Genomic DNA, 129,642 nt, shown 5'->3' with positions numbered 1-129,642 from the left:
TTACACAATAACACTGGTGCAGCTGCTCAAAATTGGGTACAAAACTTTATTATGAATGCAACTCTAGGGCCTGTTAACATGGGTGATGCCTAAGCTAACATGGTTATGCTTTCCTTGATTGTATGATACAGTTTCAGTGTGTGTTGTAGTCAAGGTGGACGGCCCAGTGTGTTTCTGGGCTGTGTCCCCTTTCACTCTCCAGTAAAGGGGAGTCCAGGAAAGATGGATGGATGAGAACACAACCTGTGCCCCTGAGTCCATCACAGTCATTCCCAGACCCGTTATCACAACAGATTTGCTCAGGATCATACCTGGCAGTACAAGTAGTGTCCAGGTGGATGAGCTGCAAGGGGTAGTTATCAGTAGTTAGGTACTTGCCTAACAAACATCCCACTTTACATGCAGACAAATTCTATTTGTGTTACTGCAGCCTGTTCACCAGGAGCTGTGCAGAGATGTTGTGCTGTTATAACTTTTAACAGGGCAGCCAGGCACTCTCTTCAGTTGCTATGGGTCATTTCTTTTGTTAGGAGTAGGCAGCTTACCTTAACTTTTGACATGCAGGATGTCTAGTTATTAAAATGGACCAGTCTTAAACAGAGCTGAATGAGAGCTCTATTAGAGCACATGCCTTCATCTAGGCTCCCGAGGTCACAGCCTATTACAGTGTTAGACTGAGCAAAGTTCTGATAAAGCAGGGTAGCAAAAGACACACTACACCTTTCTTTAAATAAACTGCACTCGGTGGTATGACACTTCTTGTGCCAACACAAATGAAATAGCACAAGTTGGAGAACCCAAATAAATGTGTGCTAAAGTATAACTTTAGAAGGGTCTGTCATCCTCAGTAGTTAACTATAAGGTGCTGAATAGCCTGAGGTGAAGCCAAAGGCTCTTAAGCCTGTAAGAAAACAGTCATTAACTAGAGTAACAACTAGTTGTAAGTGAATTTGAGAACTACGGTTGAGCTCTTGAACATGAAAAACCTGCTGTAAAGCTGTACTAGGAAACATTGCCCATTTTCAAGGTAGCTTTAGAAAAAGACCTGTGTTGTAGAGAGGTCAATATCGGTTATTAAACTTCATATAGAATGGAGTACAGGTAAAGGAAGATGAGTAAATAGTTTTCCTGATCACAGGCAGAATCTGTTCAAAGATGCTATTTGGTGATGTAGATGCTCTGCCGGCTAGGACACTGAACTAGAAGCTCTGGGGTCTATTACTGGCTCTTCTGACTTCTTTTGTGACCTTGAGTAAGTCACTTCACCTTCCTGCTTCAGTAAAATGGGGAAAATACTTACCTGTCTCTGTTAAACATTGAGATCTGTGGATGAAAAGCACTAGATAAGAGCTCAGTATTAATTGTTCCTCTTTCTTTGAAACAAGCACCGGAATTATTTGATCTAAAGATGCATCTAATCCCAGAAAGAACCGTGTTAGTGTGTGTAAATTAGCTGGTGAAAGACTAGTTTCAATGTGTAAAAATAAAAATCTCTTTTAAAACAAAACCTAGTTACTATCATTTCCCTTGTAACTGAAGAAAATAAAATAGTGATTATAAACTTGCCCTACACAATGCTGCATTAACAAGTTCATAAGCAGGATGTCTAAAGATAGGAGCTCCTGAAATTTGTGTGTGGGGCATTCAGGGGCACATTGAAACACTTTCTAAATGCTCTTCCATGTAAGTAATTGTTACAGTTGCCACAGGGTCCTTACCCTTAGGGTCACAGAATGGAAGGAAGGTAGTACATGAAAATATGGGAACAGAGGACTTGCCCAGATAGCATCTGACCAATAGTCCTCCTTGTCCTGCATCTGCTGGAGTCCATGCCAGATGCTTGAGAAGAAGGTGGAGGAAACTCTATAGAAGGCAGTGATGCGGTAACACCTCTCCTCCTTTTGTCCCCCACCCCAAGAAAAGTTTCCTTTTAACCTCCCTTAATTTACAGGTTGGCTCATGGCCTGGAGAACCAAGGGTTAATATCCCTTTCAAAGCTCTTGGAGAGAAGATTGTCTCATGGCCCATCTGGTAAGAGGTGTGGTCCATGGTATGAAAATGTCTGAAAACCCCTGACCTAGATACAAGGAGGAAGTGGGGGATGAGTCACTGTGTAATACTGACAGTTGCAGTCCGATCTATCACAAATAATCTTGCTCCATCTTGCAGTCCACCCACAGCCAGCAGGTGTTGCTGTGGGCTTTAGATTCAGAAGAATGAATACATCTTTCAGGTTTACAACAGTGCCAGCCTTGCCAGTGTGATTACCAGCTTTAATTGCTTCCCGAGCACCAAAGTAACTAAAGAGTACGCTTCCAACTTATAAACAGACCCTTGAATGCTATGGAGCTCTATCAAGCTATTAGTTGAGGCCTATGATGTATCAGTGATAATGCCAGGAGGAACCAGAGCACTGAAGAGTGGTATGTACCACTCAGCATAAACCTCAAGTGCACGTACAATGGCGATGCATGGAAGGAATGATGATGTCCCAGTACACTAAAGTCACTTGCATTTTAAAAGTTTAATTTTATTTTTCTTCTATTGCCACCCAAGGACATTTTCTATACACACAAGACTGATCATGGATAATTTTTAAGCACTGTTATGGAAGGTGCTAAATAAATTTACAAGGGAAAAGAGTACAGTTGTTCTCCATGGATGGGACTGCAATATATACTTTTAAGTGGATGTATTTTGCTTTTGGCAAATAAGGCCATTTCTAAATGAGTTGTTCTCTCTCTGCAAATTATTTAAACTATAACTTATGGTTGGTTTGGTGCCTTTTTGCTTTGGATATTTACTGCTGAAGGTTAGTATTACCTTGCTCTTATTGCTTTTCATCAATAGATCTCAAAGCACTTTACAGAGGAAGTAAATCATTTTTTCCATTTTACAGATGAAGAAACTGAGACACGGAGAGGTGAAGTGACTTGCATAAGATTACTAAGCAGGAGAGCTGGGAATAGAAAGTATCCTGACTCCCAGTCCAGTGCTCTAGCCACTTAGCCCCACTTCCTCTATAGCAATGGCTCTCAACCATTCTAGACTACTTCATCCATTTCAGGAGTCTGATTTGTCTTGCATACCCCCCCAACTTTCACCTCACTTACAAACTACTTGCTTACAGTCAGACATTGAAATACAAAAGTGTCACAGCACACTATTACTGAAAAATTGCTTTTCTCATTTTTACCATATAATTATAAAATAAATTGGAATAAAAATATTGTACTTACATTTCATGTATAGTATAGATAGCAGTATAAATAATTGTATGAAATTTTAGTTTGTACCAACTTCTCTAGAGCTTTTTATGCAGCCTGCTGTAAAACTAGGCAAATATTTAGATGAGTTGATTTACCCACTGGAAGACCTCTGTGTACCCCCAGGGAGTACATGTACCCCTAGTTGAGAACTAAGATTCTATAGAACTTTTTTGTCAGGGTGAAGATTACTCTGTACTTTAAGGATCACAAAGTGCAGCTGTTTCTGAAGGAGATAATATATATCATTTTCCAGATGTGTAAACTGAGTCACATTCAGAGAGAGGTTGAGATTTGCCTTAAGTCACAATGAAAATCAATAGTAGAGGTGGGAAATGAACTCAAGAATCCAGATATCCTCCCCCATTTTCACTACTAGATACACTTTCTGTGAGGCTCTGTTCTCTGTAGCATGTTTTGATGCTTGCTCAAGTGCATATTTCCCTAAATGAAAAGGATTGCTCAGGCAGTTTACCTGAATCATAGAAATACAGAATGCTTCCCCATCATTGTTAAGGGGCACACTTTAATGTGAAGAGTTGTAGCCTCTACCCATGTGGCCAAGAAAGGAAATTCCCTGAAGGAGTTTGCTCATTTTCCCTGTTCTTTCCCTTTTGTGTGATGGGGACTGCATTCACTTTGTCATGACATTTTTTTTTATCAGAGTACAATTATCAAATAGGGCCCTTTTGAAGTGGAGGAGGCTGCTTCTGACCATTCTCATTTTTGGGGTAATGATGAAGAGTCTAGATCCTTCCAGAGACCATTAGCACTAGGCAGATATCTGTCACTCCTAACAGGTTCCCCATTTCTACAGAGGCCATTGCTTGTCCTAACAACTGGATGTGGAGCTGCCCTTTCACCCTCACATCCGCTTCACTTTTTTGTTTTTGTTTTGTCCCAGGGCTATTAGTAATTATTAATAAAAGATCTCCAAAGTGATGGACAGAAAATCAAAGAAATGATGCCCAAGTCTTAGGAAAGGAAGATGTCAGTTGTAAATAAGTCTAGATCTCTGTGCCCTAAAGCAATGTGGAACTTCCAGGGAAATGCTGATATTTTTGGTTATCCTCTTCTGCTTGTGTGCACCCTATGGTGCAAGGTGAAAGAGATTCCTTTTGACCCAAATGGTTAGCCAAAAAATTAGGGTCTTCCAGGTTGTTCCACTCATGAGGGGAAATCAGTTATGGAGTCAGGTATTTGTCTGATGCAGTCCTGTTTATTTACAAAGAATGTATAAAGTCCTGTTTCCCTGAACACAGCAGGAAGCAAATGAGACAGAGTCTTTACTCATAACTCCAAGCCTCTTTTCCAGTGGGCACTTAGGCCCAGATCCACAAGGGCATTAAGGCGCCTAAGTAAATACACAAACCCGCTCCCTCATTTAGCCTGTCTGGAAAGGAACAGAAAAAAACCCCCAAAAACCTGTCAGGGACTGTACTTGGTCCTGCTAGTGAAGGCAGGGGCCTGGACTCGATGACCTTTCAAAGCCTCTTCCAGTTCTATGAGATGGATATATCTCCATATATATAAGAGAGAGATTGATATTCACAAAAGCTGCAAGTAGAATGTCCTTTCTTTGAGTTTTTCACTCTAGAGAATAAGAGCACTAGACATCTTTGCAATGCTTCTCTATTCCTTAGATAGGTATAACATGGAGGCCTTTTTGAGTACAGTGCTATGACTGTTGGTTCTAGGGGATCAAGAGCCTAAGGACGTGATTTAATTGAGGATTGGTCCTGCTTTGAGCAGGGGGTTGGACTAGATGATCTTCTGAGGTCCCTTCTAATCCTAATAATCTATGATTCTATGAACACGATTTCCATTGCTGGGGCACAACTGGTCTAATATAAACTCAGCAACTGGAGTGCTTGCCAACTGCTGTCAATTTTTTTGTAGGAATCATGGCAAAGGAGTTGTATGAAGAGATCTGAAGGATAATAGCAGTTTTCCAGATATTTGCAGAGAGCTTCTCCTAAGAGTGACAGACAGCATAAGAGAAAACACAAAGGCGCTTGTTTGAAAATAGAACAAATGGGCAATGGAGGCTGGGATCATGGGCTAATTGGAGGTGAGTATCAACCTCTCAGTAGTGAATGAGACACAATAGGTTGGGTAGGGATAGGGCATGAAGAGCCTTGAAAGTGAATACAAGCAGCTTACAGCTGATATGATAGAGAAGGGAGAAGCCAGTGGAAAGATGTAAAGAGAGGGGTGATATGGTCAAAGTTACAGAATATGAAAATGATCTTTGCAGCAACATTCTGAATGGATATGAGCAGGCCAATATTTCTCTAGCCTTGACAAATGCAAAGCATCTCCTTTACCCAGCCTGTCAGAACTCATTTTTCAGCTTAACAGTGCTGTCTGTTCAACTACATAGATTCTTATACTGCCCTCAACTCTGTAGTATCTGATGAGTGCCTTCCAGTAACACACCAAACAACATGACTAATATCTGTCACATGGTTGTTCTCTTATCCTCTCTCCATGGGGAACAACTGTGTTCAGTAAAGTGTTTTTTGTTTTGGGAAGGTTTGTGTTTTTTTCTGTGTATGTGCTGCTCTTTGTTTATGTTAGGGAAGACAGAAGAAACATGCCTTGCAGTTGGAGAAGCTGGTGAGTTTTATGATGGTCTTTAGACCAAGCCTGTGTGTAAATGGTTGGATAGCATGATTGTTGTGTGGTAGTGACACCAAAGGAATGCCGAACTACACTTACTGACACTCAGCATTGTGGCTAAGGAAGACATACTAGCAGTCACTGGGGACTTGAAGAAATGGTAACTTAAACAAGGTGGAGTGTTTATATAAAAGAATTGCTAGAAATCCTGCACAGTGGTGGCCAAGAGTCCAAATTCTGATCCAGTTCTATTTGCACATAATCTCACCCTATTAGAAACTGAGGTCCAGCCAGAGAAAGTGATTTGACTCAGGTCGCACAGCCAAATCACAGCAGAGTATGGACCAGAATCCAAATCTCCAGATTCCCAGCCCCATATCCCTGGCACTAGAGTACAGTGCTTCCTCTTGAAATGTGTTTGAGGTGCATCCATTCAGTCACTGGAAAGGAGACAAACCAGACTGTAGGGATCCACTGGCTCAATGTGTGTCTCCATACTGTCCTCCCTGCTCTGCAGTCAATGCCCATCTGCCCCAGCATCTCCATCCTCCATACTGTCCCCCAGCCCTGCCCAGCCACCCCACTCAATACCTTCACCTCCATGCCCTGGTCCCCATCGCCACCCAACACCCTCATGTGCCCAATCCTCCATGCCCTGCCTCTCACACTGGCCAGCCAGCCCACCCCCATACACCTCATCCTCCCTGCCCTTACATGGCCAGCCACCCCGCCCCCATATGGCTCATCCTCCCCCGCCCCCCCACACCTCGTCCTCACCACCCCCACCCCTGCCCAGCCACCCCCCCATATAGCTCATCCTCCCCCGCCCCCCCCACCTCGTCCTCACCACTCCCACTGATCCCCACCCCTGCCCAGCCACCCCACCCGATACCCCATGTGCCCAATCCTCCATGCCCTGCCCCTCACACTGGCCAGCCACCCCGCCCCCATATGGCTCATCCTCCCCCGCCCCCCCCACCTCGTCCTCACCACCCCCACTGACCCCCACCCCTGCCCAGCCACCCCACCCGCTACCCCATGTGTCCCACCCCCCACATGCAACCCATCCTCTTCCCTCCCACTGCCTCAACCCCCCCCACCCTCCGTCACAGCCAGCCAGCCATCCTCCACTGCCCACCCCCCGCCCGCCGCCGCTAACCCCTGCCATCGGGCTCCACACACCGTGGAGACGCCGCCTACGGGGACTAAACAGCGCCAGTCCCTCCCTTTTTAAAACCAAGCCCCCCTTCTTTTGAGCCGCGATCCGCTTCCGGGTTTGTTCATTGGCTGATTTGGCTGTCGATCACCGCTACGGAGAGGGCGGCCTCCCCCCACCAGCTTTACACGCCCCGCATACCTAGCTGTTTGGTTGGCAGGGTTGTAATCCTGCTTTCTTATTGGCTGTCGTAGCTGTCAATTTCTCCAGAGAGAGGCGGAGGGGCAGTCTGTAAAATCTGCCTAGCAACTGGTGCGGGCGGGAAAAAGCGTCCTGAGGAGGTGACGGTTGGTGGCGCGCGCGCCACCCTGGGAGTCCCGCGCCGCCGGTGGCGCGCGGCGCGGGGGGAGGGAACCCGGCGCGAGGCGGGTCTCTCTGCGCGCGCAGCCCCCCCTCCTCCTCCTCCCTCCTCCTGTCAGTGGCCACCTGAGGGAGCCGCCTCCCCTCCCCCCACGGCCCCAGTCCGGCCCGGGCCCCGCTGAGGAGGAGGAGGCGGCTCTGAGGGGGCTGAGGAGAGTGAGTGACATCCCCCACCCCCAGCAACCTGTGGGGCCCGGGGCGAGGGCGCGAAGGGAACGGGGGGCCGGGCTGAGGAAAAGGGGGGCACCAGGGCTGAGGAAAGGGGAGCGTTGGAATGGAGGGGTGGGGGGGCCGTCTGGGGAAAGCGGATACGGGGGGGGGCAGCGATGAGGGAGAGGAGCACTAGGATGTGGGGACACGCCTGAGGGGGGGCAAAGAAAAGGGGGGCACTGAGGAGAGCGGGGGCCGGCAAGGCCTGAGGAAAGGGACGGGGCGGGGGACAGGCCTGAAGAAGCGCTGTGCTAAGGGAACCAGGAAGAGCGGAGGGGGAGGGGGAGGTAAGGGCACCAAGGAGGCCGAGTGCTGGGGGTGGGGTCAGTTCTGAGGGAGCCACGGCCCCAGGAGTGGGGGCTGGGAGAAGGGTGGAGGGAATTCTGGGAACATTGGCCTAAGGAAGCCCTGGAACTGGGCAGAGAGGCGTTTAAAGGGAAAACAGAGCTCAGGAAGTACCAGGGACGTGGGCAAAGCTGGGGGTGGTGGTGGCAGGGAGGAGGTAAGGGTGCGTCCTGGGAGTTGCCTGCGGGACGCAGCCAGCAGAGGCAAAGACAGATCATTGGTGCCAGAGACATGGTCGGGGGCTGTACGTGTGCTAAAGATGGGCATCACGCGAAGAACTTTGGGGACAAGGCTGTGATTTGGGAGAGGGTTGCAGTCAGCAGCAAAGTAAGATTGGGTAGGAGGACATGCCAGAGGGAAGATTTATGATAGGGGAGAGAAGGGTGGATGCTGAAAATGGAGGGCACTTTTCAGGGTAATGAACATACAAGAGACTGGTACAGGCTTCTGTGGTACGCTCTTTAGCGCGTGCCATAAGGGGAAGTGAGGTTTGGGGAAAGTGGCATGGTATGGACAGACAAGCTTTTGCATGGGTCATGCTAAAGAAGGGTGAATGCAGGCAATATGAGGCCACTTGAAGAAAGTACCTGGAAAATACTGGTTGTGTGTTGAGTGCCAGATGGGATGAGTTCATGATGGGGTTTAAGATGGATGTGGTTTTGTGAGGCTGTTGCCAAAGATGGGTAATTGCACTTAACCTGTTTTTCACTAGATGGATACTTAATTTCCCCCCTCTAATCTAACAGCATCTCTCTTATTCTTTTGCCACTATCAGTTTTAATTTTTCTACTTTCTGCTGTGTGTATCTCTGTAATACCTTTGGGGGCAATACAATATGTATACAAGACAAATTCTATACAAAATAAAGTTGTATTGTGTCTGTGGTCTACCACCTTTTCACCCCTCAGCCATGGTAGGGGAATGTTTATAGGTTGCCTTTAAAAAAAACTCAAAAACTATTAATTTTCTGTCTTGGATTTTTCCCTCTATTCCCTGTTTTTGTAGCAGAACAACATTTCTCCCCAGAATAGTGTAGGGTTAAGCTAGTGAGGACAAAATGGAGCTTATTTGGGTGCCAACTCAGAAAGGGGTGGAAAGTTTGTGCTCAAGTGATAGTTTTCAGTTTAACCCAGCACTGCTGTCAACTCAGCTTTTGTTTGTCACTTTATAACAAATGACTTTTGGTCTGTATATGCAGTCTGTATACTTATATACGTGTACATCTTTTTCTATTATGCATATTGTAGCAGGAGCCATAGTTAAAAGAACACTCAGCTTGAATATTTGAAAATGACTAGTCCTGTTTTGTGAGTGAGCATTGTTTAACTGCATAGCTTGAATTAAAAAAAAATCCTTTTAAGAGAAAAAAGTATAACTGTTTTTCTACTCCAGTGATATTTATTGAAGTTTCTTCAGCTTATATACTTAGAAAAGGAGATACTGATTATATAAAAGATTAATCACGTGTATTGTATACAAAGTGCTTTTTAGTAATTTTAGTGTCATTTGCAACAGTAGGGACAACAGTTTCCTAAAAATGTCACTTTTTCCAATTGGACAGTGTCACTTTTTAAAGTTTAGGTTCAATTTCCATTCTAGCCTCTCTTCTCATACCATGATGAATTTTTGGAGAGGTTTGAGACAATCTCATGGCATGTGGCTATGAAAAATAACACACATGTTCCACATAGTAACCACTTAATCTACCTTATACTGTAGTAGACTTATTTAACTTCTGCCACTTTCAGATGGCATTTTGTTCTGCCTCTGAAACCGAAACTTGTTTTAAACCAATCGAGTAATTCATATATATTTGTATATATGTATTTCCCCTATTTCTGAAAAGCCACTTGAAAGATGTGAATTAGCTTTTATCTAGTGGTGTCCAATTCCTGACACTACAAAGCCTAAACCTCTTAAGCTACATGTACAATTTGTAAAAAACCATTTTAGCCTCTTAATTGCAGCAAAAATAAAAGAGCAGTGCTAGATTTGGGAATAACCTGGAATCTTTTGCTCCTCTTTCAGTAGAGTTCAAGTGCATTGGACTGAAGCATTTTTTTCTCCTGTATGGGTGGCTTTCCACTCTTGTGCCGCCTTGTGCTTGAATTTAGGGAGTCAGTGAAGTCTTCTTTCCCAAGGCAAGTAGGAAATTAAAAAAAGTAGGAGTGAGGGCATGTTAAGTGGACCTTGGGTCTAATTTTGATCAATCTTAAAGGTGCAGTGGGATTTTGATAATACTAAAAATGTTGTTTAGTAGCAGGACCATGCAGTGGAATCAGAATTCAGGTTTCTTGCTCACTAGATCAACATGGACTAGCATTGCTAATCCTACCTAAAGAGAAGTAACTTGCATCTCTGCCTCAAACTTTGAGAAGTATTGATGGACTTCACAACCAACACTACTTAGTGTCTCCACAGGGCATTGTGAGCTAGAATGGGGAAAAAAGAAAAAAAAGAAAATGAAGGAAGGAATCCCTCAGGAAAAAAAACTCGAAAATAAATGTGCTTGGGCCTGGCCTGGTGGGGGAGTGCTCTCCGTTGCCTTATAGGATACCAGGATTCAATCTTTTTTTCTCCTAAATAAGAGTGAAATGGAGGGATTTTTTTTTTTACTGTTGACCTCTCTCTCACATTTTTGACCTGATCAAGGCTGAGATGAGAGACCCTTGGTACACTAAAAAGCTAAATGGATGTGGCATCCATGGTGCAGTGGTGAGGGTGATGCTTTCTAAGAATAATATCCCTTTACAGGCCCATTTTGCACTCCTCCTCTCTCCCACTGAGTAAGGTTATATGTACTTTTCTGCAAAGCCTACCAACACTGTTCCAAGCCCCTGCAAGAGGAATGAGGGCAGTAGAGAATCATAGCTGCAGGTATCTGCTAATGCAAATGGGGGCTAATTGTACAAGAGTAGCTGGAGGTGTCCTTCCTCAAAGGCTCCTTAAACCCACAGAAGTCCCAGTGTTGGGACCAAAGCTTACTTGCTTGCATCGTTGTGCATTTTGTTGCCATTAGCTTACCCTCAGAATAAGGAAACTAATGTTTTGCATTGGCCCCTGCCAAGTCCCAGAGCCACATCAACACAACTGGACAACCCAACTTGATTAAAAGGATGGTTAGCATGACTTGGGGTTGTGTTGGAGTTGGAGGAGCACTTTCCCCCATATCCACATTTAGTTTAACTGAAGACTTCATGCTTTTCACTTCTTGAATTGTAGTTTTTAGTAAGACAGGTTTCTAGATTAGGGAAAGTAAGCAAATTAAGATAAGTTGTGAAACATGCTTACAGCGAACACTCCCCCAGTAATAGAACAGAGCACATATGGAACCAGAACTTCAATTTGTCTGCCTTTATTACAGTTTCATTTTAAAACATTAGCTACATAAGTCAGCCATGGCATCAATTCGTCCTTTAGAAATCTGTTGTTTAAGGCTGATTCAGACAATTGCTGCAAGAGCAGGGGGGCACATGGGTAACTGGAGTGGTGGAGTGCCCTGCTAGTGACAGGTTGAAATTCTAGTATGGGGTCTACTGCATTTGCTGCTTTGCTGCATATAGAATCAATGGCTTTGTGCTTACAGCTCTTTGATAGCAACTTGAACCTATTAGATCATCAGGATGTCTCCACCTTTATTACTATTCTTGCTGGGGCATGTCACAGGATTTTCTTTAGTTAACAGTACCCTCTATCTTTTATTCCACTAGTTCTTGATACTTTTCCTGTTTTCTTCATTTTTAATGAAACTGAACCTCACTCTCCTAGATGACAAAGCATAAAAGTTTGAAGTAGGTGGTGGGGTAGTCACACAATCTTGGGCCTTGTCTCTCCCCCCTTCTCCCAACACGTAACTTCAAAAGGCCCAAATTTCTTGAACCTGTCATGCTGCTGGCACTATCATATAACAGAGTTGGCACTTATCAGTTATGATGCCAATACAAAGTTGAGTGAGTCTTTATCTAACAAGAAGTGTCAATTTTTAAAGATTTCTTGGACAGATAAAAGGGCTGTGGAGACCTAGCAATAATTTACATGTGTATATTTACTGATAAGTTATTGCTCGTGTATATAAATAAGCAACTCTTATGACCATCTAAGTCCAAGTGTAATCACTTCAATTCGTATTCATGGACTATCCAACAATTGATTTTATATAACCGAAATAGCTGGGGAAGTGAGAAATTTCCTTCCTTCTGGATACAATGCCAAGGATGTTAAATCTCTAGAGACCCAGATAAGAGCTCTGCTGTCCTTTTTTGGAATTATTAAACAAGTATAGAATTTATCCATTCAGGAGAACACTGGAACCATAGAATTTGATTGTCTTGTAACATCTTCCTCTTGCACGATTTATGCCCTTTACAGATTCAGGATAAGGCCTGTCTGGTAAGTGCTTCCCTCCTATCCAAGAAAAAACCAAGGGTACTGGAGGATTTGATGATGCAGTACATGGCACTCTTTCTCTCACAGCCAACACCTCACCATCCTGTTAGGGATAGTTTATTATTGGAGGTATCATCTTTGGGCTGTGATGTAAATTAGAGATTCTGATCACATATCTGCAAATTCCCTGACACTTTTTATTGAAGCAGTAGGGGTGTTTGGCTTTGGTGTCCTGGCCAAGTTTCAACTTGGGTAATTACAATCTGTTTACCAAAGTCCACTTGTAGCTTCAACTGGGTACAGTATTCTTCCTCTCTTCCTGGCCAAAACTTGTATAGAATTGCTGTGCTCTGTTAGACAGTTTATTTCACCATAAAGCTTTCAGGGGAAATTCTTACGTATATGTTGTTTGTGAAGGTCTTATATAAATGTTGGGAGATAAAAGAACAGTATGACCGTTCACAAAAGTTAACATTTGACTCTTCTCAGAGTTGCAACTAGTTTTAGTTTGTGCGTGTTGATAGCATGAGATAGACTGTATTTCTAGTTCAAGGGTGCTGTAACCTCTAAGTACTGTAACACCCTTCCTTTGAAATTTGCTTCTTCCCGTCTCTTCCTCCCTCCTATCCCCCAAAAAAGCATGAATGATCGTAACTGGCAATCATATTAAAAATGAATTCAATTTGTGACTTGTCCTGCAAAAGAAAAGCAGGTTATGGAATTGACTTGCTCTAGTCTTGTTGGGGACAGAGATGACACTACCATTGAAGATAGTGACAGCAATTTGGTTATGGAAAAAGCTGTCATGTTCCACAGAGCAATAACTTCAAGTTTGTCTTTTGCTCAAGAGGTATTATGTTGGTAAATCCTATAATAAACTGGAGTATGAACTCTGATAGCTATCCTAGAAGTACAGTGCTCTTCAATGGACAACATTTTATTGAAATTTGCTCTACGTCTACCCACAGTCTGGCTTAGATCAATATCATGTACTTATGTTTTCTTGAACCTCAACTTGTGTAGACACACAACTGTCCTTGAGAATATGCAATGTCAATTTTATTATGATACACTTTGGACCTTACATATTTATAGAAAGTATTCACTGTGCATTCACAGTAACTTTTCCACATGAAAGGAAGAGTTAACTGGGAAAAGTCAAAGGAGGCAGTGTCTTCATCTTTAAAAATATTGGTTTGTGTTACACATGCTCTAACTAAACAGCTTATCAGAAGCTCTTAGTCACCTTTCCTATCTAAGAAAGGAGCACATGGCTCCAGAGATGCTGACATGATTGATTGATTTTGACCAAACAATTTTTTAAAAAAGTAATTACAAACAAAGGGAGGATTTTTATAATGAAAAGTCCAAAAGTATCTGTAGTGCACCCTCGTACAGTGTGGACATGACCCTCTTTAGTTAGATTATAGTTCCTAATCTAATGCCTTGTTTTCAGTCACAACTTTTTGAAGCTTTCTCTTTTGGTCTTGAAAGTGCTTTATGCTTGGTCTCTAGCTGAAGATGGTGTTAGGGAAATGAGAGTAAAAAAGGTCCAAACAGAGAAGAGAGCAGAAAGATATTTTTCTTCTCTCACTACTTATTTTTTAAAGAGTTTTATATCCAGAATAGTTTTGAGGTTGAAGTCAGACAAGGAAATAGTAGTCCCCAAGGAGCAGTGCACAGCTTTATCCTGGAAGAAATTGGTTTTGATTTGACATGTCCATTGTTTTGCTAAGCTCTGTTGCTGTGTACTTTAAAGGAGGTTTGATTCTAGATGCATAGAAAAGGTAATTGCATCCAACTCAGTCTCCCAGGTACTCCAAACTGATTAAGAACCTTTTCCTAATGTCCCTAGGAAACAAAGGTTCTAGTAGAAGTAGCTGCAGCAAGTTGACACTGCCAGCTTCTCAACCAAGATGTCCCTTTTAGCCTAGGGGGATGTGCAGATGGCTGAGGGAGCTAGGTGTAAAGCTGCTCTTTACAATTTGTTATTGAAGCGTGCCCCAGTGGAAAAATATACTCCCATTTTACAAATGGGGAAACTGGTACAGAGAGGTTATGTGACTGACCCAAAACAATATAGGAAGTGAGAGACAGAACCCAGATCTCATGTCAACAGAATTACACCCACTCATTGCTATGACTTTAAGTCAAGGTTAAGTGATGCTATCTGTGAGAAGGGATTCTCCCTTAGGAGTATTTTCAGACCCTTATTCTTGGGATGTGTTTGCAATGTTGATATCTAGTTTAAATCTTCTAAAAAGAAGACAGTTGAGGTGTTGTACATACCTCTTCACAACTTTGAGTATTCAACAACAGAAAAGGAACTACATCATAACCCTTCCTCTGTCATTGTCAGAAAGTCCCTCCCTCTTTAGTTGTGCCTTAAAAGGCACTGACAAATGTAGAGTTGTACTAATTAGTTTCTGCATTGTTGCAAGACTTCCACACTTGACTTTAGTTCTGTGTCTAGCTTACTGTAAGGTTATCCTTGTATTTTCCATCCTGCTACTTTTATCTGTGTAGTGTGACAAGAATGATCCCAATAGGAAGTCTGGGTGCAAATTGTCCCCATCTTGCTTGACACTTATGCCTGTTACTAACCAATAATTCCACTGCTTACATTAATGTCCTGTTTTATGGTGTATGATTTTTAATCCCTACATTAGAAGACTTTACATGTGCAGTCTGAGGAGCCTAGCTACCTGTAGCCAGCAATGTCTTTAGCAAGAGAAGAAAACTTGATGCCTAGTTCAAAGTCTTGTATTCAAAGAACTCCTGAAGAAAGAAGAAAATTGAGTTATACCTAACTGCATTTCTGGGGATTTCTACAGATAGGATACCCATTTTCATCAGATCTAATGTTCTGTATGGCCAGAACTCTTGACAAGTACAGAGTGCTTTCTTTGGACTCTCTATGGCCAAACATGGCTAGCTGCTGCCACAGGATCCAAGCTGCCCTTGGATTGAACATAAACCCCTAGAACCTACATCAACACAGTTTATGGAGTTTAGGAGCAGTTCTTCATTCCATATATACAAGTCCACTTACCTTCCAAACTCCCAGAAGAAACATATCTTGCCCTTCATGCCTCAAACACAGATTCTAAGATATTCAGAAATCAATAGCTTGTGAGATACCAGTCACAAAACAGCAAAGTCCTTCAGGAAATGTGCCTTCCTGCATCCTATATGACAGACTGCCTAGACTTTAACACAGGCTTTTGCAGGTCTGGTTAAGGATCATGTACTGGCAATAATGCCAGTATGGAATCAGTAGCAACTATGTCCTAAAGATTCAGGACACTCACTGGTGACATACTCGGAGCCTGTAAGGGATCACATCTGAACAATTTCAATTCAAAGAGATCCTGAGTCAAAATTTCAGAAGTTTATTGAAACAGTACCATCTGTAAAAGCAGCAAAAAGTCCTGTGGCACCTTATAGACTAACAGACGTATCGGAGCATGAGCTTTCGTGGGTGAATCAGTGCCATCTGATTGACTTTCAAAGCCTCTTTCAAGTCAGGAGCAGATCAGTCCAGTATCACAGTCATTTGCTACATCGGTCATAGGTGGGGGAGCACATTCGTCTCATTAGGAGATGGTCAAGGTTTTAGGCATAGTGTCTACGGTGCAGGGCCAACGTTGCTTCTACATCTTCATGCTGCTGAAAAAAAGACATTTCAGCAAGGAAAGACACCAACCAGCTCACTCAGTCCCTCAAGGACACTATGGTTATGTCTTATTTCTAGGGATGGAGTAACCCACAAATGGAGCGTCTTCCTCATGAAAGAGGATGCAAAGTAAAGTTACTTTTGCTCCAGACCTGGCAAGAACTATGGATTCCTGACAGTATTGTGTGCATCTTTTCTCCATTACTTCATATTCAAAGGATCACAAAGAGCAAAAAAGGATAAGGCCCAAGCAATGATTGCAGCTCCAGTTTGGACATATTCATTTGGTTCTCAGAGCACTTGCCTGTAACAGTGAGAGGTCCAATTGCCAGCTCTCCCAGATTTCCTTTTGCAGGATCAGGTTGTCTATTTACATTCCAAATCTCTGAACACAGGTGCATAAATGCTGGATTGTTAGTGGATTATGAATTGACAGTCCTGAAAAATTAAAATCTTTGAGTACAAAGTGTTCAGCAAAGAACAATGCATTCAGGTGAAAATGTTCTATTGGCTTCAAAAGCAGCAGTCTTTGATTGCTACTGTAATACAAGTAATGAGAAGCTCCGTAAAGGATCTGGTCCCCATTGTATACAAACAGTGCCAGTCTCTGCCCTGGAGAGCTTACAGTCTAGTTGAGACAAGATGCAACAAGTGAACGAGACTGGAGAAAGGGGACTGACAAGGATCATTGACTGTTACACAACTTGAAGGTTCAGCGATTATTTAATAAACAAAATCTCAAATGATCAGCTATCCAACTGATGTATAGCTAAACTGGTTGGCAGATTTCTCATAAGCAATATTAGAGATGAGCCTTTATTCCTTTAAGTGTGGAGTATCCTAGACTGTTCAAATAAAGGTTTTCATTCCAGAGAAGAGACTAATAGGCCTCAGGGTTTCCTCTATGTACATAACAGACTACAGATGAGTTACAGTAATAGGTTGGCAGGTGTACGTGACAAGGGCACTTCTGGATATTTAAAGTTTGAGTCTCTTAATTGGTAGGAAAAGACAGATCTTCTTCAACCCTCAATTGCCAGTAATCATTAGAGGCATCCAATCAGTGATTGCGGGTCCTGATTCTCATGACAGTTCATGGTAGATAGAATATGTGGAAAGCCAAACTCCATGTGAACCCTGTGTAAGGCCTTTCTGCTTTTAATCAGGGTCAAGAGGTAAAAATGCTAACAGGCAATGTAACAGATTGATAAAAAGCAAGGGGTGCTCCCTCACAGCCATTCTGTCAAACTGATGGCCCTTTGGGACTGATTCATTGGATATATATCTTGCCACCAAACAAGGTAAGTTGCAGAGCACAAAATTAACACACAGGGAGTGAAGCAGACTGTGGTAGACCTATTTTCAGGAGGTGGAGCTGTCTGTTCAGATTTTTGCAACAAATGTCCTTGATTTTGCTCCGAAGTGGTAGGGATAGAAAATCTATTAAAGACTTGATGAACTAGAGCAATGGTTTTCAACCTTTTTTTCATTTGCAGACCCCTAAAAAAATTTCAGATGGAGGTGTGGACTCCTTTGGAAATCTTAAGCACAGTCTGCAGACCCCAGGGTTGAAAACCACTGAACTAGAGTAAGGAACCTATTATTTCCTTTTCAACTGATAACATTGCTGGTTAAGAGAAGACACAGGACTGGGCCCAGTTCACTCTGATTGCTCCTTCTTGGGAAATGCAATATTCATTTGTCTCCTAGTTTTTTCACAGGAGCCTCCACTTACTAGTATTAACAGATCTTCTGTCCCAGGAAGACAGCCTCATCTTTCATCCCAGTTTAGACTCATTTCACCTTACTGCTTGGATCATGGAAAGTCCACTGTTTCTGATCTATGACATTCTCAAGACTAAGTATCTTGCTGCAGTCCAGAATACATTTCACATTGAAATGTTATTCCCAGAAGTGAAGGTTTTCCATTTGGGCAACAGATAACCTCTATGCTCTGTGACTTGCAACTGAATTTACAGCATGAATGCTAATTCTCCATGAATAAATAATAGAACTTCTTAGTCTAAGTCTGTGGAATTCCTTTCATTCTTAGCACAAGCCATCTTAAAACTATTGTTATGATTCCTCATGCTGCTTCACTAGTTGCATCATACTTAAAAGTTTTAGGCTTTTTTCCTTTATAAAAACATATCAAGCTGTATCTTGATTAAAAAAAAAAATCAAACTTTTGGCCAATGACCTAACAATATTTTTAAATCCCTCCCCAGTTTTTTTTTAAGTTACATGGTTGCCCATTTTATGCCACAGAAGGCTTTTGGACCACAAGTGCAAGGAATACATCACCAGTTTGTCGTAGGTAGGTAGATAGTGGAAATGAGGGGAACAGAACAGATTTAGGAGGCAAAATTTAAAGTAGTTGCATTCCTGTTTTCTTGAGCATCTAGTCCATTGCACAACTCTGCAATTCAATCCCCATTAACAAAAGAATGTTTTTGCTTTTAAGCTTAGATGATTTATTTTCTTCATATTTAAACTGTTTCTGTATACTGATATTAGGAAAAATGTTAAGTTCTAATATAGGTTGTTAATTGTACTAAGATCACCACTACCAAGAAAAGTGTATGTCCGGATTGTTTTGGGGTTTTTTTTAGTAGTACTTAAGTAAACGTGATTCAAGTACCAATGTTCTGAGACCAAATTTGATCTAAATGTAGGTAGGTGGTTTTACCACAGACACACAAGATATTTCTTGCCAAATAATGATGCACGGAGATTAAAAATCAAAGTGGGAGATTTATTTACTGGTCAGTATAGTATTACTTATGCCCATTTAACCTCTCCTATACAACTGTGATGACAGTACAGTTTCTTAAAAGTCATAAATCAAGACACTTTGGCCTACACTAATTCTAGATTAGTATAAGTCGTCTTAGAGAATTGTTGCCAATGTACTAAATGTATGGAAGACCAGCACCATCAGTGGTGCATATTAAGCATATCAGCATGAATGTTCTGGAGCAAAGTTTAAAGCAATCCACTTACTGTAGACTGAGTTTCACCTCATAATTCTTAGCTCCTATTTAAAACTATCCCTTTTGATGTAGAATCTTAAGAAAACCCACTTTTATATGTGATTAAACCTCATTAAGTCACTAAATATAAAATAGACCCACCAAACCTAGCAATATGAAGAGATTTTCATAGTGTTGTTATTAGAGTAATGTGCGTATATGAGCCTCATTAGTGCTTTGAATGCCTTATAACTATTCAACCTTCTGAATGTTCATATGGTGTTTTGCTGCTGGAGCTGGCTATGCTGCTGAAAAGATACATTTGGCTCTGGCTTGCCAGAGCCAAATGTGAGGGCCATATCCCGCCACCTTTGTTCTGCGTGTGGTGGCAGACCACACCTCTGCACTCTAGGCTGCAGGCTAATGGAATCTAAAGGTGCACAGGGCAGCCAGTACACAGCCTCACTCTTTTGTGCGGAGGTAGACACAACAGACTATCCCCAGAAAGTAATGGGAAAGACTGGCTTCCCTATGTTTCTTCTCAATAAGGAGGGAGTAGTCTTGTCTCCTCTGTATCCTCCCAGAATTGTAGCTGGCAAGTTCCCCTCACTCCACACTGGTGGCTGTGTGGAGGTTACTGCTGCAGCCTCCTGCAGAAGGTAGAGGTGGTAGCCCACTTGCCTGGGCTCCTTGCAGGTTCTAATTACAGAACAGTTGAGCAGGTACTTCCTGCTCTCCCTACCAGACTCCTAAGGATTGATCTGGACCATGTGCAATTTCTCAGGAGTTAAGTGGTATGAATAATATTTAGCCATTAGAATTGTTGACCACTTAACACTGCTGCATTGGGATGGATGCAGACTAAAGGTAGTAGTAACCTGCCACAGTATAATCATATAAATGTAGGATTGGAAAGGACCTTGAGAGTCCCCTGCACTCAAGGGAGGACAAAGTATTATCCAGACCATCCCTGACAGGTGTTTGTCTAACCTGCTTTTAAAAATCTCTAAGGATGAAGATTCCACAACTTTCCTAGGCAATTTATTCCAGTATTTAACCACCCTGACAGTTAAGAAGTTTTTCCTAATGTCCAACCTAAACCACACTTGTTGCAATTTAAGGCCATTGCTTCTTGTCCTATCCTCAGAATTTAGAACAACCTTTTATGTACTTGAAAACTGTTAGCATGTGTCCCCTCAGTCCTCTCTTCTCTAGCCTAAAACCCAATTTTTTTCAATCTTCCCTCATTAGTCATGTTTTCTAGATCTTCACTCCTTTTTGTTGCTCTTTTCTGGACTTTCACCAATTTTTCCACATCTTTCCTGAAATGTGGCACCCGGAATTGGACAGTACTCCAGTTGAGGCCTAATCAGCACAGAGTAGAGTGGAAGAATTACTTCTTCTGTCTTGGTTATGTGACAGATCCAGGCCAGTGGTGTACAGGAGTCTGGTAGAGGGCAAATATATTGGTCACTGGATGAGTAATTTTCTGTTCCCTGAGTGACCAGAGCAGGGGCTGCACTAGAGTAATCAGGAACCTGCTAGAACCAATTCAGGCAGACAGGCTGATTGGCTGCAGGTGTTCTAATCAAGACAGGCTAATCAGGGCACCTGGGTTTAAAAAGGAGCTCATTCCAGTCAGGGAGGGGGGAGCCAGAGGAGAGGAAGTGTGTGTGAGGAGCTGGGAGCAAGAGGTGTAAGGAGCTGAGAGGGAGAAGGTGTGGGTGTGCTGCTGGAGGACTAAGTACAAGCGTTATCATACACCAGGAGGAAGGTCCTGTGGTGAGGATAAAGAAGATGTTTGGAGGAGGCCATGGGGAAGTAGCCCAGGGAGTTGTAGCTGTCATGCAGCTGTTACAGGAGGCACTATAGACAGCTGCAATCCACAGGGCCCTGGGCTGGAACCCGGAGTAGAGGGTGGGCCTGGGTTCCCCCCATGCCTCCCAACTCCTGATCAGACACAGGAGAAGTTGATCCAGACTGTGGGGAAGATCACTGAGGTGAGCAAATCTGCCAAATAAGCGCAGGACCCACCAAGGTAGAGGAGGAACTTTGTCCCACTTACAGTACTCTTGCTAATACAGCCCTGAATAATGTTTGCTTTTTTGCAACTGTTACAATGTTGACTCATATTTAGCTTGTGAGCCACTATGACCATCCCTTTCCCCAGTATTTCTTCTTAAGCAGTCGTTTCCCATTTTGTATGTGTGCAACTGATTGTTTCTTCCTAAGTGGAGTACTTCACATTTGTTCTTATTCAGTTTCATCCTATTTACTTCAGACCATTTCTCCAAATCCTTTTGAATTTTAATCCTATTCTCCAAAGCACTTGCCACCCCTCCTAGCTTAATATCATCCACAAACTTTGTGTACTCTCTCTGCCATTATCTAAATCATTTATGAAGATACAGAACAGAACCCAGAACTGATCCTCGTGGGACCCTACTTGATATGGCCTTCTAGCTCTGAACCACTGATAAGTACTCTCTGGGAACAGTTTTCCAACTAGTCATGTACCCACCATATAGTAGCTCCATCTAGGTTGTATTTTCCTAGTTCATTTGTGAGAAGGTATCAAAAGCCTTACTAAAGTCAAGCTATATCACATCTACTGCTCCCCTCCCATCTACAAGGCTTGAATGGTGAAAGCTATAATGTTATGGTTCTCAAACTTTTGTACTGGTGACCCCTTTCACATAGCAATCCTGTGTGCGTGACCCCCCTTATAAATTCAAAACACTTTTATATATTAACACCATTATAAATGCTGGAGGCAAAGCAGGGTTTGGGGTGGAGGCTGACAGCTCAACCTCCCATGTAATAACCTTGCGACCCCGGGTGTTATAATGACATTCACCACTGCTTTAAGCCATCCTGTCCCTCTGTACCTTTCTTTATTGAAGGGCTTGTGAGAGTGTAAGCTCTGATGTGCAAGTGAGTCTCAGATTTAATAAGAGAATTAGCATTGCTTGTCAGTACTTTAAGAGACTTCTCTATAGAATTCATAGCATTCAAAGCACCTGCCTTTAAATGTATTAGGATTTATCCTAAACCATGCACCCTTTTTTCAGGTTCTGCCAACTGTTTAATTCTGCTCTATCATTACAGCAAAGAGTTCCAGGTACAGTTTGGTGAAGAGTGTACAAAATGGTTGAGTTATAGGTATGAGAAGGAGGAAGTATGGGAGCATAGTTCAGTGATTCTCAACCAGGGATAGACATAGCCCTAGGGGTATGCAGAGGTCTTCTAGGGTGGGAGTTTTCAACCTTTTTCTTTCTGAAGACCCCCCCTGCCCCAATGCTGTAAAAACTCCATGGCCCACCTGTGGTACAACTACTATTCCACAATATAAAAGCCAGGGCCGACCTTAGGGGGTAGCAGGCAGGGCAATTGCCCCCCCTGCAAAGCTAAGCTGCTCAGGATTCACCGTCAAGCCCTGGTGGTGGGGCTTTAGCTTTTTGTCCTGAGCCCCAATGAGTCTAAAGCTGGACCTGTTTAGCTGCCCCCCTGAAACCTGCTCATGCTACCCCAAAGAGCCTCGGACTCCTGCTTGAGAACTCCTGTTTTAGGAAGTACATCAAACTCTCTAGATACTTGCCTAGTTTTAGAATAGGCTACCCAAAAAAAAGCACTTGCAAAGTCAGTACAACCTATAGTTTCATACAATTATTTCTTTATACTGCTCTGTATACTGTACACTGAAATTTAAGTACAATATTTCTATTCCAATTGATACGTGGTAAAAGTGAGAAAGTAAGCAATTTTTCAATAGTAGTGTACTGTGACACTTTTGTATTTTTAGCTCTGATTTTGTAAGCAAATAGTTTAAGTGAAGTGAAAGTTGGGGTATGCAAGACAAATGAGACTCCTGCAAGGGGTACAATAGTCTGGAAAGGTTAAGAGCTACTGCTCAAGTTGATGAGCCACGTTAGTATCCATAGAGTTGGTGGTTGGAACTAGGGAAAGACCTTGGGGAGAATGCTATAATAGCAGGACTTTATGGCTCCAGCTGCAATCATGTTGCTTTCCTAATTAGATGCTCAGCTTTAGCATGAATCTGGATCATATTGCATCAGCTCTGATTATTGGAACAGAATATGTATGCCGCTTTTATCCTATGCAACTGTGCCCCATTCATAAGTGAAACAGTTCCATCTCATCTTAGAATAAACATACACTTGAGCTTACTGCTGCTAAGACATGCTAATTCTAGTTCTTTTTAACTCTTCCCCCCCCAAAAAAAGGCAGTAAAGCCTCACAACTGCTTCTGTCCCACTAGCCTAACTGGCAACACTGAAAGGGCCACCCACCTATTGCCAGCCCATGCACCAGTCCACGTAGGAGTCATTAATGAAGTGGAGCTGATGCCCTTCTCTGCAGAACACTGTCACCTAGAACCTGCCCATCTCAACTCTGGAATTCTGATGGCTGTTTCACTTCATTCTCTTATTTGTCCACACCTTACTCTGTACTCAGTTAGGTACAAACATAGCAATCAAGGCCCAGATGAGGAGTGGGAAGGGAATACTTTGCTGGCATTGCTTTAACATACATCATCTGATGCACAGTAAACAAAGATACTGGGGAAAATATACAGGTGTATGCTTACTAAAATAGGGCAAAACTATACAGAAGCTGCCAGATTTAGGAACTGTATCTATATTTATAAAATTTGTTCCTCAGTCATCCTTGCAGGATAGTAACTGGCAAAGGTGTATGGAAGTTGTAAGCAGTTTGAGATTTTGTTCATTGTGAAAGTTCAGATAATGGAAGTATTTTCATTTTCAAGTATTTATGTCGAGTGATTTTTAAAAATGATTGTAAATATTTTAGGTTCTAGCTTTTGTTGAAAACTTGACATTTGTTGAATGTGGTAAGAGTTTAGTACCACACCTCAAACCAGTGTAAGCCCAATTTTAATACTTGTTTACACACCATTTTGCAGGATTCAAGCCTATTTACAGCCAGACATTGAACTCTTCAAACTGCTGGTGTTATAAAATGCTCATTTTATTTGAAGGCTTCCAGTAAGTAACCGTGTGGTCAAGTGATATGTATCACAGTAACTTAAAATTCTTTGACAAAAAATGGGATCAAAGTTATTTCTTCTCCAAAGGCACCACATCACACATGAGTCATGAAGGGAACTGTTAGAGTGACAAAGTAATTGTGGCTACCCCCATCAGGTTAAGCAGAAGCTCTCTTTTCACATTACATTTCTATCATTTTTCACTCTGAAAGATCCCAAGTCATTTTACTTTAAAAGAGAACTGGATAAATTCATGGTGGTTAAGTCCATAAATGGCTATTAGCCAGGATGGGTAAGAAAAGGTGTCCCTCGCCTCTGTTTGTCAGAGGATGGAGATGGATGGCAGGAGAGTGATCACTTGATCACTGCCTGTTAGGTTCACTCCCTCTGGGGCACCTGGCATTGGCCACTGTCAGTAGGCAGATACTGGACTAGATGGACCTTTTGGTCTGACCTGGTAAGGCCATTCTTATGTACTTTTTAAACAAGCTGTATTTTATATATGATCACTTCCATCACCACTGAAATGCAAACATAGGAATATCACAATATTATGACAGTGAATAGCTTCTCAAATTGAAGCTACAGGGGGAATTCAGGCAGGTAAAGAAGAGTGTAGTTACGCAAATTGATGTCTGACTAGGACATTGGAGCAACAGATCCTTACTCTAAGAAGTACTGTGATTGTGGAAAAGGGCAGCTGGTCAACACCTTAGCTTTAAGTCTCATATGAAAGAAGGCACATCCAGCACCATGCTCAGTTTCTGTTGGCTACTGACACAGGGAAAAGCATCACTTACTGAAATATTTTCTGCACTACTCTAGGTCTTAACACGTACTGACCTTGCTCACTACTTAGTGTTCATAAAGGCAAGGCAGTGTGGCTCCAGGCATGAAGAATCTATTCATGTGTTTTTAAGTGTCCATATAAACAGCTTTGTTTAAAGCTATAAACTAACTTATGGCGATATAATAGTTTCATGTCTGTTAGCATACTAGATGAAGTGAAGGCCCAGGAGTAGATACAAGTGCAGATACAACACTGTTTACTTGCTTGCATTATAGTGAGGCCATTTCAAACGGAACATGCAGGTGCCCAAATATTCAATCGGTGTGACCAAAGACTTAGCATGATCAAGAAGTTTAGTAGTGCCAGGAGGAAATTTTTTAGAATCAGCTTTGATATTTAGGGCACCCAATGTGTGTTCCTAAATAACACTTCTTTAATGCAGGAGAGTGACCCTCTCCTCCATCCCCACTTGAAAAGTTATTTACATGATACACTTAGAGAAGCTGGGGTAATTTACCACTTCTGTGACTACTCTTGTTTCAAGTGTCAGATTATTGTGCTGTTCGCAGCTAAGTAGTTCTGGCTTTAAAAAAAAAGGGAGGGTGGAGAGGAGAAACAAAGTTATAAGAAATTTTGCATCACTAGCCATCTGTTAAGTCTTACCAATTTTTTCTTCCTAAGATACGTTCTAATATTTTTCAGAAAAGGTTATACTTACCTAAGTTTGTGTACCAAAAATATATCTGTGGTAGTTAAAGATTTAGTTAAAGCTCTAGCATTTCTCCACTTATCTAGCAGTAGTTTCATAGAACTTTACACATAAGTCAGTGGTGGGAGGTATATCATTTCAGTATTCTGCACAGATCTGTTGTGAGTGAGTTACTGCACCTTGTCTACATATTCCCATGCACACACTATTCTGTGGCACTGGTATTTTGCCTTTGCTCAGGGTACAACAAAATAACAAACACATGATTTGTGGTTTAAATGGCAGCACACTGCAACTTTATTGGTTAAATATTTGTAATACCAGTACAACTTTCAGGTAATCCCCACAGCTGACAAACTTTAAAAACTCCCGTACTAGTTTGCTTCCCCAACTCTTTCTTCATGTCTCAAGACTGAAGGACCCTCGTGCACCACTTTGAGAAAAGAATCCCCCATCTCCACAGCAGCATCTGACAAAGGATTTGAAATTTGCCATCAAAGAGAGACCAACCTATTATAACCTCCTGCATCTCACACCAATAGCAGCTGCACTTGAACTACATCCGCCCTCAAATCATTACCTACTAAATGCCACTGGCCTGTCACACCTCACTTCCACAAGTTTTTCCATCAGCATACAGGTGGGCAAAAGGAACATGTTCTCTTCAATCTGTAATGCTGTACCCATACAATGTGGAACAACTCTGCAGAGTCATACACAAGGTCATATTTCAAAAAGCCACCCCAATGGCAGTTCTAATTTTCCTATTTTATTTTAAAGTTTGCTTTTACAAATTCTGTAATCACTCATTATGAACCATGGCACTAGTTTTGGCCAAATCAAGTTTGCCACAAATACATCTGTTTGAGTACCACTCAGTCTTTTAAGCTTAACCAAGAGATGATCTCCATACCTTATCACCAAGGAGTTTCTCCCATCAGATAATATATTAAGGGTAGGAGCTGGTCCTATCTCATCCCTTGTACAGCTGAATGGTGTGTAAATGTAGTTCTGCTCCACCACTAGTTTGTGCACCCATGATACAGTACTGCATCCACAGAGCCTGGGCATGAAGAGATATACAGCTATCAAAAGAAATCCTCTCTCCTCTACTCAGTCCTTCTTGATGCACAGACACACTACAGCAATTTGATCCCCAGCTACCAAGGGCCAGAACATAGACTGTCCTATAGCAAACCAGCTGCCACTGCAGACATTGTTACCTCAGGCTAAAGCTCACCTGGAAGAAGCCAAGAAGAGCCAAAAGGCTTCTGGAATACTGCTATAAGATAAAAATTTCAGTAGACATCCATCCTCATGCAGGACAAACAAGCCCTCCTCATGCCAGTTATATAGGGTGACCAGATGTCCCGATTTTATAAGGACAGTCCCAATATTTGTATTTTTTTTTTTTTAAATATGGGCTCCTATTGTCCCCCACCCCCTGTCCTGATTTTTCACACTTGCTATCTGGTCACCCTACAGTTATATAAGCAGATAAACCTCCAGGCATAGCTTCTTCCTTTGTCAGTAGAGGTGCACCACTGAACTTTGAATCTTAGTCTATTTTGCGAAGGCATTTTTGGGGGATGGTGAGGGAAGAAGGGGCATATCCCCAACTAATGGTGGTTGGGCAACAAGGTTCCAGGCAGGCCATCCAACTGGTCCCATTGCCAAGTTTCAAACCCTGAAGATGGCAGATGGCTGCTGTAAATACTGTGTGGAACAAGAGGCTCTCCACTTCTGATGCTATAGCCTTCCCAATATACTCCCAAGTTCTCATGCTGTTTTATAATGAGAAGGCATTGAATCTTTTGTGAGAGGATCTGATCTAGCCCATTCTTCAGATAACCTCTTTGCAAGATTCCCCATACCTAGCTGCCTGGGAAACAGAGGATGCTGCTGGCAAATAAGATGCTGCTGTTGAAACAATCCAGCCCTTAAGTCTCTATGTGGGCGATAAATTACAGGAGGTGATCCACAGGAAGAAGCCAGACCATAGAAAGACCCAAACTTGGAATCTGTCTGCTTCAACAGCCAGTCATCAAATACCATATTCCTAGAATCAAGAATATGAGAGAGAGAGAAAAAACTGGCAATGCATTTTGTCATCCTAGAGACATACTGTATTCAAAATGTGTTATGGAACAACAGAACAAAAACAATCCCACCCGCTGAAAATGAAGCGCTCAGACAACCCCCCAGATGCATAATACAGTTGTAAATCTGAAGGCCATTCCCATTTGGAGTGGTAGGATAAACTAGTAAATTGTTAGAAAGTGCCACCTCTCAGACAGAGAAGTCTTTCTGCATATCCCTAGTAACCTTAACATAGTGGTTGCACATGAGTCAGAGCCGGACAAGCAAAGGTCAGTGTCTACTTTCATCTCTCCAAACTCCTGCAGTATGCTCATTTTCTTTCACAAGAGGCGTGCCTCACCTGGATTTTAAAAGAAATACTGTGGTAGAGGTTTGAAGCTGGGGGCAGGATCTTCCAAAGCCAAACAGAAACCCTAACATGATACATGCTGCTGAAAGTGATTCAACAGTGCCTCACTTTGTCCTGAACTATTAAGGTGATGAGCTTCCAGTCAACAGATAACCTCCCACAAAAACATCCCAGTCTAGATGCAAGATGAACTGGAGCCTTTCAGAGGCTACACAAGAAATCCCTATTGGCCTTGTCATAACATAAATGCCCATCCAGGGCAAAGCCAGATAAATCCAAGGTCCTGGAATAAACTGGTAATAGTCTGAAGATTGATTTAGCCATCACAGCCCTTCTTTTGTAGTCCTGAATCACAACTATAATCTGGTCAGAACCCTTAACATACCAAACAAACCTCATAGTCAGTTAAGTCATTCACTGAGCTCTGTTTCAGTTTGATTTAGGAAAGAGGAGGATTCTTACCTGGAGTCTTTCAGGGACCACACCAAAGGTTAAGTAATGGAAACAAGTTAGAGAGCTCAGCACCACAGCCAATTTGGAATTCCAGTAATAACTTGGCCCACCTGAATCTACCTGACAGCCTTAAGATGTGGCACAATACAGTTTCAAAGGTTCTTCATTAGGAATTGTAAACATACAGATAAAAACCATCCCACAAGCACGATTTGCCTCTGTGTGTGTAGATCCTGGGCAAGTTATTTGGGGTGGGGCCTCTTCCTTCCATACTTAATAGTGCACCCTAGTCTTTACCTCTCTAGAGGGAGGCAGATTCATGTTGTATGCTACAACTGAGGCATATTTTTCTATGTATTTAAAGAGATCTCTCAGGCTGCTTTTTGTTATGATAGAATAAACTCAGTGTGGAATTCTAGTTAGCAATAATATGGGCCATCTTGAGATTCTTAGGTACAGGAGTCTTCATACCTAGTCTCCCATCAACCCAGTTGCTGCTTCCTATGCTAAAGGGAAGCTATTTCATTTTTGGATGCTGTCCAAGTCTTTTCCTTTGTGGTCTTAGAGATGGTGTCCTAGAGACTGAGTGATTTGCACAAGTCCATTTTTCTGTGATAGGACTTTGCATCCTGTAGGTTGTCTACATAGGACTGGAACAGACCTCCATAATCATTTAGTCCAATCCTCAGCTATCACAGGCAACCTGTCATATCCCATTCATAAAATTTATCAAGCTCCATTTGATAGCTAGTTAGTGTGCCCCCCACTACTCCTATTGGAAACCTGTTCCAGAACATCACTTCTCTGATGATTAGAAGCTCTCTTCTAATTTCCAGCCTAAGTTTATTCATGGTCACTTTATAGCCATTTATTCTTGTGCCATCATTGTCCCTTAGCAAGATCTCTTTTCCCTCCTAGGTGTTTAAGAGTGTGTCGAATGAGGGGGTTAGAAAGAGAGCAATCCTATTCCCTCGGACATCATTTTGCTAGAGTAAACAAATTTAGCTAGGCAATTTTAGTCTCCTCTTTCTATCCAGAGTCATCAGTTCTGTGTTGGGGGAATTGCACTGTGCAGCACATGTACAGATAGAACATTATGTGAACCAGCAGTCTTTTGGACCTCAGCCTCCAAGCATCTAATACCACACCAACCTGTGACATAATAAAACCTATTAAATCCTGCCAAAGCCCTGAGTGTCCCCAGCAAACTATACACTAGCTTCCAAGTAACTTCCAGCTTTAGGAGCAGCTGGAGTCCTATCCCCCTTAATCCACGGTGAAGTATCAGAGTAATACTACTACTGGTTCCTTGACCTCTGCTGAGACCTACAACCAAAAGGAGTCTCTCCCACCTCACCTGGAAAGAAACTTGCTGCCTCCATGACCATTCTAGCCCTTTCTTGCTTTTCTACCCAGGGACCTTCCACACCCCACTCCTCAACACCAGAGGCTGGGAGAATAAGGAAAACCCTAGGGCAGTGGTGGATTTAGAGTTAGTGGGGCCCTGTGAGCAACTTCATTTTTTGGGGGGCCCCCTGCCAGACCCAGCCAAGAAAAAGAACACTCTCTTATCTTCCCCCTGTTTTTCATTCTTTTTTTCGCCTTCATCCTCCTCCTATATAAGTAATGGGAAGTAAATGAAAAAAAGTGAGGTACCTTGATTGGAGCAAGGGGGTGGGGTGCAGGAGAAGGTTTGGGCTTTGGGAGGAAGTTTGAGTGCTGGATGCAGTCTCTGTGCTGGGGCAGGGGGTTGAAGTATGGGAGGAAGGGTGAGGGCTCTGGGCTGGGGATTGGAGTGTGGGAGGAGGGTGTTGCATCTCCCAAAGCAACTGGCACTGCCCCCTGACCGGCAGCAGCTCCTAGGCTGAGGTCAGGGGGTCTCCATGCATCCCTGCCTGCAGGAGCTGTCCCCACAGCTCCCATTGGCCAGGAACTGTGGCCAATGGGAGCTGCGGAGTTGGCATTTCGGGCTGTGTGTGGAGACATCTCCACTCCCGGGGCCACAGGGACATGCCAGCCACATCCAGGAGCAAAACTGCATGGAGAGAGGGAGGGAGGCAGCACAAGCAGGGAGCTGCCTTATGCCCTGCTGCTGGCACATCTCTGCATGCCCCTTGGGGGGAAGGGACAGTGGGTCTCTGTGCACAGTGTGTGGAGCCACCTCCCCCGCCCAGAGGCATGCCAGCAGCTGGCCACTTCTGGGAGTGGCATGGGGCCACTGGCTATGACATCCAGGCAGCCTGCCTGCATGCTGCTGCATCATCAGCCAGGACTCAGGAAGGTTGTCAGATATTTGTCCTGCATTTTGGGGGCCTCATGCCGCATATGATTTGTTTCATGGTAAATCCACTCCTGCCCTGGGGTATCACCTACTTGCCTCAGGGCTGTTGGCTATAGGCTAAGAAAGGAGGAAAGAAGGTAGAGCTCAGCTCTTGCTGGCCAAACATTAAGCTCCACCAGAGTGAAGCACTGGGAAGTTTTTGGCACAGGTGGTGGAAGCTTAGGAAGGCTATAGTGGCCAGACCATGGAGTCAAACACAGGAATAGATGGCCCAATAGATTGTAGCTGGAATCTCACATCATGACAGTAAATTGGTAGGGCCTAAAAAGTCACGTGGTGGCTGGGGTGCTTTGCGGAGGGCGGAGTACACCATACTGCCTCGAAAGGAGATGAAGTAGCAGTGAACCTCTGCACACTCGACCCTAGGCAGCGCCACTACCGCTCAAGATCTAGGAGTAAGCCCCGGGCTGCCGTCGCACTGGAAAGAGAAATGGAGCAGCTGTAAACCCCCCTGGTTACTAGACTAGTAACCAGAACGGATGCAGGCAGCCGCTCCCCTGTAATACTCACCCCCCAACACGTGGAGCCAGGGCCAGCCGGCTAAGTAGCATTATTGAATCCGCTGCCAGCAGCACCCTCCTCTTCCTCTTGGCTGCTTATCCACGTGGCCCAGAGGCGTACGTAGCAGAAGAGATCGTTCCCCTGCTGCAAGCAGCAACTCCTTAAAACCCATCTCGATCCCTGCCTTGGCGTCTCCCAACCCCCCAGCCAATCCCGGTTCTTGTGCCATGTGCATTGACCCCTTCTACCAATGGTGCCCCAGGTCACAGACCTGGCCCACCATTGCCCGGAAACTCGACCCTCTCCACCCCCAGCTGCTCCATATGTCCCGGCACCCAGCAAGAGCCTCCAGCTGCAAGGCTGGAGCTAATTAAGAGCTCCCTTGTGTTTGGGGGGTAGCTAGTAATGGGCTAAAGTGCGCTGGCCTCGGCGCGCATGCTCTGTGGAGTGACGCCGCGACTCCATGTGTAAGAAGCGCATTATTTGGCAAGGGGAGCAGCAGCGGAGAGGATTAGAGAGGGATCCCCGGCTGCACAAAAAGCTCGGGGTGCTAGTTATGTAAACCCGGAAAAGGGTCTATATCGTGCGGATCTGTGGGGAGCTACGTGGTAGTGCTTCTGACTGTAAGTTCACTGATTCAAAGTTCTTATGGGGGTTATTTTGGGGGGAGGAGGGGATAGAAGTTATTTGTAAAAGGAAATTGGCATGGATGCCCCTCCTTTTGCTTTTAGGGAACTGGAGAGAGCGTTCCCCAAATATAAAGGTGCTAAAGCCAGCCCTCGTTAACCTGAGGAAAGTGCAAAGTCTTGTCCGGCTGTTAGAATTTAGCTGTATTTCTGCCTTGGGTTTTTTTTTAATTTATACTTTTGGAAAGGAAATAGTTTTGTACCTTTACTTGTGGGGGCCATGAAAGAGAAACCAGGGAGTTGCAATTCTAGGGTGCCTGAAAAGTTTCTACTGTATGATTCGCTCCAAAATTCCAGGCAGGAAGAGAGTCTTAAAATGCGGTTAATTTGGGTGCAAATCATGTTTTTGGGGGCTTTTTAAAGAGCCTTTAAAGCATTTGTTTCGGAAAGTTATTACAAGCTTTCAACCCTGCCTCCTTCCTCTTCCTCCTCCTCCTCTTCCACCATCACACGCTCACACACTCCCTCCCGGCTTGGAAAGAGCCTGTAGTGGAGTTGGATGCAGGGGGAAGCCCATTGCCTTGAACGGCGCGATTTTAAAATGGTCCGACTCAGATCTGCCTCTTCTGTTGGAGGGTGGGTAGCATATTTTGCGTGGGGGTGGTGTGCTGGAGGGAGTGGGGGGTGTAGTTAGAGAAGTGGGGTGCGTTTCAGTTTGAAGTCTTTTGGGGGGTTAGTAGCAGGGGGGCTGTTTTGTCTCTCCTCCTATCTTGAGAGAAGTGTAGCATACGCTGCTTAGGGGGTGGGGAGTGGTCTTCAGGGTGGGGAAGGTGTGCTGAGGGGGAGGCGAGTGGACATATTTGTGTGTCTTGGTTGAGCCCCAGTCGTGGCACTTAACCCGGCTGGCAGCCAGACTGAATCTCGTGTCAGAATAAGAGTCCCCCCTCTTTTTTTTTCCTTCCCCTCCCCTTGCCTTGTTTCACTCGACTGTCCTTCCTGCTGCTAAAGGTGTAGCCGGCAAAAGGGTGGCAAGGCTTATGCCTGCAGTTTAGACATTGGTGCCAAAGGTCCCCCTTCCTGGCTATAAACCCTCCCCCTTGGGGTGGGTTTTTCCGTTTAATTTGCTGATCAAGGCGATCTCTATTGATTTTTCTGCCTATGATGGATCAGCAATGACTAGACAGATCTGCGGCTGCTGCTTTTTTTTAATTTAAATAGGCTTATTGCCTAGATGTCTGTATTGGTCATTTCATTTTGTAAAGGATTAGTGAATGTGTGGGGGATCCTTACACATTAAATTTTAAAAGGGATTTTTCCCTGAACCCTCCTTATTTATAACTGCTCTAAATTTTATTAATTATGGAAAGGTTTGCTGTGGAGGATGGGGAGTATTTGGAAGGCTAGTACTTAATGTTTGACTTTGAAGATGTAATATAAGTTCTTCTGAGGCATTATTATCCCTGTTTTATATGTGGAGAAACTGAGGCATAGAGACTAAGTCATTTGCCCAGAACCACTGAAGTAGTCTCTGTTGTGTGTCCCCTGGTACTGTTCATTAGGCTGTTATCTTTTTATGTCTTTCTCCCCCTTTAATCAGATCAGACATAGATCCATATATGCATGCTAAGTCTGTGGCCTTTAGACTCTCATACGAGAGTCAAGTGAGTCACTTAAGTTTTACTTTCTCTTGTGTTTTTCTCAGCTACCCCTGCCCTTTCCATTCGTATATTCCATACAGTAGACTCCCATTTCCTAAGTCAGAGGTTCTCAGACTGGTCCATAGATCAAGATTAAATGTGCACATGGTGCTAGTTCTTGTTTCCAGCTGCTTCTACAGGTGTTTAGGCTCTTGGATGCAAAGGACAGTGAGGCCTATAAACGCAAGTGGAAGTGAGACAGCAGCTTTGCTGCCTCTACTGGAGACCACTGCTGCACAGGAAGAGAGGAAGTGAGCTACCCTTGGGGACAAGAGAGACACCAATGAGATTGGAGTTACCAGCCATCAGTAGAAGAGAGTGAAGTGTCTGGGGGAGAAGAGGATTCCATGCACATGCTTCCCTGCCATTTGGAAAGAGGAGGGGCAGGAAACTGGGAAGCATATGCAGTCAGAAAAAAGGACCAGGTGGCAGAGAAGCACATGCAGGGGAGGGAGAAAAAGAAGAACATAACAGATGGGAAAGGAGAGAACCCGCCACCCCCAAGTTAGTATATTAAAGGCAGATGAAAAACACTAAATACTTCTAGAATATTGCTTTTACATGTAAGCAAATGCTGTAGTTGGCACAGGGGTGTTGTGTCACCATGAATGAACAGTCCATGAGACCAATTTTTTATTAAGAAATGGTACGTAATATAAATGTGGGAGTCTCAGCTGTAGTTTTTGTGGAAGTGGTGCCACAGTGACACCTTCTGGCATGAAAGGCAGAGAAAATACAGACAAGCCAAGTTGCAGTACAATACACACTATCCTGGGACTAACACGGCTACAACACCACTGCATGCATGTTACAGTATGAGCAGTGACTGTATTAAGTGTTATCAGTGTGACAGCTTGGTGGAGGGGAAAAATTGCTCACGCTTGCTATCTTCTCTCCAGCATAAGACTCAAATGTTTAGTTATCACAAGTTATGATATATATGGCTACAGGGAATTAAATATACCTGAATGATATTTTATAATGCTGCTATTTAGTACTTGTATACCACTCTTCATCTGTAAATCTCAAAGCACTTCACAAACATTTGCAGATCAAGAAACCTTGAAATTAAGTGACTTGCCAGGATCACACAAGAAGTCAGTGGCAGGGGTAGGACTAGAACCCAGCTCTTCTGATTTCCAGTCTTGTATTTTGGTCTTTGGACTACAGGCTGTACTATGAATTATGTATTGAGAACTGAGAAGACTGGATGTCTTAGCATATGATAGTCAACTTGTGATGCTCAAGTCACATGAGACTCTTTGTGGCTGGTAGCTATCAGGTGGCATAGGATGGGAAGAGATGGGGAAAACCCTCTCCCTCCTAGCATTTGAGAATGGAGAGTAAGAAAAGAACTTTGCAACACAAGCCTATGTTATGATGTTACATCAACGTGTAATGATACTGCGTTATTTGCTAAACATCATAATTAAGTTTGCAGATGATACCAAACTGGGAGGGATTGCAACTGATTTGGAGGATAGGGTCATAATTCAAAATGATCTGGACAAATTGAGAAATGGTCTGAGGTAAACAGGATGAAGCTTAACAAAGACAAATGCAAAGTGTTCCTTCCTAAGTGGAGCAATCAGCTTCACACATAGTCTCTTCCCATTCAGTATCTAGGAAGGAGTACTGCAGAAAGGGATCTAGGGGTTATAGTGGACCACGAGCTAAATATGAGTCAACAGTGTGATGCTGTTGCAAAAAAAAGCAAACGTGATTCTGGAGTGCATTAACAAGTGTGTTGTGAGCAAGACACAAGAAGTCATTCTTCTGCTCTACTCTGCACTGGTTAGGCCTCAACTGGAGTACTGTGTCCAGTTCTGGGCACTGCATTTCAAGAAAGATGTGGAGAAATTGGAGGGGGTCCAGAGAAGAGCAGCAAGGATGATTAAAGGTCTTGAGAACATGACCTATGAAGGAAGGCTGAAAGAATTGGGTTTGTTTAGCTTGGAAAAGAGAAGACTGAGAGGGGACGTGATAGCAGTTTTCAGGTATCTAAAAGGGTGTCATAAGGAGGAGGGAGAAAACTTGTTCATCTTAGCCTCGAAGAATAGAACAAGAAGCAATGGGCTTTAACTGAAGCAAGGGAGGTTTACGTTGGACATTAGGAAAAAGTTTAACTGTCAGGGTGGTTTAAACATTGGACTAAATTGCCTAGGGAGGTTATAGGATCTCCATCTCTGGAGATATTTAAGAGTAGAGTAGATTAGATAAATGTCTATCCAGGATGGTCTCGACAGTATTTGGTCCTTCCATGGGGGCAGGGGACTGGACTAGACCTCTCGAGGTCCCTTCCAGTCCTAGAATCTATGAATCAGTGCAGCTATTTTGTGGCTCTCTTTGACATCCTTTAGTGATCTGCAGGTGTTCTCTGGTGATTACCACTGATCTAATTTTGGCATCTCCTCAAAGTAGTTGGTTCAAATCCAGCTAACACTGGTAATAGTTGAATATGGTTATCATCTAATGGCCCTGAGTCGTATATGAACTGAGTTGATAGCCGAAGATCACTTCTCAGTGGACAACCATATACGTAACAACTGGCACATTTGCTGATTTCATCATATAGACCGGGGTTCTCAAACTTTATTGTACCGTATCTCCCTTCTGACAACCGAAATTACTACATGACCCTGGCGAGGGTGGTCTTGGGCTTTGGCCCCAGGCGGCAGGGCTTGGGCTTCGGGCTTGGGCTTCAGCCCTGGGCCCCAGCAAGTCTAAGTCTAAGCACTGGTGATCCCATAAAAATGGGGTTGGGACTCACTTTGGGGTCCTGACCCACAGTTTTAGAACCTCAGATATAGACTAAATTGAGTGGATGTGACAGTTGAGCTGCTTTTCATCTGGAGTCTTTAAAGTGTGATTAGATAGTTTACAATATATGCTTTTAATTCAGCTGAATATTTATAGTGGTCCCTTCAGAATCTCTGAATCCCCCAGTTCATCCCTTCCTTCATGGCCTGTGGGGGGCGGGGGGGGGGAGGAGAGGGGGGGAAAGACAGGGTTGCCTACATTGCAACATGCTCATAACATTTGCAGCTCTACATTAAGATCAAATTTCATGCTCCAGGCCTTTAGCCAGTCACCTGCAGGGGTGAGGAAGGACGCCTCCCTAGACACAAGTGATCAGATGTATTCTGGTGGTTATGGGCCAGTGCTCTGACGTGGCATAGAGCAGGGGTAGGCAACCTATGGCACGTGTGCCAAAGGTGGCACGTGAGCTGATTTTCAGTGGCACTCACACTACCCAGGTCCTGGCCACTGGTCTGGGCGGCTCTGCGTTTTAATTTAATTTTAAATGGAGCTTCTTAAATATTTTAAAACCCTTATTTACTTTACATACAACAATAATATAGTTATATATTATAGACTTTTTTAACAGAGACCTTCTAAAAATGTTAAAATGTATTACTGGCACGCGAAACCTTAAATTAGAGTGAATAAATGAAGACTCGGCACACCACTTCGGAAAGGTTGCCGACCCTTGAGATAGAGAATCCTCTTTCTTAAATACCAGGCTGTTGTGTCTTGCTCATATGATCAGGTCATAATGATCCCCTGATTTGGGGTTAGGAAGGAATTTTCTCCTAGGTCAGATTGTCAGAGACCTTGGTATTTTTGTTCTTTTTTTTTTTTTTTTTTTTTCCCCCCCCCTAGCAGGCGATCCATGCCCTGTCTCACCAAATCAGTTCCCTGCCATTTCAGGGGCCTCAGGCTTTGGTGATACCTAGATCTCCTCTGTTCTCTGCCTGTGGCACACAGTAGCTTAGAAATTTAATGGCTGATGATATTTACAGGTGGTAAGACTAGATGATCTAATAGTTTTATGGAGTTTAAGGCCAGAATGGACCATCTCCCAAGGTAGACCCTCTAAGCTAGAATTCATATAAATGGGCATGGCAGTATGGGGGCTTTCAATGCACTAATTGTGCTATACCTGTTTTGTGGATACATTAAGAACTTGTGTCCGTTCAGAGTACCTTTCAGCAGTGCTGAAAGCACCTTTGAAGAAAATAAAATGAAGCAGAAAATTGTAAGTGGAACTTGTTAATTGTGAAAATTTAAAATACTACAAATGTGGTGAGCCCAAATTTGAGAACTTAGTTGTTTAAATTATGGCACATTGTGCCTTCTGAAATGGTGTCCATGTTGTGAAGTCCCCAAGGCAGTTGCTAAGCAACTGGAAGAGTCCTCAGTGACTCCCTCTTGAGAAATTTAGAAGTCAGGCTGAGACAACAGGGTGGCTGTGTCGAACACAGTTTAATTTTACTTCATGGGTAGGTCAGTGTCAGTTTTTGTGTGTGTTTAACTTGCCATTGGAAAACATCACCACTCCCTATGTGTAGATCCAGTGGAGAACATTATGGTAGTTTTATATCTTGTTTTGTGGTGCAGAAAACACTTTTACGGATACTGAATCTGTTTACTTGGGGCATATTATTGAATAATTTTTATTTCACTTATGCATGTTAAGAGACTTGTTCATGAGCACATTTTGTCTAATTTAGAAATCAAAATAACTAAAAACTTAATATATTTATAAATGAGATCCTATCCCAGGTGTTGGATACTTTTTTCATGCTTATGTAACACATCCATCTGAGAAACAATATGCTTACTTTTCTAATATTGCACAAGATGTTATAGCTGGGGCTTTTATAACTGTTTTTGTGAGTAGGATTACAAATTCTCTAGAGTATTTATATGGCATACTAGATACTCATCCCTGTAAATCTTTTTTCTATAGAGATACCTTCGAATGCAGGCTTTATATAAACACTTTTTTTGTTATGGGATTTATATAAAGTAAGACAAAAGATTTTGACTGCGTATAGTATCTTTCAAACAAGGATCTCAATGTGCTTTTATTAGGTAATATTAAAAGTTGAATAAATGGTGATTGTGAAACTGTTTGGTGGCAGGGGCTCTTGGGGGCAGGGTCCGTATTGGGGTGAGAGTTGATCATCAATTAAAAAAATAATCGGTGATAGAGACAAGCATATTGGGTACTTGTGAATTCTTGGTGTGGTGAAACTAATATTTATAAAGAGGCCCAAACATTTTCTGTCTATTCACAAAGCCAAAATTAGCACTGTTGCTCCTACCTTTGTGAAAAGAGTAGATTTGCTTTTAGACTTGGGGTTGGGATTCCACCAACCCTTGGTTTTTATATAATGCCTTTCATATTTGAGGTATCAGTATTTTGTGAGACCAGTGTGGAAAGCATAATATAGTAGCTCCCTCACAGTATTAGATATTAGAAAGTCGAGTGAAGAAATGTTGCCCTCATCCCCTTCGAATCAGCACCCTGTTGTCTTTAACTTACATCTGGATGCTGTTGGAAATAGACAATCTGCCTTTTAAACAAGACATTAAACTGGAGTCTAACAGTGACGCAGTTCACTGTCCCCCAATAATGTTGCACCTCTTCACCAACATTGAAAATGAGTGCATGTTGTCGCTAGAGACTTAATCCTGTAACCTTCCTGATACAAAAGCACAGTTAACTTTTTGCCCTAGTATAGTGTTAAATATTTGAGACTACATTCTGTTGATGTGCATGTGTAACTGTCTTAATTTTAACAGGAGTTATTGTACAAACAAATACCAAGGAAAATATAATTGGTACACTAGATAATACATGGTGATTTGAATGTATTCTCAGTGAAATACAAGTTGTTGTTTTTTTGTTCCACCATCCCATACCTACTATATAATAAATAAAATGCTGTGTTAAGAATTTTACTTAGTTTCAAAGTCAAGCACTTGAAAGCTGGGAAATGACAGAGTTTCAGGTTGTGTGTACAACCTTAATTCTGCTCCATTATGGAAATGTGTTGTGATACAGTCTTTAATTACAAGATCCCATACAAGTTTTTTCCACAGGACCCCAGGCTCATTCAGTGCGTAGGGTGAACCGTGCTCAGGGAATGAGGTAGCTATTCAGTATTTTTATCCTCCTCATTCAATTGGCGGTCTCTTCTTATTTACTGCATGCCATCCAGCACCTGCAATGAATACATAATTATTCATTTTGTCATGGTCTTTTCTAGGGCACTTATTGCTACAATATCTGAATGCCTCACAAACATTAGTATTAACTGTATGAGTTAAGAGTATTATCCCCAATTTCCTGATGGGGAAACTGAGAGAGATGGCCTGAGGCCACTTAGTGACTCAGTAGCAGGGCCAGGATTAGAATTTAGGAACTCATGACTCCTATCCCTGTGCTTGTTCCGCTAGACCATGCTACCTTATTACCCGAGGTGCTGTGCCTCACAGCTCCCACTGACTTCAGTTGCAGTTGTCCGAGCTCTACACTTCTGCGTATCAGGTCCAGGTGTCTCAAGTGGAATAAAGGAAAAAAGTAAAAACAAATGTTATGTGCAACCATAAAAACAGTCGTTCCCTCCTCCTCCCCCTGATCATACATCTTCAGTAGGGTTTGAACACCAAACCTTCTGCAATGCAGGACAAACTAGCTGACAGTGAAAGATGGCTGTTATCTGGTGTGTATAATGATCCATATGTAGGGTACAGGGGGTAATTGGAGGTGGGAAGCACAGCAGGGCTGCCCAGAGGCCTGGGGTCTTCGGCGGCAGCAGGTCCCAGAGTGGAAGGACCCCCCTTCCCCCCTTTGCGGGTCTTTCCGCTCCAGGACCTGCCGCCCAATTGCCGTGGAAGATGCTCCAGGGGCCCAGGCCCTGTGAGAGTTTTCTGGGGCCCCCGGAGCGAGTGAAGGACCCTGCTCCAGGGGTCCTGAAAAACTCTTGTGGGGGCCCCTGCGGGGCCTGGAGCAAATTGTCCCACTTGCTTCCCCCTCTGGGTGGCCCTGGAGCACAGCCTGTATTTTCTCTCACCCTCTCCAACCTCCTCTGAAGAGGTGTGAGGAACTCCTTCCTCATGTCATGTCTTCTGGGGGCAGGAGGGAGAAATGGACCAGGAGGAGGAGCAAATGGGAACATGGCCTGTCCCTTCCTCTGCTTCCTTCACCCTCAGGAGAAGCTTTCTGCTTACCTGGTTCCCAGTGCAGAGTTTGTTTGCTGCTGCCCCTGCTTTGGTGGCCATATGGGCCCAGTCTTAGATTAGAATGTTAAAATGCGGTTATTTTGGCATTCTGCCAAACTTGTTTTTTTTCTGTCATCACAAGCAACAAAAAGGAAATGGTGACATTCAGAAGTTTATTTCTTGACTAAACCTGAATGGAATAGCATGGGATAAAGAAAATGCTTTTCTTTGGTGCTCGGGCTTTTACTCTACCAAGTGTTCTACGGCTCTGCTGCAAACAATGAAGTGTTAAACCAGAGGTGGGCAGCTACAGCCGTGGGATCCTCCTGCCCAGCCCCTGAGCTCCTGGCCTGGGAGGTTAGCCTCCGGCCCCTCCCTGCTGGTCTCCCTCCTCCACAGCCACTCCGCGCCACTGGTGCAATGCTCTGGGTGGCCAGGCAGTGCAGCTGCAGAGCTCGGCCTGACTGCTGCGCTATGGTGTGGCTGGCTCCAGCCAGGCGGCATGGCTGTAACACCGCCAGCCACCGGTGCTCCAGGCAGTGCGGTAAGGGGGCGGGGAGGCTGGATAGAGGGCAGGGGATTTTGGAATGTGGATGGGGGTTGGGGCAGTCAGAGGGCAGGGAGCAGGGCTGTTGAATGGCTGCAGGAATCCCCGGGGGCAGTCAGGAAGGGAGCGGTGGATGGGGTAACGGGGGCAGTCGGGTGGGTGTGGTGGGGGTGGACAGCGAGTGGGGGGGATAGGGCAGGGATCCCAGGGGGGCCATCAGGGAATGGGGAGGAGGTGGATGGGGCAGGGCGTGGGCGGGCCATGCCTTGCTGTTTTCGGGAGGCACAGCCTCCCCTACCTGGCCCTCCATACAATTTCCAAAACCTGATGCAGCCCTCAGGCCAAAAAGTTTGCCTGCCCCTGTGTTAAGCCATCCTCCTCTCTTCTCCCCAAAGGCTGTGGAATTTTTCTCTAATGGAGAGTGTTAGACAGCCTGAATATAGGCCTTGGTACTTGCTTCTCCCAGATAATGAAGAAACTGCAATCCTAGAGGATGTCAAAAATGAAGGATAATCATGAAAACTGGCTGGTTTATGCATTAGCTTAGAACAGGACTGTTAACTTGGAAATTTGGGTTCTCTTGCTGGCTTTGCCGCTGACTTGCTATATAACCTTTAGACAAGCTGCTTAAACCTTTCCATGCCTTGGTTAACTTGTCTGTAAAATGGGGATGATGATACCTACTTATCTCTGTAAAATACTTTGGGTGTTACAGATGACAGCATAGAAGTGCAAAGTACTGTTTGGAACAAAAATTCCATCTAGTACTAATTTTTTTTCTTTTTTAAATAATTGATTTTATAAAAGTGTGGGTAACTAATCTTTGTCATGCCAACATGCATACACTTCCTGTGATCCACTAGATCAGGGGTCGGCAACCTTTCCAAAGTGGTGTGCCGAGTCTTCATTTATTCACTCTAATTTAAGGTTTTGTGTGCCATAAAATACATTTTAACATTTTTCGAAGGTCTTTCTATAAGTCTATAATTTATAACTGAACGATTGTTTGTAAAGTAAATAAATGTTTAAATGTTTAAGAAACTTAATTTAAAATTAAATTAAAATGCAGAGCCCCCTGGACCAGTGGCCAGTACCCAGGCAGTATGAGTGCCACTGAAAATGAGCTCACATGCTGCCTTCTTCATGCATGCCATAGGTTGCCTACCCCTACACTAGATCATTATTTTTCTGGGAATCATTACTAATATAGTTTGTTTCCTGTTTACAGATTTTAATGAATTTATCTCAAGCTGACAAGTTCATTTCTAGTTTTAGGAAATGCGAATTTTTGGAGGGCCTAGAGGAGAAAGGCATAACAAAAAACTGGAAGTTTAAAGCCTGACAAACTCAAATTAGAAACAAGGTGCATGTTTTTAGCAGGGAGCGTGATTAACAATTAGAACAGACTACCAAAGAAAGTGGTCCATGCACCATGTCTTGTATCCAGTCTTGATCTGAAAGCTCTTTCTAGAATATATCCTTTTAATCATACATAAATTTTAGTGCTCGGTACTGGGGTAACTGAAATTCTGTGGCCCGTGTAGGTCAGACTAGATGATTTAGTGGTTTCTTTTGGCCTCAAAATCTATGAATCTGTGTGTGGTGTTTGTTTTTTTGTTTTTTTTTTTTCTTCCCCCTGTTGCTATTACTACAAAAGGAGTAATCTATCCAGAAATCTGTTTCATTATTTAAAAAGTCTTGCTGATTGGTTAGACAGTCTTGGCTGTTCCCTTATTTAAAGACAACAGAATTAACATTTTCCATCACTGCAGGTCTACAGGCTTAAAGTAGTGTGTGTTCAGTCATAATTGTCTACAAACCTGTAGAGGGACAGAAAAGAGAAACTAGTCTGTTTTTGAACAAGAATTCCAGATACAGATGCGCTAGTTGTCTGTCTGTCTTCCCCCCTGTGCAACTTTTCCTTGCACAGGCCCAGGTGAGACTTTGTCACCTTTTTCTAGGTAGTGTTCAGAGAAGGTTGCTTCACTGCATTATCCTTGGAATGTTTTTCTTTTGGGGGGGAATGTATGTATCCTTCCAGCTGATGTGGGGCTTAAGCGCTTCATACTGAACTAAAGCTATGCTTTTTCTGTACTTGGAAGAGGATGATTTTATAGTAATGGTTAAATGGAGGCAACTAATGGATTACACATTGTTGATCTGGAGATGGTCTACTGAGGGATCCATTATTCCTTCCAGAATGAAAAACAGCAGTCTACAGACACCTGAGGTCTTGTGTCCTTGTTGATGATCTGAGTCTCATCCCCTGCCTTAGGGCTTGTCTACATGGAAATGTGAACCAAATAACTAATTCATTTTAAATTCACACCTAATTTTAGTTCTGCTTAGTCATTGTAGACAAGCCCTTGGAGATACTGCCTCATTATACAATTCTTGTGGCTGGGAGGGACACTGAAGCCCACCTGTTAACCAGAGGCATCCATGAAGGGAGTGCTCTGTTTGCATCACTCCATCTCTAACAGCTCAGATATGGGATTGGAGTTGAGAATTAAATGAGGGCCTACAAACTGAGCTTTGTTTTTCTTCATGATTGGGCTGAGCCCTATCTCTACGTGGACTTTTACCATGCAGATTATTTTTTTGTGTTAATTTTAGCCAGAAACACTGGAAATTTTTTTTTTTTAAGAGGACCACCTTATTGAGTTTAAATACCTTTTTAACAAGTAAGGCTGTACAGTACTGTTTCCCCCTTTTTTCTTCACCAGAGTGAAAACTGTCTAGCACCAATTAACTACAGAAATAAATCTAGAGTGTGCTGGAGGGAAGTCTAGAAATGTATATTCTAAACTAATTTTCCCAAGAAGAAAATCAATGATCTTAGTTTTTCATTCCCTAATAGAGCTAACTGTTGAGTAACTTTTGTAGAACCATTTGCCTCAGAAATTTGTGGGATCAGAGTACTTCAGAGTGTGTGTGTGTTTAGCACAGCACAAGATTAAAATGACAGCTATGATCACTGTTCTTATAGCCCTTCCAAACAAGGATATTTTAAATATGAGGGGATGTATTTGTGCACACAAATATTGTCTTTGACTAGAGATCAGTTATAGTGAATACAGAGTAACTTTTCCTTCCCTCCCTGCTTCCAGTGAACCCTCTATTTAGTGTGGATAATTGAGAGGAGGAGTGAATTGTTGTATTTTTTTTGCTTATGTAATTGGCTACATTGTAGCTTACCTGTGGAGGGAGGGAGGACTGCTTATGATGTCACCAACAGTATTGAAATTGCCTTTCAGACTTGGAGAAGGAGCCAAAAGACAGGTACAAATATTAATTCCTCAGTACTCTCAATGCCTGTAGGAGTTAGCTTTCAGTAATAAATATATTTCATTGGGTGATGTCTGGTTATTTTAATTTACTCTTGCTGACTTCAATCTCAATGTGATGTGAGCCATCAATATTTTCATGAACACCATAGTTATGTGTGCATCAGAAAATGGAATGGATTGGTTACTGACAAAGGTCATCAGCACCTGCTTTTCCCTCAACCAATATTGACAATGGGTAACCCATTAATGTAGATGGGACTAAACCACATCAGCACCATCACAGAATCCTGTTGAAAACAGTGCTGTCCCATCTGCACTAGCAGTTAAGTCACTTTCTATGCTGCTTCATCATCAGAAGTTCAATTTCCTTGTCTGGTATATGTTGTCAATACTGAGGACTTACAAAGTCTTTATGGAGACTAGAATATGATCTGCATCGTTTGGTCTCTTGCCAATGATTATTCACACAGCCTCAATATAAAAATGAGTAATTTCATCACTATACAGTCATGTTGCAAACTGACATGGATAAATCTATAGGTCATTGCAGAAAGTCACATGACTGACCTGTCTTTAAGACACTTCCTAGAATTAGAGGAGGAAGTAAACCAAAAGCTTTCATGTTTTAATAGTTTCGCAGCAAATCATGTCTTGGACTGAACTGTGAACCACATTTATGTGTGTATGTATCAGATATGTACATACACATGGGAACCACTTATAAGATTAGTATAAAATATAACTCAGCAATTCTTATCTTTCATTTTCATCAGATAGTGAGTAAAAGATTATATATCTGGCTAAGGTGGGTATGGTATTAGGTTGGAACTCTGTAAAATTATATTTGACATGGACTTTCCATTTCACTTGTTCTTTTTTCTGTTTTTTTTAATAGCTGATTGATGTCCACTGAGATGAATATGCTATACCAATAGTAGGTCTTGGGTGACTTAGGCACATTTTGTTTATGCATTAGATTTCAAACAAGATCATGTTATCAGACATCAAAAATATTAATTATTGCATTATTCTGTTTCTCCTTAGGACTCTGGCCTTAGATTTGATTGTGAGTGCTCATGGGAAGGAAGTCTTTTTCCTTCACCTGTCTTCCAAAAATTGTGATGAAAGCTCTACTTACCTGATGATCAGATTTAACTTCACAGCTGGTTAACAATGCAAGATGTCATCCTCATTACCCCCCCCCCACCAAAAAAAACCCCCAAATCTAAATTCTCTATGTACGCATTCTCGTTAAATGCATGTATTTGAAAGTAGTTTACATTGGTAAATTGGTTTCAAATTATCTTGCTCTTCTGCTCTTGATTAGAAACCTGCACTAGATGAGTGGCACAGCCTCCTCTCAGGTCTCCCATGTATATTCTTCACTAGACACCAGGTAGGAGGAGGTGTATAAGATGTTCTGTGGGTGGCACCCTTTCCTCTTGGGCCACATCTGTTCTAGGGAAAAAGTGTAACTTTTAACACATTAGCTGCACGAATGTAACCTGAGGAAAACCCCAGGGGGAACTTAGTTTACATCAACCAACTAATGTGTTTAAAGTTATAGCTTTCCTTATTACCCTAGGATTTTAACATGTCTTCATTAGGAAAAAAAGGAAGCAATGCACATGAACAAGTCCTTGAAGACAAACAGTACCACAACTGGACTTCAGTGGCTTAAGAAGGTGGAATTCCTGAGGTTGCTTCCTTAACAAACACGTCTGGAAATGAAGGGCGTCAACAAGTGGATGACTTGTTTTTTCAGTATTTGAAGAAAACAATTTGTGTAATTAATAGTTCCAAAGCTGAGCAACTGCTAATCATCCATGTCAACATCAGCTGGAAACTGCTGTTCTCATTAAAACTTTAGTATCTGTAACTATGCATGAGACAAATTAAAATTTTGTTCTCATTTACAGGACAGGATGACCCTCAGTCCAAATAGTTTGTAACTAGTGAGACAGACAGAGTGGTCTATGCAAGGATACTCTTGGATATCTATTTGCTACAGTGAGATGTGCACTATAAACCTTTTACTTATTTCCTTTAGTGGAATAGGTAATAAGCAAAAAGTCTCTCTTCCTCACCCCACCCTCCCCAATTTGATTCTCCATAATATTCCAAAGATCTCCTTACAGAATGATACACTGTACCTTGCAAATGGTTTGGGAGACTTTAGTACAGTCTCTCAACTTCACAAGTCAGATATTTGGGATGAGAGAGAAAGTATATGGTGTACTCTGGAATGATCTGGTCTATGCATGCATTTTATAACCTTAACGCAACTTGCAGGTAGAAAAGCTTCTGCAGGACTTTGTCAGAGTCTGAAAGAGGTAAAGGTTTTTGCATGTTACATCTCTAAGTCAGCAAAGAGTACTGTCTTCTGACTCTTGGGGTCATGTGTTTCGCTGTAGCATAGGGAAGCTGAGCTCAGAGAAAAGAGGCGCAGTGGGCGATTGATTTTTTTTCTTTACACATACTTTCAAAATAGTTTCTTGTTCAGTAGTATATGGATAAGGCATTTGAAACTTCTCTCTGGCTCTGCACTGTCTCATGATAATTAATAAAAATTCTCTATAGATAGTTGTATCACAATTTTGGTCAACAAAAATATCATCACTAATTGGAGATGATGGCTTAGTAAGCGGGCCAAACAACAAGGTTCATGAAGCCCCTTCACCACGTAGAGCCACATGTTTGAATCCCAGCAGTTGAAGTAGGTGTGCTACATGGATCACTGCTCAAGGAGTTCTGGAAAGGGCACCTCTGATAGATGTTGAGATACTATGACAGTTCTGACCACATAACTAGACTAAAGATTCTTAAAAAAACAAGATTCTGTCTGTCTTGTATGTACATTAATGGTCTTCTAGGACTCTTCCTCAGAGTATAGTTTTGCCCTAACCTCCTGATCACAGTACCTCTTTCCAAGAACATATGTGCTTTGTAATTATGTCCTATCTGGTTGCTGTCTGCCACCCCAGAAATGCTTGCTTTTTTGTGTTTGGGTAAACTGCTTACTGTAAAACCACATTTTGTGATGTGTTTGGGATCCTATGGAATTAAAGTGGTTTACAGAAATAAGATGATGGAAAGTTAGAGTACAATCTGCGTTGATCTTTAGTAGTGAGAAAAGATGGCATTGGATGGATGGGTGTGTGTGTGTGTATTGCTATATCAAGTTCTATACAAGTGTCAAAATAACATTGCTGGCTCAAGGAACCAGTGACCATCTGAAAGCTTGAAATCCTGTATTTCAAACGGTATAAAAATATTTCTCTATTCCCTTGAAGGTAAAAGTGCATGCATCCCTTGACTGCACCACAGTCCCTACAACTGGTGGAGAATTGTAGATCCTAAACAGCCAGTATAGATGAAGCCTAACAGCTAAAGAACTTCTTTTTTTCCAGTAATGATTAGTTGTCTAGTGTAGATGAGGCTTCAGAGTCATTTCTTGCAGAAGGAAATCTAAACAGTTGGTTAAACCTCAAATTCTGTTTCATGGTTGATACAGACTGCCACAAACTACTGATAAATGATCAGATGTGTTCAGTTCACTGGATTACCGTGGTGTTAGTTTATCCCTTTGTATTATCTATATTCATTTCCCATTAATGTATTTAGCAAACATCACCTCTAGGAAAAAAGTTACCACAACCTGTAAGTTCTGTTGTCTTTGTTGTGTGAATCTCTTTACCTTCTGTCTTCTCGGTCAAAAGATGCTCTCAAATTTTTCAGTCATTTAGATTCCCTCAAAAGATAAAATTCCCAATTGTTGGCAACAAGATGATGTCCCTCTCCTCCCTCCAAGATAAATTGCAGTCCATGGGCCAGATGTGACCCACAGCCCTCATTATCTCTACAGAGATCTACTAATATAATATAGAAGCATGGCTTGTGGAGACCACAAGTTCAGTGTGTGGTGCTCTATCATGATTTTGGAAGGCAATCTGAATCAAGATGGGGCTTCACATTCTGGAATTAATGATGGTGGCTGCAGTCAACTTCATTTTGTGCAAATAGGTGTGGCCCTCAAGCTCTTGTTTAGACTCCCTCCATTAAATCAGTCCTGACTGATTTCTCTTCTCTTCCTTCCCCTCCCTTCTCCCCTCCGTAATTTTAAGACTGTTGTCTCAACTAGACTTGTTCCTTCAGACTTAAGTGTATGTGGTTAAAAGTATTTTTCATCTCTCTCTGCTGTAAAGTGTTATGCTCAACTCCAGAAATCTTGTTTCCACATTTCAAGTAACTAGCAGTGGAGCTGGGGATGTGGAAACCCAATTTTCAGGAGGAATCAAGCAGTTGCTGACACTAAATGGAGGAGGGTGGCAAGAAACATGTGATTTATCTGGTATCTGACTGCTAGTTAAAGGCTTTGGCATTCAATAAGCAATAAATGGCTATAGAGCAATGGCAGGCTGGATTCAAATTTCTATCACAGCAGGAGACACCAGAGAGAGTGATGGAATACATTCCCTGAGGATTCTGTAGAGACAAATCAGTAAGTGAAACATCTTGGTCTTTCATTTAAGAGTTACAGCCAGCCATGTTGGAATGTCCTATCTACCACCTGCTTATTTTCTTGTTTTGGATGTTGCCATTCTCTGGAGCCTGCACCTTAAGTCTCCTTAATCACTTTAAATCTGTGGAGGTTCTATAAGTAAGAGATATATTAAATATGAATGGAAAAAAATAAATTATTGGTGCAGACTTGTTTTTTGTGATGTCGTCAAGTTATTTTGTATGTATGTAAATGTTAGGTACCCTTCTTCAAAAATAAAATGTATGTTCCTGAAAATAGTTATTCCAGTTCTTGAAAAATGTGTTTATACAGCTATTGTAGATGACTTGCCTCACTAGGTTTATTAAATATGCCTTCACTAACACACTTCGTTAATACAACAAGCCAGTGGAGAGAGTAGCTGACAGGGTCAGTTGTATACAAGTAAAAACAAATCTGTCTGGTAGCATTGTTGAAGCATCACCAGAATAGCATCCATGTTAGTATTTTAGTCACAAAGGTCCTGATCCTGCAAGGAGCTTTGCATAGGTAGGTATGCATGAGGAATTGATTTCAATGGAGCTCAGTGCAGGATCAAAGTCAGTGTGATTGTTCTGTACCCCAGACAATCAAGTTGAGACTATACTACTTCCTGCAATGTAAATAAGTATAATCTGGCGTTTAGTTCTGTCTGCTGTAGCTTTTGTATTTTACGAAATGCACTGCAGTTTTTTTAATCAACTGCTTTTTTGGCTGCTTATTAGCTGTTGTCTTTTTTTGACACAGACACAACTATTTTTGTTTTTTCATATGAGTCACCCTCTTGCTAAGACTGTTGAGTTAATGATTCAGTCTTACCAATGCATCCTCTATGAAGCTACATCTGGGTAGACAGAGGTCAAACAGCTGTGTAAAATTTTTTGGACTTGGACCTGGCCTTTCTGAAGAAGCTGTGCATCTTCTTCCATCTTGTTCTGTAGTTTATTCCCTTTTTTGACAGAGGGTGGGGGTTGTTTTGTTTTGTTAGGCTTTTTATGCTAGATGACAAAGAATTGAGAAGATTACTTTGACTTTATCCTTGACTGTTAGTTTTACAATTGCTATTTTAAAATAAGCACTGAGGGGAAGATGTTTGTACACTACATAATGCTTTTTGGTGAAACCCTCTTTCAGATATCTGGGTACCCTCTGGGAGGAGAGAAGTCCCCCGCCCCAAACTATGCAGGATGAATATAGCTTTACAGCTAACTTGTTTTAGAACTGATTTTAAATTTAGTTCAAACAAAACTGATCTGTCCAAAGGTAGTGAGTAGTCATGGGACTGCCTCTGCCTAAAATGCCACTTTTCCTATCTTGACAAGGGGATGAATGACCTAATGTCATATTCTGAATTTTGTCGAGTATCAGTGTCTGGGATGGCAATAGAAGCTTCTCATGGATGGCTTCGGTTTGGGGGACTAACTTGTTCTCAGGATTGCCTGGGAAGCTGCCTCCTTCTTCTCCCATTTCATGAAACAACTTGCATCTGGAGTGAAAAGCAGACAGCATGCTTGTGTTTCTGTTGGAGTCCATAGAGACGCAACCCAAGACAATCAAGGGTGTTTCTATTCATGAGTAGTCAACCAAATCGTGATCTGGGTATTTTGAGCCTGCCTGATCTTCTGAATCAACCTGCAAAGAAATGCACTCCATTTTGTGCTGAGTTAGGTCTCTGTCTGGGGTTAGCCAGTGTTGCATTTTTCCATGTAATATCTGTGACCTCTTTGTTGCATTTGCTCTGTACACTTTGGCTTTGTAAATTGCTGACTGGTGCAGCAAGCCTTGGGCATCCCTGGCTTTGTAACCAGAGCCAGACTTTTGAGTAATGAACTTTCTGAGAAATCTGAGTTAGTGTTAATTTTTTCCCCTTCTTTTAAGCCCTATTTATTGAAACTTTCTCTTTGCCTCTCCCATATCTTCATTTTTATTTTTTTTTGTTTGACTTCTTTACTATTTTACTCACACAGACCAGATTCTGTTAAAATTGCCATGTTTTGGGCAATATATTTGGTATTAGAAGATACATTAGCACTTAGTGATTTGGGAATATCTTGATTTAGCAGTCAGGGTCTAGAAATCAAGTTTATACTAGTGATATCAGAAGGGTTCACCCTAGATCTTTTGGGGAGTCTGAGCATCTGAGTTTTTCATTCTTCCTGCTTGCCATGCCCTGGAGCATGAGTAGTAGGATTTTGGGAAAAGAAGGGCTGAACTTGATTCTTGGCACATCAGAGTGTGGATCGTGTGTGTGTGGTTTGTTTTTTGTTTTTGTTTTTTTTTTTTTCAAAAGCACGTAACAAAAATGCTATCTATGTCTCTAGTTCTCTCAAACAGATCATGAGCAATGTGCCTGTGGCCCCTGATGCAGGAACTCTTGCAGCAGCTCAATAAGCTCCTCCTGTAACAGGATTTGAGTACACAAAGCAAGAGAGATTCTCATGAGACACAGTACCCTGTAACTTAGGGGCAGAGTGCACTGGGCTACAAGCCAGGAGGCCGAGAGTTCTAATCCCCTGCCCTTGCATTGATTTGTTAATATTTTCTATGCCAATCACAGCCCTTATCCAAAGCCTCACTGTTACATTAGGGGAGGTAACTTATCGTTTGCTAATATTGCAGATGTCATTACTCAGCACTTACAGAGTTGCTTCCAGCAGAGCTGGGAATAGACCCTGGGTCTCTAATATAACAGCCCCAAATCTCCTCCTTTTGCCATGCTCCCTTTCAGAAAGAATGTCAAATATTTGTGTAACTCACGTAGTGTGACTGTCACCTTTTTATTAGTCTTTCTCCCTCCATGTTAATAGACTTTTTTTGATTCTTTGGCTTAAGCAGTAATCTCATACTCTTTTACATCCATCCAGAGGTCTTGGGTTCAGTCCACACAGAGGACCCAGATAGGGTGTTGTTATATCCTAGTTCTGCTGTCTGTAACCACTAGACCGTTCTGTTCCTACAACCAGGAATAACAACCAGGACTCTTTTTGAGGGCCTTCTGTGGTCCCACTTCTGGGTTTGGCATCCTCTGGCATTGAACTTATGCCAATTCCAAAAGTGTAAATATGCAGAGGTGGTACTCTCAAAGAACTGTTACTAATATGTTACTTTTCTGTCTCCTAAACAGTTGCATAACCACCTAGCAAAGTGTGTTGTCCCTGTATGTGCAGGTCCAGTCTACACAGAGGATGAGAGTATCTTTCTCATTTTCTCTCTTCTTTCTCTTTTCCCTCCCCCCCCCCCATCAAACTATATCTGTAGCTGAAGAGAAAGACGCTTGTGATGTGGATCTGAAGGCTGAGAGTTGAAGGGAGAGGGAGAAGTGTCGTGTGGATTGTATATAATATCACTAGTATATGGACTCTGGAGTAATAGTTAGGAATGTTTTTTTTATATTGCAAAATACTTTAGAAGCAAATTTTAATGTTACTAATTTTATTGTAGCTCTTTTAGTATATATGAAAGTGAACAGTGCCTGTAAGAACAGAGTGAGGCACTTTTCTAGTAGCAAATTCGAAACTGAGAGTAGCATGTAGGAGATTTTGTGTCCAGACACTCAGGGCCTGTCTACACTACAAAAATTGACATCCAGCCGCCACAGTAATTAAGTTGGTTGTGTGTCTACATAACGCTCACTGTGTTGGTGGAGTGCTTGCATTGATGCACAGAGCAGTGCACCATGGGTAGCTGTCCCACAATGCAACAAGCTGCAGGGTGTTTTGTGAAGGGCTTGCAACGCCTCATGGGACCAAAACGCTGTCATGGGGGAATAGGAACCTGGCTTCGGCCTCTTATAATGCAGTTTCCTCTCTCACTATGCTCTGAGATGTGGGCTTTTTCCTACTGTGTGTTGTAAAGTCCCTAGGACAAAGGGGTCCTAGTTGGGCCCTTAAAAAAAAATCTTACTCCTTTTTTTGTAAGATCCAAAAAATGTTTCTCTCCCTTTCATCTCCACCCCACCTCCTTTGTGCATGCAATATCATACACAACTCTACCTACACAGACATTGATATTAACTACATAGTACAGTAAAAGGACTAGTGGCACTGCAAATGACTGCTTAACTTCACCCTCTCTAGGATTTGTGCCATTGTTCACACCTGGCCTGTCACAGTCAAATTTACCTCAGGACTATAAAGAGCATGTGAAACTGCACTGCAAGATGTTCTATAGGGGATGGAAACTCTTCATAGGAATTCCTGTAAATATCCCTTTTTTTTCCTGATCATTTTTAATAGGAAATCAAAATCAGACTTAAATCTATTTTTATTCCGTTTTTGGGTGGAAAGGCAAAAAAAGATACTTCACCTGCCCAAAATGAAACACACTGGTTCAATTTACATAAACTACCATGGTGATCCTTTTATATTACCCTAATGCATGCACAGTAGCTGTAATCTCTCTCCAAAGTGCTCCCACTGGAATTCCACTTTGAAAGATAAACTAATCTTTTTTTGGGCAGGAGGGCAGGGGAGAGTACGGGGTGGCCATATGTATATAAAATAAACTGCTGTAGTCTAATCCATGAACTACATGATCACCTCCTTGAGATGTTTCACATTTGGTTTCGATTACCCAATTTAACAATTTTCAATACAATGTGAAGTCCAAAATGTTAAAAATCCCAATGCACTTCTCTAATGTTGGAAAACCATCCTTTTCTGTACCTGCATCGTCGTCCTCCTCTTCATAAATCCCTAGGTAGAGCTTCAGTTCTGTCACCTATTTGAAATCAAAATATTTTCAGTCTATCATTTAGAATCAATGAAACCTAGAAATATTTATTTTTAATTCAGCACAATTCCTTGTAAACTTACTCCTCATTACCATATCAACTCAAATATGTAAGTTTTAGATTTCATATTTAAAGCACAGTATCAGTCATTTCTGCTGTCAGCAGTTTTGATCAAGAGTAAGACACTCTGAAGAGATGTGGAAGACTAGATGATAGTAAAGTTATGAAAACAATCCCAGAGTAGCTGGGTATTTCAACTAAAATAATCTAGCAAACTGTGTTCCTGTTTTACATTATCACTAGGCTTCAGAGTTGCTCTCCGATTAAGATAAATGAATACAACTTATTTATACCTTTTTAAGAGCTGGGTTTTTTTTCTTTTTTTCCGTCTATAAACATGGGATGGGACTACATCAGTTAAGTTGCAGGGTTGATTTCACTGCAGTGAGGGCTAGAAATGTAATTTTTCTCATTTAAAAAAAAAAAAATAAAACCTAAACTTTGAAGAAATTGTGGGAGCCAGTAACAGTGTGTTATAGCATTTCACAGATTGGGTTATCACTTTTTTTTTAATAAAGGTGGTGTGCAATCCATTTATCAAACTATAAACTAACTTCCATGCTGCTTTAAAATGTGCCTTTGCTAGCTGAAGTAGTACTAAAGGTTACTAGTTTTCATTTGAACAGTGAAGTGGGCTTCTGGTTAACTACTTCTCTGCTGGCCTCCAAAGTAACATTGTTTGTTTTGAATAATGCTATTTAAATACAATTTTACAACTTTAGAGTCCTTAACTAATATTCCCCATACCTCATTTTGAGGCAGGTATCGTTCCCGCTGAGAGGGTGAAGCCATAGACTGGCTTACTGATTTCATCCAAATACAGAAGGAGCCTGCGTGAGACAGGATTAATCTGACCACTAGAGCATGTTGCCTCCCTTTCAGTACCAACATACCCTCAACATTTAAATTGAAACACTGGCAGACTGTGTCTGGGTCAGCCCTAGAAGTACATAGTATATGGAACATAGTGCACATCAGGCAGCAGCAAAGCACTTAAACCACTAGCTCAGCAAGAAACTGGTTGAGTCTCATGACGCTGCCAATATGGGAGTCCAGTGCCAATATTCATGAAGATGGATGATGACTGCTAGAGGTTTTAAAACCTGATATGAATCGGAAATCTAGATTTCAAGTTCATTTTGTACAAGGGAAGAAGTGCTTCTACCTTTTTTGCACTTGGGCCTTGTTTAACACCTAGTGCAATTATCATTTCGAGCAACACATTTTTAGGGCTGGTCTATGCTTAAAAATTAGGTTGACATAGCTCTGTTGGTCAGGACAATGAAGAATCCACAGCCCTGACCAATGTAGTTAATTAAACCTAATCTAGAGGGGGGTTAGGTCAGTAATGTCGATGGAGGAATGTTCCCAACTGTCTAGCTGCTGCTGTTCAGGGGGTTGGTAGTCCTGTATCGATGAAATGAGTTTTTGGGGTTGATTTTCCCCCCCCTCCCCATTTGGTGTAAACTACATCTGTGCTGTGGGATTGTCCTGGCATAGCTATGGTAACATAGCTATTCCAGGATAGTCTCTACTGTGTAGACGTACCCTCACACTAAGATCTCTGACAAATCTGTTGCTGTTGGGGTGGGGGGGAAATCAAGTTAACCATGCTTATGCCTTTCAGTAAAGACTTTGAAGATGCATGACTTAGGCCACGTCCAGACTAGGAATTAAAATCGATTTTAGATACGCAACTTCAGCTACGAGAATAACGTAGCTGAAGTCGAATTTCTAAAATCGAGGTACTCACCAGTCTGGACGGCGCGGCATCGATGTCCGCGGCTCTCCGCGTCGATTCCGGAACTCCGTTCGGATTGATGGAGTTCCGGAATCAATGTAAGCGCGCTCGGGGATCGATACACTGCGTCCAGACTAGACGCGATATATCGATCCCCGAGCAATCGATTTTAACCCGCCGATGCCGCGGGTTAGTCTGGACGAGGGCTTAATGTAGTTCTTTAATAGAGACATAGTGTTTTGTACTCTGATTAAAGCTGAATAGATTTAATACCAAAACTGAGGCAACGTTGATCAATGAACTGCAGGTCTAGTTAAGAGAGAGATTCTCCTCTGCAACCCATCTGACTTCAGTGGCATTTCATAGGGTATTTGTTGCTGAATTTGGCCCAGGAAGCTTTGATTGGGGGTAGAATAATGAATTTCTGTTGCACTGCTGCAACTTGTGGTTAATTAAAAAAAAAAAAAAAAAATGAAGTACTGTAACTGCTAATTTATTTAAGTCTGTCCAGTAGCTCTTTCCTTGTTTACATTGCTGTATTGTGTATTACTATTTGTAGTCTTTGACTGCAAAAGAAATATTTATTACTTTCTAAGCCAGATGTTCGGGATGCAGCATGCAATACTTCAAAGGCAGCTGGCTTCCCTTCAGTCTATACAGTTACTGAAACCCTATGAAAGCACTGCAGTAGCAATGGCAATGACTGTCAATTGAGCACTAATTAGAAAAGCATTGGACTAATAGGATGAGCTATACTTAGTAAGGCCTGCCCTTTTTGTTTTATCTGGGCCAAGAAACTAATACATATCTGTTCATATAGTCCTGGGCAGCGGACTTTGTCATTAACAGTGCTTCCAGAACTGTTCCTTTGAACTGTTGAAGCCTACATTAGACTCAGTGTAATCATCTTGAAATAAAAAAAACAAAACAAAAACAAAACCGAAGTACCAGACCCAGTTTTGTGGGTCTCTGAGCACACTGACCCTTGGTGATGTAGCTTGTTTGGTCACTAAACTACTAGAACCCAATTGAAGTGTGCAGAGAGATGTGCAGAAAAGGGGTGCTGCTTTCATAACATCTATTTTTTTCTTTCATCCAAAGAGAAACACTGGCATCAATTGAGCAGTCAGCATTTACCCTGCCTTCCTGGACAGAATACAGTGGTTCTGGATCTTTTTAAGAGGGAAATGACTCAGAATTCTTGGTGGCTTAGCAGAAATTGTAAGCCAAGCTTCCAAGGAGGAGTTTTGGTGCTCAATGTGCATTAGTTGTGCTCCGCCTACAGTCCAGTACTGATGTGCTTAACCTTTCGAACTGATACCAGTCTGACAACATGCATGCTACTCTGTTATATTCCCAGCTAAATCTGTAGTTACATCTTTTTACTTTTTTTTTTTTTTTTTAATTTTTCATGCAGTACACATGATAAACTCTTAGGTGGGAGGGGGAGGTTTGAATAGATTATACAGCTTAAGCGGCTGCCACTCCAATAGTATGGCAAAGTTTGCTCTTTTTTAACTATTCAGTGGATTGTATAAATAGGAATCGGCCTACTAAGGGCTTTAAACCTTCCTTTTCTCTTTAAAGCATTTTGTTATGCAGCATGTGAAGGATGAGAGAACTCTTTATTTAAAAAAAAAAAAAGTTGTACTACCATAAACATCTTTGGACATACTTCTGAATCCATGTAGCCCTAAGTTGCAAGACTTGCTCTTTTCGGGTGAGGATATATTTCCGTATGTCAGCATTCATTTTAAAGTATTGGTGCAAAATATTTAATTAAAAATAATTATCCAAAGTAAAACAATAAGTTGAGTGAGATGCCTTTCTAAGGAACAGTAAAATTTAAGTCTTCTCCCCATTTCTCCTCCTCCCTGCCCCAAGTCTGTCATCTCTTTTTTATGACTGACTGCAATTATCTTTAAATCAATGCATCCTCTTCCTTCTTGAGTGGAACCCTACTAATGTCAACCCTTGAACTGCTCTGGAAACATGAGCCAGTCTAAAGAGCATGAGCTAGCACTTCTATCTCTTCCTATATGAGGAAGCTTCTGTAAGAAGTTACCCACCCCCCTTTGCTCAGTATGTGACACTACGGAAACTCCCACTGTAAACTGTGGTTATAATCTCAGATGTGACCAGTCACGTAGATAACCTGTTTGATCTGCATTGTGGAGCGGTGGTATGCATCTACCATTTTGTAGCTGTTCTTCCCAAGTCACTTTAAATATTTGCATTTCACTTATTTTGTTTTTAAGTGTTAGCATGGGAAGTTGCCACCAAATAGATGACTCTCTAGCCTCTTAAGTACTTTGTAATTAACTTTTGAACTGGCAAAACAGCATTCAGAGATAGATTGTTAGTGCTTGGATAAATGTTAAGATCCTGACTGCAATAGTGTAGAAACTTCTGGCTGTGAAATCAGGTGAACTATTCAATATTACATTACCAAATTCTGCTCCTACTCTTTGAATTGGGTAAAAGGAGAGGGCGAGATTAGAGAAATCCTGTTCTCTAGGCTGCTTTTTTGTGTTACACAGCTCAAGGTTTTGTTCATCTGGCTAAGCACAAAGGCTCTTGTGTTTTTGTTTGTCCTTGAGAAATCCTTTAAATCTAGTGGCTCTTCTGCCATTAGCAGCCATGTTCATGTCACAGGCCCAACTAAACGATACTGCACTGGACAAGTGTTGTCTTGTTACACGCATCTGGCTAAGTTGTCTCTGCTCCTAAAAGAAGTCCACTGGCTCACTGGGTACAATAACAAGTGAAAGCAGCTTGAAACTTTCCTGAAACAAAGCTATTTTCCCCTGTTTGTCAGTGGTGCCCCTGTCCTAAATCAAGCATGCTGGTGTAGGATAGTGTCATAAGCACTGTCTTAAGAACAGGGACTTAGGTCTTAATTTTTTACAAAAAAAAAAATCTTCTAATACCCATCCCCCCGCATAGTCTTTCACTTTCTTTGGCCAAAGCAGAGTGAGGGTGAGGGGGTGAAGGTGAGTAGTGACACAGCCTCAGGACTTCTTCATAGTGAGCTCCTACTGTGCTAGTCATTGTTGGTGTGACCTTGATGTGCTGGCATAGTCTTGTCCACCTCAAGCAAAGCTGTTGATCAGAAACTGGCACATTGTTTCCAACTCTAACAGGTGTTTGGATCAAACCGCTTATTGTTAAGAGCATTGGGCTACACACTGGAATATTAACCTAATGTGGTGTTGGGATTTTTGTGACGCAGGTTGAGAAACACAGTAGCTTCTAAATACGTCTAAGAATTGTATCATTTTAATCTGAGCATAATACAAAGGCTGTGGCTGCACTGGCAAAAATTGGACCTGTAATTCTCTACTTGTGGAAGCTGTAGTGTAGAAAAGTGTACGGTATTTTTACTACCCTCTTGTTTAATCCTTGGATTCAAGTAGCTGAGCTTAATAAGCTCTGTCCCCTTCATCAATGACTTTCACTGCCTGCTGTTAGTTGTAAGAGAGGAACTCAAGACTTCCCAATCAGAGCAGTTAGAACTCTACGTTTAGAAAACACACATTGCATTTTATCTTTTTCTTTTCTCTCTCCTCAGATGTATCCTTTTTGTTTACAAGTTGGTAGTGGTTGATGCTACAGGTTACAGAAATAAAATAAATTATGGCTTGAAAACAATTCTTGCGTTGGGAGGATGGGAACAAACTTTGTAGTTAAGTTCATTTTCTGTTGCCAGTGACGTTTCATCAGATGCCTCTGTAGTCTAGCTCAAAGTGTACTAAAATATCCCTTCTTCCTCCCAAGGATCTTCGCTGCAGGCATATTGCTCAGCCAGGAGAAGTGGACAAGATTCTCTTTGGAACCCATGAACTTCTCTGACAGGTAGGAGTTGCTCTGTAGTGCCATGGTCTATTATGCTAGGTAGCATTTTGCAAACTCTAACATACATGAGAGGCTGGGAAAAAGTCAATTTCCCCCCCTTTTTTTTTAAATAGGGAACTGAGGCATAGAGAAGTGTAAATAACTTGTCCAGTGTGACACAGGAAGTCAGTGCATCCAACTCTCTTGAATTCCCACTCCAGTGCTGTAACAATAAGAACATCTTTCCTTTCCAGTTAATCAAAACACATGTGAAGTAGATGAATATCCCTAATTTACAAATGGGTAAAACTGAGGCCAAAAGCCATTTCGGTGAGTTGTCCTTACTACTTTTTCCCAGTTGAGCAAAATACAGCAACTGCACTATATTTTCAGTCCCTGAGAGCATGAGAAGCAGAAAGTAAGCACAAATGCCTCTTCCCCCTGAATCTTGATCTGAGTAACCTGTGTGGTTTAAAGGAAAGTGTGTATGAATGGTAATGGAACTCCTGAGTTCTTATCTCAGCTCTGCCAGTGCATTCTGGGCACCAGAACTGGACACACGTTCAGCTTACCTGGGGGATGGACTAGATGACCTCTTGAGGTCCCTTCCAGACTGACCTTGCTGTGATTCTCTCACTGTCATTTGTGATTAAACAAATTACAGTGTTTTTTTCCTCATAAACCTGACTTCAGGTGCATTATGAAGGGTTCTGTTCCCGGTTAACAAAACAAATCCCAGATGCTGGCATCTATTACATAAAGGTAATCCTCACTTTTTTACAAGCATTTTAAAAATTAACTTTGCACCAAATTTTAAAAGCAACATGTTACAAACAAGCTGACAAATGTGAGGCACTACTAATCTGATGCAAGTGGAAACTCTGGCTGAGTTTAGAAGGGGATTTGAGCAGATCATGGAACACAGACATGATGAGGCACAGGGGACAAGCTCAGGCGAGCGGACAGAAGCAGGACCTAAGGACTCTGAGGAGGGACTGTTGGGTGAGGAAAGTGGACGGTGGAAACATGTCACTAGGAGAACCAGACAGAGGATAAGACGGGCCAGCGATGGACAAATAGAACTCAGGAATAGGTTTGCTGAGTTGGGAAATGAAGATGGAACACAGCGGGCTGCTGAAGGAATAACGGCAAGGAAGAAGAGGCAAGCAGCTAGTCCTGCAGATGGAGGGGAGCAGTCAGTGGAGGCGACATCAAGTACGAGCCCTAGGAGGATGGTGAGGTCGAATACAAATCAGGAGGAATCACGGCCAGCTGCTGTGGGGGATAGACCGGAGAATCGCATTGTCACCAGGAAAAGGCAAGTCTACGTGATTGGAGACTCTCTACTGAGAAGAGTAGACAGGCCTGTAACTAGACCGGATCGGGAGAACAGAAGAGTGTGCTGTCTGCCGGGGGCTAAGATACAGGATGTGGACTTGAGCCTGAATACGATCTTAGCGGGAGCGGGAAAAAATCCGTTGATTATCCTTCATGTGGGAACGAACGATACAGCTAGTTACTCGCTGGACTGTATCAAGGAGGACTATTTCAGACTGGGGAAGAGGCTTAAAGACATCGAGGCTCAGGTGATCTTCAGTGGGATTCTGCCGGTTCCTAGAGCGGGGCGACGAAGGAGGGACAAGATTATGGCGATCAACAGATGGCTCAGGGAGTGGTGTTATAAGGAGGGCTTTGGGATGTACGGTCACTGGGACGCGTTTACGGATAGACAACTGTTTGCTCACGATGGACTTCATCTCAGCAAGGAGGGAAATAGGATTCTAGGATGGAGGCTCGCCGACCTCATCAAGAGGGCTTTAAACTAGAAAGTTGGGGGAGATGGTTGGGAAATGTTCGGGAGATCTCCACGCCAGAACATAACCTGGAGAGGGAAGTAAACAAAGTGAGCGGGGATACCCTTGCGGCCCCAAGATTTGATCCAAGGAGGAATAGTGGAGTAGAAACCAGAGTAACGGGTGATGCTGGTGGCAGACAGTCTGTGCACGACGGGGGAAAGAATGTCACTGACGCCAAACGCCGAAAATTAAAAGGTTTGTACACTAACGCGAGGAGCCTAGGTAACAAGATGGAGGAACTGGAGTTACTCGTGCAGGAAGTGAAGCCGGATATTATAGGGATTACCGAAACCTGGTGGAATAGTACTCATGACTGGAGCACGGGTATTGAAGGCTATGTGCTGTTCAGAAAAGACAGGAAGAAAGGCAAAGGTGGGGGAGTAGCCTTGTACATCAATGATGAAATTAAATGTAGCGAAATAAGATGCGATGGAATGGATAAGACGGAGTCCGTCTGGGCAAAAATCACGCTGGGTAAAAAAGCAACTAGAGCTTCCCCTGAGATAGTGCTTGGGGTGTGCTACAGACCGCCGGGATCGGATTGGGATATGGATAGAGACCTCTTTAATGTCTTTAGTGAAGTAAACACAAAGGGGAACTGTGTGATTATGGGGGACTTCAACTTCCCGGATATAGACTGGAGGACGAGTACTTGCACGAATAATAGGGGTCAGATTTTTCTGGATGTGATTGCGGATGGATTTCTTCATCAAGTAGTTGAAGCACCTACTAGAGGGGATGCCATTTTAGACTTGGTGTTGGTGAGCAGTGAGGACCTTGTAGAAGAAATGGTGGTAGGGGACAACCTTGGTTCGAGTGATCATGAGCTGATTCAGTTCAAACTAGATGGAAGGATAAACAAATGTAGATCTGCGATTAGGGTTTTCGACTTCTCGAGGGCTAATTTTAAAGAGTTAAGGAAATTAGTTAGGGAAGTGGATTGGACGGAGGAATTAGTGGATTTAAATGTGGAGGAGGCCTGGAATTACTTTAAGTCGCAGCTGCGGAGACTGTCGGAAGCCTGCATCCCGAGAAAGGGGAAAAGAACCATGGGCGGGAGTTGCAGGCCAAACTGGATGAGCAAGCAACTCAGAGAGGGGATTAGACAAAAGCGGAAAGCTTACAGGGAGTGGAAGGAAGGCAGGATCAGTAAAGAAAGCTACCTTGCTGAGGTCAGAACATGTAGGGATAAGGTGAGGAAGGCTAAAAGCCGCATTGAACTGGAACTTGCAAAGGGAATCAAAACCAATAGTAAAAGGTTCTACAGCCACATAAATAAGAAGAAAACAAAGAAAGAAGAAGTGGGGCCGCTATACACTGAGGATGGAATGGAGGTTAAGGATAACCTAGGCATGGCCCAACATCTAAACAAGTACTTTGCCTCGGTTTTTAATAAGACTAGTGAGGAACCTTGCGATGATGGAGGGATGATAAACGGGAATGTGGATATGGAAGTGGATATTACTGCAACTGAGGTAGAGGCCGTACTTGAACAGCTCGATGGGTCGAAGTCGGAGGGCCCGGACAATCTCCACCCGAGGATATTAAAGGAACTGGCGCGCGAAATTGCGAGCCCGTTAGCGAGAATTTTTAAGCGATCGATAATCTCGGGTGTTGTGCCGTATGACTGGAGGATTGCTAATGTAGTTCCTATTTTTAAGAAAGGGAAAAAGAGTGATCCGGGTAATTATAGGCCTGTTAGCTTGACGTCTGTAGTATGTAAGGTCTTGGAAAAAATTTTAAGGGAGAAAGTAGTTAAGGACATAGAGGTCAATGGTAATTGTGACGAATTGCAACACGGATTTACTAAAGGTAGATCGTGCCAAACCAATCTGATCTCCTTCTTTGAGAAGGTGACGGATTACTTAGATAAAGGAAATGCGGTAGATATAATTTACCTAGATTTCAGTAAGGCGTTCGACACGGTTCCGCACGGGGAGCTGTTAGTTAAATTGGAAAAGCTGGGAGTGAATATGAAAGTTGTAAGGTGGATAAGGAACTGGTTAAAGGGGAGACTCCAGAGGGTCGTATTGAAAGGTGAACTGTCGGACTGGAAGGAGGTCACCAGTGGAGTCCCTCAAGGATCGGTTTTGGGACCGATCTTATTTAACCTTTTTATTACTGACCTTGGCACAAAGAGCGGGAATGTGCTAATAAAGTTCGCGGATGACACGAAGCTGGGGGGTATTGCTAACACGGAGAAGGACAGGGATGCTATTCAAGAAGATCTGAACCACCTTGTAAACTGGAGTAATAGAAATAGGATGAAATACAATAGTGAGAAGTGCAAGGTCATGCATTTAGGAACTAATAATAAGAATTTTGGATATACGTTGGGGGCGCATCAGTTGGAAGCGACGGAAGAAGAGAAGGACCTTGGGGTACTGGTTGATAGCAGGATGACTATGAGTAGCCAATGTGATACGGCTGTTAAAAAAGCAAATGCGATTTTGGGATGCATCAGGCGGGGTATTTCCTGCAAGGATAAGGAGGTGTTAGTACCGTTGTATACGGCGTTGGTGAGACCCCATCTGGAATACTGTGTGCAGTTCTGGTGTCCCATGTTCAAGAAGGATGAATTCAAACTGGAACAGGTTCAGAGACGGGCTACGAGGATGATCCGAGGAATGGAAAAACTGCCTTATGAAAGGAGACTCAAAGAGCTTGGCTTGTTTAGCCTGGCCAAAAGAAGGCTGAGGGGGGATATGCTCGCCCTATATAAATATATCAAGGGGGTTAACGTTAGGGAGGGAGAGGAATTATTTAAGTTTAGTACTAATGTAACCACGAGGACGAATGGGTATAAACTGGATATTAGGAAGTTTAGGCTTGAAATTAGACGAAGGTTTCTGACCATTAGGGGAGTGAAGTTCTGGAATAGCCTTCCGAGGGAAGTAGTAGGGGCAAAAGACTTTCCTGGCTTTAAGAAAAAGCTTGATAAATATATGGAGGGGATGTTATGATAGGATCGTTAATTTGGGCAATTGATCTTGAATTACCACCAGACAGGTCTGCTCAATGGTCTGCGGGGAGATGTTGCATGCGATGGGTACTGAGTTGCTGCGGAGAACTCCTTCTTGGGTGCTGGCTGGTGACTCTTGCCCACATGCTCAGGGTTTAGCTGATCGCCATATTTGGGGTCGGGAAGGAATTTTCCTCCAGGGCGGATTGGCAGGTGCCCTGGAGGTTTTTCGCCTTCCCCTGCAGCGTGGGGCACGGGTCGCTTGCTGGTGGTGTCTCTGCAGCTTGAGGTCTTCAAACCATTTTTGAGGATATCAAAAACTCAATCCTGGGATAGGGGTTGTATAAAATTGGATGGGTGGGGTTCTGTGGCCTGCCTTGTGCAGGAGGTCAGACTAGATGATCAGATTGGTCCCTTCTGACCTATGAGTCTATGAGTCTATGAGTCTATGAGTCTGATGGTATGACTCCCATTCTCTTTCTCATATGTTCCCAAATCTGGACAGTGTGATACTATGAAAAGGATCCTGAGAAACATACATAAATTGTTTGTTGTTGTTTATTTATTTGGGGGGGGTGGAGGCAGTGGAGACTTTGGGGGGGGGGGCGGCAAGTTATCTCCTCCTTTCATGAGACCAAAAAGTTAAATGAAATAGTGAAAAATCTCCCCAATATGTAACATTTAATCTACTAAGAAACTGGAATCTTGGTGAAAAACTACATGTGAAATAGGCCACAGTTAACTTTTTGTTTCTGCTGGCACACCTCGGTATTCTTTACCATAAGGTCATGTGAATGTTTCAGTCCTAGAGTTCTCATGGTGATGTAGCACCCTACAGAACATTTGAAAAGCATGTTTCTGCACTATTAAAGGGAGACCAACAGCTTGTAAGGCCAGAAGGGGCCATTGTGACTGTCTAGTTTGCCTGCATAATACAGGCTATAGGGCTTCTCTATATTAATTCCTGCTTCAGGTTCACTAGCTGTGCTTGAACTAAAGCATATCTTTTTTTAAGAAAGTCTAGTCTTGATTTTAAAATTAAGAGATGGAGCAACAACAAAACTTGGTAAGATATTCCAATGATTTATTATCCTCAGTGTTAAAAATGTACACGTTCTTTCTAGTGTGAATTTGTCTAGTTTCAACTTCCAGCCATTTATTCTTCTAACACCTGTCTGCTAGCCTGAAGAGTCCTCTTGTCAAATTTCAGTTCCCCAGGTACTTGTAGACTATGATCAAGTAACAACTTGGGCTGTGCTTCATACCTGCCTTTCTGTGTTTGAAATCTCTTATAATGCAGCAACCCAGACTTTTGAGGTTTCAGCAGATTTCACACCCACAAGTCTTTTAGCCTGATCTATAGATTATTTGGGGGGAAAAGAGTCAAATTGATCCCAGGATAAGTAGTGCTACTACGTGCCTTCTAGAAATACATATAATTATTTTACTCAAAGCCATGAGTCTCAGGACAAAACTATGGAGGCAACACTTTTTTTTTTTTTTCATTAATAAAAAAAGAGGATGGAGGAAGTGGAGAATTGCTTCTAGGGTCAGCAACTTTCTCTGGGTCTTTGTGCCCTGCCTTTCTCTCTTTTTGCATTTTATGTGCTGGACAGTGCTGAACACACTAGGTACATAAATGATCATATAATAATGGCTTAATTATGAATCCTAAAAAATGGTACCTCCAACAAAGGTCCTTCTGCGATAATACTCTGCTCAAATTCAGGCAGCTTGTGTGCATAAAAAAATGGGAATGTCTCCCTTGTATTCCTCATTTCAGTGTGAATTGCAGAGATAGCTAAATGAGCTGACTTCATGTTAGTCACAGCAACAAATAAATACTAACTTTACTCATAACATTTTAAATGATTTTCATGTGCGATGAACCCAGATCTTCAAAGCACTGAGTCTCTGTTGGGGCGCTGAGCATATTAATCTCTCGCTAAAGAAAATGGAAGGTTCTAATGCTCCTTATTAGAGACACCGATCAATGAACAGAGGAAGTGTGAACTTAACATATTTGGATGTTTTCCTAGAAGTTTGTCATGATCTTACCTAATACTGCAGTTTTTCTTTAATTCATTTTTTTATAGCAAGTTTAAACAGATTTGGCTTAAATGGACTCATGCCAGTATAATAACAATTTGCACCACAGTAAGTGGTATTGTCGCTCCATGGGCTTCCAGCTACAGAAGTCCCTTTACCATTCATGTATAGAAGTTTGAAACTCTGAGCTTGATTTGAGAAGAAATACATAAGGTATCTTAATAAAAATGTTCTAGAGTAATTTTTGTCAAGTTTAAATTTGACAACTGAACTACTTCATAACCAATTTTTAAAAAGAGAATTGTGAGCTGTTGCATTGTGAACACAATGTTTATATTAAGTCCACATCATGTTGCTTAGTCATTACAATGGAAATAAAGCTAGCTTTGACAATAGAGGAAAAACAAGGTATAGAATGAAATGGATTACCATAGATGTGTGCTCCAAAAAAACACAAGAATATTAGTAGTGAGTTTACTGTAGCAAAGCCTAAGACCGAATTCTTCCCTAAAAAACCTTAAACCCAGAGCACTGTGTCTGTCTTTAGCTAATTTGTTGGACTGGTGTCACCATGACATTATCTGTGATGGTTGAACTCTAATGGCAGATCATAAATGCTCTGCTTGCACATTTATTTTTTCTTTGCTAGTAAAGTGATGGTGACCTAACTTTTTTTTTTTCTTGCAGTATGTTGGCATTTTTTTGTATAAAGTGTGCTTGGCAACTTCCTAAGCAAGTTTTCTGTTGCTTTTAATCATAGGTCTTTAATGAGCCTAAACAAGCTCACTTATTTTCCCCTGAAACCCCTTTTGGATTATGATTTTTTTATAGGTTGATTCCCTGAACAGACTGCTGTGTTCATTTGACTTAGGCATGGTGAAAGTATGGGACACAAAGGGTTAAAGTCTGCCATTTTGTTATGTAACACCCTTAATGGACATATCAGTGAATGGCACCAAAATGGCAGGGCTTAACCCTTTGTGAGCTGTAGTGCCTCAGTCAGAAACCTGCATCTCAGAAGCTAGGCTTGTTTTTTATCAAAAAAAACAAAACAAAAAACCCAAGTCTCAGTTTTCAAGATTTGTTTTAACCAGCATGTGGCCTGCTGATTAGTTCTTTTGCTTCAGTAACAATACCAGAAAAACTTAAAACATTTTAAAATTTTTGTTGATGGTCATTTTCATGCCACAGGACTAATCAGCTTCCCTTTGGTTGCTACTTTTCTTATTACTGAGTTGATACAATAAGGAAAAGATCTTGAGTTACCAGACTGCAGCCATCTACTGTCTAAGGGGTAAGGTGACCAGTGTGTTCTAGTCCTAGATTGCCTAGATTTTTTATTAAAGAAATCAAACAGGTGTGAGTTAAGATTTTTTTTAAGAAATCAAATTCTTAACTCACACCTTTTTTTTAAAGGTTTCTTAACAATAAATAAAAATTGGACAGGGGCATTCAAAGGGCAGCATCTTGGCCTTTTGGATTTTTTTTTTTTATTGTGGCACACTTTATTTTTATTTTTTTTTTTTAACTTAATGTGGCAGATTTCTGGGAAGTTCCTTTTTTCACTGGCAATTAGAAAAACAATAGTAGTAATTTAATGAGTCTAGAATTAAATTGGAACAGTGCATTGTTGTTTCCCCTGGTAGGCGGGGGTGTGAATTGGGGGACCCTGGTCACTCTTTCTGATAAAGCATCAAAGCTCTTGGTTACACAAGTTGCACTCCATGGGAAGCCTAGACTGCTTCCAGGCTTTGAGTCTGACATGGTACTTTTAGTAAACAGACTGCAGTATTCTTTGAACATCTTCACTTACGGAGATGCACTCAAACATTGCTTGACCTGCCTGCTTCCTTTTTCTGTGAATCTTCCTCTCCCCCCTCCCCCCCCCCGCAATTAGGAATAGGGCACATGAATCCAGGGGGAAATCATTCTGTCCCTTTTTTTTTTTGCCTGTCAGCAAACTCTACACAAATTGTCTTACCCTTAGCATACAGTTTAGTTTTCTTTTGTTTTTAAAGGCATCCCTAAAACTCTTCTATAGATGGCCTGTACATTAATAGCAGAACAATACTTGCACCTTGTTCTCATTTGAAACATTGTAGCATTTGCTTTGCCAGACTCTGTCTTAACTTTGCACTGGAGAATCTCTTTCTGTTCACAGTTTGATAAGCTGAAGTTTAGACTCTACACAAAAGGTGATGTTTATGTAATGGCTATCAGAGGCTTTTTATAGAATATTCTGTGGTATGGCTTGAATTTTTTTCTTGACTAATAATGACTAGGAATCAGATGTGTTTACAGCTGCAGGAATTCACAGAACTGCATGGGTGGCCCCTCGCTTATGAGGTCTTGAAAAAAATGTAAAATATGCTAAATCTGATGCAGTACTGAGATCCCTAAAATCTATGCAGTGATGATTGCAGATAAGTCATGTGGGTATATTATGAACATGTCATGTATTCTTAAAATTGCCAGTAGCTGATATCGTAGTACACAAGGAGATAGAAATATATACAACTTCAAGTCTTGAGAGAACTTATTTTAACAGCTAACTTGTTTATTATTTTTATTGGCAAGCAAGAGTGAAGTTAAGCAAATTCATTCAGTAGCATTTTTGGTACTGTGAAAACAGTATATAGCTGATATTTCACCAGCTGTTCTCATGAGACAGCTGTTGAGGATCTAAGTTCATTCACTTTTTCCCCTCTCCTGTGGTGCACCAGTTCTGCTTTTGTCTTCTCATTCCTCAGTACTGATAGCCAGCTGATTAACTTTAGTGAAATAGAGCTCTAAGCCCCAGTGGGTGGCTCAGGCAGTACATCTCAAGTTTTATACTTCTTTGTTTAACAAACAGTAATATATAAAATACTTGCTGTGCACTTGCATGCAAAGAAGGGCTTTTCCTGTTTTCCTGGGCTTGGTTCGTTCTATTCTGTGCTGCACATAGGCTCTGAAATGATGGTTATATCTCCATTTACAGTATTTCTTTCTGCATTTTTAACCTTATTTTCTCCTCCCCCCCCCCCCCCCCGAATCCTTTTTTCTCTTCAATTGCAGCATAAAATATGGTTCTGTATTTGGTTTTTTTCACTTGGGTACTGCTATCCCAAATTCCTGGCTTTAATTTAGAAGACTCTGTAAATCTCAACATGATATAAAGGTGGGGAGAAAGGAATAATATTGACTAGAAATTTCTTATTTAATGGTATAGACTTGGTAAAGGAACATGTATTAATCCAAAATGATCAGTAGATCTCAAGTCATTCTCCATCTACAAGGACCACCACCAAAGGCTAGACAAATGAATCAGGGAACACTGCTGCCACTTAATTCAGCAATTTAGTTCTCTGTTTTAATCCACTCCTTACACTGGAGGGGGTGTGCGGAGAGGAGCCCTAAAAAGTAGGGGGAAGCTTTTAAAAATGCTTGATATATTCATATGCATTACAAATACCCAAAATGCTCTTCCAGCAATTTCATATTTGTGTCCAAGCTACAGGAGGGATGAGAAATCTATGTATGAACTGCAGAACCTCTGTTTTATGAACATCAGTCTTACAAATGACCAGTTTTATATCAACTATTTTTCCTAATTAGGTGATTGTTTCCTCTCCCCCCCCCGCCCCCAACAAAAGTGATGTTGATGAAGAACAAGTCAACATCCTTGCTCATTCTGCTGCCTTCAATGCATTGGAAATTGCTTTGTTGTCTGAAGAACAGAGCGATACAGTGCACTATACAACAACTTGTGCACTATATCTACTGTAATTTTGAGATGAGTTTTAAGAACTTGATCCCTAATTAGCTTGTAAAATAGGGGTTCTGCTGTATATTGAATACTCTTCTGCAACCTGTGTGGTACTTTGCCCCACTTGTGGTTTGACTTTATACGGATAGTCCACCATATACTTACGTTGGAAACTAGAGAGAGGAGGAATCTTAGACACATGCTCACCTCCTCTTCACCTTTCCTGGGGGGTGGGGGGGGAGAGAGGATGTATGTTGTATAAATCTGGGGGACATATCACTCCTACAGATCATATACAGTCTAAGAAAGCATTTTAGCTAGAAGGAGAATCCCTGAAATGCCAAATTCATCTTGGAGAATGTTCATTAAAGAATGAAGTTCATGTTGTCCAGCAAGAACTAGTCAGCTACTCCAGTTCTTAGTGAACCTAGATACTGCTTTTTATGTTTTGTTACTTTAAATGACCACATTGCATCCTACTTAAAACGAAGTTCAGAGATCCACTGACACACATTGGTACGGGTGATTGTTACATGTGGAAGTCAGATTCAGTTATGACTCCTGAGGGAAACTTTCTCCTGTCACATTAAAACATTTGCCTTTTATTGGGATTGAATCTAGGGCAAGCTTTAAAAAAAAAAACAAAGAGAAATTGTGGCACAAGTATGTGTCTGAACTTTTTTTAAGCATGAGAATTACCTATCCTCTCTTCTCTCCCCATCCACATCCTCCATGCTGATAATTCAGGATCAGCCAAACATAAACTCCCACCAACTTTCAAAGAAAAAGAAAGCTTCAGCTTTGGGCTGAGAGAGCCTGGGATTTCTGGGCTGAAGTAAGTCACTTTTTAGTAATTTGTAAAACTAAGAAAAATAGGGGCTGTAATGAAATGTCTCCTCGTGTGTTAACTATAGCATCGCTATTGCTCCCCTCTCGTACACAAAAATCTAAAGTTAAAACACTGATTTCATAGACCAAACCGCTTCTGATCTGTGTCCTCAGGTTAGTTATGGGAAGCCACGTGAATTTTAGTTGCAGGCTTATTTTTCCTTGATCCCTAACAGTATTGCATTGTGGCTTTAAGTGTGCCTGAAATGATGGCACTTGCGTTAAGGGAAAAATAATATACAAGAAATTGTTCTTCGAGTGATTGCTCATGTGTATTCCACAGTAGGTGTGTGTGCTTGCCACGTGCACCAGTTTTGGAAGTTTTTTCCCTTAGCAGTACATGTACTGGGGGAGCACTGCTGCAGCCCCTGGAATGGTGCCTCTATATTGTGCTATAAGGGGAGCCACGCGCTGCCCCCACCCTCAGTTCCTTCTTGCCTCCTGTGAAGGTAGTCGGAACATCTTGCTGCAGCTTCTCTAGTTGACCTTAGTGGTACAGTTACTTTTAGTAGTTAGAGTGGGCTTGGGGCATGTCCTGTGCCCCGGGCTTCAAGTCGTGCGACTCCTGTCACCGTTCTATGCCCAGAAGCGATCCGCATGCTCAGAGTGGCCAATCATCAGGCCTTACTTTAACTTATGGGAGCCCCTACCAAAGTTTGAACCTCTCCTCCAGGAGTGGGACAAAAAGGACTTCAAGGCTCTGGTAAAGGAAGGGACAGCAGCGGCAAAAGCAACCCTCCAGGTGACATCAGACACTGCCGATACGGCAGCCCGCTCAAAGGCTTCCGCCATTTCCATGCACAGGGCGTCCTGGCTCCTCCTGTCCGGGCTGTAGGCAGAGGCCCAGTCCCTCATGCAGGACCTACCCTTTGACAGGAAAGCATTGTTTGTGGACCAAACGGATGTCTTCTGCACGGGATGAAGGATTCCCATACCATCCTGCAAACCTTGGGCCTCTACGTCCCACTGGCTAAGGACAAGCCCAGACTGCAAACTTCGGCTCCACCTGCACGGAGCAGATACGAGCCCCCGTCCGAAAGACCAAGGCGTTGGTCTCAACATCAGTCCTGCTCTGCCCTGCAGCCCCGGCCCTCTAAGGGCAAGAGGCAGGAAAAGAGGCAGTTTTGACTATTTGCAGGGGGCACCAGGCCTGTTGCCAGGGAGACTCCCTTCTTTCCCCCCCCCCCCCCCCGATTTAAAAAAGTTTGTGTTCTACAACCGATTGTCTGTCTGCCTTCTGAATGGAGTGATCCCGTATAACATCGGACCAATGGGTCCTCAACACTATTCCCAAGGGCTACGTGTTGCAGTTCACTTTGCCCCCACCTTACCACCCCCCGTCCCTAGGGACCCCCGGGGTCCCAAAGTATGCCTGCTTCCTAGGGCAGGAGGTGGCGTGTCTGCTCCACCTGGGGGCGGTGGAAAGAGTACCAGTAGACTTCCAGGGCAGAGGCTTCTACTCCTGGTACTTTCTGATCCCAAAGGCAAAAGGGGGGCTCAGGCCCATCCTGGACCTACAGGATCTCAACCGGTTTATGGTCTGCTCCAAGTTCTGCATGGTATCTCTGGCCTCTATTATTCCCTCCCTGGACCCAGAGGATTGGTACGTGGCCCTGGACCTACAGGATGCATATTTCCATATCCATATATTTGAGGGGCACAGGCGCTTCCTCAGGTTCCTGGTTGGGTTGGCTCACTACCAGTTCACGATCCTCTCTTTTGGTCTATCCATGGCACCCAGGGTTTTCACCAAGTGCATGGCAATGGTAGAGGCCTATCTCTGGTGGAAAGGGGTGCAGATCTCTCCATACCTGGAAGATTGGCTTCTCGGAGGCAGCTCTCCATCCCAGATGCAGGCCCATGTGGAACTGCTCCTGTCCACATGCGCAGATCTCGGCCTAGTGGTGAACGAGAACAAATCTACGTTAGTCCCAGTTCAGCGCATAGAATTCATGGGGGCACTGCTGGACTCCTTAAGGGCCTCAGCCTCTCTCCCTCCGGGCAGGTTCGAGACCCTCAAACATCTCATTGCCTCGGTCATGGGGAAGGCTGTGACAACGGCAAGAGCGTGCCTTCAGATTCTCGGGCAAATGGTAGTATGCACGTACGTGGTCCACCATGCCAGGCTTGGAATGAGGCCCCTCCAGCTCTGGCTAGCCTCCTAGTACTCCTAGGCCCGGGACGGACTGGACAGGGTTATCCTGGTACCGCCCCAAGTAGTTGCCTGCCTACAATGGTGGTCCCTCCCAAGCAACATGCTACAGGGGATCTCTTTCCAGGAAGCCTCCCCATCATTAGACCTGGTGTCAGATGCCTCAGATCTGGGATGGGGGGAGCTCATATAGGGAACATTCAAACCCAAGAAAGATGGTTGGCCCTGGCCTTGCCCTGAGCTCTCTGACATTTATGTGGAGGGACAATACGGTTTGCTTGCTTGCGTAGCTTTCAGCATGCACCTTTGCGGGAAGGTGGTCAGAGTCCTTATGGACAACACTGCTGCAATGTACTGCATCAACAGGCAAGGCAGGACTCATTCCTTGGCCCTATGCCTGGAAGTCCTGAGCCTATGGGAACTCTGTATAGCCCACAATATCTCCCTGCGAGCTTTCCACTTACCTGGCGTCCACAGTGTGGAAGCCAATCGCTTCAGCGGGGTTTTGTCCTACCACTATGACCACTCAGCAGTCAAACACCAGCTCTTCCGAGAGTGGGGAATTCCCCAGGTCGACCTCTCTGCAACTGACCAGAACCGGCGCTGTCTTCAGTTCTGCTTCAAGGGAAGAGTGGGGAAGGGGGCAATCTCAGACACCTTCCTCCTGCAGTGGTCAGGCCAGCTTTTCTATCTCTTCCCACCCTTTCCCCTGATCGGCAAGGTCCTGCAAAAAGTTAAAACCAGACAGGTCGCGGGTTATCCTTATAGCCCTGGACTGGGCCTGACAAAGCTGGTACAGGATCCTCCTTCACCTCTTAGTGGCCCACCCACCCCACCACTGAGGCTACCACTTCTCCCAGACCTCCTCTCCCAGGAAGGAGGCTGCCTCCTCCATCCCAGCCTAGCCGCGCTCCACTTGACAGCGTGGTTGCTCAGTGGTTAGATGAGGAGAAGGGGAGGTGTTGAGAGGATGTCAAATGAGTCCTGTTGGAAAGTAGAAAGCCGTTCACATGGCAGACATACCTAGCAAAGTGGTCCAGTTTCTCTAGGTAGGCGGCAGAGCAGGGAACCTCCCCATCGTCTGCACTGCTCCAGATTATCCTTAAAACCCAAGAACTAGCTCCCGCCTCTCTCAGGGTATATTTGGCGGCCATATCGGCCTTCTATCCACCAGTGCAGGACCAATCGGTCTTTTCTCATACTGTAACTTCCCACTTTCTAAGAAGCCTGGACCATTCATTCCCGTGTGCTAGGTTCCCTGTTCTGCAGTGGGACCTAAACCCAGTGTTATCCTGTCTCACAGGACCTCCCTTTGAACCCTTGGCCACGTGTTCCTGTTCCCACCTGTCATGGAAGGTAGTATTCCTTGTAGCTATCATGTCAGCCCTATGTGTCTCGGAGCTCAGGGCCTTGACCTTGGAACCCCCATATACAGTATTCCACAAGGATAAGGTCTGGCTTCGTCCACGCTCCTCATGCCTTCCATATAGAACAGGACATTTTCCTTCCAGTGCTCTGTCCTAAGCCCCATTTCTCCAATGAGGAACATCGCCTTCACATGCTCGATGTGCGTAGTGCACTGGCCTTTACCTGGACCGGATCAAGCTGTTCTGGAAATCCTTGTAGCTGTTGGTTGCATAGGCCGAGCATATGATGGGGCAACCAATTTCCACCTAACGCCTTTCCCACTAGATCACCTCATGCATACGCACCTGCTGTGACCTGGTGAGGGTTCACCCGCCACCAATCGTCAGGGCACACTCAGCGAGAGCTCAGGCCTCGTTGGCTGCCTATGTAGCCCTCGTCCTGATCCAGGACATCTGTTAGGCTGCCACGTGGTCTTCTGTCCACACATTTTCTTCGCATTATGTGATCGTCTCCGAAGCGAGGGATGACGCCGGGTTTGGTAGGGCAGTACTACTTCCTGGAAACCCTTAAACGCCTACCCACTTCCATCAGATATAGCTTGGAGTCACCTACTGTGGAATACATGAGCAATCACTCAAAGAAGAGAGGATAGTTACCTGTTCCGTAACTGGAGTTCTTCGAGATGTGTGGTGTGCATCTGCCTACAACTCACTAGTTCACCATTTTCATTAATTATGCTATAGTCCCATTGGACACTGACGGTTAGGGTCACCACTGATCACCTGTGTTTTTGTTATGTTAGAGGTTATGTGGGCTAGCGAACTTGAATTGCTTCCATTGCAATTTGTGACAGACATGCTGGAAATGCTGTCAGTGTCTGCTGTCAGGACTTCAGTGTCATTATTATTGGTCATCAGTTTTGTGTTGATGACAAGGTCAGGTTTGACAAAAATGGCACTGCATATTGCTCTTGTGGTCTTTCAGTTGGTGCTTGGTGGTGGTATACTTCTAGAACTTGACCTATGCAGCCTGAGAGTGGTGTACTCTTGCTGCTGTTGTGCTGAGGTTATGCAAACGGAGTATTCTGCTGACTGGACTAACCTTGAAATCACAAATTTTAAAGAGCAGTACCCTTCAAGGGAAGGCAGTCTGTGGAGGAGAAATCACTTTGACTTATTGCCTTTTGAAAAATCATTTTAAGAAAAGTTGAATTGTGCACTTGTTCAGTAACAAAGTTACACAGACGCAGGCAGGTTTATTTACTTCAGAGCTTCCTAAGTTGTGGTCTATGGGCAACAGAAGATCTGCAGCACATTTTCTGGTGGCTTATGGAGAACTGGCTGCTTGTGTGGTGCCAGTTGCTGCTCCTTTCTAGCTGCTAAATTGGACTAAAAGACAGATTTAAAAGGCTTACTATCTTTCTGTACAAGTAATTACTGTACTTGCTATAGGTGTTACAGGTTGTGAATGGGAGAAGAGGATGATTTCTGAGATCATGAGTGGGTGGGGGAAGAAGCAGGCAGCCTATGAAAATATAGTCCATGCTATGGGGAAAAATTGGGAGTGACTTCTTTACTTTCAGTAGTAGTAAATTGCTAATGCTTTTTCTCTGTCATATTTGGTCACTGTTGAAGAATGTTCTTCAAATTGCACATCACCTGATACTTCAGCTGGTCTGCTTATCTACTTTAATTACATGGGTTGGTTACTTAACTCCTTCAATTTTGGCAATTTTAATTCTGAGTTGCCAGTTGTGTTAGTGGAGGTAAGGAAGAGTAAGAAATATCATCGGTTCCAAAGAATTGTTTGAAATAAACCACGAAGTATTTCTAGCCCCAAAAAAATCCCTCTATCAGTTCTAGGCTGATTTATTTACAAGTCATTTTTTGGCAAAGGAGAACAAAGTTGCCATAGAAAAGGTGCAGTTTGAACTTTCTCATACAGGCCCTTTGTTACATAAAGTTTGCGTTGTTGAGAAAACTGACAGTCACAGCACCAAGTTATGTCGACACAAGGTGAGTTACAATCAACCTATGTATGTGTATGCCTAGACTCAAATTTGTCACTGACTGACACAAGCACTCGATTAGTGACACAGTAAAACCACCTCCCCAAATGGTGTAGAGCAAGGGTGGGCAAACTTTTTTTTTTGGGCCTGCGGGCCACATCTGGGTTCCAAAACTGTATGGAGAGCCGGGTAGGGAAGTCTGTGCCTCCCTAAACAGCCTGACCCCTGCCCCCTCCCACTTCCTGCCCCCTGACTGCACCCCTCAGAACCTCCGACTCATCCAACCTCCCCTTCCATGCTTCTTGGGGGGGGGGGGGGGGGGAGACAGCAGGGGAGGGGCTGAGAGCTCAAGAGCCAGGCAGGACAGGCCCACGGGCTGTAGTTTGCCTACCTCTGGTGTAGAGCCATGGATGACCTACTGAGATTGACACAGTGCAAGTACTATATAGACACTGCATGACTTGTGTCAATCCTAACAGTTCTCCATGAGCTGTCTCGCAATGCCCTGTTCCCTGACACTGACCACACTTGTCACAACTTTAAACTCCACTGCCCAAGGGTCAGAGAGACCAAAAGCCACTCCATCCACCCTTTAACTCCTCCCTCCCCACATGTTTTTTTGTAATACCTTTCCTGATTGCCCACTTTGGCATTCACATCCAGTAGCTCACCCTTGTGGACAACTGCCGAACCGACCAGGCCAGCTCCACGTACAAGATGTGCTCTTACCCAGGGTAGACCGGAAGTATTGGATCTCCTGAGCCTACAGAGAGAGGAGGCACTGCAAGCACAGCAATGGACCAGCTGTAGAAACATGTCCATCTAGGATCAGATTGCACAGGGAATTCAGGCAAAGGGGGTGTAAGAGGGATCAGCAGCAGTGCTATGTAAAAGTAAAAGATCTCTGCCAGGCATTCCGCAAGGCAAGGGAGCACAACAGATCTGGCCTTACACTGCAGACCTGCCACTTCTACAAGGAACTGTATGCCGTACTTGGCAGAAACCCCCACCAGCTCCCCACAGACCACTGTGGATACTTTGGAGGAGCCTGACCCAGAGACCCTTACTGCGAACAATGAGGAAGAAAGGGAGTTGGGGGGAGACATGGTGGAGGACTCCAGCCATGCTGCAAACCAGGACCTGTTTGAGGCTCTCCCACTGTGTAGCCAGTCCCATCAGGCAAACATGGAGGAACTCCAGTATGTGTTTGTTTTTTTGGTTTGTTTTTTTTCTTGTAGTGATCAAATTTAAAGATGGCACCAGCCCATCCCCCAAGCTAACAAACCAAAGGTATCAATTCTTAATTGTTTTAGTCATAGGAGAAGACATGGAGGTACAAGAAAGAGGTAGAATTGGTATCTGCTTTTCATTTCCCCCTGTTGGGTTAAGTGGAGTGGGCAATGCAGAACATCTTGTTTATGTGCCTAGGTACGTTCCTCTTATCCTCCTGAGAAATTTCTATGAAACTTTCATGGGGATACTCTGTAATCCTCTCCTGAAGGTTTCTAGAGATGACTGCCTTATTTCTTCCTCTATGGTAGGATACTTTGCCATGCCACTCTATGATGAGTTCAGCTGGCACCATTGCTGCAAACAAGCTAGTGGCGTATAGGCCTGGGCAGCTTCAGGATGACAGTAACAGCTGTGTTCTTTGTGCCTTTGTGACCCTGAGGAATGAGAGATCAGCTAAAATTATCACTGCTGGTGGAAAATAGTGTAAATATTCAGTGCCATTGCCCTATAGCCCTATCCATGGAATAGGGACTGAAATCATATCGCGTCTTGCAACAGAAAATCCAAATCATCCCTTGATCCTGGTACCATAGCTGGGGCTGGAGCTGCAGAGTGGTGCTGTGCTGAGGTGCTCCAGAGCTGAAGTGTCAATAAGCGTTTCTTATGTTTTACAAGAAAAGGGAGTTTAGAAACTTACTTTCTCTTTCCACTGACTGTAAATCCAGTGATACATCTGTCTGTCTTTATCAGCAGCTTCTGGCTTGGTGGATGCCCCCTCCACTCACAGAACACACGACCATGAGGAGGAGGAAGAATAGGATTAGGGAGGACCTGGCTCATAGGATCTTGCAAAACAGTGTTGCATCAGACTCTGAACTAAGGGCTTGGCATGACTGATAGAATGAAGAAAGATCAAGAGGACAGGAAAGGTCCATGAGTTCCAGCAGGGCAAGGGGAGGGAAATGCACCAGGGCATAAAGAGTCTTCTCAGTCAGCAAACCCAAATGCTCCCAAACTCTCCATCCAATGCAGCCCTTGAAGAACTCCATGAGCATTGTCCTTAGACCTCTTCCCCTCCCTTCCCAACATACCATGTGGTATCAAGGGACCCATCCATGCCCCCTACTACTCTACGCTGAAGGACAGCAAAGAAAGTCACAGCTTCACATACTGACCTGTGAGAACACAGGTGTCCGTTGTGGCTACACGTACAGCTACTTTTGTGTACTCAAATGGATATAAATGTCTAAATTTAAAGTGATCACCCCTTTTAATTATGTTAAAAAATGTATAACATTACCTGTGGGGGCTTTTGTGTATTGAATTTTGGAATTTTTTTCCCCCACTCAATTTAATTACCCCAAAATAGAACTTTATCTCTATCTTTACTAATTCACCACAAATATTGCAGAATTCATAGTGATTATCAAAGAAAACAGTACTTGTAAATGCACACCAAGCACCACAGAATTCATAGCTTCAGGAAAATACCCAGTCACTTATGCACATACAGCAAACACTACACAGTTCTTAGCAGCACCCAGAACTCCAGGCTCAGAACACTCCAGTGCACAACACTACTGCAGCTGGCCACTGAAGTGCTCTTTCAAAGCCTCCCTCAGCCACATAGCTCCATATCAGACATCTATAATAACCCTTGTTCTGGCTGTTGGACGTCAGATGGCAGCTTTCCCCCTCTGCCTCACAGGTGTTATGCAGGACACAACAGGCAACTGTAACCATTGAGAGATCCTTCTTGCTGAGTTCTAACAGGTAAACATTGCTAGCATCCCTTCAGTCTACCAAAAGCACATTCAGCAGTTATTCTGCATATACTGAGCCGCTAGCTGAATCTTTCCTTGGGGCTCTTGATGTGGCCGGTGTACAGCTTTGTTAGCTGGGGAATAAAGAGTAAGCTGGATCCCCCAGAATCACTATAGCTATTTCAGTATAGCTAGTGGTGATCGCCTTGGTCGGGAAAGAATGTTCCCGCTTGCAGCTTTCTGAAGAGTCCTGTGCTCTTAGAGGTGAGTGTCATGTACCTTCCCTGACCAGCCCACGCTGAGATTGGTGAAACATCCCTTGTGAGCAGCCAATACTTGCTTACCCATAGAAAAGTAGCCCTTTGTGTTGAGGTAGTCTGGCAAAGTGGGCTGGTGCCAAAATAGGGATACGTGTGCCATCTTTTGCTCCACTGCTGTTTGGGAACCCCATTGCTGTGTATCTATCCAGATTTTCTGCATGTTGCAGAGTCGAAGAGTCCTGCATGGCAATAGATGACTAATTGCCCTATGTGCTTGGATAATGGTCCTCAGCTGTGGATCCTCCAACTTCAAGATTTCCCACTGATCAGTAGCAGTCTGATGTTGCAAGGTTCCAGAGTGTGATCACCGCTTGCTTGTCTGCGGTCAGTGCAGCTGTCCTTGGGTGTCCATGCGCTGTAGGGCTGGGGTGGGCTTGGCACATGGATGCCTCCTAGCATCTGAAAGTTCTTCAGCCACTGCTCATCATCCCAAACCTGCATTACGATGTGATCCACCAGTCAGTGCTCATTTTTTTGGGTCCAGAAGTGGCCCTTTAGCATCTGCAGCTGCTCCATCAACCTCAACAACAATCTTGAATTGTCTTTCTTTGTGTCTCAGAAAAACATCCTTGGCAAAATCTTCATGTCCCACATTACTGTGGCTTTTCCTGCAGGTCTGCAAATACCAGAGAATAGTGTGTCTTGTATTTGCAGTGTTCACGAGAATAGTGCAGAGCTCTGTGCTTCTGTCGGAGATGGCAGACACCAAAAAGTGCTGCCTGGGTTTGTGGGATTTCCCAAAAAAAAAAGGGGGAGGGGGGGATTATGCAATATTGATGGTGTTATAGATGCAGAAAGTTGCATGCTGGGAATCCTGATCCCTAGCTCCCAGAGATCTCTGGACAAGTCACTTCTGTCCCACAATACATTGCAAAAATTTCCAGAAAGGCATTGTGCCCAGATGGTTGCGCACGACACATTAGGATACCTACCTTTGGTGCAGAGTACTTTACACCAACACAGGCACTCCTGGTGAGTACACACAGCACCTATGCATGCAGCCAAGGGATATACAAATTTTGGCAGCCATATTCTGATGCAGTTTGCACAGTTAGTAGCATAGATGTGACTGTACTGATATTTGTTAGAAGCTTGAAAGATTTTGGCCAGAGTGTGGTTTGGTCTTGTTTACAACTAGTGTGAATCTGGAAATCCTCCATAAAATGGGCTGGCGTTTTAGCAGGGTCCAGTGGGTTATGTAGGGTGTGAAGTGGTGGTGTGGGTTGCTTTGTTTTGCCTGCCACCTGGAGAGAGAACTTTTGGAAGTAAGCTCTGGCCAGGTTCCCAAACTATGGAAGCAGATCAGACCACTTTTAACTGGACAATTTTTATTTTCATTTGCAGTGTGTCTTGGAATATAACAAAGCAAAGTTCTGATTTCTTTCCCTACCTGTCTGAATCAGATGTATGCTTGTTTAGCTCAAGTCTTTCAGGACTTTATTTGGAGACCTTTGTATACTAAACTATTGTCGCTGGGAATCTGGTTATTCCTGGCTGGACTGCACATCTGGGGGGGGGAGCACAATTTTCCCAAGTCTTAAACTGGAACTTACCTACTTTTTCCTGTTCTGTCACTTTCCCCTACAGTGGCAAAAGAAAGCGAGCGGATAATTGTTCCAGGATCTCGCAATCCTTTGTCATCTTTGCAAGTGGGAGGCATTCTGGGCAGTATGTGATAGGAGTCTGTCATACACATCCATGTTGGAAAAGACACAGGCTGATTCAAACCAGGTTTGTCTTGTATTTTTCCTGTTTTTGTTTTTTGGAAGGAAGGGGATTGGGGAAGAACTTTTTGGTAGGTTCCAGGAAACATTTCTGTTGCTGTCTTTGCCAGTGGGAATGCTATTGGTGCCATAGATGGGCATGGTATTTGACCTACAAGTATAAATAGATTTCTGATCCAAAAGACCTTTTTTTATTTTATATTTGTTTCTGCAGCTGTGTTGGCCCCAGGATATTAGAGAGACAAGGTGAGCGAGGTAAGATCTGTTGTTGGACCAGCATTTGTTTGTGAGAAACAGAAGCTTTGGAGCTCTTCTTCAGGTCTGACTATACTTGCAGCTGTACAGGGTATGGCTATACTTGCAGCTGTACAGCGCTGCAGCAGGAGCGCTCCCATGGCAGCGCTTTGAAGTTCGAGTGTGGTCGCGGCGCCAGCACTGGGGGAGAGCTCTCCCAGCGCTGCAGATACTCCACCTCCCCGTGGGGATTAGCTTACAGCGCTGGGAGCCGCACTCGGGCACTGTTTACACTGGCGCTTTGCAGCGCTGGAACTTGCTGCGCTCAGGGGGGTGTCTTTCACACCCCTGAGCGAGAAAGTTGCAGCGCTATAAAGCGCCAGTGTAGCCAAGGCCTAAGAGATTACTTCACCCATCTTGTGTGTCAGGTTTTTTGGACAGTTCAGTGAAAGGGCTGTTGGATTTCTGTGTGCAAATTTGCACTGTGCATATGTGCAAGAGAGTGAGAAGAACTTCTGTGTAATCCTAGTTTCCCCTTCTATCTTTCAAAATACATTTGAATGGTGTAAATTTATTACAGTCCAGAGTGACTTGGACCAACAGTCTGGCACTTCTGGTGATTCCATTAGTGTTTATGTATCTAACCCTTCAGAAAAAAAATTAATTCTAGCCCTTTAGTGCTAGGGAAATAACTATCCCAACGTAAAAAGATGCATTGTTGTTATCCAAAAAGACTACAAACAGACTGAAACAATAGCTCAGAAAAGTGTGAATTGCCAATTTATTTCAACTGCATGTTAACCTGAAGCCTAATGTCAAAATAAACAATTTCACTGTGTATTATTTTATCAAAAACATACAGGTGATATACTTTTGTATTGTGGTTTGATTGTCTTTTCCATCATTCCTTCAAACTCCTGCAGGATTGTTCCTTACAGACTCGCTACTCAAGTTATGGGTTTCTACCTCTTTCCTCGGGAAACTATATTCTTCAGTTTCTTAAAGAAACCTTTCCTGATTTATTTCCTTTCCCTCCTTCCCATACCAAGCTAAATACAAGTCCGGCCTACATTTATAACCATTTATAACAGTTTTTGTTCTCTGAAATAGTTAAAACTTAGTTCTGTGTTAGTGGCCACAGTTAAAGTCCCATCCATGCTAGAAAATGGATCTGTGATTTTAAGCCCTGTATGAGGAGAGCCAGGGTAGTTCTGGAAGTGAGAGAGAATCTATATATGTGATCTTTTCTTTTTAAAGAAAAAAAATTGAAGCAGTGGGTTCAGTAAACGAAAAGGGAATTTGGGCCTGGTTGAATGTCTGCGGCAGGATTCTCAAACTGGGGTCAGGACCCTTCAGGGGGTTGCGAGGTTATTACAGGGGAGGTAGGGGGGTCATGAGTTGCTGGGTTTGGGGTGGAGGCTGACAAGTATTTTTCATTTATAAAGTGGGGGGTCGCACTCAGAGGCTTGCTATGTGAAAGGGGTCACCAGCAGAAAAATTTGAAAACCGCTGGTCTAAGGTATCTATCGTGCAGAACAAAATACTGGGAAAAGCTTCCTTGAAAAGGTGAATCTCCCATTTTGATGGGGACGCTGTCAGGTTTGGGTTCAATTTGAGGTGTTAGTGAGATGTTGCAAGGGGAGGTCCACCGTGTAAAACACTCTGCCCCCAGCACCTGATAGTTGGAGTGTATCTATTCTGGAGGGTTAGAAGAAATGAGGTGGTCTCTGAAATAACTAGATCTAATCTAAAAGCTGTTAACAAATTGAGAACCAAGGCTCTGAATTCTGTTCTAAAATGTATGGGGGCAGGTGCATCAAGGGAGTTCACAAAGTGCAGATATTAGAGTTGAGTTTCTTTTTGTTGCTTATGGTATTACATGCCATAGAGAATAATGCATGGAACTTGAAGCAGAACTTGAAAATATACTGTGGCATTTGCAGAACGAGGATTCATGTGTGACGTTTAAAATATTGTGGAATCACAAAGGCTGTTCAACACACTTGGGTTTACCTACCCGCATCATGTAACTGGAGAAGATGAAAACTGAAATAGTGAACATTTTGGAGTATATTTTAGCATAATATAGGGGTCTGAATTTTTTTTCCCACTGGTGCTGAGCAATGAAAACTCAGTTGAAGTCAAAGGAAGCTGCAGGCACTCAATGTCTATGAAAGGCAGACTTTTGGTGTCCAATTTCCTCCACTGGACACCTGTGGCTGAGAGGGCTGTGGGTAAGAGAGCTTCCTCATTTTCAAAAGAGGGGTTTATATGCAAGAGGAGGCTGTTTCCACTGAATGGTCTCATTTGTCTCTTCCGCCATAATGACAATTTAACACTTTTTTTAGTATTTGACATTCAGTATCAAGATGCCCTCTGAGCTGGATAAATATCATACTCATAAGTTTGGCATGTGTGGTGGTTTTTGTTTTTTTTTTTTCCCCAGTGCTGTAGCCATGTAGGTTTCATGATCTTAGACAAGATGAGTGAAATATCATCCTTTTTTTACCAATGTCTTCTGATGAAAGAGACAAGCCTTCAAGCTCTCCTTGAGTTCTGTGTAAACTTGAAAGCTTGTCTCTTTTTCACCAATAGATGTTGGGCCAATAAAAGATATTACTTCACCCACCTTCTTTCATTGCTTCCATATCCATATGTATTATGAGTATTAGAGAGACAGAAGACCATGTGAGAGGGATCAGGTCAGCATAGCTATGTCGGGAGGGGGAGGGTTTGGTTTTGTTTTGTTTTTTTCACATCAGTGACTGACCATAGCGCTGACCTAACATTTTAAGCATAGACCAAGCTTTAGTGGGACCATTTGTCTGTGTGTGTGTGTGTGGCATCATTGTGAGAGTGTTCATGGGCTACTCAGAGTGGAGCAATAAGGATGCTGCAGGCAAGAACTAGGGTGCTTTGGAAGAATCCTATGGCGAGGTCCAGAACTGGAATAGCAGGGATTGCTGCAGGTTAGAATGAAGGTGTATTGACTAAGCTATGTAGAAAATCTTGAGAACACCTGGCTTTCTTCCTGGACAGTGCTGTTAGTCCCTCACTTTCATGAACACTAACGTTAACCCAACCTGTCTCCTGTTTGAAGAACAATGTGCTTTTAAAGATTTTAGTTTAAATGTGGCCTTATTGTGGACTAGTTGATGTCAGTTAATATAAATGAATATTTTTGGCTGTTTCCAAACAAGTTTTATGTAAAGAAACTTGAGTCTACTTTTTGCTTGCATAAAATTTCCTATAGAGTTGTCTGAAATGACAATCTGGTATGCTGTAGATACAGGACCGTGACTTGATGGGAACAGGAGGTGTAAACTAGAACAGGAAATAAATGATATGGTATAACTACTCCACTGTCCCTGACTTTCAAACACACTAGACTTTTTTTTTTTTTAAAAGCTTAAGTTCTGTTAGTGACTTTTAGTTATTGGCCTTGTGCTTAATTTAATCTAAGAAACAAAGCTACTTTTAAGAGCTATGATCTTTTAAAAAGTGAATGCTGTGCTTTCCCTGAAGTGATGGGACGAGCAGAATAACAGATGCACTGCTGTGTTGTAATGTGAAATTAAAAGCACTGTCCCTTTAAGAGCAGTGATGCTCTCCCAGACTTGTGTTTTGGAATGCCAGCAGCAGTCTTCCAGACACATTGCTGCTGCTGCTGCTTCTGCTGTCGTGTCTCTGTGAGGGTTAACAACACTTTAGCTTGTTGTCTGGAACCGGTTCAGACTGGTTTTCTAGAAAGTGCTTTGTCTCTCAGACTGAATCCTGGGAAGGGTCATGTGAAGCCCAGTGATGTCATGGGATCAAAACCTGACTCAGCTTTTTTTCAGATGTGGGTCTGCAGGTACAGTAAAATGGCAGACTGAAATGCCAAAGCTCACCAAAAGCTAAAGTTTCTGTGACTTTGGCATACAACGAGTTAACTGTGATCCCACAGGAGTTAAGCACTTCCTGTGCAGCGAGTGGAAAAGCCTGGCTCATTCATTAAGAGAGAAGAAACTATCAACTTAAATATTACAATGGCAGTGCCTTAATCTCTAGTGGCAAAGTATAAGGAAACATGGAAGAGATTCTCTTCACTCAGGGCATGGTAGTTCTTTCCTCACAATGTCAAATTCCTGAAATTTGCAATCAGATACAAGTGCTAAGAAATTCATGGTAGAAATCCCCCCCAAAAAACCTCTAATCCTAGATTAAAAAGAAGAAAAAAAATTGCCTCATTTGCATGTGTGGCAAATAAGAAATTCTTCCCCCTTTTTTGATAAACATCCAAACTTTTTTGTTTCAGTTGCATTCCTGTACAATCTCCTGCATTCTGTTAGGAGATATTTTTAGAGTTTACCTTTTACAATTATAGTTGCTTTAAATAAAAAAGAGTTGAGTAACTCCATAGTAGCTTCTGACTAAAATCTACTCTAAGGATAGGGTAAGTAAGCGCACTGCAATACTTCAATTGCTCTTTCAGGATTTCTTCTTTTGCAGCACTATCCTATCTTGGCCTTTTTTGAATTTAACAGTTGATTGATTTTTCTCAAAATGCATTTTACTGATTTCTTCCCGCCTTTTTTTTCTTTCCCCCCAGAGCTTCACAATGACAGAGGAAGCATGCAGGACACGAAGTCAGAAGCGAGCACTAGAACGAGAAATAACCCAAAATGACGTGGACAGTAAAAAAATTAAAATGGACAAAGGACTGTTGGGAACAGACCTAAAGACTGAGGGTGACATTAAAATAAAGACTGATCCTGGAGCTGGGAAAGTCCAAGGATTATTAAAAGGAGGGGAGGTAAAAGCAACTATTAAAGTGGAGGTGCAGACAGGTGAGGAACCTGTTGACATGAGTACCTCAAAAAGGTGAGTGGCTACCTAGAAACTGCTGTTATGTGTCCATAGTTGACCTACCTGTGCAACAAAATGTGGGGAAATAGCCTGTTGAATAGCTCTATAGATTAACACTTGGAATAGACTTTTGGACATTTTAATCTATTGGATGACTAAAAGAGTGAAGTATGTACTCTACCTCTGAAACGGGTTGGTTTGTGTTTCAGTTTAGCATCCCTCTTAAGATCAGCCATGGTGCTGTAGCCTCAAAGAAAAAAAAGTAGCTGTTGCTTGTTCCACCCATCAGTATTGCCATTGTAGCAGAAGCTGTAAAAGATGAATTACTGAAATGAGCAAATATGACCTTGAGTGAAGGAGTGGATGCAAACCATAAAGGGGGCGCACTCTCTCTCTGAGCAGCTGACTCTAGAGATTACTTCCATGTGGTAAGGGCTTCTTGTGTCCATAATTGTGTGGGTGATAAAGGTAAGGAGGGATAGCTTGTCTCTGACTGTTAAAAAGGGAAGTGGTTTTGGTGTATCTTACTGTTGTGTCTTCAGAGCTATTGAGGGAAAAAGTTGGTTTAAAAGTTACTAATGATTTAGGGTGCCTCCATTTTTTTTAAAGTGACTCATCTGATCCCTTTTAAAGGGCTCTGGTTTTGCAAAAGGTAAGTGCCTAGCACTTTTTGAAAATCAGTCCCCTTTTTAATTTAAGATTTCTTAAATTAGACACCTAAAAATGGAAGTATCCAAAATCGTTGGTTGTTTTGGAAAACCTCATCCTTCCTGCACCAGTCTAAGGCTTTTCAAACACACACACATCACATGAAATAAGAATTAAATTAGGAATCTTTAGTACATGGAAACATTTTATTCATAATCACCACCAAAAAAATGGTTTATAGACATTCACTCTGTCTGTCCTCGGGTTCATTATGTGCCAAGACTACAGATCATGTTTTCCTGACTTTTTTTTAGTTTTTGTCGCAAAGTTTAGTCTTGGGGAAAGTCAGTTAACTTTTTGTGTTAGTTTCCCTATCTGCAAAATGGGTTAAATATTCCCAATATTGCTGCAAGTCTGAAAAGTGTATACAGTTATTTCCTTCCCTGATAAGTGCTATAGAAGTGTAAATTTATTAACTTTTCACATGTTGGAACAGAAACTTGACATTCCTGTCAAGTATGCAAATTCTCCTATTAAATGTATTTTGTCCCCCACTCTAGCTTAAAAAAAGTACAGGAAAAACTGATATGCCCTTAAACTCCATAATTGTAACTAGTCTATGAATTATTCAGGAGCAGAGGAAAGCTGCTGCTTATAACAATGAATTTGTCCCAATGTCACTTTCAGCAATATATCCAATATACTAGGTTTCATTTAGTAACTTGGATTGACTGAAAATTCTTTGACGTGTTCTGCTTCTTCCATAAACTTACTGGTAAAAGTTTCAGTGTGGTGGCATCTTCAGATTTTGTTGTGCAAAGTGATATTTAGGATGTATTTGTATGTCTGATGAAAATTGTGTTGATGATTTTCATACAATATCCTTTAGGGAGGGGTACTACTGTAGATAGATGGCTCCTATGTAAGGGAATCACTTTTCTGTTTCTCAAAGAATGAGAGGAGGTGGCAGGACCAGGTGCTAAATAAGGGTAAACCTTTTTCAGAAGATAGTAACGCCTTTTGTGGCATTATCACTTCATGTCAACTAGCATACTTCGTTGTCCCTAGCATAGTTGTGTCCAGTTCTCTTAAAGGGGAAAGCATAGTCTAGTGGTTAAAACACAAGGCTGTAAACTGGACAGCCAGGGTTCTGTTCCTCGCTCTGTAACAAACTTCCTGTGTAAACCTAAGCACATCACTTTAAAGGGACAGTGTCTGCTAAAAGTCTAGTGAATTTTTTTTAATATTTGATTTTTCATGCGACACTTGCCCCTGAGTCCCCTTGACGATTTTTGTGGCTGTATAAATACACTTTCCAGTCTTTTTGATAAATGTCTTTCTGCTCCCCCTTTGTGGTGTGGGGAAAAACCTATACAAACTAGACTTAGAGAGGGAAGAATCCATGCTCAGCTTCCTAGAGACCATCTGTTCCTATTTAGAAAACCTGAGACACCCCTTCATTGTATAGTATCTCTGCTGCAGCAAATGATGGTAGGATTTTTCTGTTTTCTAAATGGGAGGGAAGGCTTACCTGTATAAGAATGTCCCTGTGTTGGAGTCCTAATCCAAAACCCACTGAAGTTTTGATGGGAATCTTTTAGTTGACTTCAATGGGATTTGGATAAGGTCCTAGATTACCAAGTACAGATAGGATAGGTTATGATTGTATTGTTTTGACCATGTTTTTTAAGTGCAGGAGTAAAATATTGACATTTCTTACATAAGGAAGATGAATCTGAACAATTCTGCAGACTTTACAAGTAGTATCTCTGCCTCCATGCTCCCCACCTCTCTGTCCAACATAGATGATGACAATTTCTTAATCTTTCAAGATGTGATGTAGGGCATGTAGATGGCAATCAAGACAGATATCTGGGCACATAGAGGATCTTTACATCTTGGCAAGTGCAATAGCTGATCTAATATGCATGATTTCACTGAATAAATTTGATCCCTTGCTTATCTTTTTTTAAAAAGGTATCATTTTTGTAGATAACTACATGGCATTTTGGTGAAAGTCTCTTGAAGTTTCAAATCGAGACTCTTAATTTGGGACTCAGCTTTCCATATTTTCCCAATCTTCTGATGTGTATGAACCCATAAAGCTGTTTATACAAGACTTGCAGCCCTTAAAACATTTGAGTTTTGAGAGGTTAAAGAGAACTATTTCTTAAAGTGATTGTTTTACTGTACTGCTAAACTTTCTGCTTTGGTAAATTCATAATCAAAAGCCAAAATACTGTACATTACTAAACAACTTTGGAAGTTACTTCATTGAAGATATATTTTTTTTTTCAAGAGTGTTTGTTGATCATTAGGTTTACCTGTTCTGCAGCAGATTATCCATTCTTTCTTTGTGAATCCATTGATTGGCTTTTTAAGATTTGAAATCTGAACTTGAAGACTCGAACTTTTTTTTTAAATTCTGTGTAAGTTTTCTGACTTTAATCTTAATGTTTATTTTTAAGATTAAAGGAAATTAAAAAATACTATTTTGGCATCACAAAATGTGCTCAACAGAAGTCTGGTGGTGGTGAAACCTTGTGATGAGGCCACACAAGGCCAACCCAAAGTGTTGGGGGGGTAAGGGGGTGTTGCAGCAGTGTATCTAGCTCTGCTTAGCTTGCATAGGTGGATCTGACTTATTACAGAGAATAAACTGAGGAAAGTGACTTGAGTGTTTGCACTCTTCTGATTAAAGTCACATGTGGCATTCTACTGTGGATGTTGCAAAATTGCAATGTAGTCATTTTACAGATATGTTGATTTAGACAAATAAGCATTAATGAGTGGGAGGACAACATTTGACAGTATTTGGCTGAAGTCAACTCTTTAGAGATGAACAAAGTAGTTAATAGTAATTAGTCACGTTTAACAACACCTCATACATTTGTGGTGTGTTGTATGGTTGCGATCAAGTTTTGTGGTGTTTTTTTGCTCAAGTTCAGCCATAACTTACCAGATTTCTTTCAACATCATTTGAGCTAGCATTCAACCAAAAACAGTAAGTGCAGTTTTCCTGAACAGAATTGTAGCACCTAGGGCAAGAGAACTGGAAGTGTCCCTCTGAGGTGTGGCATCTTCTGGACTACAGAGCATCAACTGTGTGTAAACTCAAGTACATGACACTGCTCTAATGTTAAAAGACGCTGTCAGCTTTGTAACCTGCATTTCAGTGAAATGTGTGTTTTACCTACTGTAGTTACAAATAACTAAGAGTGCTATAGCTTAAAGAAGTTAGAAAGAAAAACAGTTTTCTGCTGTCTTCGGTTTGTTTGGTGACTTCAACAGCAGTGTGTGTGTAAAGTAATCAGTTTGACCAAAAAGTAGTTTAAGTTAAACTTCCTTGCTCATCTTGTAGCAGTTTTGTATTGTGTTTGTCCCCACCTACTCGCCTTTGCAAGAAACACATATACAGACATCAGCAGGGGAACAACAAAACACTTACTTTCTTAAAGTTTTTTTTTTAAAAAAAACAACAAACCCTCAAGTTGTCAGTGGGCTCAATATAGTAAGTTTATGTGACTGATACATTTGTAGATAGCTTAGCATGTCACAAAACTTTGCAAGGAGGTAAGAAGCTGTAGTGCCAGAAAGGAATTAGTATGGCTGCAAACTAAGGCAAAGCTGGAACATAACTATATCTCAAAGGCTCAATAGAACACTTAGTACCTTTTTAACGCTGCCTTTTAAAAAAAGTTTTAACAAATAGCATTAAAAAAAACTCTTACCATCTCCTTCTTCCCTTTTTCGCATTTTCCTTTCTCCTTAAAGTGTGCCTGAATGTATTCCTTCAGACATTACTCCACCATCTTAATGTTTCACCTGAGTTTCAGTTTGTGTATATTTAAAAAAAAAAGTTTAATGGAATTGACTTGTTCTGTGACGTATTATGGTAGCAATGAGTTTCAAAACTCCATACATGATCTATATTCTCTTGTATCTCCACACACATCATTTAGCAACAAATACAAAACAAATGGTACATTCACTGAAGTAAATCTCTAACTGAGAAGTGTAGCTAAAACTAAAAATAATTATTGAATCACTTCTCCTTAATCCTGTGAGCCCTTATGTTCCACTCGGCTCTATAATATCCTGAGGTGGTTTGGTTGTTCAAAACACAATTTTTCCTTCAATCAAAATGAAAGTGTGGATGAGCTGTACAGTTTGCATTTCATGTAGTGGAGGCTAAAGTCATTGATACCCTTAGCAGCAAACTTATTTTTAAATTGCCTCCTGACACGCCCTCTGTTTTTTAAGATCCTGCTTTCTTAAAATTATGTGCAGACTGGCTGGCTTTAGCCACTGCGTGTTTGTTTGTCTAAATCAAGGGTCGGCATCCTTTCCGAAGTGGTGTGCAGAATCTTCATTTATTCACTCTAATTTAAGGTTTCGTGTGCCAGTAATACATTTTAACGTTTTTAGAAGGTTTCTTTCTATAAGTCTATAATATATAACTAAACTATATTGTCGTATGTAAAGTAAATAAGGTTTTTTTAAGTGTTTAAGAAGCTTTGTTTAAAATTTAAATTAAAATGCAGAGCCCCCTGGACCGGTGGCCAGGACCTGGGCAGTGTGAGTGCCACTGAAAATCAGCTCGCATGCCGCCTTCAGCATGCAAGCCATAGGTTGCCTTCCCCTGGTCTAAATGAAAATTGCCAGGAAAAATGAGGGTGGGGAATTTGAAGGCTTCCCAGCAGTTATGGCTTTCTTCCAACCAGCCCATCCTAATCTGTATACAGCGCCTTTTATTTCAGGATTTACTTAGATATCTTCCAGGGGAGCAGGTGTTGATGTAAGTTGCTGTTGTCTGAGAACTGCAATGAGTAGTTCTGGGAAAATCACATTAGTCAGCAGAGTATCAAGTCATTCTTTTGTTATATAGTGAAATGTAAAATAACTACATATTAAACACACAGATGTCAGGATTACATTAAAGTTAGCGTAATGGTTGTGGTCTGAACTGCATTATGTGAGACATGGCAATAAATTCCCAGCCCTTCCCCTACACCGCTGCCCATGCTATTTGGGAAAAGGAAATAATTTTATCGTTCTCAAATACCCCCTCCATAGGAGTGGTATACAACTCTTGTCTTGGATAGATGGTTGCTGCAATATGGGCTCTTAATTGTGAGGGAAATAGAAGGGTTCTAAAAACTAAGATGGAAACGTGGAGCATACATAGAGAAGGAGGGGAGAACCGAATTAAGGTCAAGTCAAACCCACAAATGTATGAAATTCTGAATGAAAACAATATGCTTAACCCAGCACCTTTTGTATGTAAGTAGTTCGGAGTACAAAAAGACCTGGAGTTTGTTTCTCTGGGAGTTGTCTTAATTTTTATCTGACAGGGCTGTATGGTACATGCTCTATTGTATTGTTCTGCTTCATTATGTACAGCAGACTGGCAACAAAATTAAATGTACAAAAATTGTGATCCTTGAAGTGTCTGCACACAGCACTTCCAAAGAACAGGAGTTTAGTAAAACTCTGCTTCCCTAGTGATATAGCTAATAGCAGAGCATGGTGGAGAGCAATAATAGTATGGTGCATGTGGGAAGTGAAGATCCCAGAGTGACAGTAGGAAGAGAAGGGCCGGTAGTAAAGAGGGAGAGAAATGAAAGAGGATATATAACTAATACGTAAAAACTTTTTTGAACAACCATTTAATGGCCATGTTTACAACTGCACCTTGTGCTAGGCATACTGTGTAGAATTTAAAATAAAATCTTCTCAGTACCATAGTCTGGGTCCTTTTTTTTTTTTTTTAAATTTTAATGCCTCAAGCATGCTGTACTTTTGCCCAAGGCTGTCTGTTGGCCACCTTAGCATACTGCATTACATGCTGTACTTTTTCAAAATAGGATACTTTGTTTTGTTTCAAAAAAGAAACTTTTAAAATGGGGCAAGTCCAGTGATGGTGCTTTACCCTATTGAACAAAAAAACCAGAAACCACTTCAATTAGGCTATTTCAGGCTTGATACAATATTAAGAAACACTACTTTAAACATAGTTCTTGTTAAACTGGCTTCCTGCTCTGGTCAGCCACTGTGCATGGGGCCAGCCTATGCTAGAACAGTGTCTCTAGAATGTGTTCTCAAGCACACTTTTAACACAGTGCACTGTGGCTAACCAAACCACGTTGGTAACTGGTTTAGCTGGAACTGTGTGTAATATATGGCTGCTGGCCCAGTATAAATTGGGTCTCCATATTTCCAGTTTACTTCATGTACAATGTGGCCTATTTCTCTACCAAGACTCTCAAATAGATTGTATGTTGTGAGGTTCTGGTACAAAACAGCTAAGTTAAAGGATGCTGTGGAAAACCTGATTTACAGGTTTCTTGCTTTTGTGAGTTTGTCTGCCTTATTTTAAAATGCAAGGCCAGCTCCATTAAATCTAATTTTTTGGGTGTGTAGGGATGGGAAAGGAGTAAACTTTACTGATGTTTTGTTTCAGTATTTATTGTACCACTGCATCCCAAGACTTGCTTTGACATTTTGGATTAATTTTTAGGCATTATATCTCCAAAAACTCACTTAATGTAGTTCCTTGTTATCTTCTGCCACCTTCCTCGTACATCTCCACAGCCCCCAAAGACACTGGAGATAGGAGAGGTTGTTGGGTGGAATAAGAGGTGGGGGAGAACATGTTCCATATTTCAATATATAATGTTGCTGGGGGGTAGGCATTACTCCTGAGTGAAAGTTACTCTGAGATCTCATTTACTTCCTAGTAGGAGAAGATGTATTGCTCAGATGTCATGGAATTCTAGATCACAGGATGAGAGAAATTACACATTCTGCAAATTGTTTTATGCTTACAGTCTGAGGTTTTTTCAACTTTTTGTTTCATGCCACATGCCATCATGGCATGAGTTGTATGAACCAGTTAATAATGTAACATAAAGCCCAATCTGGTTAAGTTATCCGTTAATTCTGGGTTGCTACTTAGCTCCTATTTTTAAAATCTGGGCTCTGAATTGAAAAAAGAGATGCTTTTGGCATTTTTGTTATGTTAAATCCACTGTAATTGGTTTGTCACTCTTGGTGTCCATTTCATTATTACCCTGTACAAGATGGACTGTGAGGAACTGGTCCCTTTAACTCTTCTAGGCTTAATTTAAAGGGGTAGATTCAGCTCTTATGTCCTTAATACAGGGGAATGGTTCTCAGATAACGGCCACATTGGGTCAGAGCACAGGTCCACCCAGCCCAGTATCATGTCTGCTGACAGTGGCCAATGCCAGGTGCTTCAGAGGGAGTGAACCTAACAGGTAGTGATCAAGTGATCTCTCTCCTGCCATCCATCCCCACCCTCTGACAAACAGAGGCTAGGGACACCATTCCTTACCCATCATGGCTAGAAGCCATTAATGGATTTAACCTCCATGATTTTATCTAGTTCTCTTTTAAACTCTGTTATAGTCCTAGCCTTCACAACCTCCTCAGGCAAGGAGTTCCACAGGTTGACAGCGTGCTATGTGAAGAACTTCCTTTTATTTGTTTTAAACCTGCTGCCCATTAATTTCATTTGGTGGCCCCTGGTTCTTATATTGTGGAAACAGGTAAATCACTTTTCCTTTTTCACTTTCTCCAATAATGTGCCGCTTTAAGAGAGCTGTGTATACTTACACAAGGCTGAATTTGACCTAGTGACCTTCAAAGAAGATACTTTATTGCCACTATAACATAGCAAAGCAAAAATAATCCCAAAACAACCCAATCTCAAGCAGAGTTTTGCATTACCTGAAAAGAGAGCTGCCAATCTGTTATATGGAAGATGTTCAGATGAACAGTAGTAAAAAATCATGAGTTCTGTATTAAGTGGCATTTCATGGTCCATGTCACTGAGTGCTTCAAAAATTACTATTTGCATTGCAATGGTGACATTTTGAATGAAGCCTTCTTGAATGGAGAAGCAGAGGGATCCAGGATACCCAAGATCACTGTTTTTTACAAATTGCTTCCTAGCTGAAGTGATTATCCCATGTTTTTTGGGTTTTTTAACTTAAACTAAAACTACCAAAATTATTTTTCTCATACTGTGAAACTAGTCATTTTGAGGGTTAAAAATGCCTCTTTTTGATAGTATAGGTTTTACTGAAGGAACTTTATGCCATGTAACAACATACCACAAGGCATCGTTTGTTTGATGGTTGGTTGTTTCTTTGTGGGGGAGAGGATGGGGTTTAGATCAGAATTTTTAAGCAGGTAATATGGCCAGCTGGTGGAAGACATTTGGACTCTTGAATTTTGGGTTACTTCTTGTAACATGCATCTTGCTACAGAGCTCATCTCTCCCATGCTGCAACTTGTGACTTTCATGTTCCCAGCCCCTTCTTTTACTTCCACTGCAGGTCAACAGTTAAGTGTAATTTAGAAACAAATAAGGGGTAGGTTTTAAAGTGAGAAGGGATGTTAGTTGGAAGAGTAACTGAAATTGCATTTTGTGGCACTGTTAGGATCTGGATCATCCTGGCACAGTCCATTTTGGACTATGCTTCTGTACTTGTCTGTGGAGACCAGCAGACTAACTTGCTAAATTGTTAAAAGGTCTTGGATCTCTTCCAATAATGTGCCATTAGGTACGGTATAGTTACCACTGACTCTCAAAATAGCCTTTCCAGAGGTAGCCCTCCTTTGGAACTGTCATGGTATAATTCCCCACTCTGAACCTTAGCGTCCAAAAGATGGGGTACCAGCATGAATTCCTCTAAGCTCAGTTACCAGCTCAGCACTTGTAGTGCTGCCACCAACCAGGAATTCCAGTGCCTGGTACACTCTGGTCCCCACAAAACCTTGCCCGGGGACCCCCAAGACCCAGTCCCTCTGGATCTTAACACAAGGAAAGTAAACCCTTTCCCCCACCGTTGCCTCTCCCAGGCTTCCCCTCCCTGGGTTACCCTGGAAGATCACTGTGATTCAAACTTCTTGAATCTTAAACAGAGAGGAAAATTCACCTTCCCCCCTCCTTCTCAATCCCCCTCCCAGACTCTCCCTGAGAGAGAAAGTAATCCTAACACAGAGAGAAATTAACCTTTTCTCTCCCCCTTCCCTCCTTTCTCCCCACCAATTCCCTGGTGAATCCAGACCCTGTCCCCTGGGGTCTCACACCAGAAAAAAAACAATCAGGTTCTTAAACAAGAAAAGCTTTTAATTAAAGAAAGAAAAAACAGTAAAAATTATCTTTGTAAATTTAAAATGGAATAGGTACAGGGTCTTTCAGCTATAGACACTGGGAATACCCTCCCAGCCTAAGTATACAAGTACAAATTAAAATCCTTTCAGCAAAATACAAATTTGAACTCCTCCCAGCCAGATACACATTTGCAAATAAAGAAAACAAACATAAGCCTAACTCGCCTTATCACCTAGTACTTAGTATCTTGAATCTATAAGAACCTGTATCAGGGAGATTGGAGAGAAACCTGGTTGCACATCTGGTCACTCTCAGAACCCAGAGAGAACAACCACCAAAATCCAACAGCACACACACAAACTTCCCTCCCTCAAGATTTGAAAGTATCCTGTCCCCTGATTGGTCCTCTGGTCAGGTGACAGCCAGACTTACTGAACATGTTAACCCTTTACAGGCAAAAGAGACATTGAAGTACTCCTGTTCTATTAACCCTTAACTATCTGTGTTTGACAGGAACTAAACTTAATGTACTTATTCTCCCCCAGATCCGATGACTCCGCTGTTGTCTTTTCTTTTCTCCATCTCGGCTCTCAGCATAAGCTTGTAGCCTGCTGCTTCCTTGTATTTCTCAGTTTAGCCTGTTATCTAATGCTCTACAAATGTAGTTGATTAATATAATCTTGTGTTGGGGACCATGATCAAAAAGCTAAATCTCAGAAGAGCATCACCATTAATGATGTTTCATATACACACTCTAATAGGTGCAAGCACAACTTGTTCCATTTGCTTAACATTCCATAGACGCAGGGTTTCCTGACCCCTGCCATAGAGTTGAAAAGGGTCTATTCTTGACCTCTTAGGAGGAAAGAGGGAGCCATTACAACAGTTGTCTGTCACAAGGTACTTTGGGCCTCAGATCTTCAAGACAAAAGCATAATTAATCTGCCTCTGTCCCAACTAAATGTAAGAGAGCCTCCAAGAATAGACTTTGCCATCATAAGTCTATTGAATTGGATGACCCTCTCTCTGTTCTTTACTGAAGTCAACAAATGCAGATTGGCCTTGTTGGGAGTTGTGCTTTTTGTCTAAAGAGCAGTTGTCTACCAAATTTCTGCTGGAGGAGCGAGGAGACTCTAGGATGCTTTGGATTGATCTTTCTTCTTGTAAAACAAATATGTCTAACTCTAAAATGTTCGGATGGATGTAAGTTAGAGGGAGGGTGGCCTCTAGCCTTAGATAGTGAGCTGTGACTTGGGTAGTCTGTATTCTCTTTCCAGCCCCCTCACAGACTTTGTATGAACTTTGGCAGATCTGGGGAAATTGAAGCACACTATCTGTAAAATAGAAATAATAATTCCCAACCTCAAAGGGGTGTTCTGATCATAATTTTTTTGCAGGCACTGTGTATTATGATGCCAAGTATTGGGGGTAGCTGTGTTAGTCTGTTTTTGTGTATTATGATAACTGTCATAGGCATTTCTATCAGTGAACAAAAATGGATAAGATTTTTTTTTCAAAGCAGTCCAAAAGGATTTAGATGCATCTTCTATGAATGGAAGCTATGTGTCTAAACCACCCAAATTGCTTTTTAAAATCTTAGCTGGAAGCTCCATTCCTTTCAGCATCTCAAAAATTTTACAGGATGTCTTTCCCAGAAGCATTTTGGAAGCAGTTGGATGTAGAGAGGTCCACACAAGACAGAGGTTCAAAAAGAAGGCTTAACAAACTCTTTGTATGATGTCTAAGAGCATGTTTTAGTTGCTGTAACCCCGTAGATAGCTGTATATTCATTTCTAGGCAGATGAAAATAGATCCATCCTCCTGAGCCTGGCTTCTAACATGGAGACCAATGGATGGGAACACAGAAGCTGGTCTAAAGAGGCTTTATAAAACCACCTGGGAGCATTATAGAACTTTCAGCTAAAGGGTCTGGCTCCAGAGACTAAAGATTCACTGTCTCTGTGTTCAGTGTCGTAGCTGGCAAGGTGTTGATACTCTGTGTGTGTGTATTTCTCGCACACTCACGCGTTAGAGTATAGCAAGCCTTTTTTTAAGAGGAAGACTATACTATGAAGATCTAGTCTGGATTCATACACTTCACAATCTTTTGCACTGTGGTCCACAGTGTAATTGGTCACGTTGAGGTCTGAATAGATGTGCCAACCATGATACGAAAGATAAGCTTATTTTGGGTCTGTGAGCAAAACTTATTGCAAAATACTGCTGAGAAGTGGTATTCCACGAGATCTGCAAGGTCTTATATCATCAGAATTAAATCGCTCACCCATAAATAAACACTGTGTAGATTTGTATTTTATTTTATTGGTACTGTAGAAGGATTCCTAAGTGTTTAACTTTCTGTAGAACAATAAAGTCTACCTACCAATTTGGACTTGTTTAGCAGAATTGGAAAAAGCAGGTTTCTAGTCAGTTAGATTTACTGTGTAGATTGGTGGGTTTGTTTCTTTTAAATGAGGTGTCTTAAAATCAGGACACTAGAGAGGAAAAAGCCCGATTTTAAAATGTCCTCAGTCCTTCAAATTAAAAAGATAACCAGGTTATTCTGCTGTAGGTTGTCATTACTTGTATTTCAATTTCCATCAGTTGACAGAATAATTAGTACTAAATGTATAAACTTGGGGGAAAAAAAATTTAACAGGCAAATGATCCTTTCTCAGCTGCTCTCTTGCTCCTGTAAGAGAAATGAGGAAAGTTTGAGACCAGTAATATTAGCTGAACAAATAGGAGGAAGTGGAATATGTAGTGTGGTGACTCACAACAGTGCCAGTTTTGTATAAATATCAGCCATTTTGTAACATAACCTGGGGGCTGGTGGTGAGGAAATTGCTTAGATTTTAGGGGAACATTTTAAAGGGCAGGGAGGTAATGGTTAGCCAGTGGTGGGGCTTGATACAACTTAAAATTAAAAAAAAACAAAAACAAAAAAAAATTCGCTGTCTCCATTGTCTGTCTGTCTAAAGGAGGATGGTCCTGATTACAAAGCCAGAAGTTGTGAATTACCATTTTTTTCCCCACACCAAACCCCAATTCAAAAATTAGAGCAGCTAACCCACAAAACCGACAAATGCCTGCAACTTTTATGTAGTGAGTATTTAATAAAAGCCTCTGAACATGGAATCTTCATTTTTAATGCTTTGGGATTTATATGGCTATGATCTACTTTAAACCATTATTCAAAAAATACCCAAAACCAAAGGTGTGAATGTTACAATGTGTGTGTGTCCATCCCCCTGACAAATGTAGCTTGTGTAATGAACGCTCTAGAAGACCATGAACTTAAATGGAGGTGTATGTTGGTAGAGTCTCTGAAAGGGGAGTGTTTTCATTACACTTCACTTCTCCAATGTCCAAAATTGCTATTCACGATAACAAGGCAATCTGATTTCCAATCCTGTTTCTTGGTTACTCTTGCAAAGCTGTGTGTGAAGCCATTCTTTGGATAGGTAGAAGGGATGGAGACTGTGAATGATTACTTTTTCTTTTGATATCCATGTGATCAGTTTTAATATGGGGCCCTCTTTTGTGTGGATTTTGTTAACTGTTTTTAACTATGAACTTTAAATTATCTTCTCCCAGCTTGGAACCTGTAATGCCTGCTTATCTTACTGTCTTAATCTTGTCAACAAGTCACTTGATTTTTCAAAGATATTTTGATATCCAAATAACCATGATGAACACACATCTAGAGCAAAATGTAGTCTGTAGAAATTTCATCCTTTTCTAACCAGCATATGCTGTTAGTGGATCTGATTAAAGAATTGTTCTACTGTAATAATTCTGTTACTCGTGGTCTTTCAATAATTTCTACTTTGCTTTCTCATTCTCACCTGGCCTAAAAAGTAGAAAAGAACTTGTGTCAAAAAAACCACCCTTTGAGATTTTTTAATTTTTTATTATAAGTGACTACTTGAAACTTGCTTCCATGACTAAATAGATAGACTTTTAAAAAGCCATAATGGACTACTGATGTGTATTTTCAGAGTTTGAAGCAAAGCAGCAAATCAACTATGAAAGTTCTTAAACTTTAAAAAGTAGTAGAGTAGTTGAGCATAACTCATTCTTGTACTGTTAGGTGAATGTTTGTTTTTTTTCCTATTGTGCAATATATGATGCTTTTTATTAATAGTCTTAAGTGGGCAGCTGATCCAGGAAGTTTCTATAGTGCAAGGGCAGCCCCTTAAGTTTAGTCTGCTCCATTTTCTTACAGCACCTGAACCCTACCTCACTTCGTAAAATGAAGGCTATGTGTCACAAGCCAGTTTGAACTGGCTGTTGCTATGGTTTTCACAGTGGAAGGAACAGTTAAAGGGTCACATGTCCAGTGAGGGAAATGCCTTTCTCACATGACTTTGGTGGCCTGATTAGAATACAGGAAGTTAGCTCCCTGCTAGCTGTTATGATGCTGTGATAATTGATGGGGTGACATCACCCTTGCTACATGTACATATTGATTATTCTTATGCCTGCTTGCTTTGAGAATTGAATGGTTAAAACAGGACCTTATGAGCTCTGTCAATGCACTATTCTCTGATTAGCAATGTTGTCTTGAATTCAACTTCCTTTTGACAAATCAGGTTTAAGTATCTTCTGTTTTTAAATGTGGCTAATCGCCTCAGAGTGATTCAGCAGACTTAAGTCTGCCAACAGAATTCTTCCAAACTACAATTGTTTCATACCCAAATTTGTGCCATATTTTGTCCCCTTGTGGATGGCGTTAGTGGGGATAAGACCTTCTCCAAGAGGATAAAAAGATAATCCTTTCATATCAGTGTTGGGTGTAGAAGTCCGAACTTGGTTCAGATGGGTTCAGTTTTCCTAAATCACATCTGTTGGTCCTCACATAGAGATTTTGCAAAAACAGATAGTGTGTCAATCACCGTAAACTTTCAGTGGCCCAGCTTACTACTTAGAAGCTTACCTAAGTTGTTTCTTTCACAGCTACAGAAACTGATAGTGAGTAGTCTGATTTACTTTCATTTTACAAAATTGTGTTTAATTTTCAAGGTTGTATGACTTCAAATAGTTTGACTTTTCTGGTGGGCGATAGAGAATTTCTGTTCTGCAACACTATGTTCATAGCCATAATAACTACAGTCTGTATGGCACCTTGTGGCAGTACACTTGTTGAAGGCAGTTACACGAGATACTTATAAAAAGGTGCTTGCATAGCTTTTACCCCATGCAGAAGCATAATCTATAAAATAATAAGCGGGTAGAGTTTGAGAAGATCTATTGTATCTTTTAAAATATGTGGATTAGGTTTAGCTACATGAAAAACTCCACCTCTTCAAGGTTAGATTACCTAAGTAATGAGATTATTGCCTTGGTTAAGTGTTCTTTAAAAATCATTTTCAGGTGATTTTTTTTTTCACACTTCTTAACAGGATGGGTTAAAGTCATATGATGTTACTTGAGATGATGTATTTTAGACTTTGTCTATACTGAGACCTTTTTAACTGGAGTCTCTTGATGGCAAGGGCTCTTAATTTTTCTCTCCCTGTCTGTCTTTTTAGTCAGGGCAACCAATTTAGTCTACCTTAGTCAGAGAAAAGCTCAGGCTTTAAAGCTTTCACCTGTACCCCTGATGGTTATTTTTAAACCCCTTCAGAGTTGAAAGATTGGTTCACTGTGCCCCCTAGAGGAAACTGAAACTCATTTTCTGCTCCTTTTCTACCAAGGTGGACAACTGCATTAAATGCAGTATTGAATGTATGGCTATAGCTGAGATACCAAAGACTGCTTTTCATAGTTTTCAGAGAACTGTTAGTTTGAACTGGCATGGCTTTTACTGAAGGTGTCGTTTACATTAGTACTTAGCTTATCAATAGTGGTACAGGAATATCGCTACAGTAAAGGTACTGTGCAGCTGTGAGGTTAATCTATCCCTGTTCTGAGGGTATTAGTGTCTTCATCTGGTACATAATAGAAACAAAGAAGAAACATTTTAAGTACCTGGATTCTTCAGGTAACTTCTATATATTAAAAAAGGTTCTACAGTTAACTCCAGAAGCTGTAATTTAAGGAGAGGAGAAACTGCCTCATTTTTAAGAGAACATAGGGCTAACTTTTCATGTTTCCAGGTTGCGAATTAAGGTAATTTTCACCCTGGAGTACAGATTAAAGGTAGTTAAGTGCATAACCTTGCTGCACCAAATTTTTTTTTTTTTTTTTTTAATGGATGCCTGTATATTTGCTTCATTTGGCTTCACTGTTTTAATTTATTGTTTTGGTTTGTGTCTCAAATTCACTTGGCAGGTTTAATCTGGTCAGCAATAATGCATTGAGAAATTACTTCATTTACAGGATACTTATTGAAAAGTCTTTCATTGTATTCTTGTCGTTTTTGTTAGGGTTTGTAACATAAGTTTCTTAAGATGTATAATCACTTTAGAAGAGTACTTATCCCATAAAAAATATAAGTTCAAGTGTTTGCTCATGTCTATTCCACATTAGGGATGTGTGCTCGCCACGTGTACCGGTGCCGGAAATTCTTCCCTCAGCGGTATCCGTAGGGGGGTGGTTCTGGTGCCCTCTGGAGTGGCGCCTGCATGGCGCAGTATAAGGGATGCTGCCAGCTCCCCCCACCCTCAGTTCCTTCTTGCCACCGGTGACAGTGCACGGAATGTTCGCTTCTCTTACTAGCGTTGCTTAGGCTTTGTTCGTACAAACTAGAATTCTTGTAAAATTAGTGTACAAAGTTAGTAATAGTTTTCTTAGTCTTGTCAGGAACTTAGCCAGGGGATGGGGGTATGCCCTGGTCCCCAGGCTTTAAGCCCTGCAATCACTGCAGACAGCCCATGCCCTTGAGCTTTCTGAATAGTAGCTGTCTCAGGTGCCTTGGTGAAGGGCACATAAGTGAAAAATGTTGAATCTGCAAATCCTTTAAACCTAGGACCAAGAGAGTGTGGGATCAGACTCAAAGTGCTTCTGATGGAGTCTGGCACACTCCAGTCTCAGAACAAAGGTCCAACTCAACACCCAGCACCGCGTCATCGGTGCATAGTGCCTCGCCAGCACCATCCACGAGCCAGCACCAATCCATGGCCCCAGCCACGAGGTTGAAGAAGGGCGATAGGGGACAGTGTCCTACTTCCCACAAGGGGAAGGACAGGGCTGGGAGCGAGCCAAGAGCCGCGTTGGGCAGCTCATCTGCCCCATCAGGAAGTCGGCCTTCAGCTCACGTCGAGCAATACAGCCAACCCCATTCCTTGCCTGGAAGACCAGACACAGAGGTGGGCCTTCATCAGCTTCAGATGCTGTCGACGCCTGAAGTGCTCCAGGCTGGGCAGGAGATCCCGATGATCCTGGTGCCGCCCACACTGGCCCTGGCAGTGCCCGGACCTCAGGGTAAGCCCGCCTTGGGACCTTTCCAGCCGCCCTCACCTCAGTGGTACTGCTCCCCATCATGGGGGACATCCTGCCACTGTTCACTCCCTCACATTCTTCAGTGCAGTCCATCTTGGACTACTTACTGCAACTCATGACCTAGAGTCTGGTGCATTCTTCTATTAGAATGCACCTTGCAGCCATCTCCGCATTCCACCAGCCAATCCAAGGACAGAGTCTTTTCTCACGACATGACTGTCAGGTTCCTGAGGGGCCTCGAGAGGCTTTACCTGCAGGGCTGGGCCCCTGTCCCACAGTGGGAACCTCAATCTGGTCCTCTCCAGGCTCACTTGCCCGCCTTTTGAGCCGCTGGGCTCTTGCTCCCTTTTGTACTTGTCCTGGAAAGTCACTTTCCTGGTGGTGGTGACGACATCGACGAGAGTAGTCTCAGCGATTTAAGGCCTTACACAGTGTTTTATAAGGACAAGGTCCAGCTGTGGCCCCACCCAGCCTTCCTTCCACATGAGCGAGGATGTGTTCCTGCCTGTGTTCTGTCCCAAGCTGCACAAGACTGCTGAGGAGAGGCATCTGCACACACTGGACATCTGGAGGGTCTTGGCTTTTTACTTGGAGCATACCAAGCCTTTCCGTACATCAACCCAGCTCCACACGTTTACGTCTCATTATGCCATCACTCAGCAAGCCAGAGACGACACTGGGTTCAGCAGAGCTGTATTACAATCTAAACAGCTGTGAACTCCTATCCACCACCACAGGAACTGCTTGGAGTCGCCTAATGTGGAATGGACATGAGCAAGTACTTGAAGAAAAGACAGTTACCTGTCCGTAACTGGTGTTCCCCAAGATGTTGCTCATGTCCATTCCGTGACCCGCCCTCCTTCCCTATTGTCAGAGTTTCCAGCAAGAAGGAACTGAGGGTCAAGGGAGCCAGCAGCACTCCTTATACCATACTATGTGGGTGCCAGAGCCACTCCCCTACGGATACTGCCGAGGGAAAAACTTCAGGCACTGGTGCATGTGGCAAGCACAACACACCTAATGTGGAATGGACATGAGCAACACATCTCAGAGAACACCAGTTACAGAAAAGTAACTGGCAGCGTGGGTGGAGGCTATGCTATTGTATTTCAGTAAAAGACCACCTACTAAATCTGCTGCCACCCTTGAGATACTATACACTTGATATCTGAAATCCCTAATCCTAACACCAGTGGGTTAATATAGCTGATCAGCTATATTTTACTAAAGACTCGTTTCAGCCCAAGTTCTTAATTCGCTTGGCAAATGGCCTCTGCTGGACATCCCAAGCCAGGGAGATTTTATAGGCTGTTAGTGTTTGTCCAATCAGAAAGCTGTACAGTGTGGTGGAAAGAATGGTACTGTAGTCTGCTGTTACATTATGCTGCACGGTAATCTGTCTTGGTCCTTTTTTGGCTGGTGTGATTAAAGAACAATGTTCTTGTATGACTATGTTAGAGTTAAAAGGTAGATTAGTTCTCTGAATCCAGCACATGCTAAGATATAGCACATCAAAACAACTGATGACCCTGCTGTCGCTTAAAATTCCAAACAATGTCTCTAAGCTGAAATGAAATGAAGCATAACATCGTATCTGCATCTGGAGAAAGTGTTTCTGTGGGTTTGGATATAAATTGGGCATTTAGGTTGTGAAGACATTTAAGTTGTTAAGTAATAGGGCACCTACTTGTGGTGGTAATAGAATATTGTGCTGTAAAATCTTTAAATGCAAATGCTTTTCTTGTACATGCTGTGTTGCAGTGAATTGTATGTGTAGTGCACCTTTAGTCCTGCTTCAGTAGGATTCTGATCAATAAAATTGTAACTTGGGTGGGGGATAATAACCTAGAAACATTTGTAGTAGGGGAGGGATAAGGAAAGCAACCTGATGGAATGCTGGTCATTGAATACTTGTACAGGCTGAAGAGTTTCAGGCCTTTTGGCATTCAAAGGCCTTTTGGCAGTGAGCAAATGGGATGGGTTTGGATTTAACCTGGGATATAGGCCCTTTCACCTCTAGGTCATTGGTTTACTTGCAGTGTTGGTCACCAGTGACTGAAAGTCATTGCCATCTGCCTTGTGAATAAATTTGCTGACTCGCCCTCCCATTAGGAACCATGTTATCTCCATTGTACAAACTACCACCATGTTCGGCACATCTTTTGGCAGCCTCAACAGAGGCACCAATGATTTAAGCCAGGGGGTTCCCAAACTCTTTTTGCTGGTACAACCCCATTTTAATGAAGTATTTCCTGCTGGGACCCCAGACTGCATTGAGGATACAATTTTGAAGAACAAAATAGCATCCTCTGCCCAACATGACCATGCACACACCATACATGTGAGGTTGTGCTGCAGGAAAGATATCAATTAACTCTACAAAATGGCATCCTCCGCACATTGTGACCTCTTACATAATGGTGCGTGCAAGGTCATGCCATGTCAAGCAAAATGGCATATGCCACAATGCTAGAGATCACGTGACCCCCATCTGCTGATGGTGGTCTGATCTGCATTTGTGATTGCGACCCAGTTTGATAATCACTGATTTAAGGCCTGTTTGTACTCTCATTATGGATATTTCACAAGTAATCGTGATTGTTGTCTTATGCTTACAATCTTCAGATGGAAATTGGAATCTGAGTGTGAACTCTGGTCTTGCATTGGATACGTAACACTTTCTTCACACCTGAGGCATTCAGGGTTACTTTTTTAAAGTGTTACTGGCAGATTAACATTCTTTGCTCTGGGGAGAAGTTCAATGGCCTTGCTTTCTTTTGATTTACAGTGATCTAAAGAGAGAAAAGAGAGTCCCCTCGCCTGATATTATAGTGTTATCAGACAATGAACCTTCGAGCCCTAGAATGAATGGTTTAACAAAAATAGCATTAAGAGAGACCAACACAGAGGCACTCATGGTGAGTCCACATTTTTTGATAAGCTCTAGGCTATGTTACTTAGAAATATTGAAACAGTCACTAGTTATTCTGAGTTGAAGTTGAGACTACAGGATGTAAGATTCAGCAGCTGTGTTCACCTTTTTCATATACAGCTTCATGCAGTTTGAGCTCCTGGGGCTGAGGCTGTATTAAGGGCTGAAGTCAGTCTGTCTGTTTGGTTTCTACTCCTAATATCCTCTCTTGCCCTGCCCCCATACTTCTTCAGAGAAATATATGAAAACTTGTTAGCCACCCATTCAGTATTTAAAATGGCACAGTATTCCCACTTCAGAAGTAGAAACATTTTGTTTAAAGCAAAATGAGCTGTTAATTTTAACAGTTTAGTAAAGGATGAATTTTAAAGCCTGCTTTTGGTTTGAGCTCTTTCTCAGCACTTACTTTATGTCTATACATTCCAGGTGAATGCTATTAGTCCCAACTGAGTTGTTCTGCTGCAGGTTGTTGTTACTTGTACTTTATCTTCTTTTTGTCCTTTCTACCTCACTCCCAAATATCTTAACTGGCCTTACAGAAGAGCAGCCCAGAGGAGCGCGAGAGAATGATTAAACAGCTAAAAGAAGAGTTACGATTAGAAGAAGCAAAACTTGTTTTATTGAAAAAGCTTCGGCAGAGTCAAATACAGAAAGAGACCACTACTCAGAAGGTATTGATTTCCCCACAGACGTTTAACAACTGGTGGTTTTGGTTTCTAAACACTGCCAGCATGGTGGTTGCCATAATTTTGTGGTACCCTGTATAACTCTCAAATCAAAATGTACTGTAACACTAAAGAATATCTCTAATTGAAAAAGCCATTTACTCTAAACATTATGTGAATTTCCTTGTTTCTCAAAACAACCCAGTCCAACAGTAAAAATATAAATGCCTTTTGAGAATGCACTTTAAAAGTTTGTTCTGGTTCCAGTGGTATTCCCCATTTTAAATACAAAAGTTATCTCTTTGGAATCTTTGTATTAACCTTTTCAAAGGTGGTACCCTTTCCACTGACTTTGAATATGCATTTGTAGTGTAAGAGCTTTGCATTATATCCCTTCTTAAAATTATATACAATAGTTTTCCAGAACTTTGCTGTTGAATATATTGGCTCTTCCAAAGTGTGTCATGTCCTCTTCATCTTCATGTTTTTGCTGTTTTTAGTTTTCCTGTTAAAACACTGTAAAACTGTCCATCATTAATCAGTTTTATGCTTTTTAGTTTGAAGACACTGACAGTTTAAGATTGTGTGAATATTGCGCAGTTAAAATCATTAAAAAACAAATAATCTGAATTCTTAATAGAATATTTTCCAGCATTAATACTGCTAACATACTTTTGAAAGGCATTAACATCTAAGAGTCATGAACACGCAGAACCAGTAGCCAAGTGCTGTATCCCGTACACTGCTTTAGATATTACTGATAAACCCAGGCAAGGGAAACTCAAAATTCTGAATTCTAGTCTTGGCTGATGAATAGTTGAAAGTCATTTCCTGTTTAACTTTACTTTAAAATGTGTGAGACTTTGTGGATCTTAACAGTTTTTGTACATATTTATATTAAAAGCATTTCAGCTCACATTAGAGGTGGGTAAGGAGAAATGTTTTATTTCCCTCACTTTCTGTGAAATTTTCTTTTGGAGTACTTTGTTTTTAAACTCAGGTTTTTGTTTACTGAAATCAATTAGATGTGTTGGGTACATGCATTACATAATCTGCTGCTGAACACTGATGAAGTGAACTTTTGGATATTGAATTGACTAAGAATGGAACAACACATTTTAGAATGCGTTCTTAATATCCCGATTCGTTTTCGGGTAACAGTCCTTAATTAATGAAGTTTGCCCATGCTTTGGGGACTGAACTAGGTTGTATATTGAGACCTATTTAATTTTTAAATAGCTCATTTTAAAATGTATTGTAAATTACTAAACTGTTGCTTTATATAATTGCTTTTAAAGCCTTCATGAAGGTATATAATTTATATAAGACTGAGAATGAATGAATCTCTTATCTATACTTGAATACTAATTTGTGGATTTAAACATGCCCGTTAGACAGTGTGAGAGAGAGAGAGAATCACTATATTGCAATAATCTCTCATTGAGTTACAAGGAGGAAAATATTTTTATTTTCCTTAATTGCTGCAATTCTGCTCAAACCTCTCATGGGTCTGTCTTTCTGGTTTTTCTCTTGTAGCCTCCTGGTTCCTCTGGGAGTGCTGTGGCCACCCCTCCCCCATTGGTGCGGGGAACACAGAATGTTCCTGCTGGGAAGCCATCCCTTCAGGTTAGCATGGGGGCCTCATATGTTGCCAGGTTTGGGGCATGCAGAAGGGATGAAGGTGCATAATAGGAGGGATAATCTTCAGTATAGATCTAGCAAAGTTGCTCCATATATTGCTGGGCGGAGAAGTAGTAATATGTTGATGACATCTCTCCCACTTCTAATTTCAATAAGCATTCCAGCAAAGTTGTACAGTGGCAGATAATGAATTTTCAGCTTTTCACATAATGAACAGTTTTAGCACAAAAAGCATCCTGCAAGTTTTATTTAATAGGACTGGATGTCTACAGTCTGCTTAGTTGTCACAAAAACAGTTTGGTTCCAAGTGACATTTTTTATATTGATTAAACCAGTGCTAACCCCCATGAATCCAGTTACAATAAGCTCTTAAGACTGGGAGTGGGGGAGAAAACCCCATATAATCTTTCTTCCAGTGGTGATTTTTAGTCAAATTCCAAATGCACTTTCCTGACTGATACATAAGAGGTACTGAAAAGGCCTTTGGCCAAAGAGCACCCTGCTTAATTTTGCTGTGAAACTATCCTACCATCATAAGCAAGTTTCAGGGCACTAGAATAAAATGATAAACTCAAAAGTAGACAGATTCTTTATCTCTACTGCGCAGAGAGACTGCTGCCCTCACTAAAGACAGCACTTTAAGAGGAACTTGCACCACAAATGAAATTTTCAAGTAACACAGAGTGGAATTTTTTTCAGTAGTAGAAGGCATATAGTCTAGTGGTCAGAGCAGGGAAATGGGAGTCAGGACTCCTGGGTTCTGTTGCTGTTCTGTCTCTTACTTGCTATACAAGTTTTTTTGGGCGAGTTACTTTACCTCTCTGTATCTGTAACTGTACAATTGCAGTAATTCCTGAATCTTGTGAAGTTTGTTTGATATTTGTAAAGCATTTCTGAAATTCTTGAATAAAAAACACAATATAAGTGAACATTGGCTTCCCCTATGCCCTTCACAATATGAAGTTGTTACACTCACTATAAATAGTAAAAGGGAAAGCTAGCTCCAGTGCTCTTGTGAGAACCTTAACTCATGAACAGTGGCCAGTTTTTGGCTTCTCTAAGTGACGATACCCAGATGTATAAAGCTGCATTTCATATAGTAAAAGAAGTTATCCACCCTAGAATGGATACCCCATTAGAATTGAAATCTTTGTTTTTCTCACTGAAGCAGTTTTGAACAAATGAGCTCTGTGCCCTTACATTCAGTGTAAGATCTGAGACTCACCTTTAGATTCCCACAATACCAAGAATAGCTCAGCAGATAGAGTAAGGCAAGTAAAGAGGAGAGGGAGGAAGTAGAAAGAAAAGAAAAATCTCTTTGGGAATTCACAAGGAAGGCGTGGCAGTGCAGTCTTTGAAAATGACATAAGCATACAAACAGTCAAATACAACTGTGAGAAACTAAATATAAACATCTATATAGATAAACATGTTCTGTTTTCTAAAAACAAATGTAAAAGTAAATGCTCCCGTGTTTTGTAGACCTCTTCACGTATATCAGGCACTGTTATCCCCCCTCCATTGGTCCGTGGAGGGCAACAAGCATCTTCAAAACTGGGATCTCAGCAGAATACGCAGATAGTAATGCCACCTCTTGTCAGAGGAGCCCAGGTAAGAGTTGGTTTGGTTGTAGATCTCCCTCACCGCATCAAGTGTGTTCTTTCCACCCTCCACAGGGCTTAGGGGATTGTCTCACTAATTCTTTCCACTTTTACATTTCAACGTCAAGGCTCTGAGTCATGATCACCATTCCCCTTACCCAAGAGGGTTGGATGAAGTTCTCGTAGGACCCTCTCCTTAATAGACTGGATGCATTACTGTTGAGCGATCTGTGCTGACTAAATGCACTGTCTCACTCCTAAGACTTATGATGAGGACTAACCCAGGTCTCATATGGTGATGCAGAGCACTACCATTGGGCCAGCTTTACCCACCAGAACAATGCAGAAGACTTAATCCTACTGTGGTTTTGGTTCTTAAAAACATTTTTCTCCTTACTTTTCCTGTTTTATCAATTTCACCTCTGATGTATGTTTTAATCTCCTCTCAATGCCTTCATTGTCAAATTGACTACTGGGCTGCTAGGATGAGGTAGCAAACTGGAGAACTGAAAATGCTGTGAAGGTGGCTTGTTCTTAAGTCCATTTGTCTTCTATGAGGGGAAAGTAGTGGTTGCACCAAAGAAGCAAGGTGAGGCAGGGGGAGAACTACCTCCAGTGGATCTTACTGAATATACTGTGATCACTGTGTGATGCAGGGAAATATTTATCTAGCTCAGTGGAGATTTTATTTTGCAGTGGTGGGACGACTTTTTTTTAACAAACCATCCGTGCCTGCTGGATGGCTAATGTTAAAGAAGGTATGCACATGGGATTTAGTTTCCTTTCAGTCCTGATTAATATGCAAAAAACTTGTTCAGTCTAAAGTAGAATTGCTGCACTAATAATCTTAAAGTTAAACAGACTATTAGGAGCTATACATGTTGGAAAGGAACTGTTAACTTCAGACCATTGTGTTTATCAAGGCAAAAATGGTTAGATTTTTGGCTTAAGTTTTGAAGTCAAGCGTCTTTTCTAATGTTGCATTCTATGTTGCTTCTCTTGGAATGCATTTACAGTCAAAATGAAGCTGCAGATTTTGACAATGATGTTAATGTTGTTGCATGTTTTTTGTTCCTGGATTTGCATCATTTCCATCACATCATTTCATCCTACTCCACCTCCCACCCACTGTTCTCCACCTTCTCTAACACTCTCCATCCCATCCTTCATGGAACCATTGCATCAGCCCATCTCTGTTTCTCCCCAGCAAATCCACAACATCCGACAGCACTCCAGCACGGGGCCACCTCCGCTGCTTCTGGCACCACGGGCATCCGTTCCCAGTGTACAGATTCAGGGACAGAGAATTATACAACAGGGTTTAATCCGCATTGCCAATGTTCCCAATACCAGCCTGCTTGTCAATATACCACAGGTGAGATCCAAAAGATACAGAACACTATTCACTTCTGTCCTTTTGAGACTGAATACAGTTACTGATTTGTCCAGTTGCTACATCTCATTACTCTTGTTTGCAGTCTTCTCTCTCAACTGATGTAATTGGTTATTTCTGTTACTACTCCGCTCTTTGTTCTTTGCTTGCAGGCAGTTCTTTATCTTTATTCAGCGTTTACAAAAGCTCTAGATAATATATGCACAAACGAGGGAAAAGAACAGTCCGTATGAATTTGTTCATGCCCAATACAAATCTCTTAAGTTTAATTTAAAATGCATTTAACTTTTGACACTGTATGTTTTAATTGACTTTTTTGTATTGTCTGTGAGAAGACAGAGGAAATATGTAACGTCCGGGGTATGACAAAACAAGACTTGGAAGGAATGTAAATATTGTGGACCAATTTTGTGCCTCAGCTACTATACTGGGCATGTTTAGTTGGAAATGTTCCCCAGAATCAGTTTCCTCCTACCCCCTTCTCTCTAAGGAAGCATTTTCTCACATAAATAAAATAACCACTATTTAAGCAGAACCCAAAATGCACAGTGCATTTCTGTTAGTGAACCAGTGAAGGAGACAAAAGCAAACTGACTTATTCATAATTTATGCAGGGAAAAGTCAGTGTTTGTCAAATCAAAAAGGACAAAATGTTAAGGAGAAGTACTGTAAATGGCCTTTTCAAGTTTCTAAGAATGCATTACAAAAAATGGTGAATGAGCAAAGTTAAGAATTCTGGAAAAAATATTAGATAGAGGGACTAGATGCCTGGTAATGGAATGCCTAGCATTGCACCTCTAGGTGTCCCATTTATATCAAGGGCACAAGTCATACCCTGCTGTCTATTCTGTGGGCTATATGAAATTGGTATTTTGAGAGAAGGCTTAGTCCAGTTCCAAATAGGTTTTGTAATGTGGACACTTGTCTACTATCACAATTGATACTAGTTGGCCTCCTTGTTGGTTATCTCAGAGAGGACAAGATTAGAATGGGCTATAGGGATTAAACTATCAAGGCAGTTGTATTCTGATTAGTAACCATGCTTGAACTTTCTTTAAGGCCTCACCTACTTCAATAAAAGGTACAACCGTGACATCGGCTCAGGCTAATGCTGCTACTACTACCAGTGTTGCTTCTATAGTGAATTCCAACGAGTCCCCAGCCAGCCGGCAAGCTGCTGCCAAACTTGCACTGCGCAAGCAGCTGGAGAAGACGCTACTGGAGATCCCACCTCCTAAACCACCTGCACCAGAGATGAATTTCCTGCCAAGTGCAGCCAACAACGAATTTATTTATCTGGTTGGTTTGGAGGAAGTAGTGCAGAACTTGCTAGAAACTCAAGGTAAGCTAGTACTAGAGGCTTATTTATTGAGAGCTTTAAAATATGCTAGACTCATTAATACAAGTGTATTCATTTCATGTACTGTGACTTCTCTCACCACCCTCACCTGTTTTAGAAGCAGCATGAGGTTAAGAGTTGAGAGCATGCAACTTAGTCTTAGTTTGGTCACTGATACGATGTGGATTTCTCCAAATTGCTTAAGCTCTTCCTTAATTTCTTCATCTTAAAAATGGAAATAATACATACCTTTCTCAAATAGGTGGTGTTTTTGCACAGCAGTTTTAAATGCAAAGTGCAGCAGAAGTACTCAATTTATTTCTTTATTCTTGGTTTATGCAGTGGAGGGCGCCTCCTTAGCCTCTGGCAAAAGGTGAGGCGCTGGCCCTTCCTTAGCACGTAAGAAGAGTTGGAGTAGCAATGCCTTTTAATCACGGCTGTATCAGAAGAAATATTTTGGGTTTTCTCACAGTAGTTAGGTAAACTGAGAACAAAAATTTAATACTGGTTTCAGTAATATCTCTGTGGCTTTCAAATTTACGTTCTCTAATTCTGGGATTTCTAGAAGCCTACTACCATCCTGGATTCTTGGGTGCTGGATACTGATTGTAAGAACTTTTCTCTAGAACAGCAGTTCTCAAACTGTGGTTCAGGACCCCAAAGTGGGTCATGACACCATTTTAATGGGGTCACCAGGGCTGGCTTAGACTTGCTGGGTCCTAGGATGGAAGCTGAAGCCTGAGCCCCACCGCCTGGGGCCAAAGCTGAAGCCCAAGGGGTTCAGCCCTGGACAGTGGGGGCTCAGATTACAGGCCCCCTGCCTGGGGCTGAAGCCCTTAGGCAACAGTGGGGCTTTGGTACCCCCACCCCACCCCCAGGGTCATGTAGTAATTTTTGTTGTCAGAAGGGAGTTGTGGTGCAAAGAAGTTTGAGAACCCCTGCTCTAGAAAGCTTCCTTGCCCTTATCTTCAATTCTCTTTGGCTCTCTACCCCAATAAAATTCTCTGAGGAGGATCAGTTTCAGAATAATAATCTCTGGTATGGACATTACCTAGAAATCTCAGCGGGTTTCTATCCCAACTTGTTCCTAAAAGCAAAGAGGATTTGCATTTCCAAATTAACCGAATTTGTGTAATTGAAAAAGCTTTAATTTGCTTGCTGGATATGAGGGAAGTTGTCCTCCATGTTCAAAGTGTCCTAGATCTGATCATTTTGTTTTGCAATGGAGCTCTAAGTATGAGGACTGTACTTCAGACTTAGCTAGACAACAAAGGTTGCTACCCAGGTAACCTCTGAAGTTATAACCTTGAAAACCCATAGATCTGCCTGTTTCTTTGGAAGGCTTTTTTTATTCAACCACTTACTCAGTTTCACATTGACTCTGGCAGTGCCCGCATAGTAAAGTGAAAACCACCCCAAGAACAAACTCACAGCTCCAGTTAGCGGTGGACACTCCCCCACCCCCCATGCTGCCTCACCAGTTTGTTATAAATTTGACCTGGAGGCAACCATCTCTTAAAACACAATAAGAAGGTGGTGCACTTTCCATTGGCTGTTAAGTCGTTGGCCTCAGAGTCTGCCAGTAACGCTGCAATTTATGGCGATTGATTTCATAGGGGGACAGAGAGGTGACTTGAACACTAGTGACTACTAGAACTGTGCTTAAAAATGACTCCCTTCACACTGATCTGATTTCAATTGGCTGCTTTGTGCCAGAGCGAGGTCAGTGTCCTCGAGGTGAAAAAACTCATATCTCTAGTCTAATCCAGAGCCATCAATCAAATCCACCCCCAAAATACAGCTGGCTTTCCTTGGGAACTGTGACCCTCTTACTGTTCTCTCCTCCGAGCACGTTAGTCATGCTAGTCGCAAGTGGGTTATCAGTATGTGGCTAGGAGCGCTCAGCTTCTGCAAGGTTCTTTTCCCTAAAGATCCATTGCCATGGTTCAGAGAAGTTTAAAAATACACTTTTTTTTTTAAATCTGTATTTGGTTATAAAATAGCTTTCACCCTTACTAATAATCTTGTGTCTCTTATCTGATCCATTCGCTGATGTCACAACCTATCTTCCTCCTGGGAACCATTATTTTGCTGTTAATGCTAGCTTGTGGTGACTTGGGCAGGGTGATGAGACGTAAGGAAGTTCTTATGTAGACGCACACACTGGTAACCAAGAGAGATGGGAGAAGACATGCAGAAAACAAATGTTTAAAGAGGCTTTGCTAATACTAATGTTTTAAAGAGTGAGGCAGAGAGAATACCTTTTATAAGGCATTTACTTTGTATTATGAGACTTTATACAGGTCATCATAGCTAACTTATGCATACAGTAAACCCTATTTAGTTAACTTTAGGTTAACTAAATATTGGTCATTTGATAGCAGTGCTTCCCATCTAAATCCTGTGTTTTTATGAAGACTTCAGATGTCTGAAACCCTTCAGAAAATTGAAGTTGTACTATTTGGGCTTTAAGAATCCTCCTACAAGTGTGTATATACGTTAAAAATGGTCATGATTTTTTTCCAACCCATGTATAATCTTTCATGATGCTCATGTGAAGTTATTGTCAGATGTTTATGTGGTTTAGTCAGTTGTTTGGATATTTTAAAATTTTTCTCAATAACTGTAAGTAGATGGTTTTCATGCCATAGACGTGACAGGTCCTCATCTAGAATAGGGTTAGACCTATTGCAACAAAAGACGACAATAATGGGGAGGGTAGGACCAAGATCATGATTTATATACACATTTTGGTAATTAGACTTTAAGAAAAAATGCTCTACTAATATATTGGTGGGCAAGGTCTAGAATGAAGACTGGAGTGTCCCTCAGTTTAAATAATAAGAAATATGTCTCACCAACCTAACAAAACTGTCAAGATGTGCAAAATAACCATGTGAATTATAAATGTAGTTCTTATCTATCTTTAACCTTTTCTCTCACCTTTTCATTTTTAATTATCGTTACTTATTTTGTCATGTCAAAAGTTAGATGTTAGTTTCCTTGCAACAAGGACTCTGTTGCCTTTCAAGTGTCTAGTATACTTCGGGGCAGTTTAAAATAGCCATTTTTTTGCTTTCACTTGAGTGGTAGGAAAGGAGGGAGGGGACAAAGTGAGGAACATTTATTTCACAGATAATGGAAACCAGAAGCATAATGCCATTGTTGCTGATCAGTCGTGATACTTTGAGGTCTGAATACAAGGGTAAGGGATGAATTACACGCCAATATTTTCTTGCAAAATCCTCTGATCTAGTTTTTGTGAGGAGAGGACTTTATTTACCTCCCAGGGCTCTGGGATAGTGTGTGGTCCGCTGTATATCCTTTAGGTAGTCTGCTTGAGTAAGTAAGCGCTTGTTGCCAAGATTCAGACCTGCTTGATGCACAGCTAAAAGTTGGTTAACATCCTCATTAAGAGCAGTAAATGAAACTGTGTGTGTAAGGATAAAATAGGAACATAAACTGACAAATGCTTAGAGCAATGGGAGCTTGAGAACAAAGGCAGAAACCATTTTTAGACCCTGCAGTGGTGAGCTAACCTGGTTGTATTTCACAGGTAAAGTTTCAGTCGCAGCCTCATCTCAGGAGCCCTATATGTGTGCTCAATGTAAGACTGACTTCACTTGCCGCTGGAGGGAAGAGAAGAACGGAACCATTATGTGTGAAACCTGTATGACATCGAATCAGAAAAAGGCCCTCAAGGCTGAGCACACTAATCGACTGAAGGCTGCTTTTGTGAAAGCATTGCAGCAAGAGCAGGAGATTGAGCAGCGGATACTGCAACAGACTGCTTCTCCTGTACAGACCAAGTCAGAACCTATAGTCCAGCATCACTCACTCAAGCAGGTAGGAATCCTTCAGTACTAAATTAGCCATCGCAGATAATCAAACAAGGTGTCTGCAGCTTGTGCTCCTGCCATATGTTTTAAAAGATCACACCTGTGTGTGTGATGCAAAATAGGCGCATGAAAGTTGATACAAGAAGAGTTTGTTGTGTAAGCTCTGAAGTGTATTTTTGAATTAAGTTTTTGGCTGTCCTGTTGTTAATCCAGCGTGCTATGGTAAGAGGATCCTACGGTTGAGATGTGAGCTCTGCTCCTGAAGTAGCAGAGAACAAATACTTAATTCTGCAGAGGCATCATGGGGAGAGACTTGCACTGTTTCAAAAACCTTCTCTGGCAGATTGAGGAGGAACACTGATGAATCTGAAGAGTCACATCCAGCTTTCATAAAGAAATAAGGACGTGATCCTGCATATTTAAAGGGGAAGGGTGCCCACAGGACTCTAGGGATGGAGAGAAGGTTTTTATCTAGCTCTAGTCTGTTAAAACCACATTCTGGTAGCCCCCAAATAGCATGTGTCCTTGACTGTAACACCAGTGGGAGGGCCCAGGGACAGAGGTCATAGAGCCATTTCTGTAATGCTTGGAAGAGTTCCAGTTGTAAATATTGACTGAAATGTTAAAGAACTCTTGATTGTTTAGGTAGGAGGTTGGGTATCAACAGGACATTTAAAAATGCAAATTTTAGTTAAAATATTTCAAAGACTGCTCTTCTCACCTGGTTTCAACTGAACTACTCCCACGTAAACTCCAGAATCCCACGCTAAGGGGCACACTTGGGACAGAATTCTTCTAAAACCACAGTCGAGTTCTCTGACATCGCATAGCTTGATACAGATCAGATACATTCCAGTGACCCTGTGCAGATGTGTAACAGTAGCAATTAATGGAAGAATAAAAGAGCAGCAAAACTATTACAGGCAAAAACTTGTATAAAATAATAAACTGTTGACTAGCTCAGTTATGGCTGATGGTTTTAAGTAGTAATTACATAAATATCACCGGTAAAATGAATCCATTTGTTACTCTCAGGGTGCTATTTTGGAAGGGGAGGTGGCAGGAGGAGCAGAATAACTCTGCTCTATGTGACACTGTAGAGCTCCAAACAGAATTAGATAAGTTCATGGAGGACAGGTCCATCAATGGCTATTAGTCAGGGACACAACCCCATGCTCTGGGTGACCCTAAATTTCTGAGTGCCAGAATCTGGGACTGGATGATGGGATGAATCACTTGATAATTGACGTGTTCTGTTCATTCCCACTGAAGTACCTGGCACTGACCCACTGGAAGATAGGATACAGAGCATAGATGGACTATTGATCTTACCTAGTATGGCCATTCTTGTGTCCTTGCACAGTATGTAGCATATAAATGTCTTTAATTTTGGGTTTGTACAGATCGAGGAAATTCTGCTTCAGTGCTAGTACATCAGTATAGTTACATTTCTAAAAATTTCCCTAATTTAGATAATTACAAATTTGATAGGAAACACTTAGAAGCATAGCATAGAGAAGTGTGAGCAAGGAACTCCTGATGCTGTGAGCTGTAAGATCTTTGTTATTGTGTAACCTGTGTCCATGCCAGAGGCTTGGGTTCAAATAGCAACTCAGATCATAAACGAAAATGAGCCACTTGGTTGTCTTCTACTCCCAGTCCCCACTTGTCCACGTCACAAAACCACTATGGAATTGGGAACGCTGCCAAAGAAGTCCAGAACTGGATTAGCAAGGGATTGATGGTGTAGGTCAGGCTTGCCGTCTGGTGGTGTGTCTGAGAGAGGAAATGTGCACAGTACTTGCCTTCTTTGCTGTTTCCACTCAGTACGACTACCTCAGTACGATGTGCACTTCACTTTTAAAAAGGTAAAAATAAGCTCTGTTGTTGACATGTAGAAAAGGTAGATTTTATTTTGATTTAGGGCAGATACAAAGTTTGTGGCCAGTACCAGGTGTGGTAGAAGGAGGAAAGGAAGAAGAGAAATCCAGTAAAGGATTGTCATGGCTATTGTACTGAACATTTTGCAAGACATAAATTTTGCGTTCCTGTGCCCTTCTAATTAATTCTTCTATTGCACTAGACTTCTAGCCAGCTGTCTCGAGGTCCCCCAGGAAGCACCCGAGGAGTCTTGCATGCATTTAGTCAGTCACCCAAGTTGCAGAATGCATCAGCTGCAGCAGCACTTGGTAGTAGGCCAGGTAAGCATGCTGAGAGACCTGTCAGCAAGAGCAATGCTACTACCTGGAAGAAGACCCCCATCACTACAGGTAGACTTTTTTTTTCTTTGTGTTCTTTTCTCTGTAGTTTAGTTGCACTTTGTTGGCCAACAACCTTAATTCTCTTACGCTTTGAAACCTCCCTGCATAAAGGACAGTGGCCTGTTGCTCCATTACCTCACGCCTGGTACAGTTGTTTACACTTGTCCAAAGTGGCTGTAAAGTCCTACTCTAGGGGAATGGTTATGTTTTACCCTAAGGTGTAAATGATTTTACAAGGTGCAGGGCAATGAACGGCAGGTCCTGGGTGTGCAGTTAATACTATCTGTTAACATCAACAATAATCTTGACATAAACATCATCTGCTTCTACTTAAACTGGGAAATAACAGATCTTTTGCGGTCGGAAAAGCTATAACACAAACTTATCAATGTGCCTCACAGCATATTTAACTATTAAACTAGCATTTTAACCTTTCAGGTTAAAGGGTTGGAGGGTCTCACTTCTGTTAAGTCTTGTGGTCTCTTCCTTTAAGCGATATTTGGAATCCCCAGGAAGGAGATGCTGCAGCAGCTAGCTCTCTGCATCGCTTTGTTTTTTCTGCCCAATATTGAAAGATTTTTATACCATTTAATTTAGAGTTGAGATAATATTTGATTTATGTGGTCAACTCAATAGCTTAATGACAAGACTTTTTTAAAGAATCTGGGAAGTTTTGTTGCCACTTGTGCAGGTGGTTGTAGAGACTTTTTTTTTTTTTCTTCCCTCTGGGTGATGGTCATGTGTTAATATTTTGAGAGCATCCATCTCCATAGTATCTGGATGCCATTTACTGAGCTGTATATTTTCCACTGGTCTTGTCTCAAGCTAAGCATACTGTGACACTCGCTTCTATCTCTTTTTGTGTTCTGTCAGCTGGGGCTCTAGCTTTTGTCAACCCTAGTTTAGCTGTGCACAAGACTTCTTCAGCAGTAGACCGTCAACGTGAATATCTCCTGGATATGATTCCCCCACGATCCATCCCTCAATCTGCAACATGGAAATAATGCGGTGGAATGCCCAAGAGGAAGACTCACCTGTTTCTGCCATTCTTTTTTATACCACAATACAGTGGAATCTGCTTTAAACCCAGCTGGATTTGCCCAAGCTTCATAGGAAGCAAGACGACTGCTCCTCATCCCATTGGGTGCTGCTGTCCTTGCTATGAGAAAATGACACCAAGAGTGAAAACAGACTCGAGCTCACTTGGCTACCAAATTCTTGTGATTGGCTGATGGTGAAGGCTGTCAGGAAGGGGGAGAAATTCTTATTTTGTGGCTTTGTGTATTTAGGTGTTTGGGGTTTTTTGTGGTCACCAGCACAAAAGGAGGACTGAAAGGACTATCTGCCTTTGGGTTCTTTACTTTGAGCTAGCTAGTCACCAAGCATACAGTGTTCACTGGCAATCAAGGATGCACTTCTTTGTAAGAAAAGCAGAATATGATCCCAGTGATTGCAGATACATTTAGCAGGTTGAATTCATGTTTGCTTCTCCTCTTTCCCACCCCAGAAAGGCAATCTACAATTTATAATAATGAGCTAATGATAAATAAGTGCAAACTCAAATTCTAGTTGGGCATGATTTCTAATGGACTGGTTGCTGCCCCAACAGTCCCAGCAGGTGGGAGGAAGTGTAGGCCTCTCACTTTCATTGGATTCTGTTGCATAGACTTTGTGGACACTTGATGGTCTAAACCCTGAAGTTCTGGACAATAAACAGTAACCTGTTCAGTCTCTCTAATCTAGCACAGAGCAATCGGCCCTTGCAAAAGCTCCCAGAGACTTTTTTTTTTAAAGTGAAACTTTTCATCTTTTGTGAAGTTTATTCAAAAACTAGGAGCTCCAGAAGCTGTGTAATCGGGGAGGGGAGGGAGCAGAAGGATGAAAGGTAGGAGTCAGGCAACAGGTTCCTTCCTGTCTTATCAATGAGAAGCAATCCTTCCTCGTCCATGCTTTAGTTGTGTGATTACTGTACATGTTGGGCATGCTTCAGGCAGTACTGCCGAACCCTGATCCCTAGAATTCCATTCTTCCATGCGCCCCTCGATCGCATCACTCCAGTATTTCAGTTTTGGTAGAGCTTTAGGTAACCCTGATTTAAAGACAGGATTCTGTGTGGTTTTAATATATTTTGGGATTACACGGACACATTTAGAATCATTGGGTTTGTTTTTTTCACTTGATATTGGTTACAAGTGGCAGAAATACATACCTTGCTACTTGTATTGCATATTGGTACTAGAACTGGTGCTGATATGAATTCTTTTCAAAATTATAAATATATATATATATATAAATAAATAGAGGAAGGGGGAGTTACTATCCAGTTTCTACTTTGAATCTGGTATTTGTTTTCTTAGCAGCTTCAGTTAGATCCGTAATTTAAAACAGTTACTGTGTAGGGCATCCCTTTTCAGATCCACCGATCACATTATGATAAGCTCTTTTTAACCCTTCTTCTGTTGTGTGAATATCAATAGTTAGTTACATTTTTTAAACACCCAGTAGCGTAGATGGTATTTTTTGCTGTATAAAGCCCTAGAATTTCAGTTTGACTCTTTTTGTTCTGAATGTATTAAGAACTAGGTGGGGATGAGATGGGTTGTGGGTGGTGGGGTTTTTTTTGTTTAATTTTCATTCCAAGGTTGAGGTTTTTGTTTTGATGGGGCAGGAAGAAAGAAAGAGAGTGCATATTATTTTGCACAGTATGAAAGTATTTCAGTTCCTTGAATTTTTTTTTGTTCCTGACAAATACCCGTTTTACACTCTCTCGAGTACAGCTGTCCATTTCTATTTAATGACCTGGGCCAAAGTGCATTTCTGAGTTTAAATCTCGCTTCTCAAATTACAATCTTGTGCCCACAAATGGCTTTTTGGAAACCTAGGGTCTGAACAGCTTCTAAGGTCAGAGTGTGCCCTTGCTGAGGCCAGGCAGCTCGAGCGTCATCCAGTGCTGCAGAAGGGGGATGGAAGAAGCAATAACGTCGGAAGTGTCAGTATTGGTATAGCCGCATTGAAAACTTCAGTTTCAGTTGAAAGGATCATGAGAACTATTTTAAAGCCCAGAAGATTAAGTAAAAATCAAAGCCTGCACATGCTGCATCTTGTAGACTTCCCTCCCTCCCCCGCAACCCCCCCCCCCCAGGCCATATTGTATCAGTGTAATTTTGGACTTTCTCTTTCCACTTAAAACAATAAAAGTAATATACCGAGGCCGAATTATTTTAGGGGCACAGTGTAAAAGATGGATCAAAAACTCATTTTGCAGATATTATGGAGCGTGGATCTAAAAACAGTTTTTTGACATTTGTATCTGTTCTTGGGATGTTGCAGGTAATTTAAAAATAATTATTGCATATGCTGTTGCTGAAAAGTTTGGCTAAAAATGCAGCAAGAAAAGATTCAAGTGGTGTACATAGATGCCAGATCGGCATATTCAGTCCATATGTTCAGAGGTGTATGTTCAGTTGACTGTGTGCTATACCTGGCCAGTTAAAACTCCATACACGATTTTGAGAATAACTATTAAAAGATTTGCAACAAATCTTTTCAAATAACTTCCATTTCTCCTCCTTACCTGCCCCTTCCAGCCCCCCCCCCCCCAATATACATAACAAAAAACACTTACATCTATAGTATTGTGATTTAACCTTTTAAGTGGTTTGATTTGTGGAGGAGGGGAGTTTTAGGCATGTTGTAAGAACAAAATCTTTAGTTTATTTTTACTACTGTCATGTTTGGAATTCCTGCCACCAGAAGGGCTATTCCTTTCTCCTACAGATCTGCCCCATCTAATGCAGTCTGCTGACTCATTCATCCAGGCCTGGAAAGAGGTATCCCACACCCCAGTCCTCTAAGTGAGGCATCATTGGACCGAAAGCTCCCTCTCCAAGCAAGAGATGATGTACAATTTGACAGTACAACATGCACATTGATTTCCTGTAGCTGGTACATATTGCAACATGCCCCATGTTCCATTCCCCCCAGTCTGCACTGCTTTGCTGCACATTGCCGCATGAGCTGGTTTGACATTGCTCAAATGCTGCTTGCTTCCCCCCCTCTCCTGGGGAGAGGGTTAGAGCAGCCTTGGTTCTTGCAAGCCATATAACCTTTTTCTTTGAGACGTTGCAACTACGAGTTTTTATAATAAATAATAATGAAAATGACTAACTATTGTACTTTAGATTTTAGCAACTTGTGAAATAAACCCCTGACTTTCATTTGAACCAGTGTTGAAATTTGGGAGCTGTGTGGTTTTTTAATTTTATTTTTTTATAACCTAATTTATTATCTGTTTGAGTTTGGGCATTGAACAGATTACCGTTTTCTGCCCAGAAACGTGAAAAGTGGCCTGGCTGAACCTTTTATTTTTATAGGTTAGAAGATTTTGACAGCTTTCCAGTTCATGTAAAGTTTGACTTGCTAACTTTTTTGTATTTTAGGGATTTGGGTAAATGGCATTCCAGCTGTAATACTGAGGAGGATTCTTTTTGGTTAATCTTAAATTCTGGATAGCATTGTTTTGTGTTCTATAGATATTTTGATCATTGTTTTAGGAACCAGTCAGTTACCTCTTAATTATCAAGTTTAGTTACCAAATTTTGCTTACTAAAAGAAACAAGGATTTACCAAAGTACAGCTAAGAAAATGAAAATGGGGGACTTGTTTCAGAGCACAGTAGAAGGGGGAAGGCTTATACAGTGGTCGCATCAGAAACCCTATTTGGCTCATATGTCACTTTCTCCTTTTGTAAGGGGGGGACACAGTTGTCATTTTTTTTAGAAAATATATAAATATATATATCTATATATAATGCAAAAAGACCTCAAGGAACTGCAGTAGTGTTTGTCTGCTTAAGGCAGAGTTACGCTGTATATTGCATTTAGCGAAATAACTTGCATTGTGCTTTTTTTAAAAAAAAATTTATAATCATTTAACAAAGAAAAAACTGTAACAGAGTAACGTTACGCAAGCGCAGGGTATGTTTTTTTTGTCACTTGTATTTATTGTGACTCTAAATCTTTGATAATAAAACAAAAATTTAAAAAAAATGTTCCCACTAAAGCCTGATAGTCAATTTCAATGGAAGAAGAACCTGAAATCAATAACTGTATATTGTATTGTGAGGGATTTTTAGTATTTGAATGACAATAAACAAATGGACAAACTGCTTTGCTTTGCTTTGCTTTTTTTTAAGCTTGGTATATTCAAGTCATGTTTTAAATTCTTTAGAGACCTGTTTCCCCAGAGATGTGCTTGTTGCACACCACCCTGATCAAAGTCCATGGGAGCTGCATGTATACATTTGAGAGCAGACTTGGGGCTTAAATGCTTTGGAGCTGTCTAGTTCAAGATGTTTCACTGCAGGTCTGGTGTGGCAGTTCTGCCAGTGTCCTGCACTCCTCTGAGAGTTCTAAAGGAAGTTCATATTACTGGCTTTTTTATTTTTAACTACATGCAGAACAAGGCAGGCTTTCAAAATCTTGAGGTGCACAATTGTTACGGATGCACCTAGGAAGGACGTCTGCATTAGAACAGGGAGGTTGGGTTTTTTCCCTAACCTCAAAAGTACTTTTTCTGAACGGGGGTGGGGGGAGTAAAATCCACACAGACTTCATGACATGAAACACACAGCACACTAACAACCAGGGTGGATAAAAATCAAAGACTTTTTTTATCTGATTTTTTAATTCAGATCAGATTTTTTGATAGTTTTTCCCCCCCTCAAAAAACATTTTATCTAAAGATAGCTACATTATAGCTCAAAGCGATCTCATCACGGAATAGGGCTTATAAATTCTACTTCTATAGTATCAGACAATATTTTCATATAATGTTTAAGAAAAATTTTGTAAATGAGTTCCAATAGTTCATGGATTAGAGACCCAATTTTATGGGGTTCCACAGGCTTCTATATAGATTTAGGTTAATCTTTCTATCTACCCAATGGGTAGATACCATCAGAAATGCTTAATTTTGCAGTTCTCAAACTGTGGACTTCTGTCTGCAGAGGTAACACGCTTATTAACAGCAAAAATGTTTTTAAGTAAATACTATCTAGAGGTGAGACATAATAGACCTCAACTCTATTGTCCCTCTGCAGATTTGTGTACACAGTCAATCCCTTACCTCTCTAAAAGTGCGAAGTTTCAAAAAGTTCAATGAATAGAAGATTGCTGGGGACGAAATAGATCTGGACAAGGAGATGTCTGGAGATAAATGTGAGAAGGGGAGGGGATATATCCTTTTGTTAAAATTGTTTTCTGTTGAAGAAAAAAATCCCGAATACTTAACATTTGTTGTTAAAACAATTTAAATGTGTGTCTGGTGGTGATCTCCTCCTATTACAGCAGGGCAAGAAAATCCTCCAAATATTAATGATTAAGCTGTTGAATTGGAGATAGTTCACCTCCCAATGACTTCCTAAATATCTGCTTCAATTACCTTTGGTAAATGAAATAACCAAACAATCCTTCATTTTCTGATAGAGCTGTAAAACTAATCTGAAAAGTTTTCAAAATCTGTTTAAAAATGTGTTGCGTGTACCTTCTAAAAATGAAGCCTACATCTATCTCTGAGTTGGGAAGAATGTGTATTAAGGTGATAACAACCAACAAGAATCGATTTTAATCATGGTTTTCTACATAAAACTGCATCCTTCCTGACTAGTGATTTAAATCAAATCCACCCTGCAATTCTATAAGTAAAACGCATCTCTAGTCAATGCTACGTATCACTTTCTTTTGGATGCCTATACATGTTTTCCCCCACCTTCCTCTCAGTGCCTCATCTGTTAAATTTTGATGAGACCAAACTGTGCTAATGCCATAGACAGGTGGGCTGGATAGCATTACAGCAGGACTCCTAAAATTCCTACTTCAACTGTCCTGTCTTCCACTAATTCCCCTCGCTAATGGCTCCATCCATTCCCTTGCCCTTTAGGCTTCTAGATAGCTCTGACTTGTTCCTCAAGTGAGACAATAACCTTGTATGAGTTCATTACTTCCCTCTTTCACTACTTGGAATAGTTTAAATGTTGTATTCACATTAGAAATTACAGCCTACTATTTCTTAGTATCAAAACTTTTCCAATTATGTGCTGTTTGTTTAAACACCTCAAAAAAAATCCCAAACCATAGATCCAAAAAATAGGAAAAAGTGAAGTGGGAAAATCCCAATTTCCTGGGGGTGGGGGGAACTTTTTTACAAGCTTGAATGAGAACTTTAACTATGGATTTTTGACCTGATTCTTCATTCTGGCTGAGCTCAGTTCAGCCAGAAAGTGGAGTTGTGAACAGTAGGGAAATGACTGTCATTTTCATACTGCCCAAATTCTGGAGACAGCAGGGAGCGTGAGACATCAGAAGAACCAGAATACAGGGTGCTCCAGCCACATCCACTGCTTCCCCCGGTCTGCTCCTACACTCTGGGGGCTGTGAGGGGCATGGCACAGGGCAGATTTGTCAGCCCTATGTCTGGGGTATCCTCTTTTATGCCATTGGTATTCCCAAGAGGTCAGTCCCACTGCTGCTCAGTTCTCATCCACTGCAGCAAAGCACAGAATGGTAATTTGGGGGGGAGGGGGGAAGGGTGGCGGATGTTCTGTTGCATTTTATTTGGAGAAAGTCCTGCTTTGAAAGAAGGAATAAGCCATTCAGTTCCTGCTTCAGAATCAAAGCCGTAATTTAAACCAAAAAAACCCCAACTTCTGTGAAACTATTTCAGGTCCATTCAGGCTTTTGACTGAGCTAGAGGTCAAGTCTCTAAACACAATTCGGATACGCTCCTGAAGTGGCCTTGTCTCCTTGCTCATAGGTGAATTCACTTCTTTATTCCACGGGTCTTTCCCCGTCCCTTCTTGCAGCCCAGAGCAGCTACTGGAAGCCATTTCCTTGAGACTGACATCAGCTGCCTCTTGATCTGGAAAAGAGACAAGCTGGAATGTGCATCACTTCACTGCACATATAATCCTCTGAAAGAGCTGGGTTATGCTATGCAGCAATCCTATTTACAGGGACAGCGCAATCCATTAGGCAACCTAGGCAGTCGCCTAGCACACTAACATTTGGGGGGCAGCGATCGCAGCAGCCGGATCTTCAGCTGCCCCAGTTGTCGGTGGCATTTTGGGGGCAGGACCTTCCGCTGCCTCTGTCAGGGGTGGGACCTTCCGCTGCCTAGGGTGACAAAAAAGCTGGCAGCGCTCCTGCCCATTTGATGGGGAATAGCGGACCTAAATGGATCCTCTGAAAACCATCCAGCAGATGTACTCAGTGGCTTTTCCTACCTGGATCTCTGCTACTGAACACCTGTAACTGTGTCTCACCCGACAAGTCTCAGATTTACCGTGTGTCAAGCCTTTCTCATGAGTCTTGCCTCGGACATGCAGAGTGACTTACAAAGGCAAAATTAATCTGGATACATCCAGAGTAATATCAAATCTCTTCATGAAGACTGATGTAGACTAGCCAACAGTGCCAAAGTCTTGGAAAACTTTCAGATCTTGGAACAGGAAGAGGTTGAGGAGACTGACGTTCACTTTTGGATGTTGCTTTCCACACCACTCTGGATCAGGTCTTCCCAATAACTGAGATTTCTGTGCCTGGACAAGATTATCCCCATGGAAAGTTTTGTTCAGACAGTACGTTCCACCTACTGGCACCTCACCTTATTACCAAGACTTCATCTCAGGGAGGCCTACAATGCTTGTTTTCCAGCTAGCCAGAGCCCAGTCTTGTTCTCTCCAGAGATGCCTCAGCCCACTAAGGAAAGTTATTTACTTACTGCCACAGTAATAATTTATCTGAGTGTCTCTCTCAAAACTGGACAGCAGTTAAGGAGTATGATGAAGTGAGACTGTTCTTAATGTTTCCTCAATACTGTGTGGGTGCCTCAATCTCTGGCAGGCACTCTGCCTGGGCCCTCTGTCACGGAGTGTGGGGGAGTCCGGCCCTGCACCCCTCTTCCTGGGACCCACAGTGACTCTTAGCCAGCCAGTAAAACAGAAGGTTTATTGGACAACAGGAACACAGGTTACAGCAGAGCTTGCAGGCACAGTCAGGACCCCTCCACCGAGTCCTTCTGGGCTTTCAGGGTGCTTGGATCCTAGCTAGGATACCCTGAATTCCGCCCACACAGCCCCAAGCCCAAACTCAAACTGCTTCCCTCCTGCCACTCCCTTCCTTTGTCCCCTTCCCGGGGAAAGGTGTTGACCTTTCCCCTCCCTTACCTAGCTCAGGTTACAGGCCCTGGCATCGTCCATCCCCTAAAGTCCTCCCCTGCTCTCCCGCTCCCCACACAGACAGTCCCTACTGCATCACATCTCTCCCCCCTTCGAGACTGAACTGAGCGGGGTCACTCTGCCCAGTGACCTGGGGAAGTTCAGGGTCCCCTCTCCGGGACAACGCATCCGCTGTCAGGTTGGCACTTCCCTTCACATGGACCACGTCCATGTCATAGTCCTGCAGGAGCAGGCTCCACCTCAGGAGCTTGGCATTGGCTCCTTTCATCTGGTGCAGCCAGGTCAGGGGAGAGTGGTCGGTGTACACGGTGAAGTGTCGCCCAAAGAGATATGGCTCTAGCTTCTTAAGGGCCCACACCATGGCCAGGCATTCCTTCTCGATGGCCGCGTAGCTTTGTTCCCGGGGTAGCAGCTTCTTACTCAGGTACCCGATGGGGTGTCTCTCCCCCTTTTCATCCTCCTGCATTAACACCGCCCCCAGTCCCGTGTCTGAGGCATCGGTGAACACCATAAAGGGTTTGTCAAAATCTGGGTTTGCCAGAACTGGGTCGCTAACCAGAGCCTCCTTCAGCGCCCGGAAAGCCTCCTGGCACTGCTCAGTCCAGATCACCTTGTCTGGCTTCCCCTTTTTGCACAGTTCAGTGATGGGGCCGGCTATGGCACTGAAGTGGGGCACAAACCTTCGATAGTACCCTGCCATCCCAATAAAGGCCTGGACCTGCTTTTTGGTTTGGGGAGCAGGCCAGTCTCTGATCACCTCCACCTTGGCTGGTTCCGGCTTCAGGCAGCCGCTCCCCACCCGATGGCCCAGGTAAGATACTTCAGCCATCCCCACCTTGCACTTCTCAGCCTTTACTGTTAACCCAGCCTTTCGGAGTCGGTCCAGGACTTGTTTAACCTGGGACACGTGGTCCTCCCAGGTCTGGCTGAAGACGCAGATGTCGTCAATATACGCCACGGCAAAACTCTCCATCCCCCTCAGTAGCTGATCCACCAGG

At 42.1% G+C, this 129,642-nt stretch overlaps 1 protein-coding gene across 3 annotated transcripts; it reads left to right on the top strand.

The window, feature by feature from the left end:
- Positions 1 to 31,391: 31,391 nt before the first annotated feature.
- GATAD2A (GATA zinc finger domain containing 2A) lies at positions 31,392 to 121,917 on the top strand. 3 transcript variants are annotated; one of them, XM_050934058.1, is made up of 13 exons: positions 31,392 to 31,948; positions 59,350 to 59,427; positions 81,341 to 81,484; positions 86,303 to 86,574; positions 106,527 to 106,656; positions 107,210 to 107,341; positions 108,872 to 108,961; positions 110,459 to 110,587; positions 111,764 to 111,952; positions 113,030 to 113,312; positions 116,866 to 117,155; positions 119,232 to 119,418; positions 120,283 to 121,917. In XM_050934058.1, exons 3-13 carry the CDS (start codon positions 81,452 to 81,454, stop codon positions 120,411 to 120,413), a joined length of 1,866 nt encoding a protein of 621 aa, XP_050790015.1. In that variant the 5' UTR covers positions 31,392 to 31,948; positions 59,350 to 59,427; positions 81,341 to 81,451; the 3' UTR covers positions 120,414 to 121,917. The 3 variants fall into 3 exon arrangements, with proteins under 3 accessions (XP_050790015.1, XP_050790017.1, XP_050790016.1); XM_050934059.1 differs by having other exon boundaries at positions 31,394 to 31,948; positions 111,785 to 111,952; XM_050934060.1 differs by lacking the exon at positions 108,872 to 108,961 and having other exon boundaries at positions 31,393 to 31,948; positions 111,785 to 111,952.
- The last annotated feature ends 7,725 nt before the right edge of the window (positions 121,918 to 129,642 follow it).

Source organism: Gopherus flavomarginatus, chromosome 24 (assembly GCF_025201925.1).
Source record: "Gopherus flavomarginatus isolate rGopFla2 chromosome 24, rGopFla2.mat.asm, whole genome shotgun sequence".
NCBI classification, from domain to species: domain Eukaryota; kingdom Metazoa; phylum Chordata; order Testudines; family Testudinidae; genus Gopherus; species Gopherus flavomarginatus.
Note: the sequence above shows the minus strand (reverse complement) of the source record. Positions and strands in the feature narration are given on the sequence as shown.

What these genes read in the sequence shown, in the direction of transcription:
- GATAD2A (XM_050934058.1), top strand. Translation starts at nt 81,452, where the DNA reads ATGTTGGAAAAGACACAGGCTGATTCAAACCAG. An exon ending in CTGGGAAGCCATCCCTTCAG is followed by an intron (nt 108,962 to 110,458) that starts GTTAGCATGGGG and finishes CGTGTTTTGTAG; the next exon opens with ACCTCTTCACGTATATCAGG. An exon ending in TGCTTGTCAATATACCACAG is followed by an intron (nt 111,953 to 113,029) that starts GTGAGATCCAAA and finishes ACTTTCTTTAAG; the next exon opens with GCCTCACCTACTTCAATAAA.